The sequence below is a fragment of the Phacochoerus africanus genome, chromosome 6, assembly GCF_016906955.1.
Source record: "Phacochoerus africanus isolate WHEZ1 chromosome 6, ROS_Pafr_v1, whole genome shotgun sequence".
In the NCBI taxonomy this organism is placed as follows: Eukaryota; Metazoa; Chordata; class Mammalia; order Artiodactyla; family Suidae; genus Phacochoerus; species Phacochoerus africanus.
The window spans coordinates 113371142-113515320 of record NC_062549.1 but is presented as its reverse complement, the minus strand read 5'-3'; the positions used below and the strand labels follow the sequence as shown (position 1 = coordinate 113515320).

Sequence of the window (144179 nt, the reverse complement as noted above, 5' to 3'; positions counted from 1 at the left end):
AGTGCAGTGGGTTAAAAGATCCGGCATTGCCATAGCTGTAGCATAGGTCGCAGCTATGGCTTGAATTCAATTCCTGGCGCAGGAACTTCCATATGCTATGGGTGTGGCCAAAAATAAAAATTAAAAAGAAATTGGCCGTCAAGACTAAGAGGCATGCACACTTCTGGGCATAAATACTATTTACTTTTCCCTCTAATGTTCTGTTACACCCAACATACAGCATTCAATCAAAGAATATATTATGAGACACACAAAACAATAGCAATGAGAACAGTGATCCATTGTCAAGAGAGAAAATAATAAACAGAAAAAGAAACAGACATGGCTGAGAAGTTGAATCTATTAGATACTTTAAATGCTATGATAAATTTGATAAAGATTCTAATGGGAAGGGTGACCAGTATGTATGAGAAATGATGAATTTAAGTATAGAGATGAAATGAAAACTACGAAAGGAAAATGCTAAAGGAAGGAAGGAAGAAAGGAAAGAAGGAAGGAAGGGAAAAACATGGCACTGGAGATGAAAAATATCTTTAATGAGCTTAACAGTAGATGCGATATAACAGAAAACAAGTCATACTGAAAAATAGGTCAATACAAACTATACCAACTAAATCAGAAAAAAAAAAACAGAAATAGGCTTTCATTATCTATGAGATAATATGAAAAAAAGTCTAAAATACAAGTGGTTGGGCTCCCAGTCAGAGATGAAATAGGTAAGAATAAATGTTTGAATAGATGACTGAGAATTTTCCAAAATTAATTTAAAAAGAAAAAAAAAAAAGCCCACATGCAAGAATCTCAGAAAATGTTGAACAGTAAAAATGCAAATAAAAACACAAATATGCTCAAGTCCAATGGAAATAGAAAAACTTGAGGAGAAAATATTACATTATTTGTGAAGCGATAATGTAACATCATCAGATATCTCATCAAAAGCTAGATGACATCTTTTTTTTAAAGTGAAATCTTTCAATAATGAATGGTAAAACTGTCAACCCATAACTGTATACCCAGAAATTAAACTTTCCAGAAATCAAGACAAAATTAAGACTTTTTGAGAAAACTAGAAACTGAGACAATTTGTTGATATCAGATAGGAACTGCAAGAATCATTTGAGTGTTTTTCTGGCAAAAGAATATGATAGATATTTGGATCTAAACATTTTTTTAATCCATAAATGATAAAAAAATAATGTTAGAAAATATAAAAGTATGTTCTTATTTTAGTATCTTTAAAAGATAACTAAAGAAAAATATGACAACGTATTTTATAAGGAATCGGGATAAGCTAAATATGGACCTTATAACTAAAAAATGTTTTAAAATGGTATAACTAAAAAGTCAGTAATGTTAATGAAAAGGAAATTAAATTACTATGTTAGCCTCCAGTTTCAGCTCTGATGCTAAGAAGCCTGGAAATTATTACCACCGTATTTATGACCAAAAAAAAAAAAAATTTAACAAGCTGGACCAACTGAAATTCAGTAATTTTTCTTGGCTTCCCCAGAAAACTGAGATTTTCACTAGTGAATGCTACCAAATATTTTAAAAAAAGGAAAACATTCTACAGAGACTCTTCCAGAAAACAGAAGTGTAGGTGAAACTCCCCAACACATTTTATGAGGCTAGTTATACCTTGAAATCAAACCCAAGGTTATTACCAGAAAACTAGATTAATATTCTTATGAACATAGAAATACAATCCCTTAGCACATTAATCCAGCAAGTGGAATTTATGCTAAGAATAAAAGGTTGATCCAAAATCCATAAACTAATCAGTATAAAATTATAAAAACAAATAACTATGAGTCAATTCAGAAAAAGCATTCGGCTCAGAGTTCCCGTCATGGCGCAGTAGTTAACGAATCCGACTAGGAACCATGAGGTTGCGGGTTCAATCCCTGGCCTTGTTCAGTGGGTTGCCGTGAGCTGTGGCGAGGTCACAGACGAGGCTCAGATCCCACGTTGCTGTTGCTGTGGCTGTGGTGTAGGCCAGTGGCTACAGCTCCGATTAGACCCCTAGCCTGGGAACCTCCATATGTCGCAGGAGCAGTCCTAGAAAAGGCAAAAAGACAAAAAAAAAAAAGAAAAAAAAAGAAAAGAAATAAAGAAAGAAAAAAGAAAAGAAAAAGCATTTGGCAAAATTAAGCAGCCGTAATAAAAAAAAAGAAACCTATCAGCAAACTAGAAATAGGTGAAAAATCTCCTCAACTTGGTATAAAACCTATAACTAATCTCACAATTGATAGGAAATGGCTGAATCATTTCCCCTTAAGATCAGGAGCAAGCTAAGAATGTGTCATTTCACCACTGCTAGTCAACATTTTATTGCAAGTTATAGAAAGTGCTATAAAGCAAGAAAAATGGGGGGGAAGTTATATAGTTTGAAATAAAAGTAATACTACCATTAATTGAAGACAACATGATCATTCCAGTAGATGATGTCAAAAAGTCTACAAATAAACCACTAGAACTAATAAGTGAATTTAGCAAGGTTTTATGATACAGTGTCAATTTTAAAACCCAATTGTATTTTTATATTACTAACAATAAGTAAATTTAAATTTTAAAATCCCATTTATGATAGCATCAAAAATATTGAAGTGATTTGGTATAACATTAACAAAACATGTGCAAGATCAACCAACATATGGAAATTTAAAATGTTGCTGGGAGAAATTAATGAGGATTTAATTAAATGGAGAGATATATTATGTTCCTGGGTTAAAAGATTCAATGGTGTTAAGATGCCGATATCCTGAGTTGACCTATAGATTGGATGTAATTCCAATCAAACTTGATATCTCATTTATGTAAATAAGCAAATCAAGCTGTATTTTTAGAATGCTGGGTTATAAGTCAAGACAGTGGTTGGTTACTCTGGTTATAGTGATGGAAATGTCACAAGACAGACACTAAGTTGCTGGTAATGTTCTTTTTTTGTGATCTGTTGCTGTTTACATGTTGCTTCATGAAAATGCATCAAGTTTGACACTTAGGAGTTGCACACATTTTTTCTATGTATATTTAGTCTCTTTAAAAAGTCTTTCTATAAAAGTGAAAGAAAAAAAGGATGGAGAAAGCATGGCAGCAATTATCTCATAAGATACTTGATTAGCAATGGCAGATTGTGAAATAGAAATATTAGAACTGAAAGAGACATTAGGCAATAGCTCTTCTATCTCTACCTAATTCAATCTTTGAGACATCAGAAATCTGCAGCATTTGGGTAAAATCAATAGTGGCAGGTCAAAACCAAAATCTTATCTTCCAAATCAGTGATGGTCTCACCATGGCTATTCAATATGCGATGTATCAGTGATTAGCACAAGTGCATATTTGAAATTATTATGATTCTAAGACTGAACAAGACACTGGCACATACGCCACCTAGACAACTCTTAAAATAACTTTTCTTCAAGCTGATGTGCACAGGGTTGATATTTCAGAAGCAAGTGGAAAGAAAATTTTGAGAGTTGGTCATGTTTACAATTTTTTATTGTCCTACACCTAATTGATACAGACAGAATTTATATCTTTCTGTCTATGCATTTGGGCAAGAATTAGTGTCATGTGAAGTGTGCATTAATGCCTAGCTATATAATATTTTTCAAATTCTGTCCCTTCTTTGGACTTGATTCTTTCAAATATTTGCTCTGATCATGAAGAAAGTCTTTCAGTAAGTGCAATTCAGTTTAAGTGAGACTTAAATCAAGCCTTATCCTTTGTAATAAGTAGGTAGTAATAAACAAAAGTAGACATTAAAAAGATGGAAATATCATGGGATAATCTTTGAGAGATATTTAACTTGGATTACTTAGTTTCTAGAACAAAATTGTTGTAATTCATTTTTAATGCCCTGTATTAAGCAGATTTGTCACCATTATTATAATTTAGTCCTAGGAAACATGTTTTAAAATACAAAAATAATGGCCTCAGTTCAAATTCTAGGGCACAGAGTTGCAACACTGGTTATGCAAATAAAAGAACCATGGAGATACACTAAAAGAAGTATAAAACTAGAAAATTTTCATCTTAAAGACTTTCATTAAAATCAAATGTGAAATATAGGTAGTGTTTAGTTTTTCTGATAGATGTTGTAGTGGTTGAAGATCTCTTTTTCCTTTGTCCCTACTGTCTTCCTCACACAGCACTTCTTGATAACCAAGAGTACTAATAATAATTATGTCAACTCCAAGTGACTGATTGGCCGAAGGTGAATTAATGGAGGAGGCCAAGCCATCCTGTATTCTGATCCTCTTTACACAAGGAAACAGGCATACAGGTAAATTCTTTTTGCCTGGAAGCCAGCTTGTGATGACTTGGCAGAAGAGCACTCTACCACTACCCAACCCTATGATAATGGCAAATTATTAAAAACTCAGTGTGCCTCAGTTTCCTCATCTGCAAAATGGGGCTGATAATGAGGTTATTGGGAAGATTACCTGCATTATACAAAACGTTAAGCACTGTGCTTGGAAGATAATTAGCAACTAAGCTGGTGATTGTTACTACCTCTTAGAGTTTAGGCACAAAATTCCTATGTAAGCCCAGTTTATTAAGAATTTGGGGAGGGTTATTGGGCATTAGCTTAGTTCATAATCAAATGATTCCTTGATTTCCTCATTTGTTATTGTTCAAGGGTGTAAAGAACATGTCCCTTAAAACCGGGATGGGGGAAAGTAATTGACCTGGCAGATTTGTTAAGCCAATATCAACTATCAGTTCCCAGTTGAGGCAGTATGTACAGCAGGACCATAAGCATTATGAACTGGACTCTACTAAAATTTCTAAGCTATAGCACCCAGAATTTTCTTTTCTTTTCTCTTTTATGATTTTTAAATTGTTTGTTTTATTGAAGTATAGTTGATTTACAAGGTTATGATAATTTCTTCTGTACAACAAAGTGACTCAGTCATACCTATACACATATCCATTCTCTTTCAAATTCTTTTCCTACATAGATTATCACAGACTACCGAGTAGAGTGCTCTATGCTATACAACAGGTCCCCACTGGCCAATCATTCTGTATACCTCAGTGAGCATATGCCTGCAGTCCCAAACCCTCCAATCCATCACTTCCCCTCAACCTGCCTTCTTTGGTAACCATAAGTTTTTTAAAGTCTGTGAGTCTGTTTCTGTTCTGCAGATAAACCTATCAGTATCACCTGCTCTCTTCTGAAAAATACATAATGACAGCAGAATTTGGAGACTGATAAGCATTCACAAATGTAACCTGTTATCATAACATGATCATTTCTAGCAAGAGATTTGGTAGTTGTTTTTTTTTTTAATAAGTAGCTATTTTCATTTGTATCTATTAAAATTAGAAATAGGATCCAAAGAGGGACACAAGACCTCTAGAACTCAGAGTTCAGAATTGTTGGTGATGAAAGAATCCGTATAATTGTCACCCTCTAGGCAAGTTTAACATTATACCATAGCAGATTGTTACCTCAATTGGGAGTTCTGCAGAGCAATTTCAAAATTGGGAAAAAATGTTTGGAAATTATATAGTGAAGAATAGATATATGTATATGCATAAATGAATCACTTTGCTATATATTTGAAACTAACACAATGTTGTAAATAACTATACTGCAGTATAAACGAAAAATTACATTAAAACAAACAAACATTAGTTATAGTACTTGACACACTCTATTGGCTATTCAGTAAATATTTAGTGAGTGCATAAACAAGTGAATGAATGAAGAATAAATGTTTTTTTAAAAGATACATCAGTAATGAATCTTACATTCCATTTCCCTTTAAGTCATCTGAAATGTAACAAATTTTCAGTTGCTTCAACATGGCTTTAGGGCTTCTCTATTTTGGTGATTTATAACATATAACAACCACAAATTAATTATCAGTGGAATAGCTATAATTAAAGTTCTATTTTAGTGTTCTTGAGATATGAGAATACTATTTTTCATTGTTGTTTCCCTGGTGATCAAACTTATCCATCACATTAGTTGCTGCCTCTTTCAGTAAAAACAAACCAAAATCCAATGTGCGTGTATTCTCGCCCACAGTAATTTCTGGCTCCTAAGGATCATCCCCTATACACATGTTATAATCAAGCTAATAAAACTTTTAACCATGTTCGAAGAAAGTACGTGCTAGGACTTTGAGATTCTAATAAACCCAGTAGCTTTTCAGGAGAGAGATCCTTCAAATTTATGTAGAACTAGCTCATTCAATAAAAAAAAAAAAAATCATCTTGGAGGTCATACTCCATCCAAAGTACTAGGTTGGCAGAGCAGAAAATAAGACAAACTCTACCCCTTATGGAGCTTAAAGTCACATTCTGAGACTTTTTTCTATGCCCTCTTATTCAGAACTCTGCTCTCTAACCAACACGGATCTGAATTCTTAGCCACAGGTCATATAGTTCTTCCATACTTTCAAAGATTTTTTTTTGGTTGGCAGCGATTGAAACAAATTCTAGGTTAAAAAGGCTAAAAAAATCTCCCAAAATCTGTGAAAATAAATCTACCCAGGTTTTAGAAACAGATGGAACCACTAACTAGAAATAAGGAAATTCTTGTTTTCCTTCTTCTGTATTCTAGGAAAGGACATGAGCCTGTTCCTGTTATATTTGAATTCATGATATATATTTAAAAAATTAAAAACTCTGAACAAATACTGTGACTGCCTTTTTTCAAATATATATCTGAATGGCTTCTTAGAAAGGTCTGCTTACCTATTTTAGTGTATTTATTTTCAAAGCAGAAATATGAATATATTTTCAAATGTATATTTGACCTAATGTAATATTACTCTCCCTATTTTCAAATACATATTTGACTGCTTTTCATGCGTATATTATATCATTTGTAGATTATACCGTATACTTAATATGAGGGCCTCTCTTACCTGAGAATCCCAAGCACATGAGCATCAGGGGGGCGGGTAGTATGGAAAAGAAAATCTAAACCTGATATGTGAGGAACTGTCTTAGTCAACTTCACTTCTTGCAGGAGGATGTTTTCCTAAAGAGCAAAAGTCATCTTTCAAAATGATGAAATTTGTATTTTTATTTTTGTAATACTCATATTAGTCTGCATTCTTCAGAAAAACATCTGCTTATAACCTTCACAAATAGAGCCACTGTTTGCAACAAGGCCTCCAATGTCAGAAGCTCTCTTTTTATATACTGTTGTTAGGATCACAGGCTCTGCTCTCCATATGGTGTTGCCACTTCCTCCATTCCCCACTGCCTGGAACCCACCCCTGACTCCTCATATTGCCTTCTGATTCACTGGTAAACAAGATTCACTTTACTTAATCTTGGATGAATAAATTATTGCTTAATTATCTGAACCTTTAAATATAAAAATCATCCCACGATTTGTAATGCATTTACTAAAAGGTCATTTTTATGCCTTATTTTAATTATTTTAGCTAGATCCATTTTCTGATTCATAAAGGATTATATAATAATTTTTAATGTTAATCACATAAAAATTAATAACATACAAGAGAAATTCCAATAACATAGTTCAGAAAAATAAATTTATAAAATTAGAACACATAAATAAGAGCAAACCAAAAAAAAAAAAAGTCAATAAACTAGAACTATTGCAATGGAACTTAGAAGTTGAAAATGTCAAAGAGTTCAGATTAATTATGTACCTACATAGCATCTTACAGAGACAGAAAAAACAAAGCCATGTTATTTTAGATTCCTTAAAAAGCAACTGTCTTCAAAATATAAATTAGAATCACCTAAAGAGGATTTTTAAAAGTCATATATCCAAACTTGGTTAATGGAGATTTTAATTCAGTAGGCGTATAGCAAAGCTTGAGCATAATGCTCATCAGAATTCTGGAAAAACAGCTATGACGGGTACTACTGCTCTCAGATTATCTTCAGCATCTTAGCTATAATAGTTAAGGAAATCAAACCCTATTATTTATATATAGGCCCACATGTGGGCCTAATTTATGGCTCCAAAGAAAAAGGATTTTTTTGAGTTTTCTAGTGGCTTAGCAGGTTAAGAATCCCACTGTTGTCACTGCTATGATAAGGGTTTGATCCCTGCCAGGAAGATTTTGCATGCTGGGGGTATAGCCAAAAAAAGAAAGAAAAAAAAAGAAAAGAAATAAAAAGATAAAAAGGATTTAAGTGACTAAATCCAACATCAGAATAAAAATCATCTACATTTTCTTTAATTGCCTTATTGCTTATTTAGTTGCTTCCCCCTGGTGCCCTGGAAATGGATTCCCCTTTGAACTACATCATAACACTCCCTGAGGAAGACACTTAGAGATTTTACTATTAACAAGGAAGAGGTAGGACCATGCTTCTCAAACAGTGTATTACCACCCGGTGTGTCTTGTTAAAATGCAGATTCTGCTTCATTAGGTCCGGGTGGGGCCAGAGATTCTGCATATCCAACCAGCTCCCAGGAGATGCTAATGTTTCTTGTCCCCCATCACCCTTTGAGTAACAAGGATAGACAGAGCCTCTATTTACAGCATAAGCTTCAAGTCTTGCTTCTGACATGAGATTATTCCTCTCACTGATGCTAGAGTAAAGCTTACATGAATGTAATAAATTTTTAGAGGAGGAGAAATTCTTCAAGTATAACAAGGCTGTGAGAATTTACTAATTAAATTAAAATCTGTCTACCAGAGTGGACTTTAATTTAAAAAAAAATTCAACATAGTAACAAACATTGTATTTGTTTTCTGTGTGCAGAACAAACACAAATGAAGTAGTTTAAAATAATACATACGTATTTGTAATCTCAGTTTCCTTGGGTCAGGACTTTGGATGAGGATCAGCTCAGAGTCTCACAATTGAAATTACTGTCAGTCTGCTGGGCTGCATTCCTTTCTGGAGCTTGGGAACCTCATTGTTTTTCCCCCCACATCCACGACGTGCAGAAGTTCCTGGGGTGGGGATGGAACCTTTGCCACAGCAGTGACCAGAGCCACAGCAGTGACAATGCTGGATCCTTGACCCACTGAGCTACCAGAAAACTCCTTGGGAACCTCTTTGAAGCTCCCCTGGTAGTTGGCAGAATTGGGGCGTTTTGGCTTTAAGACTAAGGTCTCCATTCTCTTGCTAGCTGTTGAAGGCTCAGGGAGTTCAGTTCAGGAAGGGCAGCTGGTGGAGGCCTTTCCCAGTTCCCTGCCAGGAGCTCACCCCCTCCAAGGGCTATAGGCCTCTTGTACTTTGAATGTTTCTCACTTCTGCTGTCCCTGGCCTCTGGCCTGAGATTTAAAGGGCTCATGTGAACAGATCAGGCCCACCCAGATAATCACCTCTTAATTAAACTAAAGTCAATTGAGTAGTGACCTAATATTTCATCATATCCACAGGTTCTTCCACATTCAGGGGGAAGGGAATAAACACAGGGTGTGTCCACCAGGGGCTGAAAATCTTGGGGACCACGTTAGAATCCTGCTAACCACAAACATGCATGTCTACTTCAGATTCTTAAGTAACCTTGATCATCTTCTCTTTTCCCAAAGTTCTTATTTAGACATGATTGCACTCTATTAAATATTTTCTCATAACCTTTGAAAAAGTTTAATCAACTCTAGGTAAGGATAGATTAAAGGTCTGTGTTGATTTTTTTTTTCTCCACCCAATGTATTTCCAAGGATTAATTGAGTTTTTAAAATGTAACCTTTTGGCTGGGTTTTTAATGCACCGAGGATCTCTGAGGTTATCACAGTTTTTTTCTCTTTATCTATACAACTTCCACAATAGCCAATATTTTCTGAAGTTTTGTCATAGAAGAAGCCAGTAATAACGTACATAGCATTTTACAGTTTATACCACTTCCAAACACACTGTATTGTTTTGTCTTCATAACAATACGATGGAATTGGCATCATACTTCAAGGATAAGAGATGAAGTGACTTTTCCAATATCATTCCAGACCGTAAATGATAATGAGACAAGGAACCTAACTCTAGTTTCTACTTCCAAGCCCAGTGCTCTAGGTTCAGCTGGACCTCTCAACCCACAGCAACAGACTAGAAGGATTGCATCATCAGGTTTAATGCCTAGAAACATTAGTGCGACAGTTATAGGTTCCCCAAACTACAGGGAAACTTAAAGAGAATATGACTCAGTAGGAGGAAAAATTACAATGCATGGTGATAACTACCACAAGTGCTATGAAAAGGTAGTGCTATAGCTAACACACAGATGGATCATTTCAAAGTTTGGCAAGCCACATGGTTAGGAGTTGCCGTAAAAGGTCAAATTAATAGGCAATTATTATGCACACTGGGAAAAATATTGTTATGATGTATTGAATCTCAAAGAGCTTCTAGAAAAATATAGTTTTCATTTAGCCTGGAGAAGGCAATGAAGCAGTATAACCTAAATGTAATAAAAGAACATTTTCTTTTTTTAAAGAGAGGAGGAATAACAAAAATATATCTTGGTATTTATCAGAAATATATAAATACATAAATAATATACATTGATATAATCATTTAGTCTATACCCATATTTTCATTTACTATAATAAGAAAATTATATATGACTTATAAGACTAAAATATCATCATAAAAATACGTGAATTATTTATTGTACAAATGGTTTTCTAAAACACAGAACAGCTAAATATAATAACTAGATCCGTACAATTTTATGCCTGTTATTAAAATGTTTACCTATTGTCTTATCACTGATGTTTAGTTTGGATATTTATTTTATGTATTTCTTTTAAGCATTACTATTTAGTATAAAAAACAGATTCAAAACAAGTGCATAAATTCCTGGCTAAGAACAGCCCATGGCAAACAAAATATTTACCATAAAGAATATAATTTAACAGTGGTAATTTCTAAGAATAAAATTAAACTTCGGTAACTTAATCAGAAAGCATCTTCTATCTCTGCATTTGTTGATGAGGTTAAACTTAAGCCAAATTAATATATTGATCTCTTCTACTAAGATAAGGAGAATGAACAATAAGAATAAACAATAAGAATACAATGGAAATAGATTTAAAATACTAAGATTTGTACTTATGTAGGGAAAAATATTAAAAATATTGAAGAAAACCTGTTGAATAAGTTGATTGATAAAGATAACTGGAAGAACCAGAATTAGTATCTGTTGAGTACTGTACAGAGGATGAGCATGCTCTTCCTCATTAGATCCACTGGGCTACTCCCTCACATCCTTCTCATCCCTGCTCAAATGCCACCTCATCAGAGTACTTCCTCTGCTACCCAGTCAGAACCCACTCACCCACCTGCTCCAGTCCACACTCTGTGGAGTTATTTTAATGGTACTCCCTAACACCCTTAGACATTTATTTGCCTCTCTTTTCCCACTAGAAGAGAAGCTCAGCAACATAATAACTTCATCAACTCCGCTTCCTCCTGTAGTCTCTGCACTTAATAGTTACTCATAATATGGGCTGAATGATTCTATGAGAACACAATTGGTTACAAACTGATTAAAATGGAAGAAAAGCTATTCAAAGGCAGCAGAGCAAAACAGTTCTGAGTGGCTCTTCATTGACATCTAATTGTTTTCTTTACAAATGGCGGTTACAAAATGTACTGTATAGTTTGTGGTTTTCCTTCAAACAAATTCAGTTCGGGTTGCTATTATCATAATGACTAAAGGCAATGATGTTCCAGAAACATAAGTTGTGGTCTGGGCTTTCATTTGGCTAAGTATTAAATTAATGGCATTTAATTTGTTTTGATCAGTTTTAATCAAAAAATTAATCGTATATTTTAAAATTAATAATCAATGTTTTTGCTATCTATTTTTATTTCAGCTTTAAATAACAGATATTTTAACTATAAAACCTTTATGTTAAAATTTACGGAATAAATATCTTTAGGATTCTGAAACAGCTTCTCATCAATTTTTTTCAATGAAATAATTTTTATGGTATTTTCTTAAAGTGTAATATCACTTTGGAGTAAAATATACTTTTAGATAAAATACGGTATTATTATAAAATAGATACTGAATAAACTGGACTTTCTAGTGTGAAATTATGAAATATTTTTTTTTCTTTTTCTAAAAGGCCACATCCATGGCATGTGAAAGTTCCTGTGAGATAGGAGGTAGATGGGCCCCTGAGCTGAGAAAAGCTGGGACTTGTTAGGCTGAGTAAATTGGGCCATGTGTCTCTTTGACACCTCAAGGAAGGTGAAGGAGCTGAGCTCAGCTGGAGTAGAGAGAAAGATTGTTAGAATGGTGGGGAAGAAGGAGGCAGAGGCTGGAGCAATGAGATTGCAAGCAGAGTTTGTTGACCAACCGAGTGGTCAGGAGCTCTGAGCAGGGGAGACTTGGGCTCCCCCACAGCTGGGGAGCATTTGGTTTTTTTATAGACAGGAGTCGTTTTGTGGAGCCAGGTAGTCTGTGGCCTTGGGGAGCTATCTTTGCCTTCGGGAACTCATCTGTCCCATGGGACTATTTGTTAAGGGGTCTGTGTCCTTTTAGGTCTTGTTTCATTTTCCACTTAAGAAAGATGACCATTCAATCACTCCTGGGGTCAAGGAGACCTCCCCAATTACACATGCGCAGTAAGACTCCTAGAGGTCAGAAAGGCCGTACTAAGTCCTGATACCATCCCGGCATCCTTTGCTCTGGAATCCATCTTTGTCAAAAGATGTGCACGCATCTTGGGGAGGGTCCTCTGTCCAGTCAGGTGTGAGAATTAAAACAAGAGAACTGGCTAAAGGTAAACAAAGACCATAAGAACTGCCCTGTATAAGTGATTTAAATCACCTCTCTGCTGCTCTCCTCACTGAGAGGGATGCCGGGTACTCACAGCCCTCTTTAGGGTGTGTATTACTTCTTTGTTTCTGACTTAAATAAACAAACACTTCCATGTGTGTTCTCGCACATGTACTATGACTCCAACAATAAACCTTATACCTGTTTTCACAATGTTTGCCTCCTTGAAACATGCTCGCTTTCAACAGGGGCCAAGAATCAGGGCAGTTCTGCTTCTATCCTCTAGTTAGCCTAGTGGCTAGGATTCCTGGTTGTCATCCAAGCTGCCCAGGTTCAATTCCTGAGCAGAAAATCAAGATCTCGCTCCAAGCCAGCACTCACTGCTGTCTCTCCGAGGTCACCTAGACTAGGGATTGTCACGGCAGTGACACCAGATTTTTAACCTGCTAAACCACAAGGGAATTGCTAAACTTTATATATATAAATATATATATATATATAGCCTTGTTTCCAGAAGTCATTCCTCCATCACAGTAGATAAAACCTTAGGTAAATAACATAGCTGTTTTAGTCACTCATGTCATTGAATATTGGTGCGGCTGTGGGAAAATGAACTCTCATTCATTGTTGATAAATGTCTACAGTGATATAAGTTTTGAGGAAAAAGTTCCAGCACTTTCTTATAAAAGTAAGTATGCATTTATTTCTTAATCTGGTAATCTCTATGTATCTACCCCCAAAGAAATAAAAGCTAATATCAACAAAAAAGGCTTGTGTAATAAGGATGTTTGTAGAAGCTTTATTCACAATGTGGAGTAGCCCTGATGCTAGAAACATCCCTGGTTTCTAGGAACAGAATGGAAAAACAGTGTGCTTATTAAATATGATACAACACTGCTCAGCAATAAAAAGCACAAACTACTGATATACACAACAGTGTGGTTGAGTGAAATTATTTCACTCAACTACTCTGAATGAAAGAAACCTCACACAAAAGACAGTGTACTTTGTGATTCCATTTATAAGAAGTCCTAAGAGCAGCAAAACAAAGTTATGGCTACAAATAATAGAACAGAACAGAACCATAATCATAGGTGAAAGCATAGGAGGTTGGGATTGACTGGTTAGGGACGTGAGGGAAATTTGTGGGCTGATACCGTGATAATTTTGAGTTACCTGGTTACACAGGTGTGTGTACTTGTTAAAACTCATTGAATAGTATCCTTAAGATTTTTGCATTTCAATCTGTGTTGATTTTATCTAAAAGGAAAAAAAAAGAGCCCCAAATATTTAACTTGTAAGCATACTGAAAGATTTAGAGATGAACACAGTGTGATGTCTGTTACTCACTTTGAAATTAACATAATAAAAACGAGTTCATGGGCTGGTAGATAAATGGATCTATAAATACGTGATATGAAACAAAATGTTGATTGTGATATCTAAGTAGGAGGTAATATGAGTGTTCAATATTTCTCACAATTTTTCTGTATGTTTGATAATTTTCATAATAAAATGTTAAGATAAACTAGGAAGAAGAGAAACAGAAGGACAGGTTACAGGAAAGCAGAGTGCCAACTGAGCATAGCATTTGTTGAAAGATGAACGAGAAACATACCTGAGAGGAAAAAGGAATTTTACTTGTAAAAGAAGTTTGGGACCTTACTTTGAACATTTTACTATATTCTGTCATCTATGGAAAAATATTAATGTGACATGTTCACATCAGTTCAATTCATTTATCTGATCATTTTTAAACTATTTTGTACCCACTGTCCATCCCATCTGCTAGATAATAACAACATAGCTGGAGAAGAGAGAGATGTAGCAGATGCATCCTAATAAATGGAAAGCTAAAAGATAGAGTCTTAGGTAGGATGGTGGGTGAAGGACAAGTAAATTTGAAAACACCTGGACTGGATGCCCTGTGTGGGCAGTTTTAGAGAAAGAGCTTTGTCATCAGAGAAAAAGACAGCCTGAAAGTCTTTGCGGTAGACCAGGTAAGTAGAAAATTTATGAAGGATATTGATAGTAAAATGGAGAAAAGGCACATCAAAAATGCAAGCCCACTTACTATTATATAATCCACTGCTATTTTAAAGGACTTGGTGGGTAGGATGGTGTCAGGAACAAAAATTAAGTCCAGGGAAGATGGAAACAGTATGACAATTACAAAAGCATTTAGTAAGATGAAAGAGAAGATTGCCTGTGAGTACTATTTATTGCCTGATTTGAGGCTGGATTGTTGAAAATTCCATGAAACCTAATCCAAAACTTAAAATCACCATGGTTATCCTCACTGTCATTCATGCTGGCTGCCCAAGGTAATCTTTTTTCTATCGTTTTTCTGAATGGATCAAATAATTCAGACCACCCTAGTGAAGTCTAATTAGGATGAGCTTTTAAATTTGTCTAGGGAAAAATGTGTTCAGAGCTAATGAGGCATTGCAGGGAAAATAGGCCTAGCCCTAAGCAATCTCCATAAGAAGAGAACATTCCAGCAATCTAATTCGAAGACTGCATTGTGCCTTCCTGTGTTTTCAAGAGAGGTGTTTTTTCTCTTCAACCTCTCACCCTGAAACCAAATTTCACTTGAAAGAAGTAAAAGCACTAAGATGACACTTTACATTTTTATATTAAGAAAAGGACAGGCAACATTCTTCTGCAAAAAGCCAACAGCATCCTTTTCTTCAAAAATAAAACGCAAAAAGTTCAATATTTAATTACATCGTATAGGAACTGAAAATAAAGTCATGTTGAAAACTGAAGAAAGAATCCTTAGTATATGTATTCTGCCTACTTATTTTCTATAGAGGAAAGAGGGGTGGGGGTGTTTCTTAGATACTATTTGACAGAATGATATATTTTGAATTGTATTAACTGATTCAGACTATCCCAGGTAATACTGGTCAATTGAGAAAAACATGCACAACCTAAAAGCTGAGCATTATGTTTTCTTCAATAGACTTTCCTCAAGCCTGGTAGGCAGCCTCTCTGATAGCTCTAAGGGACTGCTCCAAAGAGGTGAGGGAGAAGCCAGGGTATACAGGAGTTTTGTAAAGAAAACCAGGTAGCTGGAATATCAAAAGATCACTGTTACTCAAAGAAAACGAGACATCTCAAGTTAAAGAATCTAGTGCTTTTCTATGTATGGGAAGACGCAGGAATCTGGGCTCATTGAAATCATTACTTTGATATGTACCTAAGGTCTCTGGGGCCATTAGCCCATTTTTTCATATCCTGAGTCCCCTCCCTTCCTGGTACACCACTGGGGGTGGCTACAAGTGGCTGAGGGCTTGACAGCCCTCCATCCTGAGTTCCCTTAGGGCTCGCTTTCAGTGGCAGCTGTAATATAAAGGTTTGATGGCTGCAACATCCTTTGTTTACTAATATTTGGCAACGTTGTTCATTCACATATTAAGGCTGTGAAATACTGATTTATTTGCTATCAACTTAATTATGGAGAGCAACTCTCAACCAATGGATGACAGAGACTCATTTATAAAGGACCGAACTCCTGCACTTCACAGGGGAGGTTAAACTCAGGAGGTAGTCTACACTGGCCTCTGGGGTTTCCTTGCTGAAATAACTTCAGGGGCTCACAGAGGTGCCTGCTCATTAACAAGCTCTTTAACTTCCTTCGCTTCCTTGCATCACTCACTCTCCTACCAGTGAATCCTGGCATTGTCTCCTAAATATCCTACTTCCATGTGCATCTTAGTCTCTGTGACTCCTTCCAGGGGAACCCAAGGAAGACAATCATGGCCTTTTAATTTTTAAGGCACAGCTGGATTCCCTTAGCAAATACGTTATCTAGAATTTTTCTTGTCTTATAAGTAAGTCTCTACTGTTATTTTCATCTGGTTTTTGGAATCAAATTATAGTAAACTCAGGAAATTTAAAATTATTACTATGTAGTTATTCCTAAAAATGGTTTTGCTTTTAAATATTTTGTGTCAGGATCTTGTTTATCTGCACCTATTCTGTTTTTCCTTGTTCATTGTTGTCAAAGATATGCTTGTCATTAAAAAAGGACCAGTTTTTTAAATTAATTTTTCTGCTTTTTTTGTCTATTTCATTGATTTCTCTTTTACCTTTGCTCTTTCTTTTTATTGTATTTCTTTGTTTCCTCTTTTGCTGAATGGTTAACAGAGTTATTTAAACATATTTGTATATTTTTAATATACATTTTAAATATATTTAAGGTTATTATTTTCATTTAAGGACTTTAGCTGTGTCTCACAGAATTTGACATATACCTTTTTAAATGTTAAATAATTCCACGTACTCTTAAAGTTCTTTCATGCAATCTTTTCCAAGCTAAGGATTATTTAATAAGATACCTTATTATTTCAAAAAATAACCCATTTTTTAGTGCTACCATTTAAATATCAGTTGCTAATTTTACTGTAACTTGGTTAGAGAGGAGAAGCTGTAAGATATGGACTTCTAGGAATTTGATAAAGATCCTTTTATGACCGAGTACATGCTCTTTTTATAATTTCTTAATGTGGTACTTCTCTGTCTTTCCTATTTGCTTTTCTGTTAGTTCTTTCAATCAGAGAATTTTTATATGTAATTGTGAAAATTTTCTCCATTATTTTAGAACTATTTCCTGTTTTTACAAATATTTTCTAGCCTTCTTCTCCTTCCTTTCCTCTGGGATTTCTGACGTCAAGGTGTTAATGTTTCTACCTCAACCCCATATAAATTTTGGTTTCTTGGGCCCTTCATAACAGATTATCACAGACAACACAAGTTCATTCTCTTAGAGTTCTGGTGGTCAGAAGTCTGTGATGTATTTCACTGAGCCAAAACCACAGTGTTCGGCAGGACCTCACCCCCTCAGGGATGCAGGGAAGAATCTGCTCCCTTGCGTAATCCAGCTTATGGAGCTTTATTCTCTGCAATCCTTGGCTCGTGGCCCCTTCCTCCTTTTCAAGGTCAGCAACGTGGTCTCTTCAAATCTTTCTGCTTCCTCCTTCACATTTGGACTCACCCTGATGACCCAGTCTCATCCGAATTACATCTACGAAGTCTCTTTTTGCCCATCACAGTTGCTTAGCGCGGTTGTTTGTTTCTATTCTCTCTCTGTCCTGTCTCCTCACTTCTGAAAGAGTTTGTCATTCTTCAATCTCACTACATTATTTTTGATTATCTTCACTCTTTTCAGTATTCTACCAATTATTTTAGTGATGATAGCTTCCATCATTCCCATTAGATTCTTAATATGACTTCCAATTCCTTCTCCATTTGGTTATGGTTTGAGTGTATTTGTTATGCTTATTTTATATTTTTGTTCTATGAGATCTAACAACCCTTATGTCCCATGTATTGTTCATTTATTGTATTCCATCCATAGATATCTAGTTATTTTAGCCTATGACCTCATGACCTCCTGGGCATAGCAGCTGCTCTTTTTAGTAAAATATTCTTGGAAATTTCTAAAGGCCAAATCTTAGCTTGTATCCTTCTTGCTAAGTTTCAAAAGATTGGATGAAATGAAACCCAGAAGTGAAGGCTCCAGGTACCACAAAACAGGGTAACCACTTTTACATGATGCTGGTCCACAATGAGACTTGCAGTATTAAGTAGAAATATGCAACACTGGGAGAGGTGATTTCCTTAGGTTGCCATTCAGGTACCCTAGGTGTTGGAGGAAAGAAGGTAGGCTTGTACCTGTTTTCGCATCCAGCCAGGCTTTTGGCTTCTCTGGCACTACCCATCCAAAACCTGCTGTTGCTATTGATTCCTGTCACTAAGAAGGACCATGATCATCCAAGGCAGTGCAGAGAAGGGGAAGAACCAGAAACGGAAAGCTTTCTACTTTATCCTCCTACTGCCACCTCAGTTATCTGTGTAGGTCCACACCTCACTCTCCACAAAGAACCACACACAGACTCATGCCAGTTTATGACAACTTTCCGTCTCCCGAGTATCTCTCAGTTTTTCATTAGTTCCTAATATCATGTTTCATTTCTGTCGTCTTTATATGCCTGCTTTGTAGAGGAAGATCCAGCAGGCTTCCCATCCTTGTTCTCCATCCTGACAGAAAGAAGAAGCCTATTTCCAGAACAGAGGTTTTTGGTAAGCCCCAGACATTGGCTAGTTATGGGTTTAATGCCATCATGGCATCTTGTTCTTTTTCCCAGCCCCCCTTGCAGTTAGATCCAGTCATGGGATCCAATCTACCCAATGAAACGAAAAGGCAGCCTGCCCTGGGACTTCTACAAATCATTCTACTTTCTGAACAAAGGCCCTCCCACAATTTTCTCCTCAACTTGAATATCGCTGTGATGCCCAGAAAAGTTACAACCCTTCTGTAATCAGGAGAGGAAAACAAAAGAACTGCAGAGTCTCATCCTTATGTTATTAAGCTAATGAACCCATGCCAGCTTCGACAAACCGGATTAATAGTGTTATGCCACTATTAATTGCTACTTCTGCTACTTGCAACATGCAAATGGTCAGCTTTTTACTTTTATAGCTTTCTAAGAGAAAAGAATATTTAGGAAATACCCAATGAATAGCATGACAATTGTCCTAGGGACTCTAAATAAATCATTTCATTTAAATCTAATGGAAAGTCCACATGGAGGTATACAATCCTTCTGTAAAAAAAAGTTAAAATACTGAGGCAAAGGAAGTAACAAAAACATTGCTGAGTGTTAAAATTTAAATTAAATTGAATTTTAATATTTCTGCTCTTTTGAATACACCATATTACCTACCCAATCTATCCATGTATAATACCTAAATGAATCTATATGTGAAGATACATTTATCTATAGTGACTTTTAATTTTCCTTCCTGTCCTGAAGAGGCTTCTTTTTGTAAATCCTTTAATTCCTTTGGTTGTCAAGGCTTTTTTTTTTTTTTTCTTTTTTAGCGCTGAGAACACACTACCATAAGGCAAACTCCCTTGAGTGGGCACCAGCTTAAATACTTGCCAGGTAACAGAAAATACAGTATCCAAATCCAGCCCTGAGAGAGTGGGGCACAAGCTAGGCACTTGGTGATGGTTCTGAAAAGGGAAGTTAAAATGTCCCAGAGACAGCCTTTGTCTCTCGTGCTATTCTGTCTGAGACAGGCTCTGGGGATATTATTAGTCTCTTTAACATCTGTGAGGGAATTAAAGTTGGAACACAGGCCAGTGGCCTCACACTAGGGAAGTGAGATGTAACGTGTGACCAAAGAAATCTCAGCCACAGAGAAGATGCTGTCATGCCTTTCTTTTAAATCCACTCTCTGTGTAAAATAAAGCAGGGTTTATCACTGGTGCTGACAAGGAACAGAGGCAGATCCAAAGACTATGTCAGACCACAGCAAAGGCATTAACGGAGCACCCACAGCGTTATGTAGCTTTGAGCTGCAGGGAATAATGAGTCTCAGTCTTGATTTGTTTTTGAACAAGGGAAACACTTAAGGAGATGGTAAATAGGCTTTGTTTTGAATTTTTTCAGCTTCGTGCCTAGATCAAATGATGTAATCATTATTCTCCTTAGAATATTTTCATCTATTTCTAGTAAGTTACAGAATATTCTAATTTTGGAGCAGAGGTTATTCTTGTTTATTGCTGCCTCAAACAATGAGGGATGCAAACTTGACCACAAAAGACCTCAATAATTAACTCACAGAGAATCATAAAACTTTACCTCTCCTAAGGACCTTAGAGATCACAGAGGTCAACCTGAGGGCTTTATAGATGAATTCACTGAGATCCCAGGGGGTTAAATGACTTTGTGTGCAGTCACAGCGTTCATCCACAACTGTCCTGGGACCGGGACCTGAAGGTGCTTCATTGCGACTCGACCACTCCAGCGAAGCTTTCATGACAAAGTACACACAGGCACATTCAAAGGCCCCAAACTGGAAGACAACCCCATATTCCTCCAGGTCATAAAGATTCCCAAATCTTCCCCAGTTTTCAAAGATCAGCACTCTGTGGCACATGCCAGCAGGCGCACGTGTACACACATGCACGTGTACACATGCACTCTCACACACAAACCTATGTTACACCTCGAAGACATGCCAATGTATTTTTGATGGGGTTACATATAAGCCAGTATGGATCATAAGGGAAGGGTATTTCAGTAGATTGATTAACCACAGGATTTTATTCTTTTCAAATACATGGGTACTGCTTGGAGATTATAAACTATATAGCTTTGTATACATTATAAATAACATATACATATTTTAATACTTCCATTAAGGAAGAATAGTAAATCATAACTGCTTTGTTTACTGGACTTCAATATCTATGCCAAAGAAATGCCCTCATTATCCCGCTGTTTCCTAGGTTGTCCTTTCTCATTTCCTTTGCTGACATTATCACCTAAAATATAACCTTGGAAAAGTACTTGGCTTTTCTCAGTTCTAACCACTGAAAAACATCTTTAGGCAAGTACATTTATAAAACATTATCCTCCTTTCTTTATTTTTACAATCCTATTCTCGGTCCGCAAAGAGGGGCTTCTAATTCAGTCTCCTTTTTAGTCAAAGTTCTCATTTTCTAGAGTGGAAGTGATAAAGGTGGTGACGGACTGAACTCTTTCTTTTGGTATTTTGGACAAAAGGCAGACTGTGCTGAGCCATTTGAGACACGATCAAAGCTTTGCCAGTCCACCCCTCCTTCTGGAGAGAACTTATTGACAAAGGAGAGAGGCTATTTCTGCTAATAATAACAATGATAACAAGAACTGGCGTTTATGAGTATGATGTCGATTACAAAAACTCTCCATGTTTTTTCTCTTTTGATATTCACAACAGTACAGTGAGGAATAGATTATTTGGGGGTTCAGATTGAGAAAGGATGGTTCTATTATAATTTGTTATTATTTATACAAATAAATCATTCGTATAAATTATTATTTGTGAATTACTCTGAAAAACCTTCTCAAAAGCAATAATTGTAGCTAATGGTTACTGAGTTCTTCCTATATGTCTTTGTGAAAAAATATTTAAGACATACTGATGAAACTATACCCTGTACCTCACACATTCAAGGCCCATAAAGTAGAAACAAAATAGGAACCAAATGATTCACTAAGACCTCCAAGCTGGCCTTTACGGAGAACCAGGGAAGCAACTTGCTGACATATCCGGCAGCCGAACCTTGCACAGGCACACTGAGAAACTAGACCAGCAGAGTGAACTTTAGAGGTCAAAAAGGCAGATCAAAAATCCCTGGCTTATAACACACTGAATGCCCCAAATTTGCACATGAAGAGACATGAAGAACAGTCTGGGCTGCACAGTGAACTCTTGAAACTTACCTTCACTTTCCACCAATCATTGCGAGCCTCCTCCTCCTCCTCACTTTCACTATAAATATCCCACCCAAGAGCAGATGGGGGAGACAGAGCGGAGCATTCCCTGAGCTGAGCACTTCCTTGCTTGGCTGCCCTGCAAGAAAGCCTTTCCTCTCTGCAAAAGGCCATCGCCCCAGTACTCAGTCTTTCCATTTTGCAGCAAGCAACAAGCCCACTTGCTTGGTTATATCGAGATAGCTTGATTTTTCATACGAGGAGGCTAAGACTTAAAAAGCGTAAGTCATTTGTCCAGGAGCACATAGCTAAGAGGGAGTGAAGCTGTAAAGGATTTCAGTCAGTATGAATATATAGCCACGGGTGAACAGTGCAGTTAAGCTGTGAAAAAAAGATGTTTTTAAAAAAGCATGGTGAGAAACAGGAAACAAATTAAGTCAGTTATAGTCATCGGTATTATAGTTACTATTATTGTATTATGATGACCCAAGGGTTTACTGTTCACAACCAAGGTGCAAAAGAAAACATGGTGGATTTGATCGTTTCCTTTTTCTGACTTTGTCAAGATGGAGAGGGTGCTACAAACAATTCCAAAATAGATGTATATGTATACAGGTGACTGGAATTGAATGATAAAAACTTCTCTGTGGTGATTTAATGTCACAGACATGGGTATAGGTGCTGGGTGTATTCCATCACCCTTCCTGATCTCCTGAGTTCCCTCTCCATCTTACGAGAAGTTGACTTTTAATAACCTGCTCTGATAGGTGTCTTTACCTTGTGCCTTCCATAAGGTTTGTCTAAAGGAGAACCGGCAGTAGATGCGAGGGCTAACTGGGAGAGGGAGGTCAGGGTATTTATTCTCCCCAGATCCCTCCTGGCAGGGTCACTGTGAGCTGGCTATGTCCCTTTATTATAGGCTACTTGTCAGGCAGCCCTCAGAATCCTGTCAATTGTTCCTTTCTGATCCCTCCAGATATAAGGTAATGGCTCCCATCTGTTGTAAGCCCAGGAGTACCAAGCTATCCCTTGTTGAGTTTGCCCACATCTTTGTGAACAGTTCCTTATAAAACTCTCTTCAATGCTTCCATCCTCCAGGTCACACAGTTCAGAAGTGTGAGATCCTGGCCAAACTTCAAATGTAACTTCTCTGCCTCCAGAGTCTATAGACTTTCCATTATCACATGAAACTTGTATCGTACTACATCTATGCTTCACTGATAAGAAAGAACTGTCTACTTGCCTTTTAAATGTGTCAAATGCCATCAACCTGTAGCAGAGAGTAACCCCACATTCTGCTTTCCAGATACCTTATAATTAAGTACTTGCTGCTTATAATTAAGTAATTGAGTTGCTTTAATCACTCTGCTCAACACTGTATTACTGCATTTAATTTAGAAATGTTGCATTTCTACCGCTAAGAAAATCAGCTACACTTTTCCTAGAGTTACTCACATACCCCATGCACACTTATGTCAACATTCACATTTTCTACCCATGACCAAAAATAGTCACCAGTAGCAATATGACCCATGGCATACATTTTCTATCTCTGTATGCATCATTCCTCGACCTTAGTTCTGTTTTTCTGAAGTCACCTGATGAATATACACTTTTACTGGAAGTAGAAGTTAAATGCAGGATATTAGGTAATCAGTCATGCCAATTTTTCAACATATTGTGTGACGGCAGGATTCATGAACATTTCTCCTGGGACACCATTTTATGCTACTTAATAAATGAATACTGGTCTCACTGTTTTTAACCTTCTTGCCATTTTTAACAAGAGATTTCTTCTGTATTTTCTTCCATCTGCCATGGTAAAAAGTCACTAGAAAGTTAAGGTCTATGAAATCAAAGGTTATACATTTTTAGTGCAGAGATCCATGTATGAGACTTCCTAGAAACAGGGAAAGAGCCAAAGATGAAACAAGGTTGGCATTGCCACACATTTTATTTGAATCTAGTTCCCTTTTGACAGCACAGACTTAGAGGCATGGCATCTGTGTCCTCGGAGGGTAACCACTAACATAGGCTAGTGGCTGGCAATAGACTAGATTCTATTAAGCAAGTACTTTAAAATCAAGCTTAGTAATAAGCAAAGAAGCTCAATGGAGGATGCACACAAAAGCATTACTAGACACATCCTTGCCTTCTAAAAGTGGGTCATTAAAGAAGGCCAGATCTGTTGAATTCCCCATAAATCAGACTCATATTTGTCATACTTAAGATGAATCAATCCTTGACCTGTGGACCCAGAGGTTGCAGTCTCAGAAGTTGTTGATATTTTAGTTATGTCTTCCCTCTATTGTAATCAGTTTAAAAAATATATTTTTATGGAACAATAGATTGAATTAAGTTTATTTGTTTCCAAAAGTACTTAAAATCAATCCAGTTGGAAGAACCTTTGACATATTTACCATCAAGAAAATATTGCAACAGCCAGTCCCATGCAAGCCCATGCACAGCTTTTTTTTTTTTTTTTTTTGCAACTGCACAGACTGTTTACTTGATTTGCCTTTCTTTTGAGCACCTGCTGAACTGTCTATTTCAGATCTTATTCAAGGTTTTTCTTAGGTTAAAGAAACAACTGATGTAAAGTTGCTGAGAAAACCTCAGGGGTGTATGTGCACAAGTTTGTATGTGTACAACTGTATGTGCCTCTCAGTAGTTTTGTGAAAGCCACATTTTCATCTTCAGGGTTCAAAGCAGAATAGAGCACTTTAATGAAAAACATAAGAAAAAAAAAAAAACCTTGGTCGTTCTCAAAGGTAACACAGCAACTTAGATGTTTTCTAACTCAGTTACTGTTCTCAAACCCTAGCCCCAGATCCTGATGGTCATATCATCATATTCTCCTTAAATAATAATAATGTAGTTGTTTTCAGGGAAGATGTGAAACCAAACAGCCAGACCTGGATCCTAGAGTCTCCACCTGCAAATTACATGTAAATCTTGGCAAACTTAACTGTCCCTCTATTCTAAGCCTTTAAAGCATTAGAAAAGTGTAAAAATCAATTAAATTCTACCACCTCAAAAGATTAGGGTCTTCAATGAATTTGAAGGAATGATGGCTATAACACGCTCATTATTTTAGTCTCTGATACATGGTATGTTTTAAATATATTATCATAAATCTCTTTTCTGATATAGTTGCCAACTCTGAAATTGCTGAATTTCATTTTTTTTCAAATCCTTTCTAAAAGTAAGTTATAACTTTATGTCAATTAATATAGCGAATTTTCTAGTTAGTAGAAATGGCTTAGAAAAAAAATGGAGTGTCTTAATTTTCATCTTTCCCTACTTCCCACTTAAATGCTACTTTTAGCAATCTTATAGTTCATTATCAACTACTCCCTCTCCAAAATATACACTGTTAGCATGAGAACAAATAAAAAAAAATAAAGACACCACCCTAGGGCTCTCCATTATAATCTCTTTCAGAATACTAGATCTCTCCATCCATTACAGTTACTATAAGTTATAACTATATATTAATTTGGATGACTATTCACGTTCCAATGATCTATTGCTGCCCAAAAAAGGCTCAAAAACTATGATCTGGAAACAACAAAAATATGATTATGTTTTACTATTTTCTGGGTCATAAATTAAAGCAGGGCTTAGTGGGTAGTACTTTTTTCCATGTACCCATAGACTAAGGTCACTAAATAGTACTGAATGACAACTAGTCTAGAGGGGACAAGATTGTTACATCACGTGACCAGTACCTTGGAGGCAATGGATGGAAGGCTGAACTCAGGTGAGTCCGGTATACTCCATGTAGACTCTCAATAAGGTCTATCCTGCAAGATAGTAGAACTTCTTGCCTTGCAGCACAGGGCGCAAAGAGAACAAGGTAGAAGTAATCTAACATAGTCCCTTAGGTCTTTTAAGGAATAAATACATACTTGTGACCTAAATGAATTCATCCACTAGAAATATTTTCATTGTACTAGATAACTAAAAGGAAACTATAACTCAAATGCATGATCCATTCATTTTTAGCATCAAAGGCACTATGTTAAATCACACTTAATCAATGAGTATGGGCTTATGGATAAGGTACTGTTGCTTCACCTAACTTGACCATAGCAAAATTTACATTTGAGCTGTGATAGTAAAAGTATTTGGGTACTAATTATATACCTTGTACTCTTTGGGGTGCTACAGATAACATAAGAACAGAAAAGGACTCACAGATTTCTACATCATGAGCTCTAGGAGGACAGGGACCTGCTACACTGCAGTTTATCCAGTATTTGTGGGATAAATAAATAAAATCATCTTTGAGTAGAGATTTTTCTTATGGTTACAGTTTCCATGATCTTACATGTAGATTTATTGTCATTTTTCTTTTAAAATAAAAACATTTTTTTGTTGGGAAATACATAAATATTCTAGCATTTAAAACATGTACTTTTTTTCACAAAGTTCGTATGTGTTTCTAGTAGATGGGGCTAAGTTTAGATGGTAATTCATCTGAACAATGAGAACAAGTTAAACGTGAAACTAGTTCAAAATGAGTACATTCAATTCTATAGTTTTACTATAAGACTTTTAATTTTACCTGATTCTTATCAAAAGAAAAATCAAGAATAAAGACATGATTTGCAACTTTGAGTTATAGTTATAAAGAGCAAAAATGGGAAAATATTTATGCTGCATTAATCGTTCAAAAACTGAAATTAAAATCAAAAGGAAATGTAAAATTAAGCAAAATGCCAGTTCATGTTGGAGGGTATTAAGAAAAAAAGAACAGCAAATCACATGCTGAGCACTCACAAAGCTAGACCTAAATAAAAACATCTACAATTTTTTTGAGCACTAATGATGCATCAAGCACAGAACCATGATTCAAAAGAAATAGTGAATTACTACACCCACTGTACAGATGAGTCCTACAACTGTTAATTAGTTTCCCCCAATCAATACAGCTAAAAGTGACAAGTGAATATTTTAACCCAAGTTTGGTTAGTGCCAAAGCTTATGCACCAAACCATCTTAGTGTACTTGTCATCTATCTATTCATTTATTCATTCAACAGATAATGAACTGAGCTACAAGCAATTGATAGCAAACTCAACAATGCAGAAAAATTAATAAGTTATCAGGAAGATAGAGTAATTGAAATCATCCTATCAGAAGAGCAGATTCAAAGACAAATAAAAAAAATGACAGCAACACACATGCAAGATCTATGGGATAATACAAAGCTGCCAATCTATGTATAATAGAAATCCTATAAGAAGAATAAAGAGGAAAAAAAGGATTAAAAAATGTATTTAAAGAACTTATGGCTGAGAGCTTCCCAAACCTAAAGAAGGAAAGAGATATCCAGGTACAGGAAGCAAAGAGGGTTTCAAATAAGATCAATCCAAATAGACCTACACCAAGACATACAATTAAAATGGCAAAAGTTAAAGAGAGGGTTTTAAAGGCAGCAAAAGAAAAATGAAGAGTTAATTACAAGACAAGTAATTAGCTGATTTCTCTACAGAATATTTGCAGGCCAAAAGAGAGTGGCAGGATATATTCAAAGCCCTGAAAGGAAAAATCTGCAAACAAGGATATTCTATCCAGCAAGACTATCTTTTAGAATAGAAGGGGAGGTAAAGAAGTTCTCAGACAAGAAAAACTAAAAGAACACAGCAATACTGAATTCATCCTGAAAGAAATATTGGAAGATCTTCTCAAAATAGGAAAGAAGCAAAAATCTATAGAAAAAAGAAAAATCACAATAGGAAAAGCAAATATATAAAATGATTGTAGATCACTTACATAAGTCAGTACATAAATTAAAAATTAAAAAGTCTGAAAGTGACTATAATTACAATGAACAGCAAAAAGATAAACATGAAGATGTAAAATAGGACGTCAAAATTATAAAAAATGGTGGAGAGGAGTAAGGTAACGCACATTTTTTTTAGAATGTGTTTGAGTCTATATGACTACTGGTCAAAAGAAAATAAACATAGCAATGGGTTAACATATTCGAAAAACAGCATAACCACAAATCAAAAACATTCATTTGATTCACAAAAACCAAAAAGGAGAGGTGATAAGGACAGGATGGTTCAACATATACAAATCAATCAATATGATAACACCACACAAGTAAAAGAAAAGATAAACGCAACATGATTATCTCAATATATGCAAAAAAAGCATTTGATATAATTCAACATTCATTCAGGATAAGACTCTCAGTAAAGTGGGTTAAGAGGGAGCATATTTCAACGTAATAAAAGCTATTTATGACAAACTCACAACCAACATATCCCTCAATGGTGAAAAGCTGAAAGCCTTCCCAGTAGAATCTGGAACAAGACAAGGAAAGCTACTCTCATCATTTCTACTTAACAAAGCATTAGTGCTAGAAATACTAGCCATAGCCATGAGACAAAGAAAAGGAAATAAATTGGAAGGGAAGAGGCAAAGTTTTCATTATATGCAGCTGACACAATACTCTATATAGGAAACCTTAAAGACTCCACATAAAAACTATTAGAACTAATAAAGAAATTCAGCACAGTAGCAGGTTACAAGATTAACATACAGAAATATGTTATTTCTTTTTTTTTTTTTTTTTGCCTTTTTGCCATTTCTTGGGCTGTTCCCACAGCATATGGAGGCTCCCAGGCTAGGGGTCTAATCAGAGCTGTAGCTGCCAGCCTATGCCAGAGCCACAGCAATGTGGGATCCAAGCCACGTCTGTGACCTACACCACAGCTCACGGCAACACCCAGATCCTTAACCCACTCAGCAAGGCAAGGGATCGAACCTGTAACCTCATGGTTCCTAGTCGGATTCATTAACCATTGCACCACGACGGGAACTCCCAGAAATATGTTATTTCTTTACACTATATATTAGAAAGAGAAAAAAAAAATCCTTTTTAAAATCACATCAACAATTCCCATTGTGGGGCAGTGGAAATGAATCCGACTAGTATCCATGAGGATGTGGGTTCAATCCCTGGCCTCGTTCAGTGGGTCAGAGATCAGATGTTGCCATGAGCTGTGGTGTAGGTTGCAGATGCAGCTCAGATCCTGCATTGTGTGACTGTGGAATAGGCCAGCAGCTGTAGCTCTGATTTGACCCCTATCCTGGGAACTTCCAAATGCCACAGGTACAGCCCTAGAAAGAAAATAAAACAAAATAAAATAAAATCACATCAAATGATCCCCCCAAATACCTAAGAATGCAGCAGACTAAGGAGGTGAAAATATAGCTGAAAACTATAAAACACTGATAAAGAAAATTGAAGATAATACAAAGAATAAAAAGCTATCCTGTGCTCTTGGATTGGAGGAGTTAAATGGTAAAATGACAATACTAACTACCTAAAGTGGTTTACAGATTTAATGCAATCCCTGTCTAATTGCCCATGACATTTTTCACAGAAACAGAACAAAAAAAATCCTAAAATTTATATGGAACCACAGAAGACCCAGAATTATCAGAGCAATCCTGAGGAAAAGGAACAAAGCTGGAGGTATAACCCTCCCAGACTTCATACAATACTACAAAGCTACAGTAATCAAAACAGCCTGATACTGGCACAAAGACATGAATTAATGGAATAGAATAGAGAGCCCAAAAATAAATCCACACAGCTACATTTAATTAATCTTTGAAAAAGGAGGCAAAAATATACACTGGGGAAAAGACAGTCTCCTCAGCAAGTGGTATTGAGATAGCTGGACAGCTGTATGTAAATCAAAGAGGTGTATTAGAACACCCTCTCACACCATATACAGAAATAAACTCAAAATGGCTTTAAGACTTAAATATAAGATAGAACACCATAAAACTCCTAGAAGAGAACATAGGCAGAACACTCTCTGGCACAAATCATAACAATGTTTTCTTAGGTCCGTCTTCCAAGGCAAAAGGAATTTAAAAAAAAAAGGAAATCAAATGGGATTTAATCAAAATTATAAGCTTTTGCACAGCAAAGGAAACTATAGACAAACAAAATGACAACCTACAGAATGGGAGAAAATATATGTGAATGACATGACCCACAAGCATTGTTAATTTCCAAAATATACAATGAGGTCATACAGCTCATTATCAAAAGAGTAAACAGGAAAAAAAATGGATGGAAAATCTAAAAAGACATTGCTCCAAAGAAAACATACAGATGGTCAAAAGGTACATGAGAAGATGCTCAACATCACTAAATATTAGAGAAATGCAAATCAAAACTACAGTGAAGGATCACCTCACACCTGTCAGAATGGTCCTCATCAAAATGTTTATAAAAAGCTGCGGTGTAGGTCATAACTAACTATGGCTCAGATCTGGTGCCTGGCCCGGGACCTCCACATGCCTTGGGGCAGACAAAAAAGAAGAAAAATAAGAAAGAACGATAAAAATCTACAAATAATAAATGCTGCAGAGAGTGTTGAGAAAAGGGAACTCTCCTACATAGTTGATAGGAATGTAAATTGGTGCAGTCATTATGGAGAACAGTACGGAGGTTCCCTAAAAACATAAAAATAGAATTACTATATGTATGCTCAGCAATCCCACTCCTGAGCATACATCAATAAAAGATGAAAATTCTAATTTGAAAAGATGCATCCCCAATCTTCACAGCAGCTCTATGTACAAAAGCCAAACAATCTAAATATCTACTGACAGACTGATGAAAAAAGAAGATATGGTATAAAAAAAAACATAAAAAGAATGAAATAATGCCATTTACATTAACATGGATGGACCCAGTTATTATCATACTTAGTGAAGTAAGCCAGACAGAGAAAGACAAATATCATACAATATTGCTTATATATGGAATCTAAAAAACATGATACAAATGAACTTATTTACAAAACAGAAAGAGATTCACTGACATGGAAAACAAACTTATGATTGCCATTGGGGATGGTGGGGGTAGGGGGGAAGATAAATTAGGAATTTGGGATTAACAGTTTGGGGGTTATTTATGCACTACTATAAATAAAATAAACAATAAGGACCTACTGTATAGCACAAGGAACTGTATTCAGTATCTTAGCCTGTAATAAAAAAAGAATCTGACGAATAACAGATATACATATTTGAATCATTTTGCTGCATACCTGAAAGTAACACAACTTTGTAAATCAATGATACTTCACTAAGACAAACAAACAAAACTAGATAATGATTAAGTGTTTAAGAAGTATAAGTCATAGTTCAAGTACTACCCACTGTGTTATATGGAATGACTGACCAAAGAGAACCTGCCATATAGCACAGAGAACTCTACCCAATATTCTACAATAATCTATGTGGGAAAAGAATCTGATTGAGAATGGCTGTGGGTACATGTGTAAGTGAATCACTTTGTTGCACAGCAGAAATTATCAAAACATTATAAATCGACTATACCTCAATAAAATTTAAATAAAAGAAGCAAACCAAAGTCCCTGTTCCTCTGAAGCTAACTATGTAGTTTAGGGACATATATAATAAGATTCGTACAGAAGTCATATGGTAATGAGTGCTATGAAAAAGATTGAAGGGGATATGGAATGTCTATATTGAGGTTGATATTAACGTAAGGGCAATGAATAATATCATGCTGAAATATTTAATTCATTTTTTTCACTTGTATATTTTTGGGTCTTTGGAATTACTTTTAGGAAGATACCAAGTTCCTAATTATAATGAAAATTAAGGAGTTCCCATCGTGGCTCAGTGGAAACGAATCTGATTAGTATCTGTGAGACAATCTGCTGTATTGGTTACCTTGATAGCCCAGACTTGTGAGAACTGCCATTCTCTTTCAATATAGAGGCCACTAAAGAATTAAAATGATAGCTATGCCCTAAAAAGACCAAAAAAAAAAAGATAGCTATGTAAAGGATTATAATAAACATTTAAATTTTTTTCTTTATAACTATCTTGCTATTTGCTTTAGAATTCTGATTAAAACCCATGGATAGGAATTTTTAGCTCTATTTACAAATGAAGAAATGGAGAGCCAGAATCCCCAAAATAAAGATAAATATCCAGTATAAAACTGATGTTCAAAATCTTGTCTGACTGGCTCTGAAGCCCATGTTCTTTACATTATTATGACTCTAATATATTTTTAAAATATTTGGACTGAGGAGTTCCCGACGTGGCGCAGTGGTTAATGCATCCGACTAGGAACCATGAGGTTGCGGGTTCGATCCCTGGCCTTGCTCAGTGGGTTAAGGATCCGGCGTTGCCGTGAGCTCTGGTGTAGGTCGCAGATGCGGCTCGGATCCCGTGTTGCTGTGGCTCTGGCATAGGCCGGTGCCTACAGCTCCAATTGGACCCCTAGCCTGGGAACCTCCATATGCCGCAGGGAGGCCCAAGAAATGGCAAAAAGACAAAAAAAAAAATTGGACTTGACATGTTAATATATATCTTTAAAAGAGCATCAGGAGAAATATTACAAAGTTAACTTACCAACAGTTAGAAAAGAGGAGGCTACTGAATTACCAGAAACCAGATTATCTGTTTAGGGAACAAATCCTAAGAGACTAACAATGACACCCCTTCTGTGTTATAGACACTCCTGGGAAACCGAAAGAAATTATTTTTAATGAAAGGAAAAATAAAAATCTCCCAAACACTTACAAAAGACATCATCTTGTTAAACTGTGACTTTAAATAAAATATTCCTCTGACACCTGCAGACTAAATTTGAATTCTTGTGACAAATATTTTAGGTGATAAGCAATCTAATAATAACAGCAACCACTCTGACTTCATCTGGCAAACTGGTTCTTTAGAAATTGTGCATGAGACATTTCCTAATTGTTGTAACCTTATGTTCTCTTCTTTATATGGAAAGGTGCTGAAACTGTTGTGTGGCTGACGCTCTGATTTAGGGAACAGACTTATGTTTTATGTTGTATAAAACACAGCATCTAACGCTGCACCTGGCAAATGTTTTATGTAATCAGAGCAAATACTGGTTAAGTATTGAATTGACACTTTTCCATTATGTGGTATAGATGTGGCCTGACTGAGTCACTCTGTTGCATCCCGGTCATTGATGAAATTGGAGAGTTAACTGCAGAATGAGGCTCTGCAGACAGTGTACGTGGAAGCACCAGAAGTTAAATAGGCTGAGGTGGAAATTTAGCCATGGCTACAAACCATACTGGCAACACCACAGAGGCCTTCAGGATGTTTTGCAAAATTAGTTTAGGAATGAAAAGAATGAGGACCTAGAATCAACTGAAAGCATAGCCTAGTGCCAACACCTCTCAATTATGTGACTTGTGTGAATATCAAATGAGATAACACATTAAAAAAAAAAAAAGGTCTTTACGTCTTAAAGCATTTTTACAAATGTTGGTAATTAATATTTTGGCATGTATTCCCCCAAATCATGTTTCCATTAGTATCTTTCTTTTAATATTTTGGCAATACGGTCCAATTTTTTGTCAGTGAATGTGCAGTTCCCCATATGGATAAGTGTTGTAATAAATTTAAATGTGTTTTATCTGAATGTTGTGTAGCTTAATGACTACCTATAACTAAACGATTCTGCTATTCCATCCCTGCATTGTGGCACCTTCACCCTCCTTTTCCCACTGAGAATTTGAGGAGACAGGGGAGACCAGAAAGAGTACCGAGAAAGGATTCTAGGGACCTGAGTAACTTCCATATGACCTGAGGGAAGTAATTCAAGTTCCCTTAACTTCTATTTACATTCCATTAAATGGAATTTTCTCCCTAATTCACAGAATAGCTTTGAGGATCAAATGAGACGATGTGCTTCATAAACAAGCATATACATGTAAGAAAATATTATTCTGAACACCAGTTCACCATCTTGATATTTTTTTCAGACCCTGATGGCAGAATCCTAGATGAATGCATATTTCTACCATGACATTTATACATCTTACAGGTGCTGGCTTGTGGATCTTGTCCCTCCAGTACAGGCAGTGTAACTTTTTAGTGTTTCTGCAAATGCTTCTATTAACCAGCATGTCCATCTTTCAGCAAGTGTTACAAGTGCCACAATTAAGTGCAAGTTATATGAGGGGATGGGAATATAATGACAGGCCAACTGCCCAGACCCTTGTCCTTATAGAACAATTGCACCATCAGAATTTTGCACACTCATTCTTTACTCTTCAGTGCTTCTTCCTGAGGAAAAAAAAAGTGTTTGGAATATGAGGAAACTGCATTAGAGTTGAAGTCACATAAAGCCAGATATCTCTAGACACAAGATCTCTCTCTCTCCCAGAGCTATCATCTGTTTTTACACTTGCTCATTTTGATGAGATAAAAATAGACAAAACATCCAGACTGGCCAAGCTCTTATTCAGACAGCCTACATTATAAGAACACTATAGCTAACATCACCTGAATTTTGCAACTTTTGTGAACTACTACTTAGAAATAGTCTAATATCATACAGAGAAATACATTTGTACCTGCAAATAATAAAGAAAAGAGATGAACTGTGAAAGTTCATGTGAAAATAACTTTTGTTCATAGCCAAAAATGTGTGCTTACATGCACAAGCCCCAAGCTCTTGGTTTCAAAGAACAATGAAAATTCCTTCAGCTCACCTTGATCTAGAAACAAACAAATTTGCTAGAAATGTTGTTCCCCCTGGCATTTGAAGGGCAATGATGACATGAATGACATTCTGTTCGATGTCAAACTGATATAAAAGCTGCAAACATCTGACAAAAGATTCCCATCCCTAAATGGCAGAAATTATTGAAACCACAGGGCCTATAGCACTCTCTCTGGGAACCTTTTTTGGGGAACGGTTGGAGGTGGGCTTTTTGGAGCAGCCTGTAGTTACCCCCTCAATTCATGCTGGTCAAGTCTTTTACCAAGAGAATTTTGCTTTCAGTATTTACGTAGTGCAGCAGGCAACTGTTTACCTCAGGGCAGGAGAGTCAACCCAGGGCTTTAGAATCAGTGTGCCACTGGCAGCTCTGTTGCCCAGGGAAACAAAGCCATCTTTTGGGGGAGGGATCTCTGCAAGGGATGAGATGGAAGATAATCCCATCAATTTTGGTCAGCGCCCTATTTGAAGGTGTTTTTGCTGCACGAACAGCAGTCACAAAAACTGCACAGGATTATATTTTATGATCATTTAGGGACTAATGTCTGAGATCTCTATATCACCAGTAATACCTATAAGCTATATTTTATTTTAAAAATTAATTTAAATAATTTGGTTTTAAGCAAACATTCAACTAGGGATGACTTACCCACTTCCTCCTACCTCAGCAAGCAGAGGGAAAATGTGATGCTAATTCTTGTCTAACGTGTAGGGAAGGTTCTCAGATTGTGTCCTTAAGAAGAAAGCTTTGGACATAGATTAAGCCTGGACCACAATGCGTGTTTTAAAATGTCATGAAAATGGCTTGGACTAGAGTTTCACAAAAGCCTTCTATCTTTCTTCCAATATTCAAAATATAAATTAAATCTCATGCTAGATTTCATTATTAATCAACATTTCTCAGGATTAGCAGGCTGACCTTTCTAGTAGCCTTGTAATTAGCTCACTTTGTGCCCAGACTGCACAGGGGAAGATGGATTGTAAAAGAGATAGAGAGTGAGAAACCACTGAGGACATTATGGCCATAATCTAGTGAATAATGTAGAAGGCAAAGAGGACAGGAATGGAAAAAAGGAAGTCAAAGAGGGAGAGGGAGAAATACGTATTTATTGAGGGCTTCACTTGTTCCAAGCTAAGGGCCAGAAACCATATATAAGTTGCCTCACAGAACTATCTGAATAAAACTGAAGGACATGTGTCATTGTCCCCATTTTAGACACCGAGGGATGGCAGAGAGAACAGTGCATATGGACTTAGTAGGTTTCGGAATAAATATAAGAGTGACAGACAGAGACTCTTCAAAACTGTTACTGAATATTCCAATGGAGTCAAATTATACCAATTGTTTTTATTGTTGCGCCTGCAATACCGAAGGCATGATGATATTGATGACATCGTCAAATTTTCTCAATGAGGTATGTCATTCACTGATACTTAAATATGATCATCTACATTATGTGATATGTTCTGAGCGTAATGCTGAGCCGGGTCGAGAGTGGTTTGTGAGAACTCTGACTCGCTGTTGTTTCTAGGACATCTATGTAATCTGATTTCAGTTTACTAGAGGTTCAGTTTTGATATTCTTAAAAAGAAGAGAGGAAATCCACCTCTACTCTTCATCAAAGGAATATCTGTGAGAACAAATACGGCCCCCCCAAAACCCATTAATCTTCCTGAGATATATAAAGTATATGAAAAACCTAGTTATTTTTCTGTATGGATTTGGTTTTGAGACAAGCAGGCTTTCTGGGTCCAAATCTGGGCTCTTCCACTAACTGTGTGATTTTGAATATGTCTGCTAATATTTGTGCAACTCAGTTTCCTCACGTCCAACCTGGGACCTCTCTTATCTCCTGCATAGACTTGTGGTGGACAAGCTAAATAAGGAAAAACTATTTTAATCACCACCCTAGTTGCATGCTTGTAGGACAAATGATCAAATCTCTGAAGCAGTGAAAAATTTCAATAACAACTGGAACAACACAAGCAATAAATGCCAATTCAGTTGAAAATCCATTTATTGGTACCTATCACGTGAAGGATTTGACAGATAGATACACGAAGATGAATCAGGCATCATCTCTGGCCTTGAGGAGTTTACCATCTAGTGGAGAGGAAGATACCTAAACTTTTTTTTTTTTTTTGGTCTTTTTAGGGCTGCACCCCTGGCATGTGGACATTCTTAGGCTAGGGGTTGAACCAGAGCTGCAGCTGCTGGCCTACACACAGACACAGCAACGGGGGATCCAAGCCGGGTCTGCGACTTATACCACAACTCACAGCAACGCCAGATCCTTAACCCACTGAGCGAGGCCAGGGATTGAACTCACATCCTCATGGATCCTAGTCGGGTTCATTACTGCTGAGCCACGACAGGAACTCCATACCTAAACTATTTTAATACGAAGTAGTAAAGCTATTAGAGAGATCTATACATAAGACACTACAGGATGACAAAGTAGAGATTCCTATGATGAGTCATAGGCTTCCCAGAGATGAGAACTAATCTGAAACTTAAAGGATGAACACAATTAGCAAAATTGTTGATAAATGCATTGTAAGTATAGCAACTGCAATATCAACCTTTAAGAGATAGCAAACAAAAAAGTATAGTGAAATGTAAACAGCACAGGTCATGCAAATCTTTAATACTAAGCCAAAGAGATGGGACTTCATCCTGTAAGTGGTGAGGAACCACTAAAGAGCTTTCAAAAGGAGAGTAACAGGGACAGATTATTCCTTTGGAAAGTCACTCCTTGCAAGATGAGGGATTGGCTGATGAAGTGGGAAGAAAGGGGCACACTGAAAGTAAAGCATTATGTTGGTTGGCTGTTTTATTATTTCATGCTAATGGGACTGAGAAACTGCCTGAACTTAGGATCAGATGGTTGCAGTGCAGAGTAGGAAGGAGACTGCAGAACTGTTTAGCTGATGGGATCAGATGGATTTGGAAATTGGTTGAATATAGCGGGTAAGGAATAGGATTCAATGATAACTCCAATATAGGGAGACCAGGGGAACGGTGACGCTTTTCTCAAAGCTATGCAAAATGGGGGAAAAAGAGAATCTGGAAGACAATATTATAAATTCTTTCAAGAAGGGCCAGTTACGTGGTATTTCTACAATGTGTGAGTGGAAATGTGCAGGAAGAAGATTGCCTTGGCGAAAACTGGGGCATATGGGAAAGGGTTCCATCTAAAAGAGAAGAGAAGAGTGTCCAAGGAGACTAAAATTTAAAGTCAGCTGAGCAGTATGCAGTGAGAGTGGAATACAAGAAATTGCCACTGTTTAAGTGGTGTGCAGAAGAGACGCTCATGGGAGAAACTCAGAAGGAGAGGTCAGAGAGGGTGAGAGGATAACTGGTTCCAACAAAGGGGTCTAGGAGTCTCAAGAAAGTCAAAGAGCTTATACATCCATCCAATAAAACTTATTGCTGTAGCCTTTATTCCGGGAACATAAAAGTTGAAACATGTCCATTGATTGTTGACCCTTGCCAGAGCAATTTCAGTTTGTTTGGCACAAAAGCTAACTGCTGTGAGTTGCATTAGAAATGGGAAATGAGGACGTGGGGACAAGGAGTAAAGACTCTCTTTTCATGAAGGAGAAGAGGGCAAGGAGGCACAAGGTCAAGACAGGCAGACTGAGGACAGGAGAGACCTGAGGACATCTGGAAGGGAAAAACCCTAGAATGGGGATGTCTGGAAAGGAAGTGATGGGGTGAATGATAGGGCAAGGTCAGAGGGGACAAGGGGAATTGTATTTGAGAGAAACAGGAGGGGCAGAAGGAGGAAGAGAGAGAGAACTCATCTTTGAGAATAAAAAGGGCAAAGACCCTATATGTCCAGTTCTGCTATCTGCCACTTAGAACTGTGACATTAGACAATATACTAAATCGAGTTCCTAGTAATTTTCTCTTCCCACATAGATTAACACTTTCAATTAATATTAATATTGTTATTATAAGCAAAGATGGACAAGGTATATTGTGTGTGTATGTGTGAGTGTATGGGGGCGGGGAGAGATGGCAAGGACAGGAGCTAAGGAAAACCAAACCTGTTTCCTTAAAATTATTAATATTGCCAGTGAGACCTTATTTCCCTTTGTTCCTCCCTTTGTCTACATTCCTTAGGACTGAGGGGTGATGGAAGGTAGACAAAACATGTCTCCAGAAACGTCCAAGTTCAACTCTAAATTTGTTGATCATCTGCTATGTTGAAAGCACTCTACCAAGAGAGTGTTTAAAAGTAAATTAAGGCAGAGACCCAGCCCATCCAAGCTCACAAGCTAGTAGGGTAGAGGGGTAAATATAAAAACACTTAAAGCATAAATGTACTGTGACCTAATGTTGTATCTTTTACCTTCATTAAGAGCAAAATAGAACCCAGTGATTTTAGAACACCATTCTACTTTAAGGCGAGAGATACTGGAACTTTTGAAATGTCATTTGGTGTGTAGATACATTTGACATCCATTAAAGAAGAAGTCACCTAAGAGGTTTGTCCGACCAGAGGAAGTGTGACGTTCTGGCCCGAAAGGGGGTGATGGAAACCGTTGGAATGATTTATTGATAAGCGATGATGTGTAGCTGTAGTTCAAAGAAGGGCAGAGTTGGTGCTTAATAATAAAAATTCCATTCCAAGGGTTTCCTGCATTTTAAAAAAATTTATTTCAGAGATAAAGATATGATGCAGGCAGGGAGAATTGCTTTCCTTGAAACAAGAATTTTTACCAAGTGAAAAACTTAAAATTAGATCCTACATCATGATCCTAGCATGTTCCCCACTTGCAACTTTGGTGCCTTGGCAATATGTCTGGCTTTGATAGAGCTGTTTGTGAAACATTGAAGATCATATTCCTAATACGACAATCTCTCCTGCTTGAATCCGTGGGGGAAAATAGTTTTCACTTGCAACTCTAAGATTATTTTCAGATTACGACATAGTAAATCGACATGCTACGGGCTGCAGCCCAGTGGTGGAATATGGAGGAAAATATTTGTGTATAAGACAGTTTTTACTTAATTTATTTCCTCCCTGAAGTGATTTCTAAATTATAACATTTAATTTAAATGCTTACATTTACCAAATTTATCCCCTTCCAAATGTCCTAGTACACCTCCTAAATAGTTTGAGCTTCAAAATTCTTTGTGAAAAAGAAAGTTTTAAATAAGGTGGTATCTGTGATGTTCAGAGCATCAGGCAATATAATAATCAAAACAAAAGAAGGCCCAAAGTACCAAAATAAAATCAAAGAGATTAAAAAATATAACAGAGGAGTTCCTTTTGTGGCTCAGCAGGTTAAGAACCTGACATAGTGTCTGTGAGGATGCAGGTTTGATCCCTGGCCTTCTTCAGTGGGCTAAGGACCCAGTGTTGCTGCAGCATAGGTTACAGATGTGGCTCAGATCTGGCACCGCAATGGCTGTGGTGTAGGCCGGCAGCTGTGGCTCTGATTTGACACCTAGCCTGGGAACTTCCACGGGCCACAGGTATAGCTATAAAAATAAAAAAAATAATAAATAAATATAAGAGAAAAATCATAGACATAGAAAATACACATATACACTCACTTTATGTGCACCTAATTTGTAATTTGCTGCGGAAGGTTTGAATCAGCTTTTTAGTCAATCCATGAGAAAAATATCCTCTGGATAGAAAGGCAAACAGATCTCTCTTGTGTCTACAGAACATAGTTCACCTATGAATCAAAGAAAGCTGGAGAGTAATAGCAACTACTTGGTCCTCTACAGAACCAGCTAGTCAGATGGGACTAGAGGGAGAAATACTTCGCCACTTGCTCTGCATTGATATTCAAAGTGTGAAGTCTGATGGTTTGTTGTGGGTGGAAGACTACATAATAAAATAGCTGATCTGACATTGCTGTGGCCCTGGCATAGGCCAGCAGCTACAGCTCTGATTAGACCCCTAGCCTAGGAATCTCCATATGCCATAGGTGTGGCCCTAAAAGGACAAAAGAAAAAATAAATGGCTGAGAAAGAGAAGAGTCCCAACCCAGGGTCATGGCCATGTAAAGTTTGGATCAGATATGTATCTGGAAAATGGAATTTTCTCAGGGTCCTCAAATATTATTATGGCATCTCCAGAAGTGACATTTTGGTCTTTTTCACAGTTACTCTCCCTGTTGTGGACTGAATGTTTGTGTTCATCCAAAAACCATATGTTGAAACTCTACCCCCGGTGTGATTGTATTAGGAGGTGGAGCCTTTGGTAGACAATTAGGATTAGGTGACATCATAAGGGAAGCCCTCCTGAATGAGACTGGTGTCTTTATGAGCATCATGACGAGCTTGCTTCCGGTGTCTGCTCTCCACCACATGAGGGTACAAGAAGTCTCCAGGCTGCACCTTAGCAAGAGGGCTCTCATCAGAACTCAACCAGGCTGGCACCCTCATTTCAGAATTCCAGGCTCCAGAACTACAACACATAAGTTCCAGCTGTTTATAATCCATCCAGCCTGTAATTTTTCCAGTATAGCACCTGGAACAGCCTGAGACGCTTTCTGACTTGTCTTTCATCTTTCTTTTTAATTCTTCTTGCCTCATCCAGTCTTTGGGGGGCTGTATTTATATATATACACACATACTGAACTCCAGATCCTCCTGCAACAAAATTATTGTTTTTATTTTTTTAGATCTGTCTGAAATTAATTCAACTGGCATAAAGCAACTTGGATTGTATTTACATTTGTGGATTAAATATTTCTGATACAAGGATATAGTGTATCTTTCCCTGAAATTGTCTCAGATACAAATACCTGAGAAAAGCTCATTCTATGTCTTCATCCCAGTACTCTGCACCTCAGCTCATTCCGATTCAAGTAGGATCTATATTTAAGTTAAGTATCAAGGATAAATATTTACAGGGAAAACAGCTGGTAGGCTGAGCAAAGTTCATAATGTTTAAGGTAAAGGAGAGCTTTCCAAAATGTTCAAGTGTAAGTTTGGATGAGAAAAATATCATACATTGTTTTGTATTTATTATTGGTAATACTAATCCCTAAGAAAATGGTAGTAACAAGTGTGGTATACATCTGTGAGTGTGTGTACGAGTGTGTGTGTGTGTGTGTGTGTTGAAAGGCAGGATAGATTTAGTTGATCTAGCATGAAGCATAATAAGGAAAAAGAATTTCAATATTCTTTCCAATGACTCTGTTGGTAGATTCTTCTTCTATAAGTAGTGGAATAGATTTTAATTTATAAATCATAATGACTACTTAGCACAGATTATTACTTAAAAGTAGATCTAGTTATCTGTTTCTGTTCACTCTTCCTAGCTCATGTCCTAGAAAAACATGAATGCCTAACTCTCATGTCACAGCTACTTCCACTTAGCTGACAAGGCTAATACAGAAAAGATTCTGCCTCTTACATCAGAAAATAAGAAACACATGCTTACATGCTACAGGAAAACTATCCTGCATAATTAAAATTTAAGTCTGAAAATCAAAGAAATGCTGGTGTGTTTTTCTAAAATTCCCTATGGTAGTAAATATATGGGTCAGAAAAGCAGTGTAACTTGTGCAGAAGAATTGAAGCCACAATTTCTAAGATGCAGTCAGTAACATATTGAGGGATTTTTGGGCTATAGCTAGTGTTGAACTCTAGACAGGAGGTGACAGAATATGATGCAGAGAAGGTGGCCCAGGAAACAGAGGTTAAGATAGGAAAAGATTTGACAAGGAATGGCAGTGAATGACATATCAGACAGTGCTGGTTTTCACACACACACACACACACACACACACACACACACACAGAGTCTGATACCCCCAACCACAGATCCAAGAATAGCAAGCTATTTCACATTGTACGTGTGTATTTCCATTCCATCCCCAATACTGTTCTTTCCTATCTGGACAGCAGTCTTCTCCTTGCTTAATTCTTCTTTAGATTATAGCCCTTTCTCCATTATGCACAGATTTATATTCCTCCCCCTGATACAGGTTATGTTAGCATGTACATCTGGAATTCTAAAAGGGTAGCCCTCATGGCCACAGATGCTTTACAATAGAAAGAGGAATGAGACATCTTTAAAGTTTCAAGAATCTCCATGAGATGGCCTAAGGGGGCTGTGGTGTTGGGAGCTAGAAGGCTAGTTGTGGTTAAGGATCTCACATGGCACCTGAGCTATGCTTCTCTACAGAATCACTTTCTTTTCCCACTTCAGCATCAAGTAGCTGAAAGGCTTAAGCCAGTTTTTCTCTTCTGGTTGCTGAGCCCAAAGGACAGGAAATCATTACAGGAAAAACACTTCTAGCAAAGGTCACTTTAATAGAATATTACATCAATCACCTTGAAGAAAAAATTCATTTCAATTGATGTCATCCGTCCGAGGGATAACATCCGTTTTAGTCTCTGACTCGGGTTTTTAAAAGTTAGTCAAACTTTTGGAGAAAGCACATTAAAAATTAACTATGCCTTCAACAGTGATTTCAATCTTTTGAAAAAGAAGTGATGGCTATTAACAATTTCTTAAGTCAGAAGCTAAATGGTTACCTACTTAGAAGGGGAAGAGACTTTTTGGGGGGACGTCCACCCAGTGGAATGGTAAAAGGAGCATCCCAGAGCTTTCAGAGTTAGAAGTGTTTAGTTTTTAGCATACTTTCTTATACGATTGAAATTAGGCAGATACACATCCTAAAAATGGTGATAGTATTTCCTATGTATTTTAAGTATATGCCATTTACTTCTTTTTTTTTCCTTTTTTTATTTAATTTTTTCTTGAAGTATAGTTGACTTATAGTGTCATGTTAGTCTCAGGTGTACAGAACAGTAATTCAGTTATACATACACATATATATATAATTTTTCAGATCCTTTTCCCTTATGGATTATCATGAAATATTGAGTATAGTTTCCTGTGCTATACAGTAGGTCCTTCTTGGTTATCTCTTTTATATATAATGATGTATATATGTTAATCCCAAATTCCTAATTTATATCCTCCTTCCCCCTTTGGTAACCATAAGTTTGTTTATATGTCTGTGGGCCTATTTCTGTTTTGTATATAAGTTCATTTGTATCCTTTTTTTATATTCCACATATAAGGGATATCAGATAATTGTCTCTCACTGTCTAACTTCACTTAGTGTGACAATCTCTAGGCCCATCCATATTGCTGCAAATGACATTATTTCATTCTTTTTTCTTTTTTTTTTTAATTTTTTGTCTTTTGTCTTTTTAGGGCCGCACCCATGGCCTACGGAGTTTCCCAGGCTAGGGGTCTAATTGGAGCTGTTGCTGCCAGCCTATGCCAGAGCCACAGCAACACCAGATCCGAGCCACATCTGTGACCTACACCACAGCTCACAGCAATGCCAGATCCTTAACTCACTGAGCGAGGCCAGGGATCAAACCCACGACCTCATGGTTCCTAGTCAGATTCATTTCTGCTTATGCCATTTACTTCTTAAAAATATCTTACAGTCCTGCTTTAGCATCTGTGAGGCACTGGTTGCAGGACCCCCTGAAGCAAGCAAAATCCACAGGTGACAAAGCTCCTTACTGTTCCCTCCATATCCATGGATTCAACCAATCATGAATTCCACCCACGGATACAGAGACCCAATTTTATTTACTTTACTTGTGGGTGTATATATACGGAAAAGGAAGGAAGGAAGGAAACAAGGAAATTTAGGGAAAATCAAGCACATGACAAATGCAAATGTTGCACCTGTCCTTCATCCCTACAGAATGGCTGACTAGAGTCTGCTGGCCTGAAATGCCCACAATTCAAACCAGACCCTTTCTCTTTCATTCCTCCCAGAATGTTTCCAAGTCTAGACAGTAGCTGAAATAGCTTCTCAATCATCTCCTATAAACACCTATACAGAATAGGTGAGGTTGATATGAAGTGAAGACTTGTCATGTAGGCAAGTTGCTGCAGACGCTTCTAGCTGAATAATGAGCCTTAAGAGGCCTGGTGTCCCTGCCTTCCAACCTGCACACATATTCCAGCCTTGGTCTCAGAGCCCAACTTTCCCTTGCAGGTAAGTAAAGTGCAACGCCTGAGCACCACACCTGGGAAAGCACTTGCTTGAACTCTAAGAACAACTTCTATCTGCCCTGTTGCCATGGTCCTAAAACAGGGTGCCTCCACCTGGAACCAATGTCAGTACCACCTGGAAGACCTCAGACTTTTATTTTATTTTATTTTCCTCTACTTTACTCTTTATTTTATTTTGTCTCTTTAGTCCCACACCCTCTGTATATGAAAGTTCCTAGGCTAGGGGTTGAATTGGAGCTGTAGCCACAGCAGCGCCAGATCTGAGCTACATCTGCAACCTATACCACCGCTTACAGCAATGCCAGATCCTTAACCCACCAAACAGGGCAAGGAATGGAGCCTGCATCCTCACAGATATTAGTTGCTGCTGAGCCATGATGGGAGCTCCTCAGACTTCATTTTAGACTCACTGAATCAAAAACTTGGGAAATAGAGCCTAGCAATCTGTGTGTCAGGAGCACCCCATGCAGTCTGGTACATACTAATGTCTGAGAGCCATGGCCCTTTGGAATCAAGTAGAGAGTAGGTCCCATCTTTCAATTCTCTGCCCAATAACCCTGGAGCCCTGGACCTGATACAAATGAACTTGACAAAATGTGTAGAGGAAATGGCTGGAATTTCTAGGGCTCAGTTAAATGTTCCACTTCATTGGCACAGGCTGTGTATGTTCCCCAAGGCCACAGAAAAATCAGCAGGACCATGGGCATCAGAGGAAGACCCTACTAAATGTGAAAGGACTTACTCTGGGGAGGGAATCTATCTTATACAGTGATCTGGAAACACAATAATCATTTTAATCTGGCAGAATGTAAACTGAACTGGGTGGGCTGTTTGACCATAATACCTGGGTACACTGTGCAGTTGACTCTTGAACAACAGGGGTTTGACATGTGTGCAAGTCCACTTATATGCATTTTTTTATAGTAAATACTACAACATTACATGATCTGCAATTGTTTGAATCTGAGGATGCTGAACAGTGGATATGGAGGAACGGCATATACCAAGGGCCAACTATGAGCTGCAAGTTATACATGGATTTTTGACTGCACAGAGGGTCAGCACCTCCAATCCTGCAAAGAAGTAAAATGAAGGAACTTGCAAGGTGTTGTCCCAAAGATGGCTTGGCTTTCCATATGCTTACCGAAATGTTTTTATCCTTGTGTCTTGTGGCCAGGGGAATCAAGCCAGAATAAATGAGTTCATAGTTCTATTATCATGGGGAGAGGAAGGCAATTGGGAAAAACCACAATGTCTGAGAATTTCGTAGTTGGTAATCTTCCTCAATTGGAGAAGCTTTCTGAAAATTTCTCTTTTCTCTGTAAACTTATCTATTTTTATTGCAAATAGCTCTTTCACGCCACTACCCAGTCATGGAGATCCTTTCATGTAAAACCTGTCATTTCATCAATTATTAGAGATCCTGCTCAAAATATCTTTTCACCAATTAGGTGTATTTGTCTTACCTACACTTATTCTTTTACTAGATTTTGTAAATGTTTTCTCTTGTGATCAAAAGACCAACATATCAAAAAAAAAAAAAAAAACCTTAGCAGAATTATAGCATATCCACCAAAAGGAAAACTTTGGTTCTAGTAATTTTTTTCCACATTAGGAAGGAAAGAAAAATGCTCTTGAAAAACCTCAGTGCCAATGAGAAACTGTAATATGTGCTGTGGTAGGATTGTATTGATTTTCTTGGGGAGTTAGAAGAATAGGTTTCAGCTTATCACATGGAGCAATATCATTCTCAAAAGTAAGTAACTAGCAGCAGCAGAATATTCGCGTTCCAAACAAAAGGAACATTCCATTCTGGGAGCTAACAGGAGCCTCGGGCTCCGACTCCCTTGGATCTGAGCTAATACCACTTTCAATTCTACCACTGAAGAAGGAAACAATGAGGAGGAGGAGACTACGCTTTTGTAAGGGAGGAAAATGATTTCTCATCTGCCCTTCTGAGTTCCTAGCTGTGACTGCTATAAAAGATAGATTAACAAGAGAAAAATAAACAGAAGTGTATTAACACTTAGACCTCATGCACGCATGGGAGAGATGCAGGGGCAGAATGGTCTGCTCCCCAGAGTAGTTTAGAATTCAGACTGAAATATCATCTGCATACTACAAGGGGAGGAGGGACGTCGCCTCTTCAGGGAAATTAAATGACTTTTAGGAAAGATGAATGGGCCCTTGGAAGAACAGGTGGGAAGTGTGACAGTTCATAACAAAGCTTGTCTGGGTGTGGTATTGACATCTAGTCTCCTCTCCCATGATGAGTCAGTCTTTCCTGGTTGGTGAAACTCCCACAGAAAGGATTTAAGACAATCAAGCTATTTTTGGAGGACTTGTCTTCAGGCAGATAAGAGGAGTTCTGAGAAAGCCTGTGCCTGAATTTGCTGTTTTTCAAGTGTCTTCAGCTCAACATAGTCAATATACTGAAGCAGCATATTTTGCAGTGGCAAGTTCTGAACTCCTACAGTCATACATTTTGGGGTGGTATATTCTGCTACCCTTTACTTTCCTATCTTTACTTCTCTTGAACCGGCAGAAACCTCAAGATGTTGCAAAGAGGATTCTAAGTCTTTTAACTTGATGTGGGAAGATTCATCCTCTTTGGTCCTATTGTGAGGACATTGACCCTTAGATTTTTCATAGCAGTCGAGTGTGGAGGAAAGAAAAGATGACAGCATCTATACTAAGATTATAGGTATTTCCACAGGGGAGCACTTCCCATTGCATTTCAAGGTGGTGCTGGGATCCCAACAGATTCTCACTGACCAGTGGGACCTGCCAGGCCATTGGGTAGATAAAACTTTCCAAATTCCTTCCAAAGCTCCTAAAATCCAAATATATAAGGTGAGATAATAAATAGTGCTTACGAATGTTGGACAAATTTCTCTGCCACTGAACAGACAGCTGAAGACCTTAATCCGTAGGCAGACAGGGAGGTCTGGAGTGTGGTCTTTCTCCACCTCTTGACTTAAGTTTAGTGAGTTAGAATCGGGGTCAGGGCCCAGATGAGCTCTGTTTCAATCCTTGGGCAAGATGTCATAAATACTGGGTTATATCCTGTAAAATCTTAGGGAGCTCTCTCTTCCAGAAAAGAGACTTACTAAAAATTTTCTAGCACACCAGTCATGTAAAAACATCTACCAAAATAACTGGCTGTTCCCCCTCCATCAAAGGAAAATGCTTACCAGGTTTATCTACCTGGCAGGTCCCACTGGTCAGTGAGAGTCTGCTGGGATCTCAGCATAAACTTGAAAGTCAATGAGAAAAGCTCTTCTGTGGAAATACCTATAATCCTAGTACAGATGCTGTCATCTCTGCTCCACACTCAACTGCTATTGCCTTTGGGGAAACGAGATAGCTTAGAAAATAGCTATCAGCTGAACATTCGTCTACTCACCTGACATTAAATATAGAAATGGATTTACCTAAACCAGAGACTTGATTCTGTAAAGAAATTCAATGTTCTTATGTCGCGAGACATGTTTCTACAATATTTTCTTAGCCTTTTTGCTGAAAACTCCATCTTGTCCTGCTTTACTTTACCCCATATTCCTGCTTGAAAAACAGTCGCAGTGCTGGTAAATGACTTAAGTTTAAGAACAAAGTCCTAAAGGCATAAGTTATTCATATGGTCAGATGAACGAGGACATAATGCCTTGGTCTAGGCAGAGGGACCTGTGCTGATTGGCATGCCTTCGCACAGCAGGAAATGTCCTCTTAAGAATAAGAGAAAGAGAAAACTCATGGCCCCAAGGGATTTATGAGGGGTTGTTAGCAGGATAGGCATTAGCAAAGAGAACAGAGGTGCAAACCTAGGCACACCTCAGATAGGCTTTGTGGAAGCACAGTGATGATTCTCTAGACGCTATGCATAGATAGCTAACACCAAACTTCCTCATATGCTAATGATTGTTAAATGCCTAAAGGTCAGAGTAAAAGCTTAATCATCTACCAGTTATGTGACTTTTAAAATAATAAAAGAACTTTTAAAACAATAAAAAAAAAAACCTATATCCTGCACCTATAGCCCCCTCCTCACTTGACATAATCCTAAAGAGCACAATAAAAACAGTGTGGTTTCTTGAGGCTGTGCTCTTGGTCCCTGACACCTTGCATCCCCGGGTTCCCACCTTTAGTTAAGATAAATGTCTCTGTGTCTTGTTTTATGTTAACTCTTTCCTTAAGTTTCACAGCACCTGTTCTTCAGCCCTAACCTGCTTGCCACTCTTGGACAACAAGCATTAGATTGTAAAATGCAACATTCCTATAAAGGACTGTTCACCTGCTTTGAAATTCTACTGTTAAAAAAATCTACATTTAAAAATAAGTGAATAAGTTGCAAAGAGGCAGACGTTTGCTTTCCTTATTTCCAAATATCTCAGTCTTCTGTGTTAGCTCCTGAAAAACATACTTAAAAAAGAAAATTCATGAGGAGTACTTGTTGTAGCTCAGTGGGTTAAGAACCTGACATAGCATCAGTGATGATGCAGGTTCAATCTCTGGCCTTGCTTAGTAGGTTAAGGATACAGTATTGCTGCAAGCTTTGGCATGGGTCATGGATGTGGCTCGGATCCAGTGTTGCTGTGGCTGTGGCTGTGGCATAGGCCTCAACTGCAGATCTGATTCAACTCCTAGCCCAGGAACTTCCATATGATGCTGATGTGGCTGTAAAAAAAAGAAATAAGAAAATTCATGAAATAGACTTTCTAAATGTTGCTGTATTCCCCTTTAAAACCAAAATGAAGTACAAATCATTATGATTACTCAATCTTTTGTGGTAAGATGATATTTTTAAATATTATTCATTTTATGTCCTTTATCATTGCCCTTTGTTCCCTTCCATTCTGGCAGTGAGTTGGTTCTCTTTCCTAGTGCATTAAGGTATACATGCGATAAGTAGCAAGAGTAACATAAGCAAGATGGCTTAATGGTTAAGAGTGGATTCTGGAGTCAGTGAGCTGTCCTTTTAAGTCTCATGGGCTGTTTCATAGTTGTGTGACCTTGGGTCAAATAGTTAACTCTCTGTTCCTCAGTTTTTCATCTGCTAAATATAAGTAATGATAGTATCTATCTTATAGATGCTGCAGTGATTAAACTATGCTTTAGAATGGTAATGATAAATATTGACACTTATAGGGCACTTACTTTGCATCAGATACTATTCTAAGGTATAGAGTGACTCACTTACTATACACAGAAACCTTGGGCTATTGGTCCTACACTAAGACCACCACCAGCACGTTATAGTCCTTAAGCAGAGGAAGAAACGATGAAGGATTCTGCTGAACCCTTAAGCAGAATGGGTTCAGGACTGGTCCCAGTGCTTATTCTTGGAATAGCTGCTACCAGAACCCTGTACTTCTCATGGTGAGTCATAAGAACACAAGAGAAAAAGGCGTGTTTGAACACATTTAAAGTCTCTGCCTGTGTCACAGCATCAGTAAGACCAACAGCTAAGGCTGAGGAAGTAAACTCTGGTGGCCATCAAGTCATGACAAGGGTGAGGAAGTATAATGTTAATAAGAGGAAGAGAATGAGAATTGAAAGCATTAAACCACCCTATTAGATAGAGAAAACAGATATGCAAAGAAGTATTTATAAAATGATACAAAGAAGCCACAACTAAACCAAAGGGTAGAATATAAAGTCAATGAGTCAGAGTAAAGTTGTACATAGTTTCAAGTTTTTACAAAAAACTCCTTAGGAAGACACTCTCATTAATTTGGCCAGGTTTCTCCTCAGTATTGGAATAGATGATTGTTTTATTGGTTGATCACCAAATGAAATAGAAGCCTGTGTTTAGGAGTCATGTTGAATGAACCCAGCGTGACAATGAGATCTTACTTTCTGAGATACAGGACATTGAGAATAGCTAAGGAACCAGTCTAGGAACTCATGCTCAGTCGGGATATTTGCTTTGAATGGAATGTTGAGTACCATAAAATCACCCTCTATTTAAAATCACTACTTCCCTCAGTCTTTCTCTGTGTCTCTATCTCTCTCTGTCTGTATCTCTCTCTGTTTCTCTTTATCCTCAATTTCCATCAGTGCACATTTAGTTGAATTTGTATCATCAAGTGAATACTTGATGTAGTAACTGGAAACATATACTAGATGGAGAAATAACTATTGAATGGACAAATCCTTCCTGGAGGAGAGAAAATCTATAGATGCTTCGTGAATGCCTATAAAAGTAAGGCACTAGGCTGGCATACACTGTATGAATGACAATTAAGCTGAAACTTCAAAAATGGCTGGAATTTAAATAGACAGAGATATGAAGGAAGGGTATTCCAGGTGGAGAGAACAGTTTGAACAAATGCACAGAGGTAGGAAAATTAAACAACTGAGACTAATCCCAATTCATAATAAGTTAAAGAATAAGAGTCAAGAATCAATTACCAGGGGGTTATTTTTACTGAAATATGTAATGTCATTCAGAGCTGATATTTACAATGGTAGAATGCTATCAGCACAGGAATTTGTTTAGGCAATCATTAGGCCAACTTCTCTTTAATTCTCAAAATAGCAGTTCTAACAATGGTATAAAATTTTTTCAAAGTAACACCCTCCTTTTAAAAATATACTTTGATATACTTAAATATACTGTAAAACCTAAGTGTTCTCTCTTTAAATTACAGGTACACTTATTGAACACTAGATAGCATGTCCACAATAAATTGACACTGTAGGGGAAAAAAATCAAGTTTAAAATAATTAAGGAAGCAATCCTGGCATTAGGATTATAAACTTTGGGTTAATTTAAAGAAAATTACAAAAAGAAAAGGAAAATTACAGTTTCTATTTTATAGTCAGTCAAATATAAAAGGCTACTGGTACATCATTCATATCGAGGCAGCTAAATAAAAGCCAATTTTATCTCAAAAGTAGATAAAACTCTGCCTTTCCCACTTTTTCAGGGTGAATAATAATTTGAAAAAGTTCAAAATTTGAATTTCTTTAAGCACGAGGCTAGATACCATGATGTGTGTGCGTGTGTATATGTGTTACGGCAGATACCCAGCAGCCCTGCGCTGCACCGTATCAGCTCTGGCGACAGTCCCGTGGCTGTAGTGTACCAGCTCCGGCAGCTTTGCGGCTGCAGTGGATCAGCTCTTACCCGGTGAGAAACCAAGCGAGCACTCGGAGAGTTGGAGAACTCAGTTTTATTACTCCGGCGGGCTCAGACGAGATCGCTCTCCAGAGTCTGAGCCCGGAAGAAGGGTTTCACAAGGCGTTTATGGGCTACGTCTTCTGCGTCCAAGCTTGACTAGTTGGACTGGAGTGACGTCAGGCAAGGTAGATGCGGAAGCAGATGCATGGGGGAGGACTGGTTGGGGCAGTTGGCTAGACTTTGCTTAGTCATCATGGCTGGGGTCTCTCCTTTCTACATTTTATTGGGACATTTTCTCCTACATATGTACATATGACCTCATTCTAATTTTTAATTCATGTCACTTCGTTACATGAGTCCAATTTTGCATCTGTTATATATATATATATATATATATATATATATAGAGAGAGAGAGAGAGAGAGAGAGAGAGAGAGAGAGAAGGAATGGACTCACAAAAATCTATATAACTGATAATGCAACATATGGCCTTACTATGCATACCTGTTCTATGATTTGTGGTACCATTTAACTTCCCTAAATCTCAAAATTTTGAAAGCAAAACTCATTACTATCCATTAGCTTTACACTTAAATTATTAATTCAACAACAGAAGACAGACTTCTGTTTATCAATATTTACTGAACTTCCAGAATCTATAGGGCAATGTTTATATACTATAGGTTTTAAGGAAGCAAACATTCCTTCAGTTCATGACATATTTCTTTTATTTTCGAGATGACTCTTTTGAAATCTCAGTCTATTTGTGACATTGAGGCCAATTCCTGTTGAAAATGAACTCATCCTAGTATTTCATGAGTCCAATTATTTTGCATCTGCAGTATCCATAATAGCATAGGAGTACAAAGCTCAGAAATCAAGATTCGAAAACTTTTGTTAAGGACTAGCACGTGGCCAGGCGCTGTTCTAGGAGCTGTAAAACAATGGTGAATAACACAATATCCAGACTATGTCCTAAACGTGCTGAAAAAAATTGAGTCACAATAGAGACAAAATAATCTTAAACCAGGGAGTTCCCGTCGTGGCGCAGTGGTTAACGAATCCGACTAGGAACCATGAGGTTGCAGGTTCGGTCCCTGCCCTTGCTCAGTGGGTTAACAATCCGGCGTTGCTGTGAGCTGTGGTGTAGGTTGCAGACGCGGCTCGGATCCCGAGTTGCTGTGGCTCTGGCGTAGGCCGGTGGCTACAGCTCCGAATCGACCCCTAGCCTGGGAACCTCCATATGCCGCGGGAGCGGCCCAAGAAATAGCAACAACGACAACAACAAAAAAGACAAAAGACAAAAAAAAAATAATAATAATCTCAAACCAAAGTGAGAATGCTCATTAATAGAGATGGTTCAAAATACTAAGAGCAGACAAACCCCAGGGGGTCATAGAAGGTGTCATTAAAGAAGATAATAGATTAGTTTACATTTTAAAAAGAGAGCAGAGGCTTTCCACTGTTGACAAGTCCTGGGGAAAGATACAGTTGCCTAGGACGCTAATGAATTTCTTTGTAGATTTATTTGGGCAGAACCCTCTTTTCCTCAACCCTAAGACACCGTATTCTTTTTTATTTCCCCCCTTACAATATCTCAGCAGGGGATGATAAAGTAACACTGTAAAAATCCAACCATGAAGAAAGAGGAAAACTCACACTAGATGTGAAACTCATCTTCCTTATTAAGGTTTGGGGAATTGCTACATGGAGCATTTCCCCCCCCCAACCATTGGACCACTGTTTTTGTGAATTTATAGCTAAATTAAACATGATGAAATCTTCAAGACAAGCGAATTTAGTATCATTTCCATGTGCTCCCCTCTTGTTTTGGAGTCTACTCTGTAGTCTCAGATTGGGGTTAATTACTGATGATTTCTCCCTTTGTATTCATAATTTTTCTCTGGCAGTTTCACACTGTTATTATTGGGACTTTCTTTTGTCCTGCTTAATTAAATGCTGAAAAGCCTCCAGTTGATTTCACAGTCTGCTGAGGTAGCTAGATAATTTGCAATCTAAATAAAGTGTTCAGCGTTGACTCAACTCTCAAGACCCACTCTTGCAGGCGATGTATGAGATGAAGCTGTTGGTGTTATTCATCTGTGATTAAAAACAAACAAACAGACCAGCCCTGGTTTAGAATGAGCTTCACTATCCTTCAAACAGGACTTTTCTTCCTGGGCTTTGGCTTTCTCTGTTTTCTTTATAATTCACTCAGAATTGAGAACTAATTGCCATTGTCACATGGAGTCGCTCATGCTAGAGAAATAAAAAGCAGCACTCCTTGGGTGGCAGTGATAGGCCCAAAGCAGCAGGCAGCTGCATGCTCAGTTCAGCTGATAATGGCTCCGTGTCACCAAGGAAAATGGCCTCTTTGCAACATGACAGAAATCTCACTGTATGCATGTAAAAGTCAGTGCTCGAAAAAGGCAGCTTAACACACAGAAACACATTTCCATAAGGTCAGCTGGAGAGGTGTTTCTTTTTTTTTCCTTTTTTTTTTTTTGAGAGGTGTTTCTTTAAAAAAAAAAAAGGCAGGAAAAGTAGGGATAGCATTTGGAGGGCATTTATGTAATAAATAACAGCATATGTGCTTATGTATACTTACATTATTGTGGTAAATAACCAAAGCCCTGGAATGAAATCATTTAAAATCTGAAAGCCAATCGCCATCTTGTACAGACCTATAAAATACACACATGGAAGCACTGTGGCTTTCTGAGGTCTGTAACACACTGCTTAAGACTAATTAAAATAATAAAGTGAAACCAACAAGTCCCAATTCTGTTCAGACGAGGCACTGTGGAAATAATCAGACCTATATTTTCCCATAAACACTTCCTACAGATTAGGCACACTGCTGGTTTCTCTTCACAAACCTTTTTAATCCATGGGCACTCTCTCTGAGTGCTTCTTTATGATGTTGAGAGGGACTCTGTGGTGCAGCAATTGCTGCTTACTGAGCATATCTTATGCTTGCAATGCATTCAGAACCAAAAAGGAGACTGACTATCAGGATGTGTTGTGAAGTGGGAGTCAGCAGTGCTTTCACTGGGAAGGTTACCATCCCCAAACCCATTTGATCTTCCATGCGGTTACATTAGGGTCTTTGAGAAATCCTGTAATGCCCCCTTCAGCCTTTATGCAAAGTTAAACGTAAGTCATGGTATATCACCCATTAAATATGCATTGAATAGTTTCCCCTTTCCTGGACATACCAGGCATTGTGAGAGAGAAGGAAATTGAAACCTTGATTCCCGCCTCAAAGAGATTATAATTGAGTTAGAGAGCAGAACTATAACCAAAATCATGACAGAAATAATGTATATATATCAAACAAGATTTAAACAGTACATTTTGTAGCAAAACTAGAGTTATGTATTAAGCAACAGGCGTCTCTGAAGATTAAAAATCACCAAGGAAGGATAAAATCTTACTACTCAAAGTGTGATCCACAGACCAGCAGAGGAGTATCACCTGGCGGCTTGTTAGAATGCAAAATTTTAGGTCATATACCAGATCTTCTATAGCAAAAAAACAAAACCAATCCAAAACAAAACAAAAATGCAAGATTTTAATAAGATTTAATAAGATCCAGGTGGCTTGTACTCACAATAAAGTTTGAGAAACATTGGACCAAGCTTTAAGGTTCAAGAAGGCAGAAATCCTAGCTGTATATTTCATAGCCAACCTCCAGTGACCAGTCTCCAGTGACCAGTGATAGGTGATTAAGTTATGTTCATGGACAATGCAGTCCATTGCTAAGCATGTATAGCACAGGGGAATGTAAAAGGTACATAAGATAAAATAGATGCACACATTTTTAAAACACCCCGATAACCCCCACTCTGGGCAAGTAAAAATAATACTCAGATTAATTAGAAGTGTCATTCAGACTATCATCTGAATTTCTGGGGAGTGATTTTAAAATTATAATTTAAAAAAATATATTTTTATTTATTAATCTCTATTACCTAATTAAAATAATATTTTAAATAAAAAGTTATCTTTCAGGATGTGTGTATAAAAATAGAAAAATTATAAATGTATGACTTCAGAACATAAAACAGTCTGTAAAAATGTTTCGATTTCATATAATTATCCTTTATTGATAAGTTTATATGAAAATGCTTCTTATATTAAATTCTCAAGAGAATATTAAGAAAAAAAATGACACCTCTCACTATGCCCATTATCGATTAAATGAAAAGTTAGAACTTTATAATGTTAGGAATGTAATCAAAAGGGCTTTTAAAACGCATGTCTGTCTAATTTTTATTATTAGGTTTCTATAAATTTGCGATTTTTTTTAAGTGTTGAAAAATTCCAATACAAAAATCAATAAAGATCACAGAAAACATTACGTAAAATCATCCTACAGGCCTCTGAGTTAAGCTTTGAACTAAGAAGAGGTCGGTCTATATCAGTGGTTCTCAAAAATGCCAACTCATTTTAACAGCCTGGACAGCTTACCAAAAATACCAATGAGCAGGCCTCAACCAGTCCTATTAAATCAGAATTTTGGGGGTATAATACTTCATTAGCTACCAGGTGAAGGAGATATGGCTACATTATGCCATTCTTTTTACAGTTTGTTTAAAATTACATTTCATATATATATATATATATATATATATATATATATATATATATATAAAATTGTTGTTATGGGTATTCATATTTTGCTTTAACTTTATTGGAATAAGTCATATAAGTACTTTGGATAGGCATGAATAAAAGGCCTATTATGATAAAATTCAAATCTATAGTTAATTTGGAATTCCCGTCGTGGCGCAGTGGTTAACGAATCCAACTAGGAACCATGAGGTTGCGGGTTCGGTTCCTGCCCTTGCTCAGTGGGTTAACGATCCGGCGTTGCCGTGAGCTGTGGTGTAGGTTGCAGACGCAGCTCGGATCCTGCGTTGCTGTGGCTCTGGCGTAGGCTGGCGGCCACAGCTCCGATTAGACCCCTAGCCTGGGAACCTCCATATGCCGCAGGAGCGGCCCAAGAAATAGCAAAAAAAAAAAAAAAAAAAGTCAAATCTATAGTTAATTTGTTGACTCTGCAAGAAAGACAAAAAGAGGTAGAGCTTTTAGGTCTTCATTAAATTATGACTCTGAGCCCTGTCTCTAACTTTACCCTTGAATGTAGATATGGAATTGATAACGATGGATGTTGATAAATTCTTTGCAAATACCCTCCACCTCTACTGAACTTACTCCATTTTAGAAATCCATTTTTATACTCATTTTCTTTGGGGCAACAGCTTAGTGTGCCTGCATAAATCTTCCATCAATCCAGGAGTCAAAACTTTAAGGTAATAAAAATTATACAGTAATGAAAGTTTCGTTGTTATTTTTGATTTATTCAACACTATTTACCAAATGTTTACTGAGGGTGCACTATGTGGCAGGCTCTATTCTATGCTTTGCAGTGTGCTCAAGCAGCATACATTCTAGCAAAAGGAAGACAGAACACAGCAGCAAGTAAGATCATTTCCAGCAGTGGGAAGTACTATGGAGAAACAAAACCAGACTAAGGTCACCCTCAGTGATGGGATACAGTGGTCGGGGATGTCCTTTCTGACAATATAACATGTGAGTTAAGAGTTAACGACAAGAAAGAGCCATTCATGGGAAGATTAGAAAAAAAGCAGTCCAGGCAGAAAGAATAGCTTATTGCAAAAGCTGAAAGTTAGGAATGAGCTTGGTATAGTCAAAGAACAGAACCAAAGCTTGTGTGGTGAGAGCAGAATGAGCAAGTGTTTGAGTAGTAAAAAATCAAGGGAAAGAGGTACCTAGAAGCCACATAACATGCCAGTTCACCTGCCATAGTAGGAGTTTGATTGCCTGATGTTGTATGTTCACTGATGTGAGAAGCCATGGAATTTCACTGTTTGTGGCTAAGTAGCGTAGGAAGAGCAGTGGGGGAATTAGGCAATGGGTGACGTCTTCGGTAATGAGTATCTGGGAATCTCTCTCAATTTTTGCATTGACTTTTATAGAAATAATTCCCTTTATATTTGCTTTAAGTTGCCTTTTTCTGAGCATTTCCTTAAAATATGTTGTGAAACGCCTGCATTATTTTACTTTCAATAAAATAGACTCAAAAAGTTCAAAGAACTTTCCAGCGCCCACATAGCTGGTAAATGATAAGACTTGGGTTTATATTCAAGTTCTAAAACTTTGAGTTACATGGTCATTTTTGGTGTTCAAAATAAATGACAATAAAAGGACAAAAACAAAACCAATAAGCAAGCAACCCTTCCTAATCAGTACATACTAGGAGTTTGATTCTGAAGATAAGTACTTATGAAAATAAGAGGAATGCCCTATTAGATTAATGTTCCACAAAGTTGCAAAGTTCAAAATGTGAAAACTTTTAGTTCAAGGCCATATGGTGATACCAATTTGTGATAAGCCCTGTCCTAATTCATCATGAAATTACCCATTTTAAACATACATTCAAAGGCAAAAACGGTCAAAAGCTTGAATTAAAACCTATGAAAGTAACCCATTTTTCAGGATTCTATGAAGCAGTTTGAATGACTTGGTTGATGGGCAGAGCTTCTTAATTCCCCCGGGAGGTCGGACAGGGATGAACAAGAAGCTCAACATGGTGGGGAAATAAGGAAGGATCTAGGCTCCTTGCAGAGATTAGATGTTCATTTATGCACGTCTTTTCCTGAATTATCTCTAAACCTTCATTAAACACTACAGTTACAGTCTGGGCTCCTCTGCGTCACAGGGCATAAAGCATTCCCCATGCTTAAGGAGAAGCAGGCACATGGATGGCCGTTATTGCTCCAAGCTCAGAGCAGGACACCTCGGCTCTCAGCAGTAGAGAAGTTTGTCCCCAGCACAACTGGCAATACCCAGAGAAACTCTCAGAATCATCTGGAAAGTACTGTCTTGGCACTATTTTCCAACACATGAGAGCTTATGCCCCTGTTAATTTGGATTAGGTGTGGATGTTGGGAGCAGCACGGTCTATTGGAATCTGGAGCCAGACTGCCTGGGTTCAAGCTCCACTCTTCCACTGATGAGCTATGCAGTCTTGCATGTCACCTCTCTATGTTTAGATTGCCTCATCCTGGAAATAAGGATAAAACTCATGCATACTTCATAGAATTAACATGAAGACTATGTAAATTGAGTATACACAGGGCACAGAAAGGTATCTGGTACATAACTGCTATGTAAGCAGTGACTGCGATTCTTCGTATTAGTATTAGTGTTGCTGTTGATGTAGTTATGTAGCTCCTAGCCCAGAAGAGGCCAAATCAATGTGTGCATTTCAGACAGGGGCTAATAGAGCCCATAAACCGGTTCTGTATCTTCAGAACATAAGTATCAATTTGCAAACTTTTATGTTTAAACTATTTTCAATGTGAACACATAAATATGCCGGTATGTTATTGATGAAAACATACAGACCTTGCAACCTGAAATTCTCATTGCTTATTTACAACAAATGGAGTGAAATTCATGGGGTAAAAGACTGTGTGTACTACGAGCACAATAAAACTATGTATGAGAGAAGATTTCAATATGACCACATTTATTCTTGCAGTATTAATACCTGATACCATGAATGACATTAATCACTAAAACCAAATATTAATTGACATGATAATGATTTAATTGATGCTATTTGATCATTTAATAGACTAAAAGTCACATTAGGCAGAGATGAAGTTCAAACATATTTATTAAAGGTGTTAATGGACATTTTTAAATGCCCAACATACTGCAACACAAATTGTAGAAGCCACATCCTCCTGGCTAGTAACTCTGGCATTCAGTTGCCTCCCTTCTCCTCCAGTTCAGCAGCCCTGCCCACCTGGCTCATCCTAAGAATGTCTGTTTCCACTGAAATAACTTCTGGAGGAAATTTTAAACTTTTGAATTGAGTACATCCCTTAAATAACATGGTAGAGATGGGGTCAGAAGAAGGAAAATAAGATTCCTTTTTCCCTCATCAGAATGCCACCTCCTGGGAGTTCCCGTTGTGGTTCTGTGGGTTACAAACCCAACTATTAATCCATGAGGATGAAAGTTCGATCCATGGCCTCACTCAGTGGGTTAAGGATCTGGTGTTGCCATGAGCTACGGTGTAAGGTCACAGATGCAGTTCAGATCTGGAGTTGCTGTGGCGTAGGCTGGCAGCTGCAGGTCTAATTGGAGCCCTGGCCTGGGAACTTTCCTATGCCACAGGTACAGACCTAAAAAGCAAAAAAAAAAAAAAAAAGTCATTTCCTTTCCGACCTCGCACAGACCCTCTTTTCACTGAGTCCCCGAATCAATGGACTGCCCCATCCCTGTTCACCCTCAGTGAGCTTGCTGCTGACCTTCACTCCCCGACACATCCAGTAATGACCCTCCCAAGGCCAGCTCTGCCTACTAATTCCAGGCAGGCTTGTGAATCTTGGCAGATGTTTCCTCAATACCTCTCATATTCCTAGCCTACTGCTCTTTCACAAAATGTCTGAGCACTCACTTAGCTCTCTGCATGACCCTCGCTTCTCAGCCCCAGAGAAGTTCTATAACCTCCTTCAGGCCTTTCTTCAGTGGAACTGACTGCATGACACACATTTATCGCATCATCTGTGAGCATTCCAGGCCATGTTCTCGAAACTGAGAAATCAAGGCTATAGTATAAGGTGGCCGTGCATTTGTGGACCCCATAGTTTAGCCGGGAAACAACATATACACATCATCAAAATGTTACATGTGCAATGAAAGAGGAGTACACAGAAGTGCCTGCGAGCACAGGGCAGACACTGACTGGCAGTGAGACGGGGGCCACTTCCTAAGAACTGACACTTGTGAAAAGTCTAAAAGGACAAGGCCCATCAGTAGAAAAAGTAGACAAAGATCCCACCCATGTAGTGAAACCACATTTCAGGCAAAGGAAATAACATTTATAAAAGTCTAAAATATTGCTGAGTCCAGGAATATTAATTTATATCATTTGCTATAGAGATCCTCTACTCCTCCGCCACTATCTCCTGCTCATTTATCCTCGGCACAATTTTAAAAAATGAAAACCCACTTCTAGCTCCTTGGGTATGGGAGCTACTTCCTACCCAAGTATGGAGCTACTTCATCCATACCCAAGGAAAATGAATAATTTAATACAATGTATTGCAATAACCAGCTAGGCATTTGAAACACAAAAAGAAAAGAATATGGAACACATTCCAGATGGATCAAATAGTTAAATGCACAAAAGGAAACTGTACAATTATAGACATGGAAGAAAAATGAGGGCATTTTTTATACATATATATAATCTTGAATCGGGAATAGCCTAAATGTGACATCAATACCAGAAACTGCAGTTTAACCAATTTGATGACATAAAGATTAGATACATGAATTTGGCAAAAGGCAACATGAGCAAAGATAAAAATGACACTAGTTTTTGCCCCTTGAGATCCACTTTCCATCATTTTTTAATCTGTCTTCCCTATCTCTGTGCCTGAGTAGTGGACTTCCAGAGTCTCCAGGAATCACAGAAATTGATTAAATTAGTGGCTCCTGGGGTTTCTCTGGTTTCCCTGGGCTCGGCCATTGAGAACCCCAGCAGGCTTTGTGGTCAGTTGAAACTTGCTGTGTTACTCAATGCCCATCGTCCTCAATTTCCAGAAACCTCTCCCTCCCCTCTTCCTTTCACCCTCAAGATAGTCCTTTCTGGGTCATGCATAATCTCTTGCATTCCTCCTTCCCATAACTTTTAAAACAAGGTCCTGTGAGCTTTGTAACTAAATATTTTTCAAAGGATTCTAATTTGATTGTACCTTGTGTTTTTTTTGCTGGGATCCTGACAGATACACTGGGAAGTTTAAAAAAAAAACATATGTGTATATATATATATTATATATATATATATCTTTGTCTATTATATAATGTTTATAATATATATCATAAAGGAATAATAGATGCAACATTAACAGTAGCTATTTATTGTTTATTCCATGCCAGTAACTTTGTAAAACTTGTTCTAAGAATTAGTCCATTCATTCTCATAACTACATTAAGAAAATTTCACTTTTACTGATAAACTAAAGCTTATAGAGATAAAGTAGATTGCTCAGAGTCATATGACCAGTAATTGGAGAGACAATTTTCAAATCCTATCAGATTACAGAACCCACACTCTTAGCTATAATGGTATACTCAGAAGAGAAAAAAAAGGATTAAACGATTGGAATAACAGCAACAATAGTTAGCACTTACAAAGTATTTACTGGCTATCAGGAACTTTTCTAGGCGTTTTACTTATGCTAATTCATCTAATCCTCAGAAAAACTTAATGAGGTAGGACTAAGTAATGTGCTCAAGATCATACAACTAGTAAATAGTTTTCAAGCCTTGATGCACAGATCTGAGGATCTACAAATTTTATCTCCACACTTTACAGACTCTTAGCAATGAATAGAAAATTTCCGGGAAAAGAAATACCAATGAATTATTTTAAATATATCAAATAATCAAAAAATTGAAGATAACATTGAGCTATTTCTTTTTATCTATAAGATCGGTCAGAAAGTTAGTGTGTGGGCTTTTCAAATCTCAACCCACTATGGGTGAGCCTGAGAAAAAAACAAACACTGTCCTATGCTCCTGGTAGGAATATAAAATGGAAGAGTATTGTTTGAGACCCTAAATATTTACCGTTAGAAAATCCATTAAACAAGTTATGGGATCTTGGCACTGCCAAAATTGAGCTCCATTTCTGGAGCTACTTCAAACTAGAAGCATTTGCCTTTTATCCATCTTGTTTCTTTTGATACCAACTCCCAGCTATGGTTTTAATCCCATTCCCTTTTTCCACCTTGGAGATTTTGCTCCATCTCTTCTATATCCTCAAGGGCTTTCTTTCTATTATTTCTTCTTCAAATCTCTCTCATCACTTCATGCCACTTCTCCATCTAGAGTACCTCCCTTCCTGACACTCCATTTCTTCTTTCTTAGCCAAGAATCTTAGAAAAGTATCAGACTCATCTTTCCCCCCGTATTTCCTTCCATTTGCTTCTCCTGCACCTGTACTGTACCTTCGGCCATCTCCACTTTTCTGAAATTACTGTGATCAAACTTACAAGAGACCAGACCATCAATTTTGCTAAATCCAAAGGACACTTCTTGCAGTTCCTATCTTACTGGGTCTCTGCTAGTTTTGATAAAAGTTTGCATTAACTTCTGGAAAACTTTCTATTTTGGTGGCTCTTGTGACGCTTATTACCTAATAATGTTTTACCCAACCAAATACTACGTTAGCCTGTTTTATGTCTTTGCTATTGTCTTTCAATCTCTTTACCATGATCTCCAGGTTCCACTTTTAGCCTTCAGTTTGGTTTCATTTATCAAACTGCTTATTATAAGACTTAGCGCTAAAACAGTGAGTAACACAAAGTCCCTATTTTCATGTAGTTTGCATCCTAGCTTGTGTCTGTGTGTGTTAAGTGAGGTCAGAGACAGAGAGACAATCTATAACAAAATCAACAATGGAAAACAACAGATTATGATGTGTGCTATGCAGAGGACTAAATTAACCAGATGTGATTTAAAAAAAAAAATCATTGAGAGTCTAAGGAGGTGTCATTGAAGAGGTGGCATTTGAGCTGAGATTGAATAACAAGATGAAGGCAGCTGTGTGAAGTTGCCTGGAAGAGCAGTTCAAGCAGAAAGAATGATTAGTCCAATGGAAATGAACTGATTATGTTTGAGGACAGAGATTCTGTTGGGTTGCCAGTCTAGTGGATAATGAGACACACTATAGTCAGAGAATATGCTTGATCAGTAGGGGTTTTAAAGTCAGAGTGCAGAGGGTTTAATGGAAAACAGTGGAGTGATATGATGGACTTTATAAGTTCATTTTGTTTAGCAAAGTAAATTGCAATCAGGGAGGGGTGGCAACATGAAGACAAATTAGGTGGCTTTTGTAGTGGGTTGTTTAAGATAAAACAATGGTTTTCTGGACTAGAGTGGTACCAGTAGAGGTGGCAGCAATGGCCATTTGGGGGGTTATTTAAAGGTAATGGCAGAAGTTGCTGGTAAATTAAGAATAAGGTGTGATGGAAATGGATGCATCAAGGAATTGGCTTGATCAATGTGTGACTGATGATACAATTCACTAAGACAAGGGATGGGTAAATGGTTATGATGGTAGAGAAACAGGCATCAAGAGGTATCAGGTTCTGACTTGACAATGTGTGAGATTATCGTTGATGTGCCTATGGAGGTGTCACGAAATTGGAAAAGTCCACCCTGGGATTTAAAAGAAAATGCAATGCAGGTGATGTAAATTTAGAAGTTGCTGCATATGAGCTGTATTTAAAGCTGGAGACAAGATAGGTCTACTAGGGAGATTGCATTGATATTGAGGGAGGGCAGGATGGAGCACCGATCCACTCCAGGATTTAGCATCCAAGGGAGAATGAGCTAGGGGTAGATATTAAGAAGAGAAATAACCAGAGAAACATACTATTTCAGAAGTTAAGAGGAAAAAATGCATTTTAAAGAGGAATGAGTAATGGGTTTAATGTCACTTTGAGTCATGTAAGATCAGGAAAGTGATGAAAACATTCAGTTTTGACAAAGTGAATGTTTTCGACCCACACAGGGACAGTCCCAGTGAGATGGTGAGGGCAGGGACACTAGTAAAGAGCCGAGAGGACAAGGTAAGAGGAAATGGAGTTAGTAGCTCTAGACAGCCCTTTCAGGAAGTTCTGCAATCAGGGGTAGCAGAGAAGTGGAGTGATAACCAGAAGAAGAAATGAGGTCAGGAGAGGATGTATGCTTTTTGTTTGCTGTATTCGTTTGACCTCCTTTTTTGTTTATTTGTTTGTTTTTTATGGCTGTACCAGTGGCACATGGAAGTTCCTACACCAGAAACTGAATCTGGCCACCATGCTGGATCCTTTAAACCACTGTGCTGGGCCCTGGATGGAACCCTGGCCTCCACAGGGACCAGAGCTGCTGCAGCAGGATTCTTAAACTACGGTGCCACAGCAGGAACTCGTGTTTGACTTCATTTTTAAGACAGACGTAACTGTGTTTGTTTCAGATTTCTCCTAAGGCATCACTCTCAACTCTATTTTTCTACATTCCTTTGTCTCGCTCACTCATATTCAGTCAAGTTTGATAGAGAGAGTTCCCTTCCTGTTTCTTAATAGCTCCCCCTCTCCATCTCTATTTCTGTTCATCTTTTAGTGCAGACACCTACATAAACCTCCTTTCTCCAATTTTACCATCTTTTAAATCCTTTCGTTAAACTGCAACCAAAGTCGAGCAGATAAAATATAACTATTTCAATATCTTGCATAAAAGGGCTACTTCAATTTGCCTACAGATTTAAATTCAAGCATTGTAACTTGGAGCAAAAATCTCAGTCAACTTTCCTTCATTTTATCTCATGTCATTTCTTTCTTTACTATTTATCAAAATTCTGTGGAACACTAAAACCAGACTGGTTTTTTTGTTGAGTCCCCATACTGTTTGGGGCTGCGATATTCCTATGGCTGACTTCCCCATTCCTGGGTATATAATTCTTATTTATTCCTTAAGCTTTAGATTAATATTCCACTTCATAAAGAATAACTTTCCTATAAACTTAAGATTAGTTTAAGCATACAGTGTTGTGGATTCCCATAGAAGTTTGAATATGAGTGCCTGTGTGTCTGTATCTGTAGCTGTGCGTGTGTGTTTCTGTGTGTTTTATGTGCATGGGTTTTACTGAACTGAAATTATTTACTTAAGCATTTTTCTCCATCACTAGCATGGGGTCCTTTAGGACAGAGGCCATTTATTATTCATTTTTGTTGTCCCAAGCCATGGCTGCTTCCTTGAAAGTACTAAGTGATTGTGAGTCCAAACCAGTCCACTATGCAGATCTAATGCTCAGTGATACTTACGCATCACAAATACCCTTTCCCGAATGGGATTTTCATGCTTAGAAGATAAAGGGCAAGTTACCATAGCAAACAACTATAGACTTTGGACACAGAAGGAATTGCCTTCACAGTCCAGGACTGCGGTTCATCCCCTGTCCTTTAAGTCATCTCGACAGCTGTCCTATAAGATTTGTCAATTGTAAAAAGGAACAATACTTATTTTCTTGGTGTTACTAATATTTACAATATTTTGAGACCTAAAGGCACAATATTTATAAAACTATGTAATAGGATAATGCCTGGCAAGTAATAAGTGGTATAAAAATAACTTCCCTCCTGTCTGTGAACTACAGTTAATATGTACCAACTCTGATACAGAAAGCTTCTAGGAATTTAAATCCAACAATAAGAAAGATAAATATGATTCTAACAAGAGTACAATTTATATAACCCAACAGGGAAGACAAAGGCAAACTAAACAATAATACTTTTGTTTAATTACCATTGTGAAAAGTGCAACCAAGAGGACAGTGGATATGAGAATATTTGAACCTGCTGCCCATAACTTTTTTCATTACTACCCTCATCTATTACTAGACTTCATTTCGATATGTGTTCAACAATGTTCCTTTTGATTTGGACATAATCTGTCACTGACCAAATGTATATTAAGTACTCACTAAAGCAAAGAACTGGGTTATTCCCTCTAAGGCATACGAGGAAGCACACTATAGTCTTTGCTGTCAAGAATCTCAGGAGTGGAAATTGCACTAAATATGAGTAAATAAGTGCTATAGGAATTTAAAAGCAAAGATTCCCAGCTGTGAAATCAATTTGAAGACAGCATTTGATTTGGACTTTTCAGAATTGCTGGAAGTTTGGATGTGGACCTTTATTCTAATACCTAACAACTATTACCAATAAATTATGCATTTTAATTTCTGAAAACCTTCACTCTGCCCAATAGTCACTAGAGTATTTTAGGCCCTTATTACCTGTCACTTAGGTAATGAAAAGGTCTTCTAATGGCTTTCTACTTTAATCCCTTTCCGCTTTATTTCTAGGGTGATCTTTGCAAAAACGCAAATCTGATCCTATCACACCCCTGCATTCAATCTGTCAGTGGATTTTTTGGTTTTCAAACAGAACCAATATTCTCAACACATATTTGAGCTCTTGCATACTCCGAGTGGCCTGGTCTAGTGTTCTAGTGAACTCCCTGCATGCTGAAATGCAGCTGCAGCGAGCAATGCACAATTCCCCTCAGGTCATGACCTGAAGATCACTCTACTTTGCTCCGTTCTCCTTTTTCACTACATTTTCCTAACTCCTTCTATGTTTGCAGGTTCAGATCATGTGCCAACCTCACCAGGAGCATCTGCTGACTCTCTTCTAATTTCCGATAGGAGTGTTCATCTGCTCCCATAAAACTCAAGGCCTATTTCTGTATTAGAAGCTACCATCTGTACCCACTTATCCACTTGTCATCTCCCCCCGTTAGACTGTGACCCTATAGGGCAAGGATTATGTTTCTTGTTTTCGTTTCTCTAAAACCAAACAGACTTCCTGGAATAAAATAAAACTCCATATTTTTGGTGTGAATAAATACATGAATTCTTGAAGTGGAAGGATATTGCATGTCAAAGTGTTAGACTGAGCAAAATGCCAAAAATAAAAATAAAATAAAAAGTACAACCTGTTAGAGGATAGAAATCAGTCTAATTTGGCAAGGGCAGACATTTTCTAGAGGAGAACAATAGATAACAAATTTGAAAGGGCTGTAGAGTAGGACTGTTAGATAGAACTTCTAGGATGATGAGTATTTTCTACTTGACCCTAATACAGTAGTCACTGGCTACCTGGACTATGGAGCCCTTGAAGTGTGGCTAGTGCACTGGAAAAACAAAATATTTACTTGTACACCACATTCATTAATTTAATTTTAAATATAATAGACCACTTCTATGTGGTCTCCTCTATTGGACAGCACAAAAGGGACAAGTCTGTAGGAGGCCCTGGATATCAGGGTAATGAAAAAAAATTTTAAGGGCTCTATGCAGAAAGTTGAAATAATCCAAAGAGTGTCTTAATAAGCTAGGAAAGCTAAATACTAATAAGCAATGATATAAAAGTATTAAGATCATAACATTGTTATAATGGGTATTCTGGCTTATTTCTTCCAGAAATTTTATTTTGTCTCTCACTTTAACTGTGTAATGAGGTGAAGATAATGGACAATAATTTTTTACCTAACTTACTAATGTAACATGATAATGTAATTTTTTTTTGGAAATATTACTAATAGAATTGGAGTTAAAAATCTTGACTGTCAATTATTTCCTAATAATCTAATGAATTGGATAGTAAAACACCTTCTATAAATTATAATTTGCAATTTTGAGAGTATTTGACTTTTCATTGCATATATTTCATATAATAGCTAAATAGGATGCTCATCTGTTTGATGTGCTTCTAGAAAACTGTTAATATCATACAGCTATCTGACAATGGCTTAGACGTAAGGTTACCACAAACCTTGCTTTCCTGGGGACAGTCTCAGGTGCATCTAATATAAATGAGTTAACACCTGCTCATAGATTTTTAACATCTACTTTCAGTTTCAAAAGTGTCCATATTTGAATAAGTTATATGGTCACTATTTATGCATCCCCATCACACACTGCAATATAATTTTCTTAGAAAATATGTACATTGGTCTATATAACAGTATAAACATCCAATTCAGTTCTCCTATTTGATTTGTTGTCTGCCAGCAAAAACATGAGCAGAGAGCCTGAGATTTTCAATAAGATCAGAGATTAAGATGAAGATATTCCTAACATAATGAAATGCTTATGAACATCAAACTGCGAGGTCAGCTTCTTAAACCTGATGACACAATTGTATTTTCTGCATAGGATTTATCAGGATTAATTAAAATGGTTGTATAAAGCAGAACCTGATATATATATCGACTGCTATAATTCTTATTTTATTTTCTGTTATTATTATTAATGTTGATTTTCTGTCCTACTACCCTTCTGGATGTTGGAAACAATTAGCACCAGGGCCTAAAGTCCTCACCTAGTCCCTCATTCATAATGTGCAAATCACCTACATAGCTGGAAAAGGTTTTCTAGCCAATGAAGGAAGAGTTGGGAGCAATGGAAGCCTCTTATTAGAGCAGAATGAAAAAAAAAATAGAATAAACTTTTCAGAAAATAAAAAACATATACCCAGAGTTTCCATTGTGTTCCCTATCCTGGGAACCCCATATGCCATGGGCAGTCCCAAAAAAAGAATATATTCATAATGTGGCTCCATTATTTGGTATGACTTTTTTTGTCATCTATCCCACTGTAGTGAGTAGTTTAAACATGCTGGGATTCATTAAAAAATAAGGAACTCGTCAATACCATGTGGGATCTTCTTTCAGCAAACAAATAGCCAGAGCAGAAATTACTGGAGAAGAAAAGAAAATTGAGCAAGAAAAGAAAAATAACAGAGGACATAAGGCAAACGGTGACACACGTGGGACAAATGCAAAAAGAAGAACCCAATGAAAGAAATACAAGTAAGAACAAAAACCAAGTTTATTAAAATGGCAGCACAACTTGTGGGATACGATCAAAGGCTGATGATCCCATTGTGAGAGAGAGGTGATGCGCAGAGAAAAAAGAAGGAACAGGAGGGAAGGAACAAGAAAGAAGTAGACCAGACGGAGAGACTCTCCTAATCACCTGGGGTTGGTACATTTTAACTGGATCCCTGGAAGAGAAAGAATTAATGATCTGGACAAATTATGCTTCTAAAGTCTTTCATCTCATTTTCCATGGAGATATAAATGGTGGGGACAGTCATCTCATAAGTCTACCCACCATAACAATACATTATCAAGTAAAAGGTTTTGTCCAAAATACCTGAGTTTGTTTACCTGCTGTTAACAATTTGATCATCAAAGTGGTGCCTGGGAAGACTCTGATTGTTCTTCTAAAAATGCATTACCTCGTGGCTCTTGTGGTGTTGGTGGTACTCCATGCTTTAGTACCTTCCCTGGGCTACTGATTTGCGTATATGTCACTGTGATACTGCGACTTAGAGTAAGAAATATACATCTAGTCTTTGTCCCCTTGTCTGACACAGAGCTCTTGAAACCCTTGGAATTTCTGAAATGATGAGAGAGATAAAATGCCTTTTGCTATTCATAACAAGCTGCTTTCAATCATACCTGAATTTATGTTAACAAGAAGACTTGGAAAGGCCCTAGGAAATTTAAGGATGGGGGTCGGTTGCCAGAGGAACCAACCAGAATTATAAGATTGGAAATTTGAGCCTCACCCCCAATCTCCAGTGAGGGGGGAGGGGCTAAAGACTGAGTTAAATCACCTGTGGCCAATAATTAATCAAATACACCTACGTAATGAGCCCTCCATGAAAGCTAAAAGGACAGGGTTCAGACAGGTTCCAGGCTGCTGAACATGTGGCGTTTCCAGCAGAGTGGTTCCCAGAGATCATGGAAGCCCTGTGCCCCTTCCCCCAGACCTTGCCCTGTGCATCCCTTCCATCTGGATGTTCCTGAGTGATAGTCTTTATAATAAACCAGAAATCTGGGAAATAAACTGTGTTCCTGAATTCTGTAAGAAGCTGTAACAGTTAATTGAAACTCATGAAAACTCAGGGGCTCGTGGAAACTTGTGGTTTCTAGCTGGTCTGGCAGAAACACAAATGACCCCCTGGATTTGCAACTGGCAGTCTTGTGGGACCTGTGGGATCTGTCACTGACTCCAGGTAGATAGTGTCAGAACTGAGTTAAATTGTAGGGCACCCTGCTGGTGGCCTAAGAATCTCAGAATTGTTTTGTATGGGAAAAACCATCACACATTTGGTGATCAGAAGTGCCAGAAGTGAATCAGAGAACTGAGAGGAGAGGAGACACACAGAGTGTTTTTCCTTAGAGTGATGGTAAGCAATTTACAACAGCACTGGTTTATGAAAGTAGGTATGTTCACATTTAAAAAAAAAAAAGGTGTGTCAATTTTGAACAAAAATGTAAGACCTCAAGGAAATGCATGCTTAAGCAGACTTTACCCATGTCCCCCCTCCACAACGTACTTTGGAAGAAGAGGTAAAAAATTCTGCATTGGCTTTGCTTATTGAATTGGAAAATGAAGTGCCATGATACCACAAAAACTGTACAGAATAATTAATAATCCTCGCCCACCTTTTGATGCACCTGCAGCATGGGGAAGTTTCAGGGCCAGAGACTGAACCTGTGCCACGGCAGTAACAATGCACGATCCTTAAGCCACTGAGCCACCAGAGAACTCTAAGAGTCCCTTAATTTTAACTTTTATAATGTGAATAAACAATAGATAATTAAAAGCTGAAGATAAAAATCATTCCATCTTAGTATTATCTTTATTCTTATGCAGGCATTGATTAGTACTGATAATTGGTAGCAAGATTAGCTGGTATTAGTTTCACTTTCTTGTAGCCACATCTTCATCCCTAGGAAATTCCTCCTACACAGATCAGAATATCGGTACAACCCAAGAACAAGAAAACTGCTATGGTCTGAATGTTTGCAATCCTCCCAAATTCATTGGTTAAAAACCCAGTGCCCAGTGTAATGGTATTAGCAGGTGAGACCTTTGCGAGGTGATTAGGTCACAAATGGGATTAGTGCCCTTCTAGTAAAGGCCCAAGAGAGCTCCCCTCCCCTTCCTTATGAGGTTTTAGTAGAAGACATCCTTCTATAAGAAAGTGGCCCTCACCAGATGTCAGATCTGCTGGCACCTTGATCTTAGATCCCCCAGCCTCCAGGACTGTGAACAATCAATTTATGTTGTTGATAAGCTACCCAGTTTATGGTATATTTGGTAAAGGAGTCTGAACAGACTAAGATAAAAACCAAGAGTGGAAAGAATAGCCACTGCTCCTGCAAATAGATGGACGTCTCCACTGTCACTGAGGGAGGAATTTCTAGGTTAATTTTGGGGTTTGGGCCACTTAGGATGTTTTGAGCGCAAAACATGTGGATCAGATATTTCTTGTCACTTCTAAGTTTCTCCTGTCTCAACCAGAAAGAAAACTCCCTATGAAGACAAGTTCGCTCTTCTAATGCTAATAGCTTTTGAGATTTGCATTTGATGGGAATTCAAATAGATTTTGTGAAGATTGGTGGGTTAACCAACGATAACACTCAGGAAACAAATTAGGAATATAAATCGTTGACTAAAAATAACTGCTTCAGAGGGACTCAATCCCACAGTGAGTAGGAATGAGTAAAGCAGGGTTCCTCCTGGGAATAAAGAACTTTCCGAGATGAATCACAAGTAATAAAAGAAGAAAGCCACATTCTTAAGTGATGAATGGAAATCCCTGAGGAGAAAAGTGCTCATTTGTACTTTCCTCCTTTTGTTGTAAGGCTGATCTCTAAAATGTTAATTTCACTGTATAAGCCACTTCTTTTCTGCTCTCAGATTTGTCTGGACAGAGAAGATTGTCATATAATGGTTCTAATTATTTTAACTCAGTTTTACTAACTGCTCCGATATTTAATCAGTTCTTTACATCCTTTAGCTGACATATCATTTATGTGAGAAGCTATTAAGAAACTGTATGAGACATACATTAACCAAAATAACAAAGAGGACTTTTCTCCCCTGGTCCACTCTCACTCACACAGCAACACTTGCTCCCTGACCGCATCTTGACAGATCCTCTCTCTCCCTTTTTTTCTCCAAAACACTTCTCACCAACGTGCATGCCATGTATGTGGGTAAGCAGAGATCTAAGATGACCCCTAGTGAATCACATCCAAGTACCAACTCCCATCCTTTTCAGAAATAGATTTTCATTAATTTATTTTCCAGTTCCGAGAAATAATTGGCATATATCACTCTATAAGTTTAAGGTGTATAGCATGATTTACATATATTGTAAAATTATTACCAAACAGGTTTGGTTAACATCCATCATGTCATATAGATATAATGAAAAGAAAAATTCTCCTTCTGATGAGACCTCTTAAGATCTACTCCCTAAACAACCTTCCTGTGTATCAAATGGCAGCGTTAACTGTAGTCATCATGCAGAGCATTCCTGCATCCTTACATTCCCTAGCGCTCATAGCATAACTGGAATAAATCCCTACTCTTTCGTCCAAGCAGGACCTGTGACTTGCTTCTAGGCAATGGAATCTACAAAGGAGAAGGGGTGTCATTTCCTCAATTAGGTTCTATTATTTAGGACCCCTTCTTAGCAGACTGGAACAAGAAATTCCCCGGATGGCCTTGAAGAAGGAAGCTGCCCACCTGTGAGATACTGTGAAAGGACCACACGATAAGGACAGTGGGAGCTTCTCTGAGCCTGGAGTCGTCTCTGTTGACAACTAGCAAAGATGCAGGAACCTCAGTCCTACAGCTTCAAGCAATAGTATTCTGCCAACAACCATGTGGACTCAGAAGAGAACCCCAAGCCTAGACAGGCATCCAACCCAGCCAACACCTTGACTGTAACTGTACCAAGGATCCAGTTCAGCCAAGCCCTTACTCCAGCCCACAGTCACTGCAAGATGATAAATACATGCTGTTGCTAAGTTTGTGGCAATTTGTTACCTAGCAGTAGAAAACTAACACACATGTGATTTATTTATCTATATATCCTTACATGTATTGTCTGCTCCTTCTCTCTCCCAACATTCGTTGGCTTGTAAGCCTTATGAAAAGCGGATTTTTTTTTTTTTTGCCTATTTTAAAACTGCTGTCTCTATTGCCAAGAAGGTTACCTAGTGCCTAGTAGGAGTTCTTTAAATATATGCTAAAGGGAAAAAAATATTTCTGGAAGGTTCCAAGTTTTCATCAGTGAATATATCTTATATCAAATCTGCTAGAAGGTAAAATTCAAGATAACATGTTTAAAATGTAGGGACTATTCATTTATAGAGAAGTAGAGTCCTTCTATCCCATGGCTCTATTTTAAATTTTGATTAGGAAGTTCTTTCATTTTTAAACAGACATTCAAAAATTATTTACTCATGTATTAAACTAATATATTAAACACTTTGAGTGAGTGGATCACTGTACTGGGGCTTGGGGAGTATGGAGATGAAGGACGCTTGCTTCTCTCCTCTCTGTGGTCCAACATGGGAGACAAGCAAATCACCTAACAGTTTATAAAAGCACAAGGCATTCCATGACTGCAGAGCTAGCGGAGCACTGTATAGACCAAGAAGGACAAGAGCCTTATGGAGTCCTGCTGCTGCCACAAAGTACTTTGCATGCATTGTGTCACTTAGCTCTCCACTGTTGCTAGTTCTGATTCTTGGCTGAAGAAAATTAGATTCACATAGTTTAGGTAACTGATCCCTGGTCACACAGTAAGTGACCAAGCTGAGAGTCAGACTCCCAAACATACAACTGCTACTAATGGTTCTCCACCATGAACATGAATACGCATTACCCAGAGAGTTGGCTTAAGATGAGGATTCTAGAGGAACTTTTTCCAGGCAAGCTCGGAGAAGCTCAGAAATATGCTTTTTTACAAAAGCAATTAATTATCCAATAGATTATGGCTCAGGGCATCCGGGACTTTAAGTAACATGGCACTTTACTATAAATTCAATTTTTGGGAGAAGTAGAAGTTTTCTTCCAAGAAGTAACATTTGGTGAAATATAAATCAGATAGAAAAGGGGAATGAGAGGTCAATATAACGATTTACAGGAGAAGGTGTAGATTAGAGCACACACTGTGTGCCCCAGGAATTACAATGAGGGCAGCTGGAATTTAGGGTGGGGATGGTGGGATGCAGGGAATCAGTAGGAGAGGGGGACAGTAGCCTGATCACCAGAGGTCTGTGTGCCATCCTGGAAAGGACGGTGAGGCAGGGTATGGAAGCACAGGATCTGGAGACGAAGGACCAGTAGTCCATTCCAAGCATGTCTTTTAAGAGATTTGAGAATATGGATAATTTACTTCATTGTCCTGTAATTGGAGTTTGTAATCCTACCTTGTCGATTTCTTATTTGCCTGGCACTTGGGCGCACAATACACACTGGTGATTGGTTTTAAGCCAAGTCAATCTGGTAGCCTTTTAGTGGCTGGATTCAGGGGTGGGAAATGTTGAAAACAAAATAACCAGAGAGAAGACCATTGCATGTGTGCCAAGAGTATACAGTTGGAGGAGGGATAGAGAGGCAGCGTCAGATTTGAAAGAAATATTTTAAAGAGAGAGTGAGAGAGTGTGGGAATGACTGGATATTGGGGATGAGAAGAGGAGCATGGCTCCCAGATTTCTGACTTGGGCCCCTGGGGGTTTCACTAGTGAATTCCCCTCACTATGGCCCAGATGTCGGTGCTGCAAGGTTACGATACCAGGTGTTGGATTCCCCCCACCCCCCTTCATTAGCAGTCTAAGGGGGCTGGTATTTTTCTCTGTGCTGAAAGCAACATCATTGCTTCATCTGCCCCAGGGACACTAACACCGCAGATTACAGAGTTTCCTCAGTCTGCCTTGGCCTTGCTTCTGGCTATATCTTGATTTATATCAACATACTTAAAGCCTCGTTAATGTCACCCAGGGTAGACTGTCAACTGGAATAAGCTTTCTAGCAAGTTTTCTCCCACCTCCTCTCACTCTCAGGTTCATCAAACCAGGCATATGTTTCTGTCATTGCCAAATTACTGACATACGCCACCGAAAGTGCATTCCCATTAATTACAGGGCTGTGTCAGAAACACCTTGACACCAGAGCTGGCAAAGGTACCCATTATACATGCATTAATGGTGCACCTTATACCTATCCCCCAAAGCTCAGCTACAAAATGCCAGGCATTTGTCATCATGAAGTGAAATCATTAGAGAATATGGGTGACTTTTGACAAGTGCCTGCACTTGAAGAACTTTTAGTGAATAGCAAATCAGGGAAGCGTATTTCTGGAGAGAATTAAACTTACAAACAAATATCTGTTTTTTCGTAGAAATTGGTAAGTAAAGAAAAGTGCCTTATTGTATAGAAGTCCCTAGTCTTTAGTCCAACAACTTCTCTTGGTAGACCCTGTTATTTACTTCTGAAGAACCAGAGCCAAAGGGCTGAAGGTTTATACTTGAAGATGAGGAATGTCAGTGGGGAAGAAGGGTCAACAATGCAAGAATCAATATATATTTTACAAATCAATATGCGGGAAGATGAAGGATGGATTTGAAGGATAAAAAAATGGAGACACAGCAATCTGCGGGGAGATTATGGCTGAAAAAAAAAGATGAGCCCCTGAATTGGACCAGTGGTGGTAAAGATTAGTTTGGGTGTTCAAAGAGGGAGTACAATCACAGTTTATTGCTTTGCTGGAAACCACAGGCGTCATTCCACAACTTAAAGTCTTCCTCAGCAATTCCTTTCTCTAAAGAAAAAGGTTTAGCCTTATTTTTGCTACCCTAAACATCCCATCTTCAGAGTGCCCATTTATTGTTTTTTGACACACAGTGTTAAGCATATTGTGCTACTTGCACTAACTCATTTAAAAATCTCATTCAACAAATATTTATCGAGTACCTATTTTGGTCATGCCTGTTCCTCTTTTCTTTAGTGATACACCCACTCAACATGAGTTAGAAGTCTGAAAATTACTGAGTTGTGTAACAGATAAACGTGTTGAGCACCTCCCATGTTTCTGACAATGTTCTAAGTTCTGGGAGTGTGGAAATGAACAAAATCAATTAAAGTACCTTCTGCAGGGGATTTTCAGTCTAGGTAAGGGGACCAACGTCAATACACAAGGTAAATAAAAGATTTGCTGTGCCAACTGCCTCTGAGTACCGTAGAGAACAATAGAGTAGAGGAGTGAAGCAAGTAGGTTAAGGGTGTCAGATGGGGGGAGGAAATTTTAAATACAATTGTCAGGGAAGACCTTACTGCCAAGCTGTATTTGAGTGAGGCCATGTAGAAGATGAAGCCAGGCTTGCAGATATCCAAGAGAAGAGCATCCCAGGCAGTGGAGAGGAAGAGTGCAAAACTCTGCAGAGGGGGCGTGCTTGGGGAACCCCAGAAACAGCAAGGAAATACAGGGTGACCAGAGGAGAGTGAGGATAGGGAAGAGAAGCAGCAGAAGATGTAGTGACAGGAAATGTATAGAACACTTAAGGATTTTAAATTGTTATTGCAAGGGTTTTGTTTTTTGGTTTTTGTTTTTGTTTGTTTGTTTTGCAGAGCCCAAGGCACACAAAAGTTCTGGAGCCAGGACTGAACCTGAGACCTGAGCCACAGCAATGACAATGCCAGATTTTAACCCACTGAACTATCAGGGATCTCCATTAGAGCAAGAATTTTGTGAAAGAGAATAATACTCTATGACCCAGACTTCCACAAAACACAAAGATCAAAGCAGGGGAGGGGAGCAGTAAGGAGACTAATTGCAATAGTCTTGATGAGAGGCAACGTTGATTGTGGATTTAGCGATGGTTGTGCAGGTAGGAAGACAAATTCTGGATGAATTTTTATTTAATTGGGTCACAGATAAGGTGTTGGGTGTGAGAGAAAAATCTCAAGGAGAACTCAAAAGTCAAGTTGTCGTTTACTGAGATGGGGAAGACATTAAGAGAAACAGGTTTCAGGGGAAAGTCCCTAAGTTGAATTTTAAACTGTGAAGTCTAATATCAAATAGAAATCTAACTGGGGGTATTGAGTAGATAAGCTGGGTATAGTCTTCTAAGAGGAAATACTTAAGTTAGAGACAGAAATTTAGAAATGGTCATTGTTGCTACCCAATATACTAGTCTCCAGAAACATGTGGCTGTTTAAATTTAACTTTATTACAAAAATTGGAAACTCATTGAGTTCCACTAGCCGTATTTCAAGTGCTGGTGGCACACTTGCCTCATTGCTACCATGTCAAATAACCATACAGAACACTTCCATAACCTCAGACAGTGCTATTGGACAGCACTAGATTGGTAGAGACATGAGATGGGAGCTTTGATGAAATCAACCCAGAGAGTGACGTTCTAAGCTTGGAGAGAGAAAGATGTTCGGGGGAGGGGTTCTTTTTCTCACAGCCTCACAAATAATTGATTGAAAAAAATCTGATTCATTCTTAGAAATTTATCTAGTTAATCTCCCCATTTTACTCCTTCTGCCTTCCACTAGTATTTCTAGCTTTTCTTACCTCTTGTATGAGTGATTACAGAAGCCTCCAAATGGAGGCTTCCACCTCAGCTCTGTGTCCCTCAGAGACATCCTCCACACCCCTAAATTAAGAGCCTACTAAGTCATGCTCCATTTAAACACCCCAGTAACTTCATTACAACCTACAGTGTCAAGTCCATGTAAGATGTTGCATAGGCAACTTCTATAACCTGCCTCTTCGCTTTCTCTTCAGCCTCATATCTCATAGTCTTAAACTTTGCGGTTCAACAAAATAAGTTGATACCCTCTTTCTAACCTCTGGTTCTAACTTAGCTCTTTCTAATCTCCCTTGTTTGAGACAAATGTTCTACCTTTGACTAATTTTTACCCACTTTATAAGGCAGAGCTCAAATGTCACGTCCTCTATCTTTGGATAAGCTCTTCCATACTTATGCTCTTATAACATCCCACACGCCTCTTTAGCACAATAGTTAACAGCTGTTTCTGGAATGATCCGTTTATAATCTCCCCGGTGGACTACAGTTCTAAGAGGTCAGTGCCTGTACTTTCCCCATTTTTTCTATCAGCACAGCTAACTATATTACCCCGCTTGTGGAAGGCAAACAATGGCTGCTCTTTGAACTGAAGTGAAAGTAACAAGAGACTTTGTGGTTTCCTGGCATATCCATGAATGACTGTCCTACATTCCCTCAAGCTACTTCAATACTCTTCTCATTCTCTGAACTGTCCTACCCCTTCTCATCCTTCCATGTTCCACTAAAATGTCATTTCCTTTGTGAAGTTTATGTGTCCTTACCAGAGACAGTCCCATATTTTTTTTTTTTTCAAAAAGAAGCCCTTAGCACTACTCATATATCTCAAAGACAGCACTTTTCACAGGAATAACTTAGCTCTTTGGCTTTGAAAGTAAGTCTTATGGCTCTCAAAGAGGGTTGAGACTCACTTATTACACCTCGTATCTTTTGTACCATTTAGCACGCAGTAAACATTCAATAAGTGCTTGTTGAATAAACCTCTTAATTAATTATCAGAGTGATTTACTAAGAGTTCCTGAAGCAGGTGATTGGATTACTAATAAAACGCTGTGATGAGAAGCACATATGAACGTAATGATTTTTTAAAATGATTAAATCTGGAATGAGTGTTTAAAATTAATCTAATTTTACAGGTGAAGAAACTAATACCAAGAGAGGTAAAATTAGGTGTTGAGCCAGAAAGAAGATTTTAAGTATCCTGTCCATCACCCAGAGTCCTGCTGTGCCCATTGTACATTTTCTTGCTTTGCTTCTCCACAAGTCTTCCATATCCAGCCTCTCAACCCATCCTCTTCACAGAGCAATGCTTGCATTGACACTTGATATGATGGACAAAGATCAAAATATACATTTTCCCAGCTATATATGACAGTGGCATTTTGATCACAAGATTAAGGTTTCTATCTGAGTAGAAATAAAAGCTAAACCAATATTTTAGAAATACTATGCCTCACAAGCCCTATTCTTTTCTCCTCATGGAAGTCCAAAACCATCCTGTACTTATTCAATAAAAATAAATGGAATGATCAAGATCCTTGCAAAATTGTTTCAGCCAGAACAGTGTTTGGAGAGAGCTATAAATATTTCCATCTCCTGAACCTACAATGAGATTGATAACTGCCACTCAGAGAACTGAGCTTCTTAATACCTGTCTTCTCTCAGACAGGATAAGTACATGAAAGTTGAGTTGTCCAAGACAAAAACCATCTATAGACACACTCTCCATTATTTAATCATACACACACACTGTGAACAATGTGCAGAAATAAACTATAGTCATGTTCCCAAAGAAACCACGAGATACGTGTGGTCATACCGAGAGCATTGAGATCTAATAATGAGCATTTACCATCACTAATGGTAAGCTAATTACTGCTTTCCAACTAGAAACATTTGGACAAAGAGCAAAATACTTGTAAATGTAATTGATCCAGAGCCTTAACCTTCAAAATGTATATTTGTCCTTTTCTTGGAAAGCAAAGGGATGTACCTTTAAGAAGTAGTCTCTAAAACATTAAGGAAATGACATAGCCATAATTCTAAATTAAAATTATTAAGACTATTTCTGATTTCCAAAGGGTCCTACTTATAATTATAGTATGCCTGATCTTTTTTTTTTTTTTTGGTTTTATGATACCTTTGCTCCAAGATTTTTGTCTCACATAGCTTTTTAAATACATTTTTCTCTTACAAAATGTCATTTTAAACTAATTTTCTATTTCTAATTTTCTACATATGTATAATGAGCATAAATAAGAAACTTATGTGAGAAACTCCCGGGATCATTTTTTCCTTTGGGATAGGGTAAAGTGGAAGAGTTTGTAAAAAATAGATTTTATAACTAGGATCATGCATCAGTATTTAGTCTTTAAATCTAGTGCTACAAAAGCTAGGATTTGGTTATCCATGATTGACTAATTAAAAACTCTGGTCCCAGTTCAAAGACAGTTCAAGGGTGCATTTACTATGGTTTATTCTCAGAAGAACTAATATGTTTTACAATAAATCTAAAGTAGCAAAGAAGCAGAGGGTGAATCCAGCTTCCCACTGCCTCTGTGTATTCCTCTTAAGCATGTCCTCAAGTTCAGGGCTCTTAGAAGCATCTGAGCAGAGAGAAGTCCTCTGGGTCAGAAGCTCAAGGAATGATAAGCTCTCCAACTTATATTCAGAATTACATCAGCACAAAGCTTTGGCTCATATTCTGCTACCCAGGAAACCACACCACAAAGCCTGCTTTGTAAGATCTGGTTCTTGCAATTCTTATTGTATTGGCTTGGGGATAGTGCCCCCTTCTCTGTGTGCCTGACTTGCACATTCTGCTTTCTTTTTTTTTTTTTTTTTCTTACTTATTTCACACATTGGGACTTCTGGAAGAAGACTACCATAGACTCCCACACCATTCGAGGGAGAAAACTGTATTTATATACTTATAGGAAAATAAATAAAAGTGGTCATATTATTGATGATCATAAGGTCTTTCATTACCCCAGCTCTTCTCTTATAAAGAGATATCATTAGGTCAAAATTTTTTAAAACAGGAATACAGTCTCCACGTTTTCAATGTGAATTACATAGAGAGAACTTTAGATTATGTTCTGTAGTGACTTTTTTCAATTTAAGCCAATCTTTGGAGACTGCCAAAAGTCTCAATTAGTGTCAAAGAGTACAACATTTTTATTTTAAAGCAAAATCTATTTTGCAATAAGTCAATGTATGTTAACTGCTTTCTATTATCCAGTTGAAAGGAAACTACAAAAGAAAGGGGGCAAATTAATATTCCTGCAAACAATTTTGACATCTACCATCATGAATTATTTAAAATCTTGAAAGAGGCTATTATATATTTCCAAGGGATAGTTTAAATTTAAAAATTAAGTATTCTTATTACAGATACCATACTGTAAATAATATGACAGTCACTTCAACATATTTTCCCTTGTCAAAAGAAAAGAAAGAATAATATATAATTCTCCTTTAATATCCTCTATCTGGTATAATGATGTTTTGAGTGGCAAGGGACTCAATTTATTTGGAAGGAATATTATCAATTTATGGAACTGGGGATCTGTCCCAGATTCTCCAAAACTGATAGATTTATCCAGTCATATAACCAAAGGAACAACAACTCCCCAATATAGCCAGCCTTCCCTACCTACAAAGATTGCTTTTCCCATTTTTCCTGAACACAGGCTGGTCACTTGAACTCTGCACTATTTTTTCATTGTTGTTTTATCATGACTATTTTCAAGGACATCACAGAGCAATAAATGTTATAGCAGATGTGAAAACAGAGTGTTATGGGGACTTATAGGTGATGTTCCCAGCTTAGCTTGTCAGAGAGACATTGTAGAGGGAAATAGTATTTAGCCAGGCAAAGATTAGTTAATGGGCATTTTAGAGAGAAGAACTACATGGAAAAAAAGAATGAAGAATTGGTATTTTATAGGAGGAAAGGTAAGAAATGTTGGCCAGGTTTAGGCTCTGGAGGGTCCTGTGTTATATACCAAGCCTGGACTCTATCCAGAACATGAGAATGAAGCCCAGAAGAATTTAAACAGAGGAAGGAAAATGAATACAATTGTATTTTGGAGAGAGAACTCTGAAAGGAATTGGGGAAAATAGATTCAATCAAGTTAAGACTAAAGACTTAGTTTAGAAGTAAACTAAAATGCATATCCTCCCCAGGGAGAAATGATGAGTGATTTAGTTAAAGCAATGGCTGTGAGAATACACTGGATGGATTCTAGAAATGTCAGCTAGATTGGTGAACAAGAAGATGGGGAAGGTAACGGAGAATAAGAAATGCAGAGTGATTCCCTAGTCATTGACTTGAAAAACTATATAGATGATACCACTCTTCACAGAGACATAAACTAAAAGAAACCAAATATGTTTTAGGGGGTGGTGGTGGAAATAATGAATTTAAGTAAACGATGATCTGTGAAATAATAACAAAATTAATAATATAGACTCTCAGGCAGTACTCTATCTCATTTTTTTAAATTAAGGTATAGTAGATTTGAAATGATGTGCCAATTTCTGCTGTATGGCAAGGTGACCCATCATATATGTATATATATATATACATTCCTTTTCTTATATTATCTTCCATCATGGTTTATCCCAAGATACTGTATAAAGTTCCCTGTGCTATACAGTAGGACCCTGTTGCTTATCCATTTTAAATGTAACAGCTTGCATCTACGAACACCAAACTCCCAGTCCATCCCACTGCCTCCCCCCTTTCCCCTTGGCAACCACAAGTCTTTTCTCTACAGCTATGAATCTGTTTCCATTTTGTAGATAGGTTGATTTGTTCCATATTTTAGAATCCACATATAAATGATATAATATGGTGTTTCCCCTTCTCTTTCTGAATCACTTCACTTAGTATGAGAATTTCTAGTTGCATCCACGTTGCTGCAAATTATTGCGTTCCTTTTTATGGCTGATTAGTATTTCATTGTGTATATGTACCACATCTTCTTAATCCAATTATCTCAATTTTTTCCTCACAAAAAACCCTCTGCAAGGTAGCTGGCATTGTCATTCCTACTATTCTTACTTCTATTATTATTGCTCCATGTTGCAACTAAAGAACTTTAAAGAAACTAAGTAATCTCTTCAAGTCTACTCAATTAAATTCCATGCCCAGTAGACTATTGGGTATACATGGTGAAAGCTCAGCAGAGAAAGCTCTTGTGGACATTTAAGAGCAGAACTTCCTGGCTTTGCAGCTGAAGTCATGAAAATAGACATGTCCATTCAAATATGAAGTGTGGAGTGAGAAGGGAAGACCAAAGGCAAGCCTCTGGGGAAGATCAATCTCCTGGGAACAGAGTGAAGAAGCAAGATGTATACAGGCAAGATGTCTAGGTAATGGACGTTATCAAAAAGGATGAAATTTTTAAAGTTCAGCATCTGCCTCTTGGTCGGGTACTATAGCACAGGATATTTTTCTGGATTTGTCATCTTATAGGTCAGAAGTAGCTTGGAGTAGAGAAGACCTGTCAGACTTCTCAAGGCTGAAGTTGGATAATACTGTGTGCAGGCACCAGTAGGAAGAGAGTGAGTGGAGACAGAAAACTGAAAATGAAATTGTAAATAGCTTTGCTGTGAGTGCAGAGGAAAGAGTAGCAAGATCTGGGGAACAGTTTGGTTTACTGTGTCATTGTTCACTGTTTTAAGATGGGTACAACTTGAAGAGAAAGCGTCAAGAGTATAAACTTAGGGGTAAAAGAGAAGACGATTGCCTGAATGATGTTCTTTGGGGGATGGGACTTTAGCAAAAATGAACTAATAAGCCTTAAACGAAAGCAAGAGCTCCTCTTCCACAAAACAGAAGGAAGAGTCTTTTCTGTCAAGGCCTGCATTCATTTAAGCTTTCTAAACAAGATGGAGGGGTGTATGAGTGAGTTGTTTGTTTTCATTTTAAATTATTTTAAATTCTTTCAAGAATTTGACATTCCTCTTCCCAACAATAGTCTCCAGCCAATGACCAAAGATTCAAGATCAGATTCCTTCCTTTTTGTTTGGCATTGACTTTAATCTTTATAGCTCTTTTACTTCTAAAGTAGTTGTGGAAGACATAATACACTCAATCTTTTATTGAAAATGAGTTTGCTTTTTTTTTTTTTTTCAAAATACATTCTTCCGTTAGAAGCTTAATAGCAATTGTAGGCAAAGTTCGAATTATCTCAGAAAAGGAAAGGGATATGCGTTAGAAAATTTTGTTCACTTTACAGTCCCTGATGCCTCCTAATTCTAGATTACATTTATTTTTCACTCTCCATGACTGTCTCTGTGCCTCCAAACTGCATTTCTTGTCCTTGGTTGTCTTAGTCTCTTTGGGCTGCCTAAACAAAACACCGTAGACTGGGTAGTTTAAACAACAGGAATTCATTTTCTCATAGATCTGGAGGCTGGAAATCCAAGATAAGGGTATCATCTTAGTTGGCTTCTGATGAGGGCTCTCTTCCTGACTCTTCCTGGCTTGCAAATGCCATGTGAGGTCCGAGGGATGGCTCTCTTCCTCTCCCTACGAGAACACCCTCCTATCGGGTTAGAGACCCACCCTTATGACCTGATTCAACTCTCATCATCTTGTCAAGGCCTTGTCTCTAGATACGGTCATGCTGGAGCTAAAGCTTCGACACAAGAATTTGTGGAAGATACAATTCAGTCTCTATTATGGCTATGAATGTTAATGTTCTAGTTAATGGCCTTCATTATATTATTTTATTCTTCCTGCTATGAGCATGGTCACGTCTGCTGGTTCATGAGTTTTATATGTAGCAAGCAGAAATCACACTTTAACACATGGTTAAACCTGAGAAATGACCAAAGGTAATTGATCTTTCCTTCGCAGGTCTTTTTAGGGCAATGTAACTAACACTAGCTTCTCAAGGGAAGCATGAAATGTACTTTATGATACAATTAAATGTGTTTGGACACTGATGGCTAAGAACAACAAATTCCTTCCAAAGGTGGAAGAGTAGTCATTGCTATTACCCTGATGGGACATTTGTTGACCCAGCTATCATGCTGGCCTCTATGCAGTGACCAAAGGGATGTGTGAAATTGCAGATGATCAGTTGGCCTGTACTATGCTGGACAGCCCCCAAATAATGGTCATTAAAGTATACATCATAGAACAACAGTCTCCTTAGCTCTCTATGTGATCATTATTTTAGTATTGGGAGGTCATGATCATTGAGCAGAGGTCTCCATTATTCCTAACCATCTAAAGCAACCTGTCCTCTCTGATAATGCTTCTTGCTCTTGGTAACCTGCCATTTTTTGTCCATCGATAACAAAAGACTTTGGGGTTCTGCTTCAGTCTCCATTCCAAGTGCCTTTGCTTGACCCACACCTGCCCTAGCCTAAGTGTGGCCATGAGATTCTTGCAGTTGTCCCTCTCAGAAGATGGAGACCTGGGCTTCTGCTATTGATGATCATACCTCCTGAACATAAAAGTCACAATCACAGGGACTCCAGAGTGTTGTCTCATACCAAAATTTCTTTCTTTTTTTTAATAATGATTTTTATTTTTTCCATTATAGCTGATTTACAGTGTTCCATCGATTTTCTGCTGCACAGCAAGGTGGCCCAATCACACATATATGTAAAAATTCTTTTTTCTCACATTATAATGCTCCATCACAAGTGACCAGACGTAGTCCCCAGTGCTATACAGCAGGATCCCATTGCTTATCCATCCCAAAGGCTATAGCTTGCATCTATTAACCCCCAATTCCCAGTCCCTCCTATTCCCTCTCCCTTCCTCTTGGCAACCACAAGTCTGTACTCCAACATTTCTATTCATGTGCCTTGAAGTCCTGGAGAGAACCTCTCCTTAGTTTAAAGTCCCTGGCTTTTGTCTCAATTTTGAGTAAAGTCTGCTGCAACCTTTGGATTGTGTGCTTTGGCCTACAGAAACTAGATTTTGCTAGATTTAAAAAGATCCTCTAATATTCAGTTCGTGATATAGGACAAATCTGTGTTCAATAAAGATAAGAACTGCGGGGAGGAAAAAACAGCAGAGAAAAAGAGATACAAAGTTCCATGGATTTCAGTTTTAGATCAAGTAGTCACAGAAGTTTTCCCTGGAAAGATAACATTAAAGAAAAGACCTAAAGGAAATGGAGACGATTCCACGAAATGTTAGGAAAAGAAACTTCCAGACTGCAGGAAAATTAAAGCACTAAGGACAGGCAGCAGGAACCTGCTTGGTGCACTCAGAGAAGAGAAAGGAAGACAGTCTGGTAAGAAAAAGTGAAGAAGCAACAGGGCAGAAAAATAATGAAGCTTAAATTATTTAGAGCAGCCCTGTCCAATGGATATAATGTGAGTCACATAAGTAATTAAAATTTTTTCACATAATCACATGAAAATAGAACACGTGAAATTAATTTTAATGTTATTCCATGCACTCTATGAAAAGTATTATCATTTTCACTTCAATCAAAAACACGAACATATCTAAAATATTTTCTGTGCAAAGTCTTTGGAATCTGGTGTGTATGTTTTACCTACAGCACTTGTCAATTTATAATCCACACCTGGAGTGCTCAGTAACCACGTGTGGAGATGGCCACTGTGCTGGACAGTGCAGATGAGGGATCTGAGAGCTATTTTAAGGACTTTGGATTTTACTCTGAGATGGAAAGCGGTTGGAGGATTTTTCAAACAAAAAAAAAGAGGTAAGATTTGACTCACACATTTTTACAGGATCGCTCTAGTTTTTGTATTAAAAGACTGAAGAGTGGAGAAGGCTGCGATAGTCCATAGGAGATATGAAAGTGCTGAGGTGTTAGTTATGAGGCTTTTGGGTGCTAGATATATTTTTGAAAGTAAAATTTGACATACTTTTCTGGCATATTGGTTGTCAGATGTGAAAGAAAGCCATCAAAAATAATAAAAATTGGGCCAGATGTTATATATTTTAAAGCATCTCTGAAAATTCCAAAGTGTGATACTGGTCAAGAATCATTGGTCTGGTGGCAGCTCCTCTTTCTCTAGCCTGATGTAGTCCCCAATGCTTTGCTTTCCTGATGAATCTCTAGACCTGGAAAGTTATTTATTTTGGTAGTGAAATAGTGAGATTTGGAGCTGGAAAAGTAGACAAGGACTTCCAAGAACCTTGGAAATTAGGCAATTGGGAAGCATAGGAATTATGATTTAGAAAGCAGCAGTGAAGAGAAACAGGGAGAATGCTTTGAAGCTTATTTTAATTGCCTAGATAAGAGGTTCCAGGGGCTTGGGTAGGGGGGTTTGGAGATGCTAATCATTTCTGCTTCTTAATCAGGATTCTGGGTACATGGCTATGGTCAGTGTCTGAATGCATGGAGGTATATAATTATTTTATACAGATATAGTATTCCAATAAAAGCAAAACAAAAGAAGTTGACCAATCGCCCTGAAATGTACCAAGATTCACCAAGCTCATAATATAAAGCCATAAAGCCAGTGTTTTAATTTATAGTGAAAAGTTCAAGTACTATTTAGACTGAAAATTTGCCTCAACTAAATCGGCAGGAAAAACTACATAGGAAGCCAAAATATAATCTTAAGGTGGCTAGGTGAAAATGCAGTCAGAACAAATGGAGTTATTAAAATGAAATTACTATTGTAATAGAGCCCTGAGAATGTAATTCACCCATCCTCACTACAGAGACATGTCTTGAATATTCAGCCTTCAGAGCTAGGCACTGTTTTCTAAGGAGATTGCTGAAAACTGTTATGTCTCATTGCCCTTCTGCCTTTCACTACTGAGCCATCTACCAAGACTGCCATCACATTTTGTTTCCTTGAAAGGTTTTAACACTTAACTAGAAATAAAATATTTAAGATAACTTTCTAGGTGCTATTCTAGAATATTTATATTATTATTTTTTCTTTTTTGGCCACCCCGTGGCACATGGAGCTCCCAGGCCAGTGATCAGATCCGAACCACAGCTGATCCTGCATCCCAGCGCTCCCAAGACACCACCGATCCCATTGCACCACAGTGAGAACGCCTAAAGTATTTATGTTATTATTTGACCAAAAGAAACCTTCAAAGCTTTTTGAGGAAAGTCACCTTGTTTATGTGAAGTAACACTCAGAGCATCTTGGTGAGGCAATGGACATAGCGCTTAGAGCACAGTGAAAAGTCAGTGACCTGGGAGATGCCTGCCTTGGAAGCATATCATGTTTTTTCACAGTTGAGGTAAAGAGGGCAGGAGGAGGCCTGGTACTGGGGAGGATGCGTGCACTTTGAACATGTTGAGTTTGAGGTGATCCATCCAGCTGAGTTCCTTCTGTATTTCAGAAGTCCTAGAAGACAAGGCAGCTTGAGACACAAATGTGTTGATCATTTTGCTCTGAGGGAGACTAAAATTGTGAGGATTATTAAGATCACTAAGGGAAAGAAGAAGCCTGGATTCCCGCAGGACCTAGTGGTATATGATTGCTCAGAGAGGGAAAGAAAGGGAAAATGGGCTGAAGATCTAGAAAGAGCATCAGGAAAAAGTTTTAAGGAAATGTGTAACCCGCATTACAAAAAATAATGCTAAATTACCCCAAATCTTAGGACTGAGATATATAAATTTTATTTTTCTCATTTAAAGCTTTGGGGGAATCTATTTTAAAAATGAATGACTTGCAAAGCCCTGTCTTACACCTCACTCCAAAGTTGTGAGCAGGTAAAGTCAGGAGTTGGTTTTAAATTGATACTTGGTCCCATTGCTTTAAGCTATATTGAATTGTAACACTACCATATCCTTTATCCTGAAACAATGTTGAAAGTGAGTATGAAAGTTACATCAAAATAGAATGTTCCTATTGGGAGACATAAAGAAAATATAATCTTTCGCATGAGTTCAGTGAGTAGAAACATCTATGGAAGTATTTTTGTTTTTTTCTTCCTGAAGATGGGAAAGACATGTGTGTTGGTAGGTATGAAGGGGAAGAAAAGGATGGAGGGAAAGAAAATTCCAAAATAGAACAGTCATGCCAGGGAGGTTACGGAGAAAGTGAGGAGTCATGGAATGAGTGTACAAACTGAGAAGGCCTGCAGTACAGAAATGATATATCTTCGTTCAAGGCACTGGAAGAAAAGCAAATGGAGAAACATGAAAGGATGGAAACAAGTAAGGTTTGAGGAAGAATGAGGTTTGAGGAACCACTTCCAAGTGGTTTTAAGATTTTCATTGACATAATACATGATGTTTTCTCTCAACGCTATTGGTTGATGAAGTAGCTTAGGGCCTTGGGAAAATTGAAAAAATCTGTAACAGCCTCAAAAGAGTCTATAGGTATATGTACAGGGGTTTGCCGAGCCATTTTTAAAGAGCTCATACGAGGTGAAACCATGTAAAGGAGTCTTAAAAAAAAAAAAAAAAAGACTTTTCCTTTTTTATGGCAGTTTTGGATTTATAGCAAAATTGAATGGAAGATACAGAGATTTCCATTAGTCTCTTTACCCGTTGTGGAATCTTTTAACATATTTAAGCAAGATTTTTGTAGCACCACTCAGCAGCTATGACTGGACAGTATTTTACAAATAAAGACAAATAGGGAATGTGAAGGGCAAGTAATTATTAAATCAAATTCCTTAGAAAGAAAATTCAGGGTTCAAGTCTCGAAAGTGGTAGGGTTTGGTTTGTATTTCCTTTGTTTTATTTCATTGTTTGTTTGTTTGATAAAGGACTGAACGATTTTAGTGGGTTGCAGATATGAAATGCTGAAAAAGTTCGTTGGAATTTAGGAGATAAAGTAATTGAGAGACCAAGACATCAGAAAAGTTATTACTATGGAATGCTGAAAACAGAAACAAAGACTGGGGAAGGTTGTGGAACAAAGAATTAACAGAGTGAGGGAAGAAAATAAAACGAAACAAAAGGACTTGCAGAGAAGTAAGAAAAATTCCATCTACATCTTACAATCAGGATTTTGCAGGTAGTAGCTCTACCCCTACTAAAAACATTTTAAAGAAAAGTATGTCAACTGGCTTGTTTATTTTAATAAAGATAATAATGGCTAATGTATTTGGAGACTTTCTATTGCCATCTCATTAGACATTTTTCTGAACTGTTTATTGGTAGGTTTCAAAGGTGAGTTTTAATGAAGTTTTACATTCCACATTCAATTTAGACAGGAAAGCCATATGTTGATAAACTTACTGACACTCAATCTGCTTATCATTGTTTCCCTTCAAACCCCAAATTGCATATAAACTGAAAAACTAATCAACTGAAGCAGAAACACAGTATCAATTAGGTTGATGCCTGGGAACTGAAAAAAGAGCAAACAAAATTAATTTTAATCAGTTTTGGTAATAAAAAATCAAAAATGTGTACTAACTCGAGATGACTATGCCAGAAAGTAGTTGTGATTTGGAAAAGATTTTTTATATAAATGCTTAGAATCCTTCAAAACAGCACTCATATATGTATCTTATTATTGTTTTTAAATCGTGTTCAGAATCATTTTTAAGATAGATAAGGCTATACGAAAGAAAAAAACCAAGCTTTGCAAACCTATGTCTGTTTCTCTTCTGTGGCTGCAATAACGTGTGGTAGATATTTCAAAACTTGAAAAATAAAAATAAACATTTATTGAGCATTTATCATGGACATTGTGAACCTCACATATTTTGTAAAACCATTGTATTTATTCAAAGCATAATGGATTTACTATATTAAAGGAGATACAGGAAAGAGAATCTAGAGATAGAGGGGTCTCCAAATTGCATTTAAAAAAGTGTAGATGTAAACAGTTAGCAAAGCAGAGAATACCAATCCTTATTCCTTGAGAGAACCACTCAAATTAGATTCAGGAGATGTTACATACCACCTGCTAAGTGGTAGAGGAGAAACAGAAGCATGGAATTTAGGAAGGGAATAAGGAGATAATGACCATGTCCCCCTCTTCCTTGCCCCAGCCTTGCAAAAAGGTCAAGTTTCAGTGTGGGAAAAGCCTTGAATGAAGCTGAAGTTTTTATTATTACCTGGGATTCAACATATTAATTATGAATTGGTACTCTTTACCAAAATCTATTATTTAAGATTATCCAGAAAATTTACTGTGATTTTTCTTAAATTGCATCCCTCAGATACAGTGGTGCCAACAAAGTGGACTTACAAAGGCATTAATTTAAAAAAAAAAAATCTAGCTCTTTTCTGATTTTAATTTACATGCCTCTTCAATTCAGCTTAATAGTTATAGCTACAAGATAAATAGTTACTTAGCATAGCACTCAAGCTCTATAAAAACTGGGCGCTGCTTGTCTCCCCTGCTTTATGCATTTCCTAAGCCATTCTCCTCTCCTGTATTTTAGATGAACATACAACTCCCAGATTCCAGGCAATTTTATGAGTCTGCTTTATGTTCAAGGTGATTGTTCTAATGAAGGTTTCCATACCAGTTTAATTTTAAACTAAAATTTTAAATTAAACTTTTAAAAGTTTAGTTTTCAAAAAGTTAAATGTATGGCTCTCATGTAAATACAAAATAAACACCTGAGAAAGGATTTTATTAAATGCATTAATTAGTGAGAAAACTAATAAAATGTCAATAACATCTAAAAGCAAACAGGAAGAAAAGATACACAAATATATAGATATATAAATAAATATCTCTACCTATATTCACATATAATATATAGATAATGGGCACCTGGCATAAACACACATACACGCATACACACACATTTAGTTAGGAAAACTGAAATACATCTAAATATATTCAGATCACTTAATATCCATATCCTGTAGAAGGAAGAAGTGTAGTGTTTAGGGTTATCATTTGTACTGGATAGAAATCAATTCTATCTTTAGTAGAAAAAAAACTGTTTTCATTCCTACAAATATGAATTATTTGTGTGACTCTGTTTCCTAAAAGTTAACTCGTACCCCTCCTAGTCAGTATAAAGTTATCCAAAGGTACATAGTCCTGACAACTAAATATCACTGAGCACTCCCCTAAAAGGATAACTAACAGTATCTTGGCCCACTTCCATCCCTTGGATAATTTTCTGAAACCACTGATTTACTGATAAACACTTATTTGTCGAGATTCACTCTAATTTGCACTTCCTGTATGAAACTGTTCTGAATGCCTCCATGAAAACTCTCTGGGATCCCTCTGTTGTGTCTCCTATATTAGACTTTATTTATTTTTTACTTCATTTTTATTAAAATATAAAAAGAACAAAATAATGCCATTTGCAGCAACATGGATGGAACTAGAGATTCTCATACTAAGTGAAATAAATCAGAAAGAGAAAGACAGGAGTTCCTGTTGCGGCACAGCAGATACAAATCCGACTAGGAACCATGAAGTTGCAGTTTCAATTCCTGGCCTTTCACGGCGGGTTAAGGATCTGGCATTGCCATGAGCTGTGGTGTAGGTCACAGACGTGGCTCAGATCTGGTGTTGCTGTGGCTGTGGTGTAGGCCCATGGCTACAGTTCCAATTCAACTCGCTAGCTAGCCTGGAAACCTCCATATGTAATGGGTGCAGCCCTAAAAAGACAAAAAGACCAAAAAAAAAAAAAAGAGAGAGAGAGAGAGAGAGAGAAAGACAATACCATATGCTATCACTTAACACCTGAAATCTAATATATGGCACAAATAAACCTATTTACAGAAAAAAAAAACAAACTCATGGACATGGAGAATAGACTTGTGGGAAAGGGGGAGGAAGTGGGATGGACTGGGAGTTTGGGGTTAGTAGATGCAAACTATTGCATTTGGAGTGAATAAGCAATGAGATCCTGCTGTATAGCATGGGGAACTATATCTAATCACTTGTGAAGGAACATGATGGAGGATAATGTGAAAAGAAGAATGTATATGTATGTATGACTAGGTCACTTTGCTACACAGCAGAAATTGGCTCAGCATTGTAAATCAACTATATTTTTAAACTTTTTTATTATTCGATTGTAAATCAACTAAATTTCTAAATTGTTTTATTATAGTTGATTTACAGTGTTCTGTCAATTTCTGCTACAGCGAAATAACCCATCATACACATATATATATATATATGGGTGCAGGGGGAAGCAAGAGGCATAACTCTCCCAGGCTTCAGATAATATTACAAAGCTACAGTAATCAAGACGGTGTGGTACTGATACAAAAAGAGACATATGGATCCATGGAACAGAATGGAGAGCCCAGAAATAAAACCAGACACCACAGTCAAGTAATCATTGACAAAGGAAGCCAGAAAATAAAATGGGAAAAAGATGGTCTCTTCAGTAAGTGGTGCTAGAAAAACTGGACAGCTGCAAGTATTTCAATGAAACTAGAACACACCCTCACACTATGCACAAGAATAAACTCAAAATGGCTTAAAGACTTAAACATAAGACAAGGCACCATAAAACTCCCAGAAGAGTACATAGGCAAAACATTCTCTGACATCAACTGTACAAATGTTTCTTAGGTCAGTGTTCTGGCGCAATGGAAATAAAAACAAAAATAAACCACTGAGACCTAATCAAAGTAACAAGCTTTTGCACAGCAAGGGAAACCACACACACACAAAAAAAAGACAACCTACAGAATGGGAGAAAAGAGTTGCTACTGATGCAATCAACAAGGGCTTAATCTCTAAAATATAAAAATAACTCATACAACTCACCAAAAACAAAAACCCAAATGAAAAATGAGTAGAAGACCTAAATAGACATTTCTCCAAAGAACACACACAGATAGTCAGTAGGCATATGAAAAAATGCTCAACATCACTAATTAATAGAGAAATGCAAATCAAAACTACAATAAGGTACCACCTCACACTAATCAGAATAGCCATCATTAAGAAATCTACAAATGACAAACGCTGGAGAGGGTGTGGAGAAAAGGGAACCCTTCCACACCCATACCGTTGGTGAGAATGTAAATTAGTACAACCACTATGGAAAACAGTATGGAGGCACCTCAGAAAACTAAATATAGAACTACTATATGATCCAGTATTCCCACTTTGGGCATATATCCAGACAAAACTATAATTTGAAAAGATGCTTGTACCCCTATGTTCACTGTAGCACTATTCATAATAGCCAAGACATGGAAACAATCAAAATGTCCAACTACAGTTGAATGGATTATGAAGATGTGGTCTATATATACAATTGAATACTACTCAGCCATAAAAAAGAACAAAATGATGCCACTTTCAGGAACATGGATGCAACTAGTGATTTCATTCTGAGTGAAGTAAGTCAGAAAGAGAAAGACAAATACTATATGATATCTCTTATATGTGGAATCTAAACTATGGCACAAATGAACCTGCCCAAAAACCAGAAAGAGACTCATAAATGAAGAGAACAGACTTGTGGTTGTAAAGGGGGAGAGGGGAAGGAGTGGGATGGACTGGGAATTTGGAGTTAGTGGATGCATACTCTTTCATTTAGAATGGATAAGCAATGAAGTCCTGCTGTATAGCACAGGACTATAGCTAACCTCTTGGGATAGACTAAGAGGGTTGTAATTCTGCAGATCTTATCTCTTTCTTCAATGTCTAATAGTATTCTCAACACACAGAACCACGGTCAAGTTCTACTGTAACTAGAAGGTCCAGGGTTAAAGCTCGGCTTTGCCACTTAGTAACTGTATAACCTCAGGCAAATTATTTAGTCAGGATTTTACTCATCTCATCTTCTAAATGAGAATAATGTCAAGCACAAAGTATTACTGTGAGGAATAAATGAGGGAGACTACTTAAACATTTATTACAATATAGCCTCTCAATAAATAATATCAGTAAAAACATCAAAAACATAGAAAATGGTAGAAGGAAGTGAAATTTAGATATACAAGGTTAACTCATGAGCTCCAAGAATTTCTCAGAATGTGTGTGTATTTTATGTATGACTTTAGTATATGCTATTAGACCATGAGAAGATCCTTAAATCAGAGTCAAAAATGTCACAGTTTAAGTCTTATTGAGAACAAACAGATGGTTAAAAAGTACAGATTGCTTACTTCATCAAATTATGTTAATCATAGTAATTCACAAAGCAATACAAAGTCCTTAAAAATTTTAACTCCAAAGAACTTTATACCTAATTCTTTCTTTGCTCTTTAGTTTAAAAACTTACACAAAACATGGGAGTTTCCTGGTAGTCTAGTGGTTAGGATTCAGTGCTTTCACTGCTGTGTCTGGAAAGTGAGATGTCACATCAAACTTCTCCATGACATAGCCAAACAAAACAAAACAAAACCTACACAAATTAAATTGCTTCGAATTGTATAATTTTCAGACCCTCCTAACTAGTTATTATTAACATTTTCAAAAGAAAGAACTCATAAAAATGTAATAGTTATCTTTAGGAAAACATGGCTTAATCAGTGAGAAATTCTTATTTTAATGATTGTATGAAAGCATAATTCTAGGGAGTTCCCTCAATTCTAGGGAGTTCCCACAGTGGCTCAGTGGGTTTTGAACCTGGCTAGTATCCATGAAGATGTGGGTTCGATTCTGGGTTTCACTCAGTGGCTTAAGGATCCAGTGGCATTGGCTGGCAGCTGCCGCTCCGATTTGAGCCCTAGCCTGGGAACTTCCATATGCCACAGGTATGGCCCTAAAAAGAAAAACTAACACACGAATAATAAAAATACAGTTCTAGGCACAAGGAATGATCTGGGAGGAATTAGAGCTGCTGTGGCACCCATCAAGATACTTAACATGCATCTAAGTGATCGCACAGAATGGAATATCATACTATTTGATCCAGAAAATCAAATACTTTTCTTCCAAACCATCAGCCTGAACAACAAATTAATTCTGTTTTAAAGACAGATAAAACGGGATCCTAAAATATGACCAAAACTCACTTGAATTCTTCATGGAAGTTTATCCTCAACCCGGCAGAACAATAACACCAATAGGTTCTAAGAAGAGGTATATAATTTCCACACAAAGGGTCAATTCCATAAAAATTTGTTATAAGTTGGATTTTTATAAATTGATTTATATTTTAAACATATTAGAAGGATTTATGATTCAAGGGAATCCTTAGTTTAATTTGGTTTTTATTTATGAACTTATATCTCCGTACAACAGAACCAGGAATTAGCTAATTAGGATGTTTGTTCCGAATATTGTACATTCTGATACCAGATTTGGAATGCCAGTGTATGCCCATGAACTGTGTTAGCATGAGTAATAAATATATTTAACGTACTGAGTGCTTGTTTTGTGACCGTGTGCCCAGAGCTTTATGTGGACTATCTCATTTGATCCTCACAATACACGATGAGGTGCATTCTTTTACTATCCTGATTTTACAGAAAAGGAACCCAGAAATGAGGTCGTTCGCCTAAATGCAATGATGGAGCCTTGATCAGACAGTCAGTTTGATGCCAAATTCCTTAATAACGCTACCATCCAGTTTTCCTTGTCTTAAAGAGGCTAAGAGAGTAGTCACTTTAATATCTAAAAAAAAATATTTTTTCATTAAATATCTAAAGCGGCTCATTTTTAGCAGCCCAGTATAAATAAGCTTAAGAAAAAAGAACTATTTATTACTTCTATAATATTAACAGGAATTTTAAATGCCCTTTTTTGAGCGTGTGGATGTTATGCCTACTTTATTTTTAGTTTTTCAGGAAAGGATTTGGGTTGCTTCGATTCAATTTGCATAAATGCCAACTGCATTTAGAAAATTGTTAACTCTATTACATTTACCTGCTACCAGCAGGTCCAGTTTTCAGGTATAATGACAACATCCCAAAGAGTAAATACTGAGTTGAGTGTGTACTTCCTCAAATAAAACTAACTATGCTCATACAGGAGTTGACTTGGTAGAACCGTCTAGGAAACCTCATCAGGATGGCCGTGGTTTCTATCTCAGATATTTCTCTCATCAGAAATCCTGCATAATTATACATTAGCTATTCAAAGGAATACATTAGAAATCCTAAAGGGAACAGACTTCTTTCTTTAAAAATAATGACTGATTAACATAATAATCATCTCAGTATTTCAATTAATAATCAAGAAATTTTGTTGAAACCCAAAGGGGTGACAAAAATGAGGTCAGATACCAAAAGGGGTGTGAGTGGGTAGGTAGCTTTCAGTGATTACATTCCAGACCTTTCCAGCTATTTAATTTCTCCCTTTACTAGCCCTTCTAAGAAATAGTAAGCAGGAGGTATATGACTGTTGGCATTGCTTTTGCAACAAGAATATAATCGAACAGAAGATAAAACAGTGAGAAATTGTCCAAAGGTGAGTTGCATTTAGAGGAAGGATCAATTTGTTGTCTTGGAGAAGATCAGTGAAACTTAAATTGTCTAGAATCCAAACTTAAGTTGTCTTTTTAGAGCTTAAAGGTGAAAAGACTCACTTGAAAAAGACTCGTTTTGGAGTCTTAAGCATATAGATTATAACCTCTGCTATTTTAAATTTTGCAAAAAAAAAAAAAAAAAGAAAAATGAGGCTACTAAAGATCTTTTTAAGAGAACAGGAACACAAATAATATGAAGAATTTAAAAGCTTGCCAGCATAATAGCAATTAATGACATTAGTATCTGAATGAGTTCATCAGGTATAATGATAAAAGCATGTTAAACTTTGGAGGATTAACATATTAAAATGAGAGCTAATCTAGCTGTTTTAATTGCCTTGCCAATTATCACTTATTTAAAATGGATCATTTATAAATAAGATTTATGTCTAAACCTTTTTTTCAGAGGTGAGCTAGGAATCTAGGATGAACAGCTTAACTTAAACAGTTCTGTTTGGCTGCTCCTGTAAATGTGGGATCTTCCAAACCACAAGATGCTTTTGGTGTTTAATGATTCTACAGGTAAAAGGGCTGTGGATGTGACACTATGTGAGACCCCATTATACTCATTTGCCCAAAAGAGATGAAACGGAAACAAGTCCACATCCTTTCTTTTTCATCTTAATTTACTCACTGACAATAAGTGCATTTTCTGCCTTCTTGCTAAATGTAATTCTCAAGACTTAGAAACGAACTTCTTTTTCCAAGGCACAAAGGGCCATGCCATTTAGAAACCCATCACTAAGAGCAGAGTGGATGTTGCCCCCTAACCCCCAAGATTGATGAATCGCAGTGAGGATGGCTTCACTGTAATCCATTATCTCCAACATAGCTCATAACGTAACAAAAGCAAAAAGGAAAAACTAATGTTCTTTTCATGGATAAAATATTACTAGGTGCATCATCCTGTTTTTTTTTTTTTCTCCTACATTACACATTCCAAAAAGAAAAGTGAAATTGGAGTAGCATTGTATTCCAAAGTAATGCTAATGTATCTGCAATCAAGAAAGAGAAAAAGAGACAAGATTTTTAAAATTATAATTATAACCAGTGCAGGTTGGGATTCTCAAGTTTGAATGACTCTTGTGGAATAATAAAATAAAATGTATTCCCTTTCATCACCATCAAAGTACAAACAGCTAAAAAAGTTGCCATTAGATAAAAGATTAGCAGTGAGACTGATTTCACTGTTTACATGATTAAGTGCCCTGGTGTGGTCTAATGTATGTTGGGAGATGCCTCACTCTCTGAAGGTCAGATGTTAAAAATACAAAGTAACAGTGAGGAAGAAGATAAAAGCTTGCCTGTGGCAAGAACATTTCAAAGGAAAAAAAAAATCTGATGGTGACTACCATATTTATGGAACTAGAATATATCACTAAATACTTGTGAAAACTCATAGAATGTCGCTATTAAAATGAAGAATGTCTTCAAATCTTTACTGAGAGTATATTCTCTGCCTGACATGAAACAATTGTGAGTTATTTCAATAACTTGAAAGTATATATTATTGATCAGAAGCAATAAGAAAAATACAACAGTGTACTGGTCTCCACTGGCTCCTATAACAAATTACCACAAAATGAGTGGCATGAAACAATAGAAATTTATTTTATTACAGTTCTGGAGGTCCAAAGTCTAAAATCAGTGGGTCATCTGGACTGTGTTCCTTCTGGAGTCTTCAGAGAGAAATCTTTTTCTTTGCCTAGTTTAGTTTCTAGAGGCTGCCTGAATTTCTTCGCCTATGATTACCACTTCTTTCTTCTGCCATCACATCTCCTCCTTCCCATGTCTCCTTCTTATAAGGACATTGTGATTATTTTTAGGACTCACTCAGATAATCCAGGAAAATCTCCCTGTCTCAGAATTCTTAATCACATCTCCAGAGATGCTTTTGCCATGTAGGGTAGCATACTCATAGATTATAAAGATGAGGAAGTAGCTATCTTTTCAGGGACATTATTTAGCCTACCATTAAACCATCAATGATAAATGCTAAGTGATAAAGTTATTTATGATTTATTTTCATTCATTCATTCATTCATAAATTATTCATTCATCATTCTTAGTTTCTTCTACATGGAAATTATTGTACAAGGCAGTAGAGATATAAAGAGTACAATTCCTATTCTAAGGAATTCAGAGTCTTACAGAAGAAAGACAAAAAGATAAAGAACTGAAATGTGGTAAGTGAATCAGAAAACATTTAACTCAGATTGAGGGAATGAGGTATGTCAAGGAAGTTTCTTAGGAGGGATCAGGAGGGATAGGCGAAAAAAACTTTGGAATTAGCATGAAGTGATGGGGCATGGGCTGAGATCTGGAAGAGAAAATAACAAGAGAAAAAAGCTTCATTTTTTATTTTATTTTATTATTTTATTTTATTTTGTTTTTAGGGTCACACCTGTGGCATATGGAAATTCCTAGGCTAGAGGTCCAATCAGAGCTGCAGCTGCTGGCCTATGCCATAGCCACAGCAACACTGTGGGGTCCAAGCCATGTCTGTGACGTATACCACAGCTCATGGCAAGCCAGATCCTTAACCCACTGAGCAAGGCCAGGGATCGAACCCACATCCTCATGGATCCTAGTCAGTTTCGTTATCACTGAGCCACAATGGGAACTCTTATTTTTGTGTGTGTGTGTCCCATGTTCTGATATTTCAGAAGAAACTATGGATAAATGTTATAATAAGTGTTAAGCAGCCCTTTACTCTATTGATCTATAATGTTCAGTCTTATGCAAAAAAGTGTATCAGTTCCAGTCACTGCTCAATGCCGATGAGACCATGATTGGATTTGAGGACAAGTAAAACTTTGCTGGTTAATAATTATTCAGGTTTTCTCTCCCATATGTTGAAACTATGAGAAACAGACAGATTAGTTGATGGTAGGCACTAGAGCTAAATACTACAATGTAAAGCAGTGGTATACAAGAATCACCTGTGGAACTGTTCACAGATATAAATTTAGAACACTGTGGCATAGTTTTGTACCTTGAATCCCCACCTAAAAATGTTCAAAGCAAACTGCAAAATTCAAGCCACACAAAGAGCACTTGCAACAAAACTATGTGACAAGATAACCCTCTAAACCCTGACATATCCACAGGTGGGGAAAAATTGCCAACCACCCCAGGAATTTGTATATTACTGGCATGAGGTCAGATGGAAACAAAGTCATGTTCGACACATCTGAAAACCAGAAAACACCAAATGGACAAAAAGATGGTCACTGGAACATGCAGTCGGCCAATTTGAGAACAACGGTTAAAACTGAGGGGTTTCCCCCACAATAGCAGGTCAGTGAGCTCAAGGGGTGCACAGCAAGTTCATCTGAGGAGCTGAAGCAGTTTATCCCCTATGGATGCTCTCAAACTAACTCCCTTCCTGAATTAGAATCTGCTGGAGTCCAGCTCCAGCAGCCAGGGTACCCCTATGGGGATGGATAGTGTCGGCGAAGCACACGGAGACAGCCTCTTTGTCCCTTCTTTCAGGGCGCTGGACTGCTCAAATTTTATCAGCATAAGTAGCAGTTTATATAGACAGCTTAATTGTAACTTACAGTGCTTAGGTCATATTTTCAAAGGTTAGATTTTAGACTACATGGTACAGTAGATATATATTGCGTTCTACGAATTTTAATTAAAACTAAGAATACAATGCATCATGTGAAATTACAATGGGTACAAAACATTATGTGGAAAAAAACGTTATATGAAAATAAGGCAATTTGGTATAAAACGTCTTGCGGTTACTGTTAGCAAGTGCCACCCGTTATTGTTTTAAGCTAATCTTTAACAACAAGAAAGGTCACAAGCACAAGAATTTAACATTTACAAAAACTCATTTTTTAGATTAAAGCTTGGGGTACTAACTTCAAAGCGTTATGGTCAGGGGACAGTATGAGAAAATATTTTTTGTATCAAAGTAACTTAATTTCATAAAACTTAAAAACCCCCTACAAAACTTATTAAAAGCAAGATTATTATTTTTTTCCATCAAGAATAATGTATATCTAACCTATTCTAACCCTATTGTACACTCCACAATTTCCTAACTCTAAAACCTATTTTTACTTGTAACAAACCAATGAACACTTTGTTTTTGCTTACATTAGATCTGAATAGGGGGAATTTCACCAAGGTGAAACGCTTATTATTTTATTACTGTTCCAATTTTTGTTGTTCCAATTTTATTGAATCACAAAACAATATAAAAAAAATAACAAAGAATAACAAACAAACAACAGAAAAAGGTGAATAATAAGTAAATAACAGGAAAGACTGAATTTTCCAAGAAGCAATTCTTATTCTTGCACTATTGCGCAAAGCCTTCATTTTGTTATTGTTGCCGTGGTTGTCGGGTTAGCAGGTGAGCCTCATTATTTTTAGAACTTGCCCTCAGAACTGTGCCACCGCCAGGTAAGCCCTTTTCCCTATTTCTAAACTTGCCCTTGGGTAGGCCAGCGGGTAGGCTTTTTTTTTTTTCCTTGGTTAGGAAACCTGCCTTAGGAACTGTGCCATCAGGCTAGTTCCCTTCCTTGGCCTCCTGTATCTCCTCGGCTCCCTGCAAGAATCCACATTAAGGAGAAGCAAAAAAAGGAAAAAAGTCCCAGGGGAAAAGCTGATAGAGTCACTGCATCCCAGAAAGCAAGCTACCATATCTATAATTTTTAATTTTTTAATTTAAAAAAAAATTTTTGATTGGCTTTTTAGGCCACACCTGCGGCATGTGGAGGTCCCCAGGCTTGGGGTCTAATTAGAGCTATAGCTGCCAGCCTATGCCACAGCCACAGCAATGCCAGATCCGAGCCACCTCTGCGACCTACACCACGGCTCATGCCAACGCCGGATCCTTAAACCACTGAGCGAGGCCAGGGATTGAACCTGCAACCTCATGGTTCCTAGTCAGATTCGTTTCCACTGCGCCATGATGGGAACTACCATCTATAATTTTTTAAACACTAAACATAAATAAATACAAACATACACAGAAGAAAAAGCTCTGTGAAATAGTTCACTAGCTCTATGAAGATAAGCTACCTAAACCAAGAAAATTTCCAAAAGTTCAGGAAAAATAACTTCACAAAAAATGAGCAAAATGTAAATATCACACTTAAATTCCATACAAACCTCCACAGGTTATAAAAGAATGATAAGGAGAGTTTATTAAAAACACAGGTTATCTGGCTCCTCTCCCAGCAGGTCTTGGCCATCAATTACTCCCTCTAACATCTGCCCCCCAAATATCCAAATGATTTCCTTTGTTATGCAAATATTCAAATATTCTCTATCTTAATACCAACAATAAGCCTCTAACCACATTCTTCACATGTGTATCTTGCTAGTTAAATTTCCAAAAGGTAGCATTTTTTTCTTTTTTCCTGTAAATTCATTGCATCCTACTACATCTATGTGGACTATTATTTATCTTCATAAAAATGGTTTATTCCACATATACCTTGGTCTATTTTAATGAAAAAAAAAGTGAAAACAAGGGAATGAAGGTTAAATCTAGTCTAGATTACATAGTGAATGAAATGTATTTTTCCAAGTATTGGAAGACGTTAACAGCGACCCTAAAAATATGTATATTAGAGGAGATAGAGTGAAAATACTATTTAAGTAACAAAAATAAGAAAATATATAAAAGACTGATGAACCTGTTCTATTTTGACTCTAAAGAACATAATAAAACATAAATGGGGTAAAGATAATTTCAGTATCTAGGGTTTCAATCTTTCTATGAAAAATGGCCTGTCCAACTTATTTCCTAGGTAACAACTAAAAGAATATCATCATTTGAAAACTTTTGTTTGTTTGTTTTTAGGGCTGGACTCGTGACATGTGGAGGTTCTCCAGTTAGGGGTCCAATCAGAGCTACAGCTGCCGGTCTGTGCCACAGCCACAGCAACATCAGATCCAAGCCACGCCTGCGCTACACCACAGCTCACAACAACGCCAAGTCTTTAACCTACTGAAAGAGGCCAGGGATAGAACATGCAATCTCATGGTTCCTAGTCAGATTCATTTCCACTGCACCACAATAGGAACTCCTTGAAAATATTTTATTAAATCATAGGGCTCATATTTTTAGATTATAGTTCAGCATGGTTTAGGTAGAGTGACGTCAATCGTATGTAATCTCAACACATTAAAACCAAGTACTGGAGAAATGGTAGGTTAATATGTAACCAAACAAAAAATTTCATTTCTGATAGTGCCAAATATATTTGTTATTTGGAAAATAGGGTAGATGTTAAAAACCAAGTGATGATATGAAATGATGCTTCCAATAGTTAAACTATGCACTGAGCTTGATGAAACTGAGCATGACAGATATTCAAAAATGTATTCAAGAACTTGATGCATAAAATATATTTCTTACTATTGTGTTTCCTGTATTTTCATGAATTCTCCTGGAATTTCTACAATTGACATAAGTTAAGGAAAACACAACTTTCAGAAGGCTTTCATGACTTTCATGTCAGATTTCTTATGTTTAAATTTATAAAACAAATATAATAATATGAAATGTATAAATCTTGTTAGTATAGATCTCACATTGGTAATTTTCACTCATAGCAACTATGACTACCATCAGTCTTCCATGAGGAACTTACCTACTATAGTAATAAGCTTAAGTGTACTAAGTATTATATCACAATCAGTACCTTTGATTCATGTCATGCATTTAGCCTTCTGTGCTACTAAAATCTCCTGATTTACAACCTGACTATGTAATCTGTAAGTCTAAATAAGAATTAACACCAACATTATCCAATATTATCACATCTATACAAAGTGGTATAAAGGTGATGAGCCGAGTACTTTGATCAGTGATTACAGGCAAATTTGTCCACTTTTGCTATTATCCTGAAAATAGCTGTTGATAATTTACTTATTTTTATGTTTATCCCTCTTTTCTATAATTTTAAGTGAAATGTTTAGTTTTCTTCATTTCTTATTTTACTTTTAATTTTACAAACTCAAGGTAGAAAGTGGTGTTTAGTTTAATATTGTCTGAATTTAGAATTGAGCTACAACCAGATCAAAAATGTTATTTTAGGAGTTCCTGCTGTGGCGTAGTGGGTTAAGGATCTGGTGTTGCCATAGCTGTGGTGTAAGATTCTATCCCTGGCCCAGGATCCTCTATACACCATGGGTACAGCCAAAAAATCTCATTATTTCATTTTCCTCCAATCTGAGAAATGTTGATATAATATCTGTATTGGAAGAAAAAAATTATAAAGATAAAACAGATACTGAGTAATTGTGTGTGTGTGTGTGTGTGTGTGTGTGTGTGTTTAGGGCCATACCTATGGTACATGGAAGTTCCCAGGCTAGGGGTCGATCAGAGCCGTAGATGCTGGCCAAAGCCACAGCAACCCAGGATCCAAGTCATGTTTGCAATCTACATCATGGCAATGCTGGGTCCTTAGCTCACTGAGCAAGGCCAAGGATCGAACCTATGTCCTCACGGATACTAGTTGGGTTTGCTACCACAGAGCCACGACAGGAACTCTGATACTGAGTAATTTCTTTATCGATAGTCTGTAAGTTTATTTTTCTTCAGATTTAAAATGAATCTTTATTCATCAAGATTCTCCAAGTTTATTAAATATATTTCCTTCACAAATAAAACAAATACTAGGATTTTTTTTAAGAAAATCTAAATGTACGTATACATGTATGTGTAACTTGGTCCCCATGCTGTACAGCGGAAAAAATAAAATAAATAAATAAGTAGAAAATCTAAATGAGTTAAATGCATTACATAGGAACTGAACTAAATCTACTCTAAGTCTATTCATCATAAAATTTGAGTCTGGTACATAGCTCCTCTCTGTCCTCCAGTCTTGTAGGTCCTTCCTTTAAGATTCCAGAACAGAGATAATAAATTGGCTCATGCAACATAGCAGTCATTCTCCAAAAGGAAAATAATTTATTTGATGACATACATATTTGGATGATTACTTAGTGGTAATTAGCTTTTCTACATTATTTAAAAGGCAGTCATTTTAAGTGCCAATACATATTAGTCTAGTAGAGAAAAGTTGAAACAAAGCCCTCTTTTGATCTTACAAAGTCATATTCAATTGGACAAGACAAGACACATCTGATTTGTTCCAATAAGACTTCTTGGAATTATCCAAAACATTTTCTTGGTAAAAATGAACTTGGCTTATCATAGAAAGAAGGTTCTTTGAAGGCTGCTGCTAAATGCATTGTCTTTTGGAAAAGGTAAATTTCAAGGTACGATAGTACAAAGGTAAGTTCTTCGTTTATAGATTAATTACAGAACACTACTTGTACTTAGTCTCTAATTTTCAATTTATTTTAAACAACAAAAACTGTATTATAATTTCACTTTGTCTAAATTTAACTGTACACCTATGAATCACACCAGAATTAGGACAATTTGATTATATCAATGGTTATGTCTTGAAACCTGTACACTGGGACCAAAGGTGATGACCCATGTGTGTGAGGCTCCTACAAGTACTGTGCCCAAGGGCTCTCTTCTTGGGGCCCAGGGGTCTGAGAAAGCAGTTCTCCCCCCAAAATAATTTGTCAAATATCCTCTCAACTGGTATTTTTAAAAAATGATGCTAAAGGGAGTGTTTCTTTTCTTTAGCTAAATATGGGAGGTGTATGTATTCTTGGAGTCCCCATGGATATGTGTCACGGATTCCCAATTACTCAAATTCCGTAATAGGGAATACTCCATAGGGTCAATCAAATTTTCATTCTGATTCACTTCAGGATACTTCAGTCTGGCACTGGTGGAAGCATGAAGGGAAAAGCCCACAGCTTGAGTTGAGGCATAAATACACTGGTTTTCATGTGAGAAAGGTTTGAAGTAGTTTCTTAACTGTGTGGGTGAAAATCAGAATGAGAGGAGTTCCCTGGTAGTACAATGGGTTAAGGATTCAGCATTGTTACCGCTATGGCTCAGGCTGCTGCTGTTGCTTAGGTTCAGTCCCTGACCTGGGAACTTCTGCATGCCATGGGTGCACTCTCCCCCCAAAAAAAGATCAGAATAAGAGGATCAGAAGCCTCTGCATCGCCAAATGAACTCCTACCTTCCCTATAAACAGTGCATTCAAGGACCAAACATCATTTCCAAATGTTCAGATGGCATCTGTCTGCTTAGCAACATCTGCTGCCATCTTCTTTCTTGTTCTTTATTGTCCTTCATCTGAGTGATGTGTCTTCTCAATTTGTTCATTTCTGCCTGACAAGATTCAACAGCTAGCTCTCTCTTTTCCACATCTGCACATCCTGCCTGAGTGACGAGCATTATAAATCTGTGACGAGCCCTGATATGTTTCATTATTCCATCTTAGTTTAAAAAAAAATAAGTCACTACCATGTTCTTTAATAACTGGCATACCTCTTGGTATTTGGCACTGAAGTCGCTTTGTCCTCACGCTGGCTAATCTTGACTAGATTGAAAATAGCAAAGGACTTCCTTTGATTATATCTTCAATTCAGTCTAAAGAGAACCTATTCTAAAGCAGGAGTGGAGTTACTGGATGTGAAGATGAAAATAAAGTGAAGGAAAAGAAGGTAGGCTTGGAGAGAATGCTGGTGAGCTGCTCGTGAATAACCTCTTCTCTGTTTCTGCTCCGTATTTTGCCAGAATAGGTACCCACCAATAACCCTCTCCGATAGCTTAGAATCCCAGGCAAACTGTCTTTTAACTGTCTTTACTTTGCTTACTTAGTTATAAACACTAAAATGTTTTGAAGAAAGCTTATGGTGACGGATGTCAATTTCTTGCAAAAATTCTGTGTTGTTGATTTGTAAGTCTCTAATGCTAAAGGTCTTAGCTCTTTTAAAAAAATCCTTCTTCAAATGGTCCCTTACAAATAGCAGTCCCCAAGCATCTTCATGCTTAGGCTGGCACCTAGATGAAGGTGATCAAACTGGCCCTGGCAGGAAAGGGTAGGGAGAAGCAAATGAGACTCTGCCTGGCTCACACCTGTGCTTGGCACTCCCAACTGGTGATGAAGGCAGACCTCAGAGAGGCACTGACCTGGGGACCTCAGTGTGGGGCTTGAAGCACTCCCCATAGGTGCTTATATGTAGAATTCCCTAAAAAATATATTTTAAAATATATATTATCAATTCATTAAGATCCTTCAGATTTTTATAGAGATTTTAAGTCATTCAAATGTATTGTTTTAATTGTTATTTAGATGTCATCTTCTATAATCCTATTTTATGCTCTTAACTTTACTGTTTCTTTCTTAATTGCATAATTACTCATTTTGTAATGTATTATCAGTTTTGAAATACTAGAATAGTCTTTTTTCCATACTGCCTTCAAGAAGAGTTGAACACTATTATAGCTTCTTTCTTACCTTCTGACACTTCCCATATATCTATTTTATCTTGAAGGTAGAGTCCATTAATTGTCACTTTTTTTTCCTTTTGTATTCCACTTTGTTCCAGCAGTTATACCAGTTAAGATTTTTCAGTACTAGCTCTTCTTTATTTTTGGTGTTCCGTATTCTAATTTATTTTTATTAGGCTTTTCTCTATCTTAATGATGTTGTTTAATTAAATCTAATTATTTCTTTTCAAAATCAACAACCACATTTAGTGGCTGTTCCATTATTGGAACAAAATTGTACCTATACTTTGAAAAATGAGTATTATTTAACTCTTCATGTCATGAGTGATCCCATGAGTTTTTTAAGTGTCTGGGGACATATGAAGATATAATCTGCACAATCTATATTTTGATACGATTGAGAGATGATCAATTTGGATAAAATAGGAACATGAATTAAATGAAGTAGGTGCTGGAAAATACAAAAAGGAAAAAACACGTTATTGAGCTCAAGTATGGAATTCCACGTTTAAGATGGTAGATTACATCTGCCATGCTTTATTTAGGAGAAGATATTTGAATAAATTATTTAATCGGTATTTGTTTGATATGTTTTTTCATTGTGTATTGGCACTGAAAATTGAAGTTAAAATTATTAATGTCCTTTAATAGAAGTTTATACGTTTTTGTTGGAATATACTAGGCCTTTTCTAATTCTTTCAGTTCCCAATATTGAATTTATTTACTATATTTCTCGATTTTTAAGTTTTTTTGTTTTATTTTATTTTATTTTATTTTATTTTTGGCTGTGCTCATAACATATGGAAGTTCCTGGCCCAGGGATCGAACCCGTACCACAGCAATAACCAGAGCCACAGCAATGACAAGGCCAGATCCCGAACTGCTGAGCCACCAGGGAATTCCCTGTCTTTGCTTATTTATTCATCCCTTTCTGTTCTGTGTTCTTCACTGGGGATTCCTATGACTTACATAGTTTACTTTCATTCTCCTCCTCATCTTGGAATAAAATTGTTCCAATCTGTCTTCTATTTCACTTATCTGATTTTCTTCCAGGATAAATCTCCTGTACTATATTAGATATTTCCAATATTTATTTTATTTTTTATATCTTAGAAATCATTTCAGTTTTTCGTTCATTTTTAAGATTCAATTTCAGTTTATTAACCATTGGTATGAGCTGTTTTTAATAAAACTGTATAGGAATTCATGTGAAAGTCTTTCAGGAATTCCCATGACCTTTAAACTTTTTGTGATTTCTCCTTTTTCTTCGATATTACAGAATATTTTGTTTGCTTCTTTGTCTTGAACTGAGAACTTTTTTTTTTTTTTAAATTAATACCATCTACTAATTAGCTTGCTCTCTTCTGGGAAATAGAACTTGAAACAGACTTAAAAGCCCTAATGTTTGGAATTGGAAAGTGGACCAATTTAAGAAGTTCCCTTTAATTGCCTTCAAAATCCAAATATTTTCAGAGCACATTCCTGTATCTGAAAAAAAAATGTAATTCTCAATTTCATGTTGGCAATTTAATACTGTAAGAAGAGGATAAGTGAATGAACAGAAATGTGCATATATAAATGTTTATTGGGTGCCAGATGTTAGAATGTACATGAGACAGAGAGATGGCAAAAGCCCATGAAAAGATGTTCAACATCACTAACTGTCAGAGAAAGGCAAGTCAAAACTACAATTAGGTACTTCCTGACACAGAATGTCCATTATCAAAAAGTCTGCAAAGAATAAATGCTGGAGAGGATGTGGAGAAAAAGGAAATTTCCTACACTATTTGTGGGAATGTAAATTGGTACAACCATTATGGAGAACAGCATGGAAGTTCCTTAAAAAACTAATTATAGAATTACTATAATATCCAGCAATCTTACTCCTGGACATGTATCTGGAGAAAACAATAATTTGAAAAGATACATGCACCCCCATCTTCATCACAGCGCTGTTTACAATAGGCAAGACATGGACGCAACCTAAATGTCTATGGAGAGAAGAATGGGCAGAGATATGCTCATATTCTATTTATTGCTCCGGAAAGGGGTCATATGAATATGTTCATTATCCTGAACTGTTTATCTTAAAAATGTGTGGGATGCAGGGGTAGCCACATTGTGCCTGTATCTGCCAAACAGCTGTAAATAATCATCTGCATTATCTCTAATGAATATGCTGTCTAATGATAACATACATCATACGCCATTAAACAAGAATAAGCATTATGCCATAAATGAATGAAGAGAGGTTGAAATAATTTTGGTGAGGAATCAGAAATAGCTTCCTAAAGAAATCATCAGTATAGAGAGTTGACTGGGTGTACAGAGAGACAAAAATGAAGGAAATCAGTTAAATTAATTGCTATACTCCAGGATTGCATTTTTTGTTGTTGTTGTTTCGTTTGGTTTGGTTTTTTTAGGGCTGCACCCGTGGCATGTGGAGGTTCCCAGACTAGGGGTCAAATTAGAGCTGTAGCCGCAGGCCTACACCACAGCCACATAGGATTTGAGCCACATCTGCGAACTACACAACAGCTCACAGCAATGCTGGATCCCCAACACACTGAGCAAGGCAAGGGATCCAACCTCCGTCCTCGTGGATGCCAGTCAGACTCGTTTCCACTGAGAAACAATGGGAACTCCCTAGGACTGCATCTTAGTATTTAAGGGATGAGCATTGTATCTTGGGTTGTAAGGTGATTTCTAAATATTTGCTGAAAGTGAACAACACTGGACTGAATATTATCTTTGACAATAAACCGAATTACCACATGGGGTAAAGAAAGCACAAACTTTTCTCATCATTTACACTATCTTTTGGGGAAATTCTGAACATGAGCATGGGTTTGGGGGATTATCATTCTCATTAAACAAAAAAAAATGAGCAAAATTTTGTTAATACAGTCATTAAGATGTTGGAAATATGGAAACTGATAAGCATCACAAAAGTGACAAAATACCTACAAATTACATGTTGTGAAGTTTTCCAATTCAATGAATTCCTTATTGATTTATCTTCATACTTTTTTCTTTTTTGATTTAAAAATCATATAGCAATATTTTAGAAATGCAGAGGTAAAAAAATATTGAGAAGAAATAGAAGAAAAAATTATACATACCCAACTCTAAGGCAACCTCCCTACCATGGATTAAATCTATCCACTCATCCACTGCAACAGCATCTGGATAGAGGGTCTAATTTCACCTTCAACAGCATTAGTCAAAGAATAAACAGAAAAACCCAGCAAGTCCACTAAATGAGGACTTCATCAATCAGTTAGCAAACACAACTAAGTCTAAAACAAGTCAACGATTATTTCTATTGGATCAGAAAGCAGAAAATCAAATACAAAGCAGCTCTGGATTTCTTCAAGAGGAGCAAGTTGTCTGAAGTGAACAAAACTTTGAGCAAGTGTTCCTTCTCCCTCCAAAAGATATGATCAGCATTACAATTGTAAACAACTCTGTCATCTTTAAAGGAACCTGGTCAATGATGTCACTTCCAACATTAAATTGTGAAATATAAATGAGGGAGGAAGCAGATGTGGAATCAAAAGAAGAAAAATATATTTCTAAAAAAAAAAAACCCTCCGAATTAATTCTTATCTCATGTAGAGGTGACAAGTGAGAAACTATCTAAGGGAGATAGAACAGGGGAGCAGTGGGGCAAGATGGAATGCCAAGAGGGCCAGATACGGCATCAGAAAGCCAGCCCCTGACCCCCGTGCCATTTTCACTCTCTTTTCTTGCTTCTCAGGTTTGGCACTTTATATGCAAACATGCATCTGCCTGCCTATTTCCACAAATTCCCTTCCTCTCCAAAGAAGCTTGGAGAACTCCCTGAAGAGAAATGGAGGAGTGGGGGAGGGAACCTCTGTTCACTCGTCCACAATGGGTAACCTGGTAAAATGAACTTATTTATTGCAATCTCCAATTGCAGTAAATAAAACCAAGTGAGTATATGAAAAAAATAGAATGTATAAATGTGGGAAGCAAAGATCACTACATGCATTTTTAGTAAATAAATAAATAAATAAATAAATAATTTAAAAAATTCTGAAATCTTATCCTATGTGCAGATTATGACAAAATTGATCCTATCTAGATTTTTCTCAGGTGACATCTATACTGAGTCACTAATGTTCCATAAACCAGAACAAACCTCTGACTTGGTGGCATCCGTCACCCAACTAGGTCATGCAGAGCAGCTTAAAGATGACGATGCTTCACTTTGTAACCCACAGTATAATTCTCATGTAGCCTTCCTATCCATACAAAGCAGAGACTTTAGAGCAGAAAGCCTCCAGGTCAATACCGTTTTGGTTTTTTTGGGGTTTTTTTTTTTTTTTTTTTTGATTAGTTCATTCTTAGGCTCCTGTACTTAGCCAGATTAAAAAAAAAAAAATCCACATGAGGAAAAACTGACAGAGAGGGAATGCCCAAATTTATTTTGTTTTATTTAAGGTCAGGGAATCGATCTTATATCCACTCTTAGTACCTAGAAAAGGCAAAAGGAGCAAGCACTGAGTAAATAAGATATGGGAGCCAGTGCTTTGCTCACACAGCTTTGGCTGTGTGGCCTTAGGCCAGTCATTCCCCCTCCTCTCAATTCTCCTACACCCTTTGTAAAGTGGGGTTGGTAAGAATACCTCTTCCTGGGACTGATTCAAAAATGTAATTAGATAATGCCTGCGAAAGCACTCTGTGAACTCTAAAGTGCTCTGCAAATACAAGGGATACAAGATTGGACAGCTGCCTCTGCATGGCTCCTTCTCAAATATGGCCAGATATTAACATTTTGGTGGTGAAAAGGAGTGCTAATATTTCTCATTGGCACTTTCCTACTGCAGAAGTAAGTAATCTAAGTAGAAGGAATATATTTTTCCTTGAGACTCAATAAAGCTATTTTCATTTTAATTGGGAAATTGTGGCACATAAACATTTTTATTTTCCCTGAATTGACTCTGTTGGGGAAAAAAAAATGAAAATGTTGCTCACCACTCTTCTAATGGAAAAATCTGAAAGTCAGAGGAACCCTGTCCTCATCTTGCCATCAAGACCTTGTGTGTGACCTTGGACAAGTTACTGTTCTTCCCACCAATCGGTTCTATACAACAAATATTTATACAGCCCTGAATGTATGCCAAGTGCTGTGCTAAGTTCAGCCTGAAAAAAACAAAGAAAACAGCAAAAGGCATAGTCCTTTACACCTAAGAAGTTTACAATTTAATAAATGTTTTTCATCTTCCAAACAGAAGGGGTACCCACTTCTCAGATTTGTTATGAGGATAAAAAGCACAGGAGAGTGCTGGGTAAAAATGGAAAGTGATATATATATACACACACATACATACACACACACACACATACACACACACATATATATATATATAGTGGAACTATTACTAGACATAAAACCATCAGTAGCAGTAAAATACTTATCAGAGAGAAGTGGAGAAAGGATTAATGCTCCATACAGGGAGAGCTACATATATTATTTTATCCATACAACAAACTGGTTAGATGAACATTACCGCTGCTTTACCAGTGGGAAAACTGAGACTCATATCAATTAAAAGAACTTAGCTAACAAGTCAGAGCCACTATTCAAACCAAGGTCAGTCCGAACCAAAAGGCCACAGAAATATTTGATGTAGATTGTGCATCAGAAATCCACACATATTTTCACAAAGGATTTGCCAAAACTTAACAAGCAGCAATAATCAGCTATAGAATGGCTAAAAACATCATTTTCCAACTTATCTTCTTAAAAGGGCATTTGAAGGAAAGAAATAAATTGAACTAACTTAATTAGCATGTCAACATAAAGGATCAAAAAATGATATCATTGTTTCCTTAACACTCCTCAACACAACTCATGCTTAGAATGATCTTTGTTTAAAAGCAGAATTAATATTGTTTTCTGAATCCTTAAGTAGTTAGAATGGATGCGCAAAACTGCACATTTCAGCGCTCACATGGTTAAAGGAATCATTTAGAGAGGGCTTCATGAAATAAAAATTTCCGTAATACTTTCTGTGTGGATTAGCATGCCAAGCAAAATGCAAAAGGTAGCTTAATGCCTACATATATTAAAATCAAGAGCTTAACTTCTAATATCCTCTCTCCAATCAGGTATGGATTTACAAAACATTTTTCTATGGTTGTTATTTTTTCCTAGCTAAAACTCACAACTAAATCCACTAACCTTAAAGATCATTGAGTTATACTGGTACGATTTGCAAAATTTATTTTCAACCTACATACAGAATTAAGCAAACTCTGTGGAGGGGCAGGGAGCGGATGCAAAAGCTGGAAACTGCTTAGAATCAGCTAAGAAGGGTACAAATAAATCAAATAGCCTGGAACTATAAATATGTAATGACTATTTAGAACAAAAAATTTAAATGATTGACTCTCTTGCTGACCTAAATGGCTATGAATTAACACTTTTCCTTTACAGCAGGACGAGAACGGATATTTATCTAGCATCTACTAAATGCTAGACCCTGTGGTACATGCTTTTTATAAATCATTTCATTAGTCTCCCACAAAAAAAAACCCTACAAAGCAAATAATATTCTCTTTATGTTCTAGACAGATGATGGAAATTCCAGATGACGGAATTGAGATTTAGAATTCAGATAATGGTCCCAAACACACAACTAATAAATAGCAAAGCCAAGATTCATCTCTGAGTCTATTTTCTTCAATGTCCTGCATCCCTCTTCTCATTAGGTACTTTAGATTGTCCTATCTCTTCTCCGTATGCCACATGCTAATGTAAAAGACAATGACAAGAATTCCCAGTATAGGTTCCTTTGTTATTCGCTTAAAAATAATTTTTAAGGACCTACTCTTTGCCAAGCCCAGTGATGGGCAACACAGTGGTGAAGGAAAAATACATGGGCTTTGTTCTCATGGGGTTTACACTGCAAATTATTTTAAGTTTTCAACCAAAGGAGTTTCAAAATAAGCCAGGATTGAAAATAAACTAGACTCTTCCTAGTGACCCAGATATATCTAGACTGTCACTCACCGTCTGGTGACTCAGGCTAAAAAGCACACTGAGTCCAGTTGTGTCATTTATAAAATAGAGAAAATAAAAATGATAATATTTACCTCAAGGTGATAGTATGAGGAATAAATAATTCAATCCTATGAAATTACCATGACCATTCAGAAACAGAGGCATACAGACATAAAAGGAATATCATTCTACTTATTAAGGAAAAGATAATACATGTTTAGCTTATGAAAAAAGCAATTATGTAACATAATAGCAACACTTTGTACCACACTGCAAAGTTTTGAGACTCCTGTGCATGCAGGCAGATAAATAATAAATTGGAAAAGGAATTTCAGAAAAGAAGAACTCATATATTATTTGAATTATGAGAATACCAGATTAAGGGAAAGATTTACCACAGAGAGATGCTTGTTGTCCAAGATGCCAGGTAGGCAACGAAGACAGAATGATGCTCAAGAGATGGGCCATATCCCCAGGGAACTCGTAGTCTACTGGGATATACAGAAAATAGCCAGATGCTATTCATTATTGTAGGTGGTAAATTAGGGAGATTCAGGGCATTATGGAAACACAGTCTGAAGTCACTCAAATCCATCCTAGTGTCTACAGAACCCCTACACAGAGGATTGCGGGATGAAGAGGCAATTTCCAGACGAAGGCTAATATGTAGTGGTAGGAGGATATATTAAGCAGAAAGAAGGCCTAATGCAAACACATGGAAACAAGAGCAAGCAGGAAACACTGAAGACTAGAACCTAGTCCATTGTGGCTGGAGGAGGGAGCGAGCAGAGGGCAAAGCAGGGGAAATAGTTTGCTGCAGAGAATGAGCCTGGAGAAGTTAAGGGAGAGATACCCTAGGCATAAAGACTTCTGAGGATATATTAAGGAAGGTGGAGTTTCTCCTTACAGTAAACTAACTGATATTAAGAGGCTCTGATTTTGAGTTTGATTTTGGCATGGGGGTAGGCAAGAAGGTCACAATCAGACTCGCTCTTAAGAGACATCCCACTGGTGTCTGGGTGAAGAATGTGGTTGGTTACGTGAAGCCAGGAGGCTGATTAGGAGGATGCTGGACTTTCTAAGCTAGAACTTCTGCTGAGTTATCATGACCGAAGATTGAAAATAAGTGAGTACCATAAATATAAATCATCAGCGGAGTAAATCATTTGCCAAAGAAATGAAATGCTAATTGAAAAGCCAGAAGGGTACTGAGCAAGATGAGGAAGGGCATGGAGGAGATTAAAGCTATTTCCTTTGGCCCAGGTTTGTAGGACTTTCAGGATTGACTGGAACAACCTCCCTGCTCTCACTTGCCCAAGGGCTCCCAATTATCCTTTCTGTTCATCCTAGGGGAGAAGTATGATGGCTGCCTTTTCAGGAAGTGAAATGCAGGTCCCATCTGGGGGATGCTGAAGGCTCACCTGTTACATCATTTACTTAGTAGAGGGCAGTGGTCTTAGCTGACTGAGAATTCACTTGCGGCTTTCAGCCCTGTCTCTGCCATCACATTGGGGTATTTCTCATCTATACACGTTGCTGCTGTGAAGTCAGGACCATTTTGTCTCCCACAAGAAGACAGATTTATTCATTTCAGTGGTATCATAATATTGAATAGCTGGTCATCATATCTCACTGTCTCACTTCTCACACTCTCCTGCTTTGTCAGGCACAGTCCCCTGGCTAAAAACTGTGAAAACCAAAGGAAAACATGTTATAGAAGCAACTACACTGCTGAACAAAACATAGAGACTCTGGATATAAGCAGAAAAATCCAACAATTTATTTTTCTGTCCTTTTCCAAATTAATTCTTAAAAAGAACATTATGCTGATATAAAGCTTCATATTTGAATGATCTATCTCGTATTTTTATAATTATAATAACTATTGATCTAACTTAATTCCTGATTTTAAAAAGGAGTATATTTTTAGAGAGATCAGTTATGCAATGAGAACATGGAAATTAAATAAGTTATTTAAAATTCACAGATCAATTTAATAATTGCTGGTACTTATCGGCAGGCCACCTGACTCCAAGATAAATTGCCAAGCCCCACACCAGGCCTAAAGGCTCAGTTTGACTGAATTGGCCCTTTGATGAAACCACAGAGCAAGTTCAAAGACAATCTTTGTTCAGAGTCAGAACGCCATAGGTAAGTCTTCTCACTACCACCTTTGTAGCATCTGTGGACTTTTTACTGATATTAGGATAATAATATAATAATATAGTAATAATAACAAAACAGTGATAACTAAGCAGCTGTTGCATAATGGTTAATATTAAAACAACAATAATAATAGATGAGTGTAGCAAGGTGATTAAGCATGCAAGTGCTGGGTCACATTGTCTAGGTTTATGGTGCGGGCTCCAAATACTCTTTGACTCAATGTATGAGCTTAGGCAAATTGCCTATCCTTTCTGTTCCTCTGTCTCTTTTTTAAAATAATGGTCATTCATATCTAGGAAAAAAAAGGCCTGGTGAATTATAATAACAGCATCTAACAGAGATGTATTGTTAGGTGCTTTAAAATTACCTGACAGACAGTAAACATTCAGTAAATTTTGCCTACAATCATTATTTTTAAATGTGTATATTGCATTATGTGGTTAAAATATTACTAGTATAATTGCTGCCGTCACTGTTACTACAATCATTACCGGAACCACTTTCTGGCGCGCAACAGCAGCATGACGTAGGTGATAACATAGCCGTGCAATTACTCCACCCTTAAGAGACTGAGCCAGAGTTTGAACCAGATAGGCCTTGCTTATTCCTTTCTTATTGCTCCTGTGACAAATTACTACAAACTTATTTTTGAACAGTATTATAGTATCAGAAATCTAGCATGGGCCTCACTGCGCTAAAGTTAAAGTTTGGCCAGGCTGCCTTCTTTCTATGTCTAGGAGAGAAGGCATTTCCTTGCTCATTGAGGTTGCTGGCAGAACTCAGTTCCTTGGGATTATCAGACTGAGGTCTCCATTTTCACGCTGGCTTTCAGCTAAGAATTATTTTTACCTTCTAAAGGCCAACAACTCTCTGCCTCATGGCTTCCTTCCTTCACTGTCCAACTGAGGTACAAAGGGCCAAGTCTCTCTCATACTTCAAATGACTCCTGCCTATTCTTCCATCACATTTCTCTGACTGACTCTTCTTCCTCTTCTTCCACTTTTAAGGTGTCATCAGATGACACTGAGCCGACACAGATAATTCAAGGTAGTCTCTCATCTTAATGGCCATGACCTTAATGCCATCTTCCCAAGTTCTCTTAGCCGCGTAGTGTATCCTGTTTACACGTTTCAGAGCTGAGGGCATGGGCCTCTTCTGTGGGCTACTGTTCTGCCTATCGCTCTGTGGCACCTGTGGTTTGTGGTGGGGACCAGTTGGAGTCAGAGCAGTAAAGCTGCTAGGGACAGACAAGGAGGAAAATGAGCAATAGAAGCAAGAAGATAAATTAATCAAACTTTCTTAAAGGCAACTCTAATTTCATACTAAGCAGGAGACCAGTGGTGAAAGCAAGAGTGTGGGTACATTAGATCAGTTTTTTGAGAAACAAAACAAATTATAAATTTATTAAGGTGTAAATAGGGGAAAGTGAAAACTAAAAGAAATTATGGGTAAATTTTAGTTTGACAGTAGAACTTATGGCTATATTTTAGTTTGATAGTACTAACTAGGTTATTGGTTGAAAAGAATTAAGAAGGAAAGATTAAGAGTTGAGCAAATAAAATGTGTATGCAAGAAGACTATGTCAAGGGGTTAATAACACAAATTTACTCATATCTCTAACTAATAAATAAGATGAAAACTCCAACAGACACGTGGACAATGGAAATTAATAAACAGGCACTTCAATTCATAATTACCTAGAATGAACCTATATCTAATCATCTTCCAACATTTTTACATAAAATCCAGGTGATATTACAATAAATTGTTACAATAATGAGATACATCCTGTAGGTGAATTTTTTGAAAGTCATTATCAAGAAGAGTAAAATACATGAGGTTATCGTCTCTGATTTAAAACGACCAAAAAAAGTCTAGCAGATATAACTCATCAAAACAAAACAAAACAGGCACTTCATAAATGAAGAAAAAAACAGCGGTCAATAAATATATGCAAATACTAAACTACACATATATTATTCAAATACCAAATTTAGGCAACGATAAAAACTAGCCTAAATAATGTTTTCCTGGTGATAAATTTCTAAATGTTTATCTCAAGGAAATAAGCATAACTATACACCAAAAATATTTATACGTGTTCTTATCAGAGCATTATTTATGTAAAATAGAAACAAAATTAAGAAAATGGTATATGTAACTGAAATGATACCTTGTGTTTGCAATGAATGGTTTATATAATCACTGTTCAATGTTTTTGGCCAAACATGTGAACATGATTTGGTGTTTAAAACAAACAAACGAAAAATCTTTGAAAAGAAACAGAAATCAAGCTATTGAGCTTTTCTTAAGAACCAACATTTGCAAAGTAAGAACTAACATTTGAGGCATCGAAACCATAGCGAACACAATAGAAAGCTGCTTTAAAAACTTTTGGAAGATTTCATGGTACAAATATAGAACTATTTGGAAGAGAATAAACTAGGATAAAGGCCAAAACACAAATGCGAGCAAACGTATCAATATATCTGGTTTCAGAGAGATTGGGGCAAACAGAATTTAGAAAGATATTATCAAGAATTGAGTTAGGGAGTTCCTGTCATGGCACAGAGGAAACAAATCTGACTAGGAATCATGAGGTTGTGGGTCTGATCCCTGGCCTTGCTCAGTGGGTTAAGGATCCGGCACTGCCCTGAGCTGTGGTGTAGGTTATAGATGCAGCTCGGATCTGGCATTGCTGTGCCTGTGGCATAGGCAGGCAGCAACAGCTCTGATTAGACCCCTAAGCTGAGAACCTCCATATGCTGTGGGTGCGGCCCTAAAAAGACAAAAAGAAAAAATTTGAGTTATATTTAGTCATTAGTCTTCATTTAATGATTAAGAATTAACCATGATTTGTCACTTAATGAGTAAGATTTATGATGCTCTGTAAGAATGAAAATATTAGTAATTAATAGAAAAGGCTTGGTAAAGACATATGATCACTCACTCAAAAACCATTCAGTACTGGAAATGAGACATGATTACTTTACATCCGGCAAAAATTTATAATGTCAAATTGTTAGTAACATTTAACTATAGAAAGAGAATGTAAATTTCAGAGTTCACAGTATGAGTAATGAATAATCAACTGAGGAATAATTGCAGTCATAGAACATCATTATTCATATGCTTTGCTTCTCAGGGCATCTTCGTACGATATTGAATTTGATAATACTTGATCAGAAATGGAGAAATGGTCACTTCCCACCAGCTTCTTAAAAGGTCTAATAGTCAACACCAAAAATACGCAAGATCATAAATGATCCGTTAACAAAGTCCAAGAGATGTAAAGTAAAGAATATGTATTTCCCTTACTTCGGGATATTTACCTGGAAAGAGCAGGGCTATTAATTTTCAGAGAGATTAAACTCGAGGGCACGTTCCAGTGCAAAAATGTAGTGATAGTAACGATGCTTTGATCATTACTACTTTCCTCTGAAGAATATTGCATTTTCTTTCTATTGCCCTTCTCAGAATCCATTCTTTAGCAAATCCTTTCAGTTCTATACAAAAAATTACTTCCAGGCATCTCGCAGGTTGAATATGGCTTGCACGCTACAACTTTATAATGCTGTGTGTGAATCCTTGTATCTTGTGTTAAATTTATGTTTTTTAAGCCTTGAACTAAGAGTCCTACTGTCCTATGAACTAATTCAGTACTGAAAAGACAAAAAAAATTGATTAGAAAACCTTTGAAATTTCTTGGCCTTTCCATTTGCCTTGAAGTGAAAGTTAAGAAAGATCAAGATCCCTACCAGAGTCTGCCCTTAGACAGTACTATGTGAAGAGGCTTAGGAAAGTCGAATGAATGGAAAAGATACGTTAGCCCCCAAATCCAGGAATACAACCTTTTGATATTTGGCATCTTCTGAAGAGACGTATAAGAATACTGAGAGTTCCCTGGTGGCTCAGTGGGTTAAGGATTTGGTACTGTCACTTCTGTGGCTCAGATCACAGCTGTAGCTTGAATTTGAATCCTGCCCCAGGAACTTTGGCATGCTGCAGGAATGGCCAAGAAGAAAAAAGAAAGAAAAAAGAACATTTCTTCATAAGTATTTTACTATAAGCTGGAGAGTTCATGTGCCCGGGAACTCCTTGTTAAGAAGCTCAATAGGCCCTCCAGTTAAAGTCCTGCAGTAAAAGTGAGCCTGGGTCTAGCCTCATCATGTAATATATATACTACCAAAAGGCCAAAGGGCATGAAGAAACTCGTCCTCGAACACACAAAAATGTATTTTTAAACTACATTTAAGTGGCAGGGATGAGGAGAGGGAAGAGATGATTGTTTTAATGACTAAAATGTTAATAGATTTATATTTATTCTTTAGCTGAACTAGTGAAAACATCAGCATTCCTGTCTATTTGCTGTGCTGTAACCATTCATACTCAGCCTGCAAAGACTTCAGAGCTGGCATATTTGTCACGCTTTCTGCAAATTCCAAAGGGTTAGATTCTGCTAGGAGACAGCACTAATAATAAAGCATGCTCTCATGAATTCACACTAATAACTAGAAAACCAATACAAATTGCAGAATTGGAGAGATTAACTGGAATGCAGAGACATACAATAAGCAAATCAGCCCTACTTCATCAAGCAAATGTTTTTTGCTGTACAATAACAAAGATAATTGAAGACTGTATTGGAAGAGAGCCTAACAGTCTAATAAGTACTTGGCTGTGATTTACTTGCCAATCAGAAATGGAGACGTGACAAGTTCTGAAGCGGATAATTCCTGATTTGAGCAGTGACCTTATTGTTTGCTGATTTCAAATTTGGCTTAAAGGGTTATGTTAGAGTTAAAAATTTTTTCAAAGGAGGGACCAATCAGTCAGTGAATTTAACTTAAAGTTCTATCATGTCTTAAATGCACTTTTTTGGTTTCTCTGTAATCAAAATATTACTTGTTAAATATATATATATATATATATATATATATATATATATATATATATAATGAATGCAAATCAAAGCAATCAAACTACTTCAGCTTCCCACTGATGGAACAGACTACCAACATTTGCTAACAATGGAATCTTACTAGTGGTATACCCTTGAGCTAGTTTTCTTTAAACTTTAGTACATTCTCCTACAAAACATAAATAATAGTGCCCACCCTGCAAAATTGCTGTGAAGATTAGTTAAGATGCACTGTGGATTTATTTGGTAGGTAGGAAATGAAGATTGGACATGTAGGACCAGTGACAGCTCCCAGCATCACCTGAATCTGTTGAATTCAGATAATGACAAATTTTATTCAGAATGATAAATTTTATCTTCGGTTGCAAGAGAAAGAAAGAGGATGAAGCATGGTGACCAGAGCCAGAGGAAACCAAGTTGAGAAAATAGAAAATGAAGTCTATTTTCCAGTGACCCCCCAAGTTCTGAAAAAAAGTATTTTTCAGCGACCCCAAGTTCTGGAAAAGAAGGGTAGGGCAGAAGATAAGGGGCCATTTTGACAAAGGATAGTGAGAGCCTGAGTGTGCAGTCAGCCACACTTAAGGGCTTAGGAAACAGATTTCCCATTTTTCTACCAAAGTGACCGCATTAAGCCAGGCTGTAGAGTAAATGAGAAATATCAGTAGGATCAGCAATGCCTGACAGAGAGGCAAAAACTTCAGGACCACTGACGGTAGTAGCCATGGTGAATTCTCTCTCTCAAAACACTTGTGGGCAATAAACACCCAGGAGAATGCTAACACAAAAGAGTATGAGTAGACGTTTCTTGAGAAAAGTCTTAGACATTCTGGAATAATGGAAGGGCTTGGCAGAGGAGAGGAGGGCTGCTGGAAGGAACTAAAGAGGCATTACCATCTGAAGCCTAATGTATTTTGTTCCTGTAGTTAACAGCCCCTGGGTCATTTGAGTTACATGTTCGCCACATTTTTGTTTTCGCCTCTTACCCCAACAAAAGACAAACTCCTAGAAAACAGATGCACATCTCATGTTTTGTATGTCTTGTATTTTTTGTATGTCTTACACTAGCCAGCACTAGGCTAGGCACAGGGGGGCTGTTTAATATACTCATATTGACTTTCATAGTGCACAGACCAGAGGAATTGATCAATAAGTAAATAGGTCGAGAGGCTACTTTAGAAAAAAAATTGACAAACAAGACATAAATAAATCACCAAGAACAGATGGCATCCAACCAAATGTTTCTAAAGCAGTCAGAGGACACTGGAATTGCTGGCTAAAATGTTTAATCTTTCATCAGAATTGGACACTGTACCAAACCCCTGGCATATTGCCATCTTGTTTTTAAACAAGACTTAGAAAGTGACCTTGGAATTGGTTTGCTGCTATAGAGCTGAAAATTAGTAAATTATGTGGTAAATATTAGCAATGATATAAGCAGTTTTTTATTGTTTACAGAATGGTAAAACAGGCCAAAAAATGGAATTAAATTTAACTAAGTGGTGTTTATATTTTGAAGAATAGAGGACAAAGGGGAAACAATGAGAATAATTTATTTCAACCTTTAGAAAGTCTTGGGAAGATTCCAGTCCAACGAATTCACTAGAAGATTAGAGAAAATGCTTACTCATAAAGAGAAAACCAACCTCAGCAGAGGAAACAAAGCTAAGAGTAAGTTGTTTTTCTTTATCTATATAAATGTCGACATTGAAGTCCATGAGGGATGGGACAGATGCATAACTGGTTTCAAAGAGGGAGCAAACCATTTTAAAGAATGAGTGAGCTTTTGCCAAACAGAGAAGAGAGAGGACAGTCCAGGTGGAGGAGACAAGGTGTGCCAAGGATGCAGAGATTTATGGCTTGTGTTGTAACAGGAAAGACCCTCAGCTCAGGTGAGGAAGGAATGGCATGAGCGGAGTCAGTCCAGATGGAAGAGTGCCCCACTCCCCACCTCCTACAGGATAGGTAAGGTTGGCTCTATCCTGTAGGCAACAGGGAAGGGCAGTATTTCCCATTACCGTGTGGAGGTGATGTGGTATTAGACTTGTTTTTTTAGAAAATAATTTTGGAAATAGGATTTGAAGGGAAGTCAGAAGAGATGAAGAGTTGGGAAGAGATTAGCAGCAATGAGAAGGTCACGGGACAGGTCTGTGGTGAGTTTTCAGGTGGTGGGTAGGAGGATGAAGCTGATATGTTGGATCTTGAGAGACTGAGCCATGAGATGGATAAATTGTATAGGCAGAGAGTAGAAAGAGCCAGCTAATGAGTTTACCACATGCCTCATTTAATTAGATAGAAATATTCAATTGGTAGAAATATAGGTGAATAAAAAATGAAGGATGTAGGAGTTCCCATTGTGGCTCAGTGGATTACAATCCTGACTAGTATCCATGAGGATGAGGATTTGATGCCTGGCCTCGCTCAGTGGGTCGGGACTCTGATGTTGCCGTAAGCTGTGGTGTAGGTCGCAGACATAGCTGGATCCCAAGTTGTTGTGACTGTGGCACAGGCTGGTAGCTGTAAGCTCCAATGCAACCCCTAGCCTGGAAACTTCCATATGCTGTGGGCTTGGCCCTAAAAGGAAAAGAAATAATTAAGGACGTAGACATATATATTAGACTTGTATAAGAGGTAGTTAAAGTCTCAAGGATGTCCATTTTATACCAAACTTTTGGAACACTTTTTATATACCACATTATTGAGGATTTCTTTCCTAATCTATCATTGTGTCACATTTAAGGCAGGGTCTTATTACCTCCCCTCTGGGCTGTCTGGATAACTCTTTCACCACTTCCTCAGCTTCCAGTCTCTTTACCTTCAACATCATTCACCTTCTGTAATCCAGTATGTTCTCAGACCCCTAGTTCCTCAGGTTGAGGAAGCACAGTCCACTCTGCCTCTCTGGGACCTTTCTGTGGAATATCAGCTGTCTCTGAGGGCTCTGGAGTCTTGAAGCTTGACTGTGTGCTTCGTTTTGTTTAACTCAGCATTTCCCAAATTCGTCACTGTGGAAATGCTTTATTAGTTATTTATTTGTATTTTTTCAAGTAAGGTTTTTAAAAGCCAAGAGACTAACTCTGGACCTCAGTCCACTAATATAGCAATTAAAAAATGCCACTTTAGGAATGAAGATCACTCTTGGATGGAAAAGAAAATTTTCTAGTTTCCTGTCTCTTACAAAATCAGGGCCAAATGCACAAAGTTTTCCAATCAACCTTCCAGAATCTAACACAAATGTACCCTTAAAATCGGATCCTGATCCTTTGTGAAACTTTCCTAGCCCTTCCTCTGGGAACATGGCATTTTGAGAGGCTACTTTGATATAGCTATTTATTAATCAAAGATACACCAAAAAGACCATTTTAACTGAGTGTTTTTGATGTGGGTTATTTTGAAACAAACAAGTAATAACACCAAAATTTCAACTATTTCAGTTCTGAAAGACATGTTTTTATCTTATTCTTTCCTTTTTTTTTTTTTTTTTTTTTTTTTGCTTTTTAGGGTTACACCCTTGGCATATGGGATTTCCCAGGCTAGGGGTTGAATCAGAGCTACAGCTGCGGGCCACAGCCAGAGCCACAGCCACATCAACGTGGGATCCAAGCCATGACTACAACTACTCCACAGCACATGGCACCTCTGGATCCCTGACCCACCAAGTGAGGCCAGGGATCGAACCCACATCCTCATGGATACTAGTCTGATTCTATTCCACTGCACCACAACAGGAACTCCCTTTTTTTTTTTTTTACCTTATTCTTCATCCTCACTCCATCTATAAACTCCACCACTTTATGATCAGCTCTAGGTGGAGAATGGAATAACAGAGGGCAGGAAAGTATGAGGCAAGAAACAAGCTGAAGAATGAAATGGTTTGCAAAATCTAGCTGGCAAACCACATATAATCAGGAGTCACGTCACCACCCTCGTTTGCCTCAGAAAAAACCATTAATCAGTATAAATATTTCCTTATTCTCTGCATATTAATATATACCTTAAGCGAACTGTCTCTCAGCCTTTGATTTCTCACCTAGAAATAGCATTTCATAATGAAAACAGATAAACCAAATAGCCTAATAAGAGTAATTTTCCTGTGTGTGGGGGGGTGTATACACATGTACGTACATATATGAATATGGGCAGTTGTTTTGTTAAACTTCCTGATTTGGCCAGTCCTATTTCATTAAGAATATTTATTTTCAAAAGGTGGATTTATGGGAAAACAGGGCGGAACATTGGGTCATAATATGATTACTTATCTCTGCATCAAATTGCATAGAAAATTCTCAATGATATTTCTATTATTTCTCTTAACAATCAGTGGCATATGATGTATGTTATATTTTATTTTTGTATAGTTTTATAATGATGAAAAAACATCAGGTATTAAACTCCTAAACCGTTAACCTGGTATTGGCTGCTTTTTTGTTGTAAAAAAGTAATGCTCACCAAGTGACAAGAATAGGAGTTAAGAAAGAAGTCAGAGCCAGAGAGATGTGTTGCAGCTTGACTTACTAATAAAAATAAACACATGCAGCCCCAGTGAATCTGTGTTTTAAAACTTCTACCTAGAGGCTCATCTTGGCCTTGTCACAGCTAACAGAAACAAATCCAACTCCCGTAGCCTTGAAAAAAATCATACAATTTCTACCCAAGTACCTTGAAGAGGTGGTGAAGTAGGCAAGGAACATCGCACAAAGCCCTCCACAGTCCTAATCAGTCCTGTTTACCCATCTGACTCCTCAAAAAATCCTCTTTGCAGGACAGCTGCTACTCCTTAAATCGCTTTTCTCTCTGGGAACACTGGCTCCCTTTGCCGGACTCCTTGCCCATCTGATACATTCTCCTGTTTCCTATGTGACTCAGTCACACCTTTCCTTTCCTGCAGTTCTTCTCTTTGGAGACAGAGATGTTGTAGCTGTCTCGGTCTCTCTAAGGGGAGGTGACTGACGACCCCTGTCTGATCAGCACCACAAGATGGAGAAGGGGTACAGAGAAAATTCGGGCACTTCTTTTGCAGCCTTAAGAGAAGAAAAGCCTCTGAACACTTGCCATGCGATATTTTTGTCACTGTTCTGTTTTTCCAGAGTCATTTTGATGCAAACACATCCAAAAGAACTGGAGCATCCAAATGGCCAAATCAAAATGTCCTGCTTGACATCCTGCTACCTATCCTTAATGCACTTTGTACTCTAGCCAGCTACTGTCAAATATTTATTCTCTTACCTCTGAGCTTAAGTTCAATTATTGCAGGCCCTGCCAGTCCACACTCACCTCAAGCAACTCTACTCTCATGCACTCATTCAGGTTATCTACCGAGGGCTTGTGATGGCCAGAGATCTGGGGAGGGGAGATGCAGCAAAATGGCAAGACAGATTTTAGTCTGGCTTTCAGGAATTTTCACATTTCATTGAAATGCAGTGGGGAAATAAAAGACAAACACATTCAAGTAAATAAACTCACAAGAAAATGTTCCCTTCATGGCTCAGCCATCAACGAACCCAACTAGGATCCACAAGGATGTGGGTTCAATCCCTGGCTGGCCTCGCTTGGTGGGCCAGGGATCTGGAGTTGCTGTGAGCTGTGGTGTAGGTTGCAGACGTGGCTGGGATCCCACAACACTGTGGCTGTGGCGTAGGCCAGTGGCTGCAGCTCTGATTTGACCCCTAACCTGGGAACTTCCCTATGCTGCCAGTGTGGCCCTAAAAAAAGCAAAAAAAAAAAAAGTCAAAATAGTATAAATCATTAAATGAGTTCATACGATGGAAGTGAATAGGAAGCTGCTTTTGATGTGTTGTGGCCTCTTTGAAATCTGAGTGACAGAAAGAAACTTGTCATGAGAAGATTAGGAGAATGTATCAGAAAAAGGGAAACCAGTGAGAGTAGGAAGGAGTGAGTTAAGAGGGTGTAGGGAACAAAAAGGAGGTTCCAGAACAGCTGAAGATGAGGTACGAAAAAAGCCCAGACTCAGAGGCATATGACTCAGAGGTCATGAAAAGCTTTATAAGACAGGATCAGAAGTTTAGATTTTAGTCCAAGCAGAAGGAGAGTTTTAAACTAGGAATATTCATGAGTTCATTTGTTTGTTCGAAGCATCTTCCTAATACTTCTCTAGATGTGGAAATTATATCCATTCTTCAAAGCTCAACTCAAGTATTTCACCTCTATCATTTGGTCACTTATAAATTTTGACCAAAATGTTCCTCCTTGTTAGGAATTCTGTTAGAACATCGAGTTTAGGGACCAGATAGACTTGAAGGCCAAGTTTTGAAACTAGGTAGCCTGGGTTCAAATAGGAATACCAATTCTACCACATTAGAAATCTACATAAATTCAATTATCTACGTGACTCAATTATCTCTGAAAAAGAGATAGTAATGCTTGCCCTACAGAGATGTCTCAAGGATGAAGTATCCAAATGTACGGAAAGTGCCTAGGACGTTGTGTCAAACATATCACGTGATTTCAAAGGATGTGTTTCCGGAATCTCACCCATTTCCATTCCGTCAACAAATATGTACTGAGTTCCCAGGGGAATGGGATGGCAACTGAGAAGTTACAAAGATCAATCACATACAGACCTTACCTTCAGGGGGTCTACAACCCTTCATCTAATCGAAGAGAGAAGACATGGCGGTAACATACACATCCAATGGTACAAAGTGACAAATACTTACTGTAAGTGGGGAACAGACAAATTCTGTTTAAATCACAAAAAGAGTGTATTTCACTTTCTCTGCTTCCCTCCCTTCTTCCATCCCTCCCTTCCCCTCTCTTTCCCAGCTGTCCCACTGAGAAAGTTGTGCTTCTTTTTACAAGCAGTCTTTCCTTGTATTGGCATGTAACTGGCTTCCGCAGTGTGACTTGCCATGATAGTCTCAACGAACTCCTAGAAAAAGTCCCAAAATGCCTGGGAAGGCTTGATTGACCAAAAGAGAATTACCAACCATGCTATGCCTATCACTGAGATTAAAAAGATGAAATACTTGAACAAGTCTTGCTGTTAAAGCACCTATCAAATGACTGTTGTCCTTCTAAGAGAAAGGAGAAGGAGATTTGAGACCCAGGGACCCAGGGAAGAAGGCCAGGCAGAGGCAGACAGTGAACATGCACTGGCACAAGCCAAGAGGAGAATCACCAGAAGCTGGAAGAGGCCGAGAAGAAGTGTGGCCTTCTGGCTCTTTGAATTTGGATTTCTGGCATTCAAAACTGTGAGAAAATGAATATCTGTTGTTTAAGCCACTCAGTCTGTGGTACAGTGTCATCAGAGTCCAAGCAAACTAATGCCACCTCTATCCCTGTTTCTACAGCTACTTCCAGTAACTAAGATCTTGTTCTTATATCGTACCAGGCGCACATCTAAGGGCGTCACATTCACTAACCCATTTAATCCCAGCACAAACCCCAGAAGGTCAGCACCATCATCAGCCTCATGTCACGGACAATGCAAACCAAGGAACAAACAAGTGACTCACGACAAGTGACAAGGACGCAATGGCTACACACAAATAGATTTGAGGATGTAGGTTTGGATCCAGACTCTAGAGCTCTCAACATCAACATACCATAGTCTATCAAAAACAAAATGCAACGGGGCCACAGGCTTAAAAACACAAAAGGTAGACAGTGCCTTGTGTTTTTCATGGAGAACAATGGCCTCTCCTCTGTGTAGCTACATACCTATGGAATATCCTTTGCCCTGCAGATCAGGTTCCTTGGGAAGGAAGCCCATTGGTCCAGTTAACCTGCCCCTCCAAACTTTGATTTCCTTTTGTAAATCATAGAACGTAAAAGTTACTCTTCCCCCCATTGAAAAAGAGGACTTTGGCCATGGTTTCTGTTAAGCAACCCCTTAAAACACTGCTTCAGTTAGAAACAGTTTTGCATATGTGGATTTTTTACTGTCCCTCCTTGCTTTTTTCACACATCATGTTCTCGCTGACTTCAAAGTGCAGAGGTCAATTTAAATTCTCTTTCAGGTTGAGGCTGCACCCATTCTCCACAGTGCACTGATTTTTTCTTTCTTTTTCTTTTTGCTTCTTTCAGGAGTGAAAATGCTGAAAACACATGTATTATTTAGCTCCTCCTTGCATTTAAAACTGTGCTGAGTCTTGGACTAACCAAAGAGACAGCATCACTGCCATATAGGAACAGTAAATATTTGTGAGCGTCATATCTTTATCTACAATCTAAAAGATATACCTACCTGAACAAGTGGAAACAGATTCATCTCCATACTAAAAGGTCAAACGGGCAGTCTATCAAAGCTATTGCACTGTTAGTGGAATCACTGCTTTCCATTTTAAATGGAAGCTAAACTCTATTGGTGCATATGTTGTTTTGAAATGAGAATGTGCCCTTTCCTGTTTATTCCAGAGGCGGCAATTTTATGAGTTCAGCTGTAACACTATATTTTTGCAAGGGACAATTATGACCATAAAGGGAATTGTGTGGTAAAAACTACGGAATCTGCCGTTAGGCAAGAAGATGACCTTTTTGCTCAGCTGGCTTGCCAAATTTGAACAGGTTCTTAGCATTTGCGAGAGATTTATGGCCACTAAAGGAAGCCTGACTGCCAACCACAAGACTGAAAGTCCTTATTTCTTATTTTTAAAAAAAAAAGAAAAAAAAAACTATGTGGAAATGGTAACAACTCATTGATTCATATTGGTTTAAGAACTGTCTATTCACTAGTGCTTTTACCCTGTGCATTGAAATTTGGAGTTTCTTCTACTCTATATGCATTTCCCCTCCACTCAAGGCTACTTCCTTCCCCAAATCCCTCAAGAGTTACACCCATTTAGTGATTGTCTACATACATGCTTGGAAAAGGTAAATTTGCAAGAGCTGAATTTCCCAAGAGGAATCTCTGATTCAGACCAGAAGGAATAGGCTGGAAATTTCCAAGTCTACTTACCCAGAAGCCCTTGGGAATATATAATAAATAATTTAATTCATCCTGATAACCAGAAAGAAAGAATATTAGGGGACCCATCCAGTTGATGGAAGGGCCTGTATATTCATCTTTCTGGCCTGAAGCAGGCATTGATTATGTGGGCAATAAACCCAAGTTGATCTCTTTGCTAATGGAAGAGGCATGAAGAAAGAAAACATAATTAGGATATGAATCAAATTCTGAAAAAATAAATCAGTTCTTTAAATATTAAGAAAGATAGCTGATTAAATGGGTGCATTGAAAGATAATCTTGGGATGATAAATACACACAGATGTAAATTTAAAAAAAAAGAGAACTACTTATTTAAAATGTCCAGTGGCTGTTTATTCTTAAAGTATTTCAAAAGTGTTTGCAGCACATGCATATTTTAAAAGAATTTATAAAACAACAGTAAGAAAAAGATAAATAGTACAGTAAAAATAATAAATAAAGGCTATGATGAAATACTTTGTGTGGTACAGGACCCTAATCCAGTATCTAGTGTTTTTGTAAGGTAAGGAGCCCTAAGACACACAGATTAGATGCCATTAGAAAAAGGAGGCAGAGATTGCAGTTAATGTTGTCACAAGCTAAGAAATGCCTGGAGCTACCAGAAGCTAGAAGAGGCAGGAAAGGCTCCTCCCCTCGAGGAATCAGTGGCAGCAGGGCTCTGCCAACACTTGATTTCAGACTTCTGGCCTCCAGAACAGTGAGAGAATAAATCTCTGTGGTTTTAAGCTTCTGGGTTTGGTAATTTGTTATAGCAGCCCTAGGAAAGTAACACACCAAGCGAATGACATAAAAAACCAACACAAATGGTCAATAAATATTAAAAGTCAGCCTGAGCATCTTTTTTATGAATTACTGGCCATTTGTAATTTTGCCTCTATCTTTGCTGTCATGTATCCCATTCTCCACAGAGCAGCCAGAATGTTCTTTCTACCCAGTATATTAGATTAAATCAGATTCCTCTGGAGGGGCAGAATCAACCAGTATCTGCTATATTAGGATTAGTCTGGGTACAAGTAACAGCAAACCCAAATATCAGAGGCTTAAATAAATAACATCACTTAAGATGGTACTAGGAGTTCCAGCCGTGGTTCAGCGATATGAACCCAACTAGGATCCATGAGGATGTGGGTTCAGTCTCTGGCCTTGCTCAGTGGGTTGAGGATCTGTCACTGCCCTGAGCTGTGGTGTAGATGTGGCTCAGATCTGGCGTGGCTGTGGCTGTGGCTGTCGAGTATGGCAGCAGCTTGAGCTCTGATTTGACCCCTACACTGGGAATGTCCATATGCCATGGGTTCAGCCCTATAAGTAAAAAAAAAAGAGGGGGACTAGAAGTTTGTAGATTAGGGACTCAATAGTGCCAGGAATAACTTAGCTGCTTTAAAACCGTGAATCTACTCCTCCATCCTCAGATCAACGTGACCCTAATTCCTATTCCATCTCTACTTATCCTAGTGCTCTATTTTCTGCAATTCAAAATCATCAAAGCATAATCATCAAAACCCCCTAATGACTCAATCTTCTCAGAATGTTTCCTTCTCTTTGTTGTTTGGATGGTTACCTGCTCTCCTTGGAAGACTGTGCTTCTGTTGCAGAGTCACTCTGTGGTACTGGCTGTATTTATCCCACACTCCTCACATCCTGAACCTGAGAATGTCAGGTGACCTCCCTGATATACGTTAGGGCTTCATGACTATCTTCCTTCCTTCTCCTTTAAATCTCCCAGCTTTGAACCGTTAAATGATGCCACCAGTATCCCCTCCATACAGTAGTCATCCACAGGTACTCACTGTAATTCTTTACCATTCTCTCCAACATCATTCTATCATAATTCTTGGTAATTTCATGATTCATTCATATGATTTTTCCAACCCCTGGCTTCTCAGTTCCTTGACCTCCTATCCTCTAAAATGTTCATCTTCTGTCCTACTTCACCTGATCCCAAGGTTTATTGCTTGGACTTCCACATTAGTAATAATTAATCCATTTGTAAACTCAATTTCAGGCATTCACTCATTGAAGCCTGTCTCCAATTATTTCATCTTAGCATCACATCCATGGGACTTTAATGCATTGAACTTACTTTTTCACCGTCCCTCAATTCTTCTCATTTCCTGACTTCCATCTCCATCAACCTTAAATTCCAGGGTCATTCCTTATAATCACACTCAGCTAAATTCATGATCCCCAAGATCAAATGGCTCTTACGTTTTTGAGTAACCTGATTTCCTTAGTTTATTCAGTTTCCACATTCCTAGATAACTATTTATTTTACACTTTTTATAATCTCCTCAAATGAATGTCTCCTTCATTATATCCTTGTCTCCTGCACTCAAGTCTAATATTTCCAGCAGCTTCACCAGACATCTCTGGATGATTGTCTCATAGGTAGGTATCACAAATTTAAAATGTCTTAAACTAAACTCTCCACCTTCTACTGAAAATATGCTCAAATAGAGAATTCCCATCACAGTGAGCGGTAACTCAATTCTACCCTTTAGTGGAGGACAAATATTTATTAAATTAATTAAGTAACTTTCAAAAATTCAGGGTCTTTCATTGTCAGGTCATGGGTTCAAGATAGCTGCTATAGTGTTAAACACCTAGACATCATCAGAATATTCAATGCCAGGAAACAATGGTGAAAAAAAAATATGGTTTAAATCTTGCCTTTTGTCAGGTAACAAAACATTTACTAAGGTGCCCCTTCACAGCTCACTTTCCCTTATCTATTATTGGCTAGAATTAGTATACATTACCAACCCCGGATGCAAGGAAGACTTGGAAATTAGAAATTTAATTTCTATGACTTGTTTAGACCAATTCATCCTTTGCTCCCAAGCACCTTTCCTTTCATATCTTTTAATTCTTACTTGGACTTATATGGCAGTTATAAAGTACACAGCACTCTAAAAGATAAAATTCAAAATGTGTGGCATCTAATAAAAAATTACCAGGCATGCAAATAAAAAGGAAAACATGATACATAATGATGAGATAAATTAATTAATATAAATGACACTAAAATGATAATAATAATAGAATTAGTATACAACAATACTCTAAAATAATTTAACCGTATTCAATGTGTTTGAGAAAGTAAACATAAACATATCAGTCATAAAAGATATATTCTTAAAAACTGAACATCAAGAAATGTAAAACATGTTTAAGATTTAAAATATATGACTAACAGTAGATTAAGCACTATAAAAGAAAATAATGCAAAAGATGAAAACATAGTAATGGAAACTATCAAAAATGAAACACTGAGGGAAAAAAAAAAGGCCTGAAAATATGGACAAAACATCAGCAAGATGTGGGACAATTTTAATGAGTCTAATGTATGTATATTTGGAATCCTGAAATTGAAAGAGGGCAAATAGATAAAAACATACATATGAAAGCATAATGGCCAAAAATTTTCCAAACTTGATGAAAACTATAAACTCACAGATTCAAGAAACTCAAAGAAACCAAATTATGAGGAAACTACACTAATGCACATTTCAGTCAAAATAATTAAAACCAGTGACAAAGATCTTAAAGTAACCTACCATTAAATGGAATAAAAATAAAAACAGACTTCTCCAAAGAGCAACTACAAGCTAGAAGACAATGGCAAATTTCTTTAACAACAACAAAAACAAACTTTCAAACTGGAATTCTATACCCATAAAAAAAAAAAAGTGTATTTCATTATATACAGTTGCTGCTTTGAAAAAAGTTGATCCTTTCAAAGCTTGATTTTACGTTTTGTTAGGTTGGACTGAAACAGCGTTTAATACCGTCCCGAGTGCTCTTCAAGCCCATGTATTATTATGTTTGCCACTACCCACTGGGTCATGTGCTTTATCTAGTCTTGTGTTTGCCCTAGAAATTCTTTCTCCGGTTATTTTCCTGTGACTCTTTTCTCACGCTTCTGCTGATAAGTACAAATCTGAGGACTCATGGAGAAAACCTGCAAGTTTCCTCTGGAAAGTTCTCTTTTTTCTATTACTCTTTCCTCCTTATTTTGCCTCCCCTTCCTTTCCTGACTTCTAAGCCATGTATCTTCAAGCTCTGTTTATGGTCCCCTTCCCAGGCTGTGGCCTGGAAATTCTCTAGCCAATCCACTAGGACAATTGTCTTATCTCATTTGGTTCCTTTCTGAAACTACTTCAACATAATAAAGGCCATATATGACAAAACCATAGCTAACATCGCTCTCAATGGTGAAAAGCTGAAAGAATTCCCACTGAGATCAGGAACCAGATAAGGATGTCTGCTCTTGCCACTGCGATTCAACATAGTTTTGGAAGTCCTAGCCACAGAAATCAGAGAAGTAAAAGAAATAAAAGGAATCCAAATTGGAAAGGAAGAAGTGAAACTATCACTATTTGCAGATGACATGACACTATACTTAGAGAATCCTAAAGACTCTACCAGAAAACTGTTAGAGCTCATCAATGAATTTGGAAAAGTCATAGGATACAAAATTAATACACAGAAATCAACGGCATTTCTATATACTAACAATGAAAGATCAGAAAGAGAAATTAAGGAAGCAATTCTGTTTACCATTGCATCCAAAAGAATAAAATACCTAGGAGTAAACCTACAAAAGAGACAAGAGATCTTCTGCCCATTTTAGACCTTCTGCCAGTTTTTTTGGTATTGAGCAGCAGAAGGTGTTTATAAATTTTGGAGATTAATCCCTTGTCAGTTGATTCATTTGCAAAGATTTTCTCCAATTCTGTGGGATGTCTTTTCATTTTGTTTAGAGTTTCCTTTGCTGTGCAGAAAATTTTAAGTTTAATTAAGTCCCATTTGTTTATTTTTGTTTTTATTGTCATTACTCTGGAAGGTGGATCTGAGAAGATGTTGCTGTCATTTATGTCAGAGAGTGTTTGGCCTATGTTTTCCTCTAAGAGTTTTATAGCATCTGGTTTTATATCTAGGTCTTTAATCCATCTTGAGTTTATTTGTGTGTGTGGTGTTAGGAAGTGTTCTAATTTCATTCTTTTACATGTGGCTGTCCAGTTTTCCCAGCACCGCTTATTGAAGGGGCTGTCTTTTCTCCATTGTATATTCTTGCCTCCTTTATCATAGATTAGTTGACCATAGGTGTGTGGGTTTAATTCTGGGCTTTTTATTTAATTTTTTTTTGTCTTTTTGCCTTTTATAGGGCTGCTCCTGCGGCATATGGAGGTTCGCAGGCTGGGGGTCGAATCAGAGCTGTAGCCACCAGCCTACGCCAGAGCCACAGCAACATGGGATCCAAGCTGCGTTTGCAACCTACACGACAGCTCATGGCAATGCCGGATCCTTAATCCACTGAGCAAGGCCAGGGACTGAACCCACAATCTCATCATTCCTAGTCAGATTCATTAACCACTGTGCCATGATGGGAACTCCAATTCTGGGCTTTTTATCCTGTTCTCCTGATCTATATTTCTGTCTTTGTGCCAGTACCATACAGTTTTGATGACTGTAGCTTTGTAGTATAGTCTGAAGTCAGTAAGCCTGATTCTTCCAGCTCTCTTTTTCTTTTTCAGGATATCTTTGGCTGTTCTGGGTCTTTTGTGCTTCCAAACAAACTTTAAAATATTTTGTTTGAGTTCTGTGAAAAATGTCCTTGGTAATTTGGTAGGGATTGCATTGAATCTGTAGATTGCCTCAGGTAGTACAGTCATTTTGATAATATTGGGCAGAAGATCTAAACAGACAATTCTCCAAAGAAGACATCCAGATGGCCAAAAAACACATGAAAAGATGTTCAACATCACTCATTATTAGAGAAATGCAAATCAAAACCACTATGAGGTACCACCTTACACTGGCCAGAATGGCCATCATCAAAAAGTCTACAAACAATAAGTGCTAGAGAGGATGTGGAGAAAAAGGAACCCTATCACACTGTTGCTGGGATTGTAAATTGATGCGACCACTCTGGAAAATTGTATGGAGATTCCTCAGAAAACTAAAAATAGAACTACCATTTGATCCAGCAATCCCACTCCTGAGCATCTATCCAGAGAAAACCATGACTTGAATAGACACATGTACTCCAGTGTTCATTGCAGCACTATTTTCAATAGCTAAGACATGGAAACAACCTAAAATGGTAATTCCATTTTTTGTTTTCTGAGGAATCTCCATACTGTTTTCCACAGTGGTTGCAGCAGTTTACATTCCCACCAAGAGTGTAATAGGGTGCCTTTTTTCCTCCATACCCTCTTCAGCACTTATTGTTTGTAGACTTTTTGATGATGGTCATTTTGGCCAGTTATTTAAATACATTTTATAGAAAGAAAAATGATAATACTTAATGAGAAATATGTGTGTATGTGTGTGTGACAAATCTAAGAATAAATGTTGGTGGTTGGAGGAAGGGTTAGTATACCAATGATCCTTAAAGAGAAGACAGAGACAAACTACATTTTCCTAAGCTATACTACAAAAGAAGCAAAGAGGAAGAAATTGAGTAATTATGGGGGGAAAAAAATCTACACTTCTAGAACACTCATTTGAATGAAAGCAGAATATTAGAAAAAGTTTTGACGTATCTCTGACAATACACACTCATAAGAACAATACTAACATTACATAAACTCTTCTAGAAAACAGAAGAGGAGAGAAAACTTCCCAACTCATTTTGTGAGTTTCTAACTCAACAGTTTATACTAATATGAAAGTATCAAGAGAGAACTTTGGGGATGAGGTTGATGAAAACATTCTATTTCTTGATTGTGGTGATGGGTACAAAGCTACATGCATTTGCCACAACTCAAAGAACTATATACCTAAAAAGTTGAATTATACTATGTGAAAATTATACTGGTTATCTATTGCTATCTATCCAAGTATCCCACAACTTAATGACTGACATCAATAACCATTTATTGTCTCATGATTTCTGTGGGTCAGAAAAACAGGCTCAGTTTGCCTGGGTACCTCTGGCTCAGAGTCTCTCCCAAGGCTGTGAGTCAAGTTCTGGGCTGGTACAGTCCTCTCAAGGTTCATTGGAAGTGGGGACCACTTCCAAGCCCACTCAGGTGGCTGTTGGCAGTACTCCATTCCTCACTGCTTATTGATTAGGGGCTTTCCTCAGTTCCTTGCAAGGTGAGTTTCTCCATAGGGTAGCTCACAGCACAGTAGCTGGCTTCCCATAAAACAAATGAATAAGAGATGGAGGGGTGAGGTGGAGACAGAAGCCACAGTGGTTTCTAACTTAACCTTGGAAGTAATATCCTATTATGTTTGCCTTATTCTATTCATTGGAAGCAAGTCACCACATCCAGCCTATGCATGAAGGGAGCAGATTACACAAAGACATAAATGCCTAGGGGTAGATCATTGGAGGGCATTTTACAGCCTGTCCACTGCACAGATTATACCCCAATAAGCTTGACTTTTGACAAACAGGAGGATTAGGAATAGGACTAAAATAAAGTGTATACTTAAGGGCAGTTAAGGCAAAGAGATTAAACCAGAATGTGTTAACAAACGTGAACCCAAGGCACATGCTTATAAGTCAAGAGTGATAGCTCTGTCGGGAAAATCAGATGGCTGAGAAGGCAGTGGGGAGAAAAGATGCTATTGATTCGGCCCAAATCGGGTTTAAGAGCAAGACCTGAGACAAGGAATGAAGAAGACAGAGATCTCAGGACTTGGAAAGACAAGAGATGATGCCAGCTGTTAATACTGATCCCTCTGGAAAAAACTTCAATCCCAAAACCAAAGCAAACAACAACAAAACAGTTACAAAATCAGGCAACAAAATCACAGGTTAGCAAATGCTAAATTACCAAGCCCCAAACATAGGATTTTCAAAGCTTACTATTGGATCTCAGTTCTGCAGGATTGGCATGTGATGGGGATAGGAGCCAAGTGGATCATTACAGAGACCTGATTTGACAGCAACGCATGTGAAAAGGCTTTAGCTTACCACAAGTTCAATACGTGCCAATAGTGAAATTAATTTGCTTAAAAGGTCAATTCAATATTAGACTGTGCTCAAAGCCTGCCATATCCAATCAAGGCTTATTCCCATCCACCTTTTGGGTAAGATCATACCAGAATTAAATGATTTGGCATATATTTTCTCTGTCAGTAAGACCAATCTTTAACATTCAAGTGATATAACACAACTTTTAAGAGGGAACTGAAACCTAAAATGTAAGATGGGTAAAGAGATTTCAATGGAATATGTAGTATGTACACAGAACATGAAAATATGTAAATTTATTTTATACATTAGTATACAATATTCATTATATTTAATATGTGTCATAATTATATAGTTTTATTTATACATAAATGTAAATCATCTCACACATTCTGCCCCATTGCCAAAAAACAGAGATTCCTCCTTGGGATATGGAAAATTTTCAGGGAGAAGTAAGAATTCTAGGTCATGTCATTTTGCAGATTGGAAAATGCTAAAGCCTTACAGTGGCAGTGCTATTCCTACAAGCCCATTCTTTTAAAGACTGGAATTTACATCTAAAGTTGAAGAAGAAGCCTATGATTTATTCCTCACATGTAGATAATGGGCAAGAATAATTATTTACAATCAGGTTTTCCTGAGTGTGTGTGTGTTTACATATGCCACTTATTTGAATGCCTTCTAATTGATTAATGGAAGAATTTAATTTTCATGTATGGCTTCAATGAGAAATGGAGCCATTTGGCTCTGGAAAACTTCTCAGTGACTTTTTTCTTTTTTTTTGTCTTTTGTCTTTTTAGGGCTGCACCCACAGCATATGGAGGTTGCCAGGCTCGGGGTCTAATCGGACCTGTAGCTGCTGGCCTACACCACAGCCAAGCAACGTGGGATCCAAGCCGCGTCTATGACCTACACCACACTCACGGCAATGACAGATCCATAATCCACTGAGCAAGGCCAGGAATTGAACCCGCAACCTCATGGTTCCAGGTCAGATTCGTTTCCACTGCACCATGATGGGAACTCCCCAGTTACTCTTTTTTATCCCTTTTCTTAGAGAATAGAAGATCCAGAGGATTGGGGACCAATGGAATGTGTCTTGTTTACCAACCCCTGGAAGAAACCCTGCTATGTAGTAGGTTCCAACATTTGCCTCAGTACAAGATGATAGCTTCCTTACTTTCTCTACTCTCTAACTGTGGTAATAGGAATTCTTGTTGGTGTCCATGTTCTTACATCAAGAGTTTCCTTTTTTTTTTTTTTCCAAAAATAAATTTCAGGAGTTCCCGTCATGGCTCAGTGGTTAATGAATCCGACTAGGAACCATGAGGTTGCAGGTTCTATCCCTGGCCTTGCTCAGTGGGTTAAGGACCCAGCGTTGCCGTGAGCTGTGGTGTAGGTCGCAGATGCGGCTCGGATCCTGCATTGCTGTGGCACAGTGTAGGGCGGTGGCTACAGTTCCAATTAGACCCTAGCCTGGGAATCTCCATATACCGTGGGAGCAGCCCTAGAAAAGGCAAAAAGGCAAAAATAAATAAATAAATTCCAGAAAGCAAACATTTTTCTCAGATAGTATCCATAAAATGTATAATTATCAACAAAGTTAACCCACCCTCTTACCAATCTGGAGACACCTATAGGGATTGAGGAAACAATTGCAGTAATTTTTTTTTAAGATACAAAAGTCTCCATTAAAAAAAAAGTCTGAGCAAATATGCATAGGGTTAGTTACCATAAAGCAGAGCCTACTCTTAGAAAAATTAGAGATAAAATTCAATCAAATTATAAATTAGACCCGAGAAACTATAGCTGGAAAAAAGACCTAGAGAATCAACTATATGTTTTAGTTCAGAACACCAATGAAAAAATAATTTAAGAACCTTTGGTATCTGTAATGATGAGATATCAATAAAAAAGATCAAGCCTTTACTTTGGGCCAGAGTTTATATGTGTATGACCACACAGGTATGCATGGTACAGCTACAGAATGATAGTTGTTAACTTGAGTGTGAACCATGAAACACTATTTACCAAGCACAGAGTGGTTTGCATATAACATTCCATTTAACAATAATCCCACGAGCAAGATGGTATAATCCCCATTTTACAAATATGGAAATTGAGGTACCCAGTGTTTAGATGGTATCCCCAAGTTCATACAACTAGTATACAGTGGAGCTGAAATTAAAACCATGTCTGTTCAACTCCTAAAGCTCAAGTCTCTTTTCATTTAGCATCTCTGCAATACCACTACCCAATTAATTCAGGTACTTAAATCAATACTAATTTGATAAGTAGAATTTCTTGCTCTGATTTCATTTCTACAAAATTATGCTGTTAGTCATGAATGTAAACAAAGATTTAGTTAAAATGATATTCACCATAGTATTGCTTAAAAAGTAAAACAGCAATAAACAGAAAAATAAGCAGCCTAAAATTCCAAAATAGGCAAGTAGTTTAAAATAGTGTGAGTTACTATTCCTATTTCTCAAATATTAATGACATGGAAAGTGTTTACCAATTATAGATACTTAAGTGCTTACAAGTTCTAAGAAGCTTACAAAGAAGTACCACATTAAATATATAACTTTAATGTCTTTTTCCTTGCACACTGCATTCATAAAATTCTACTCAACATCTGGATTTTTAAAAAAATGTCAATGATTCTAAAATTCACCTGACTCCAGTTCAATATAGCATAATCCATAGTTACAATAGAAAACCATGAAGGAGCCACCTACTGAGCACCATCGAGGAATAGTGTGAAAATATAAAGGAGATTGCATTGGATTAATGACGAAACCTTAGAGCACCAAAATTAAAATGAAATTCCATCAATCAAATACAATAACTTCTGAACAAAACGAAGTTGCCTCTAGAAAACCTGGACCCAAGGTGTAGGTCCATCACTACATACAAAGTGAAAATAACCAAGAGGTTGTTAGCAGGTTATTCATTCAAGTCAAAGCCAGTCTTCTGTGTGCTTGGCTGTGATATTTGTTCTCAGTGAATGCTGTGAAATCAATTCTTGAAATAATGTGGATTATGTTTCTTGATAAAGTTCAAAAATAGTCTTTGTAGCCAAAGAGAGAAGTAAGGGAGTTCCTTTGGTAATTTTACCATGGAATCAGCAAAAGATAGAAAATGAGCTCTAAATTTTTATTTTCACAGAGCTGGCTATTAAACATTTGACCAGAACACCACATATCTGCAAGGGGGACAGGAAAATAAAGCTTTTTCTTTTTATTATTATTTTTTAAGCTGAGCATATTGCCATCCCACATTTAGTTGGCAAAGAAGGATGCAAGGCTAGAAAACTAGCAGTAACTAATACATGAAAAGATGCAGTTTTAGTTCTCAGAAATTAAAACCTTGATCACTAAAATAATTTCAAGTCTCTGAATAAAGAATGACTTGAAGAACAACTAAAGCTTAAAATCAAATTAGTAATCTGGAAGATATACTTATATCTCCATAATGTAGTACAAAATAAGAAATAATATAAAACTATAAAGAAAATTTAGACACAGAGGTTAGATCTGAAAGATCCAGTATCTGTGTAATAGATATTTTGCAAGCAGTTTAAGTATTCTACAAACAAAAAATGAAAAAAATGGAAGAAGACAAAATGCCAAATACTTAACATAAAATTTTCCCTTAGAGACACATATCTAGGACATATCTTCATGTATCCTGGGATTCAAAGGATAAGAAGACGTTTCTATCATATTCAGTGTAAGAAAAATAAGTAACTTAGGTTTGACTGAGGATCAAACTGGATCCAAAATTTGCTTATGAGTGAAAAATGAACTTACTTTTAACTATGGATGGAGTATAAATGGGAGGCAATTTGACAGAATTTACAAAACTGTTAAATGTGCATATCTTTCGACCAGATGATTATCCTGGTATCTATCTTTTATAAATGTTGGCACAAATGTGCAAAGACATATGTAAAACATCATGGCACCATATAGCAAAAACTAGACTCAGCCTAGAGGCTTCTCACCTACAAATAATTAAGTGCATTTTAATATTTTTATATTATGGAAATATACATAGGCAATTACAAGAACCAGTTATATCTCAATGTGCTATATGGAAAGATTCTACTATATATTGTTAAGTCAGAAGCAGGTTGCAGGGCAATGGATAGAATTTACATATGCAGATGAGTAAGTGCAGAAGACAGATAAAAAATTCTTAGTATCAATTGCTTAGACTTGGTAAAGGGAGATGAGAACTTCCATTATTTTATATATGTGTTTAATCATTGATTTCTTCACAAAGAACAAGCCCTCCTCTGGTAATATTTTAAAATTTATACTAGGATACACTCATGAATAAAGGTTAGATTTCCAAGAATAAGATTAGTTCAAAAATGCTGGGGAAATATACCAATAAAAAACCTATACCATTATGAGATATATAATTTTCATATTTCAGCAGGAATTATGACATTTGATAAATCTGAGTATAGGAAAACGAAGACCAAACTACCAAAGCAGCTCCCTCCGCTCAAGAAAAAGTAAAATATATGGAAAACACATACCATAAACTAAGATAAAATACAAAAAGAAATTGCAGGGACAAAAGCATATCACATACATAATAAAGTACTAGTTTTATTTATACATATATAGTATAGGTATGTATAATACTTCAAAACAAAATGTACAAGAAAGAGAGTTTAAATAGCCTGTCCAAAATTATATTGTTAAGAAAGCAAAGATTTGACAAGATTGTAATTTGACTCAGGCAGCGTCCATCAAGGGCTCATGGCCTGACCACCCCCGCTGACCACTTATTCCTGACACATACTGGCCATAGGGGCAGCACATGGACAAAGGGCAGGATACAATAAGTCCTCTCAGGCCCTACTGGTGGATGTTTAAGTCATTACAGAATTTCTGGACAGAAATCTGTGACATTATTAATATGTCTTTAAAATCTGCATATCCTTTAATCTGGCAATCTCATAGCTAGGAATTTACTCTAAGAAAATAATCAGATGAGTATTTAAAACAGTCTTATCAGTGACTACAACTGTGAAACTGTGAACCCCACTTAAGTATCCAATAATAATGGATTCATTAAAATAATCATGTTCAGATAGAAACAGATTTAGATATACAGAGAGATCCACACATAGACATAGACATTTCTGAACTTTTATGTATTTTAAGAGGTGGGGGAATACAGGCTATTTCAGATGCTCCCATTTATCAAAGAAATTATAGGTATGTAGAAATGTGTCTGGAAATATATTTAATTCACTCCAGAAACAAGGCAGCACTGTATAGTGGTTACATGCACCCACCCTGCAGCCAATAACCTAAGTGAATCCTAGGTTACCAGTCATACGGACTTGGCAGATCATGTATGCTCTCTCAGTGGAAAAGGATGCTATGAAGAAAAATGCATCAGGGTAAGGAGAATAGGGAGTGATGGGCTGAGGGCTGGTACATATGTTAGAGTGGTTATGGGAGGCCTCAATAAGGTCTCAAGAAAAGAAAAACAAAACTGTAAGACATGAGGGAGCAAAGAGCAAGCACTCCAAACATCCAGGGAATAGAATTCCGAGCAGGAGGAACTGCAAATGCAAAAGCCTGAGGCTGGGGAATTTGTGGAGTGTTCTGGGAGGCCATAACAGAGTGGATTATTTCCAACTGTTCTTAGTGGAATTCATGGAGCTGGTTTTCTTTTCATACTTGTTTGGATTTTTGCAATTAGCATGAAGTACTTTTACAATTAGCATGAAGTACCTGCACAATAGAAAAC

General features: G+C 37.4%; 1 pseudogene; it reads right to left on the bottom strand.

Moving 5' to 3' along the window:
- Positions 1-40769: 40769 nt before the first annotated feature.
- Positions 40770-120089, bottom strand: LOC125128743 (BRISC complex subunit Abraxas 2-like; annotated as a pseudogene).
- Between the last annotated feature and the right edge of the window lie 24090 nt (positions 120090-144179).